The sequence below is a fragment of the Oncorhynchus keta genome, unplaced genomic scaffold, assembly GCF_023373465.1.
Source record: "Oncorhynchus keta strain PuntledgeMale-10-30-2019 unplaced genomic scaffold, Oket_V2 Un_scaffold_6615_pilon_pilon, whole genome shotgun sequence".
In the NCBI taxonomy this organism is placed as follows: Eukaryota; Metazoa; Chordata; class Actinopteri; order Salmoniformes; family Salmonidae; genus Oncorhynchus; species Oncorhynchus keta.
The window spans coordinates 29,679-173,050 of NW_026290988.1; the positions used below are offsets into that span (position 1 = coordinate 29,679).

The 143,372-nt window shown below is 45.7% G+C and overlaps 3 protein-coding genes and 8 long non-coding RNA genes across 64 annotated transcripts; 4 read left to right on the forward strand and 7 right to left on the reverse strand.

Moving 5' to 3' along the window:
- Window positions 1-34,180: 34,180 nt before the first annotated feature.
- On the forward strand, window positions 34,181-38,034 carry LOC127929338 (uncharacterized). Of its 2 annotated transcripts, XR_008134517.1 has the most exons (4): window positions 34,181-34,880; window positions 34,925-35,464; window positions 35,537-36,690; window positions 36,887-38,034. It is a non-coding gene; the product is annotated as an uncharacterized LOC127929338 (long non-coding RNA). The 2 variants fall into 2 exon arrangements; XR_008134516.1 differs by having other exon boundaries at window positions 34,181-35,464.
- A 17-nt stretch (window positions 38,035-38,051) lies between these two features.
- LOC127929335 (histone-lysine N-methyltransferase KMT5B-like) lies at window positions 38,052-82,719 on the reverse strand. The gene is made up of 12 exons (XM_052517311.1): window positions 82,409-82,719; window positions 66,154-66,410; window positions 63,717-63,864; window positions 61,301-61,466; window positions 55,109-55,218; window positions 54,472-54,638; window positions 54,012-54,031; window positions 43,639-43,775; window positions 43,181-43,386; window positions 42,035-42,930; window positions 40,738-41,808; window positions 38,052-40,678 (listed from the first exon to the last, which is right to left on the reverse strand). The coding sequence occupies exons 2-11, from the start codon at window positions 66,326-66,328 to the stop codon at window positions 40,948-40,950; spliced, it is 2,886 nt and encodes a 961-aa protein (XP_052373271.1). The 5' UTR covers window positions 66,329-66,410; window positions 82,409-82,719; the 3' UTR covers window positions 38,052-40,678; window positions 40,738-40,947.
- On the reverse strand, window positions 43,971-46,171 carry LOC127929336 (uncharacterized). 2 transcript variants are annotated; one of them, XR_008134513.1, is made up of 5 exons: window positions 45,854-46,171; window positions 45,428-45,777; window positions 44,604-44,653; window positions 44,056-44,155; window positions 43,971-44,005 (listed from the first exon to the last, which is right to left on the reverse strand). It is a non-coding gene; the product is annotated as an uncharacterized LOC127929336 (long non-coding RNA). The 2 variants fall into 2 exon arrangements; XR_008134512.1 differs by having other exon boundaries at window positions 43,981-44,005; window positions 44,056-44,105; window positions 44,554-44,653.
- On the reverse strand, window positions 47,579-49,447 carry LOC127929337 (uncharacterized). Of its 2 annotated transcripts, XR_008134514.1 has the most exons (6): window positions 49,041-49,447; window positions 48,825-48,932; window positions 48,675-48,724; window positions 48,381-48,588; window positions 47,731-48,288; window positions 47,579-47,679 (listed from the first exon to the last, which is right to left on the reverse strand). It is a non-coding gene; the product is annotated as an uncharacterized LOC127929337 (long non-coding RNA). The 2 variants fall into 2 exon arrangements; XR_008134515.1 differs by lacking the exons at window positions 48,675-48,724; window positions 48,825-48,932 and having other exon boundaries at window positions 48,381-48,484.
- Window positions 50,457-51,658, forward strand: LOC127929341 (uncharacterized). Its single transcript, XR_008134522.1, has 3 exons — window positions 50,457-50,646; window positions 51,273-51,347; window positions 51,586-51,658. It is a non-coding gene; the product is annotated as an uncharacterized LOC127929341 (long non-coding RNA).
- On the reverse strand, window positions 59,262-60,579 carry LOC127929340 (uncharacterized). Of its 2 annotated transcripts, none has more exons than XR_008134520.1 (3): window positions 60,372-60,579; window positions 59,930-60,041; window positions 59,262-59,559 (listed from the first exon to the last, which is right to left on the reverse strand). It is a non-coding gene; the product is annotated as an uncharacterized LOC127929340 (long non-coding RNA). The 2 variants fall into 2 exon arrangements; XR_008134521.1 differs by having other exon boundaries at window positions 59,930-60,153.
- On the forward strand, window positions 62,308-63,155 carry LOC127929339 (uncharacterized). Of its 2 annotated transcripts, none has more exons than XR_008134519.1 (3): window positions 62,308-62,357; window positions 62,540-62,721; window positions 62,892-63,155. It is a non-coding gene; the product is annotated as an uncharacterized LOC127929339 (long non-coding RNA). The 2 variants fall into 2 exon arrangements; XR_008134518.1 differs by lacking the exon at window positions 62,308-62,357 and adding an exon at window positions 62,378-62,445 and having other exon boundaries at window positions 62,634-62,809.
- Window positions 82,720-83,856: 1,137 nt separating the features above from the next.
- On the reverse strand, window positions 83,857-88,763 carry LOC118380129 (heat shock factor-binding protein 1-like). The gene is made up of 4 exons (XM_052517310.1): window positions 88,593-88,763; window positions 88,008-88,074; window positions 87,432-87,556; window positions 83,857-84,259 (listed from the first exon to the last, which is right to left on the reverse strand). The coding sequence occupies exons 1-3, from the start codon at window positions 88,638-88,640 to the stop codon at window positions 87,435-87,437; spliced, it is 237 nt and encodes a 78-aa protein (XP_052373270.1). The 5' UTR covers window positions 88,641-88,763; the 3' UTR covers window positions 83,857-84,259; window positions 87,432-87,434.
- Window positions 88,764-90,919: 2,156 nt separating this feature from the next.
- Window positions 90,920-95,368, reverse strand: LOC127929328 (uncharacterized). Of its 49 annotated transcripts, XR_008134481.1 has the most exons (5): window positions 94,601-95,368; window positions 94,188-94,539; window positions 93,993-94,152; window positions 93,929-93,960; window positions 90,920-93,864 (listed from the first exon to the last, which is right to left on the reverse strand). It is a non-coding gene; the product is annotated as an uncharacterized LOC127929328 (long non-coding RNA). The 49 variants fall into 49 exon arrangements; XR_008134465.1 differs by having other exon boundaries at window positions 90,920-94,152; window positions 94,601-94,856; window positions 94,889-95,368; XR_008134478.1 differs by having other exon boundaries at window positions 90,920-94,152; window positions 94,601-94,728; window positions 94,857-95,368.
- A 7,468-nt stretch (window positions 95,369-102,836) lies between these two features.
- Window positions 102,837-106,677, reverse strand: LOC127929330 (uncharacterized). The gene is made up of 5 exons (XR_008134488.1): window positions 106,292-106,677; window positions 105,905-106,124; window positions 105,440-105,491; window positions 103,175-103,252; window positions 102,837-102,880 (listed from the first exon to the last, which is right to left on the reverse strand). It is a non-coding gene; the product is annotated as an uncharacterized LOC127929330 (long non-coding RNA).
- Window positions 106,678-129,489: 22,812 nt separating this feature from the next.
- On the forward strand, window positions 129,490-140,065 carry LOC118381155 (potassium voltage-gated channel subfamily G member 4-like). Its single transcript, XM_052517297.1, has 7 exons — window positions 129,490-130,069; window positions 132,918-133,167; window positions 135,631-135,963; window positions 136,367-136,476; window positions 136,911-137,049; window positions 137,827-138,046; window positions 138,665-140,065. Exons 2-7 carry the CDS (start codon window positions 132,979-132,981, stop codon window positions 139,324-139,326), a joined length of 1,653 nt encoding a protein of 550 aa, XP_052373257.1. The 5' UTR covers window positions 129,490-130,069; window positions 132,918-132,978; the 3' UTR covers window positions 139,327-140,065.
- Window positions 140,066-143,372: the final 3,307 nt, after the last annotated feature.

Consider the following 143,372-nt stretch of genomic DNA (forward strand, 5'->3'; position numbering starts at 1 on the left):
CCTATCCTCCCTGTCCCCCTCTATCCTCCCTGTCCCCCCGTACTCTTTATCCTCCCTGTACCCTCTATTCCCCGGTACCCTCTATCCTCCCTATACCCTCTTTCCTCTTTATCCTCCCTGTCCCCCCCGTACTCTCTTTCCTCCCTCCCCCCGTACCCTCTTGTTCCTCCCCCCCCCGTACCCTTCCTCCCTCCCTCTTTCCTCCCTCTTTCCTCCCTGTCCCCCGCACCTTTCTCCCTGTCCCCCGTATCCTCCCTGTCCCCCCCTGTCCCCCTACTCCCTTTATCCTCCCTGTCCCCCCCCTCTCTTTTCCTCCCTCTATCCTCCCTGTCCCCCCCCCGTACCCTCTTTCCTCCCTGTCTATCCTCCCTGTCCTCCCGTCCCCCCGCCCTCTATCCTCCCTGTCCCCCCTGTCCCTGTCCCTATTCTCCCTGTGCCCTCTTCCTCCTCCCTGTCCCCCGTACTCTTTCCTCCCTGTACCCTCTTTCCTCCCTGTCCCCCATGTCTATCCCCCTCTTTCCTCCCTGTCCTCCCATACTCTTTATCCTCCTCCCTGTCCCCCTGTCTCCCTGTCCCCCCGTACCCTCTATCCTCCCTGTACTCTTTATCCTCCCTGTCCCCTGTACCCCTATTCTCCCTGTCCCCCCGTACCCTCTATCCTCCCTGATCCTCCCTGCAACCCCTCGTACCCTCTATCCTCCCCCCCCCGCATTCTCTCTCTTTCCTCCCTGTCCCCCTCTTTCCTCCCTGTCCCCCGTACCCTCTTTCCTCCCTGTGCCCTCTTTCCTCCCTGTCCCCCTGTCCCCTCTTTCCTCCCTCCCCCCGTACCCTCTTTCCTCCCCTGTCCCCCCCTCTTTATCCTCCTGTCCCCTCCGTACCCTCTATTCTCCCATACCCTCTTCCTCCCCCTGTACCCTCTTTCCCCCGTACCTCTCCTTTCCTCCCTGTCCCCCCGTACCCTCTTTCCTCCCTGTCCCCCCGTACCCTCTTTCCTCCCTGTCCCCCCCCGTACCCTCTACGTACCCTCCATCCTCCCTGATCCCCCCTCCCGTCCACCACCCTCTTTCCTCCCATGACCCATTCCTTGTACACCTGACCCACTTGTACCCTCTGACCCCCCTTTGCTGTAGTAACTACTAACACTGGGGTCTTTAGTGAAAGGATTGATCCATCAGGGAAATGGCTGTTAGTCCGTGGATCATTAACACCTAAAGAGGATCCATGTGGACTCTCAGAATGGGACAATATATTGACCAAATGACTGAGGGAGTCCCATATGGAGCCCTATTCCCTATATGTAGTAGTAGTGCACTACTTTTGACCAGGGCCTAATAGGACTCAGGTCAGAAGTAGTGCACTATATAGGGGATAGGGGCCCAATTGGGACGTACGATGTACACACTCTAAACAGACTGCCATTAGTTGGTTCAGCAGCGTGACATATAGCCACTACCACCCAGCCATACTGTATGGAGAATAGAAGGCTGTCATAGCTTGTATCCCAAATAGCACCATATCTATCACCTATAAAGCTAAACTGCCATTATCCAATGCAGTGCACTATAAAGAGAAACGGGTGCTATTTGGAACACAACCACTGGTTTAGTACACAAGCCTCTGGTTTAGTACACAAGCCTCTGGTTTAGTACACAAGCCACTGGTTTAGTACACAAGCCTCTGGTTTAGTACACAAGCCTCTGGTTTAGTACACAAGCCTCTGGTTTAGTACACAAGCCACTGGTTTAGTACACAAGCCTCACTGGTTTAGTACACAAGCCACTGGTTTAGTACACAAGCCACTGGTTTAGAACACAAGCCACTGGTTTAGTACACAAGCAAATTAATAATGCCTATCTAAACGCATGTTAGAGTGTTCGGGAGGCCAACGCACCTTGGCCTCCTGAGTGGCGCAGCGGGCTAAGGCACTGCATCTCAGTGCAAGAGGCGTCACTACAGTCCCTGGTTCGAATCCAGGCTGTATCACATCTGGCCACGATTGGGAGTCCCATAAGGCGGCGCACAATTGGCCCAGTGTCATCCGGGTTATGGTTTGGTCGGTGTAGGCCGTCATTGTAAATAAGAATTTGTTTACTTTGTTGCCTAGTTCAATAAAGGTTTGAATAAATTTAAAAATATTGAGAAAGTCCTAATTATTATCGTTGAACCACAATGTATTTCAATCTATCTAAAGCTAGAATCAGAATGACAATTATAGACATGTAGTCCACACACATTGTGCCTGGGTGTGTGTGTGTGTGTGTGTGTGTGTGTGTGTGTGTGTGTGTGTGTGTGTGTGTGTGTGTGTGTGTGTCTGTCTCTACCTGGGATGTGAATTGGGCTCAGAGGGAAGGTAAATGCATGTTGGTTGGAGATTAATCACATTGATGCTTCTGTTAATGTTCTTCCCCTTGTTTAGAATCATCACCATCAAACACTACATGAACAAAAGTCCAAGGTGTTCCATGGGGTTGAGGTCAGGGCTTTGTGTAGGCCAGTCAAGTTCTTCCACAACGATCTCGACAAATCATTTCCGTATGGACCTCGCTTTGTGCACGGGGGAGGGCATTGTCATGCTGAAACAGGAAAGGGCCTTCCCAAACTGTTGCCACAAAGTTGGAAGCACAGAATCGTCTAGAATATCATTGTATGCTGTAGCGTTAAGATTTCCCTTCACTGGAACTAAGGGGCCCGAACCATGAAAAACAGCCCCAGACCATTATTCCTCCTCCACCAAACTTTACAGTTGGCACTATGCATTCGGGCAGGTAGCGTTCCGACAGACAAATCCAGATTTGTCCATCGGACTGCCAGATGAGTCATCACTTCAGAGAACGTGTTTCCACTGCTCCAGGGTCCAATGGCGGCGAACTTTACACCACTCCGGCCGACACTTGGCATTGTGCATGGTGATCTTAGGCTTGTGTGCTGCTGCTCGGCCACGGAAACCCATTTTACGACGCTCCCGACAAACAGTTCTTGTGCTCACGTTGCTTCCAGAGGCAGTTTGGTACCCGGTAATGAGTATTGCGACTGAGAGCAGACCATTTTTACTCGCTACGCGGTTCAGCACTTGTCAGCCCCGTTCTGTGAGCGTATGTGGCCTACCACTAAACGGTTGAGCCGTTGTTGCTCCTAGATGTTTCCACTTCACAATAACAGCACCTACAGTTGACTGGGGGCAGCTCCAACAGGGCAGATATTTGATGAACTGACTTGTTGGAAAGGTGGCATCCTATGACGGTGCCACGTAAAAAGGTCACCGAGCTCTTCAGTAAGGCCCATTCTACTGCCAATGTTTGTCTGTGGAGATTGCATGGCTGTGTGCTCGATGTTATACACCCGTCAGCAAAACGGGTGTGACTGAAATAGTCGAATCCACTAATTTGAAGGGGTGTCCACATACTTTTGTATATATAGTCTATGTAAAACCTGTTGAGCTATATTGCCTGTCTTTGTCATGTGTTTATTTTTGTTTCTGCTCATTAGCATATTTAGTTAGCAGCCTCCATTGAAATGCTATATTACTTATGCTAATGTTGTTAGCATTCTGCTAATAGACGCCCAATTGTCGTTGTGTTTTTATTTTCGGGTATGAGAGCAGGAACATCTGGATACCACCCACACACCCACACCTGATAATAAACACTAGCTGCAGGTAGGGAGGTTGGAAGGCAGAGGGGAAGGGGAGAAGTAGGAGAGGGAGAAGGGAAGGAGGGCAGAGGGAGGGGAGGGGAAGGAGGGGTAGGGGAGGGAAGGAGGGTAGGGAGGGGAGGGAGGCAGAAAGGGAGGGGTAGGAGGCAGAAAGGGAGGAGGAGGGAGGCAAGGAGGGGGTAGGAGGCAGGAGGGAGGCAGAAAGGAGGGGAGGGGGGAGGGGGGGTGGAGGAAGAGGAGGGAAAGGGAGAGGTACTGAAGAGGCATGCAGGTGAATCTCCTCTTGAAACAGAGTGAAATCTGGGACCATAAACGTATGACTGACTGAAGAGGCATCTTTCTGGCTGAAGTGAACGTGTCATTGTAGCAGACGCCTTTATCCATTTAGTCCACGTGACCCCAGACGGAATCAAACCCACGACCCTGACCTGGCTAACGCCTCACGCTTACCAACAAAGCTACACAGGAGCACTACTGAATCCAGGGATTGACTACAGTGAGTGTGATAGAAGAGTTGCCACACAGTTCCACACTTCGGCCTAATGGGTTTGGCATATGAATATTTGGTCCATTAATAGGGTCCATTAACAATGCATTTTCACTGTGAATTTATTTTTTAACAAAACTAATGCATTTTCACTCTGAATGTCTTGCTTAGAAAGTCTCCTGCCCCTCAACCTAACTTAAATCAATCGGTTTTTAGATGGAGAGGCTAGCCAGGGCTCCAGATATACCACCTTGTATCACATCTCAGCATGTCATTTTTCATCTCAGTAGGTCTCCTGTATGCTGCATGACGATGTCGCCAGTCCTATTTGCCATATAGCTTCTTCAAAGTGTGTGCCCTCAGGCCTGGAGGAAGCTAAACTTATTCCCCTACCTAAGAATAGTAAAGTCCTTTACTGGCTCAAATAGCCAACAAATCAGCCAGTTACCAACCCGTAGTAAACATTAGGGAAAAAAACATGGTGCTTGACCAGATACAATGCTATTTTACTGTAAACAAATTGACCACAGACTTTCAGCTTAAAGGGAAGGACATTCAACAAGCACAGCACTTACACAAATCACTGATTGGCTGAGAGAAATTGATGATAAGAAGATTGTGGGGCTGTCTTGTTAGACATTTTAGTGTGGCTTATGGCATTATCGATCATAGTCTTCTGATGGAAAAACGTAAGTGTCACGGCTTTACACCCCGGCTATATTGTGGATAAAGAGTTACCGGTCTAACAGAACACAGAGGGTGTTCGTTAATGGAAGCCTATCCAATATAATCCAGTTAGAATCAGGAATTCCCCAGGGCAGCTGTCTAGGCCCCTTAGTTTTTAAAATCTTTACTAATGACATTCCGCTGGCCTTAGGTAAAGCCAGTGTGTCTATGCATGCGAATTGGTGGCAAGGAATAAGTTAGTCCTAAATATTTCAAAAGCTAAAAGCATTGTATTTGGGACAAATATTTCACTAAACCCTAAACCTCAACTAACTCTTGTAATAAATCATGTGGAAATTGAGCAAGTTGGGGTGACTATAAACTGCTTGGAGTAACCCTGGATTGTAAACAGTCTTGGTCAAAACATACTGACACAACAGTAACTAAAATGGGGTGAAGTCTGTCCATAATAAAGCGCTGCTCTGCCTTTTTAAACAACACTATCAACAAGGCAGGTCCTACAGGCCCTAGTTTCTACCTTCTTAAAAACACTATCAACAAGGCAGGTCTACAGGCCCTAGTTTCTACCTTCTTAAAAACACTATCAACAAGGCAGGTCCTACAGGCTCTAGTTTCTACCTTCTTAACAACACTATCAACAAGGCAGGTCCTACAGGCCCTAGTTTCTACCTTCTTAGTTTCTACCTTCTTAAAACAGTTTCTACCTTCTTAAAACACTATCAACAAGGCAGGTCCTCAACAAGGCCCTAGTTTCTACCTTCTTAAAAACACTATCAACAAAGGCAGGTCTATCAACAACAGGCCCTAGTTTCTACCTTCTTAAAAACACTATCAACAAGGCAGGTCCTACAGGCTCTAGTTTCTACCTTCTTAACACTACTATCAACAAGGCAGGTCCTACAGGCCCTAGTTTCTACCTTCTTAACAACACTATCAACAAGGCAGGTCCTACAGGCCCTAGTTTCTACCTTCTTAAAAACACTATCAACAAGGCAGGTCCTACAGGCTCTAGTTTCTACCTTCTTAACAACAGTAGTCCAAGGCAGGTCCTACAGGCTCTAGTTTCTACCTTCTTAACACTACTATCAACAAGGCAGGTCCTACAGGCTCTAGTTTCTACCTTCTTAACAACACTATCAACAAGGCAGGTCCTACAGGCTCTAGTTTCTACCTTCTTAACAACACTATCAACAAGGCAGGTCCTACAGGCTCTAGTTTCTACCTTCTTAACAACACTATCAACAAGGCAGGTCCTACAGGCTCTAGTTTCTACCTTCTTAACAACACTATCAACAAGGCAGGTCCTACAGGCCCTAGTTTCTACCTTCTTAACAACACTATCAACAAGACAGGTCCTACAGGCCCTAGTTTCTACCTTCTTAACAACACTATCAACAAGGCAGGTCCTACAGGCTCTAGTTTTGTCACACCTGGACTACTGTTCAGTCAGCTGCTACAAAGAGGGACCTCGGAAAATTACAATTGGCACAGTACTACATAGCCATGACTACATGTGGTCCTGTAGCTCAGTTGGTAGAGCATGGCGCTTGTAACGCCAGGGTAGTGGGTTCGATCCCCGGGACCACCCATACGTAGAATGTATGCACACATGACTGACTGTAAGTCGCTTTGGATAAAAGCATCTGCTAAATGGCATATATTATTATATATTATTATATTATTATAATTATTATTATTATATTACTACATGGAACCTTATTCCACATCAGGTAACTGATGCAAGAAGTAGAATCATTTGACCAATCGGTCCGTCCGTTCTGCTGGCCAATCGGTCAGTCCGCTCTGCTGGCCAATCGGTCAGTCCGCTCTGCTGGGCATTCAGTTACCTATTCTCTGTCTCACACCAGTGGACAGGGTTAATCCACACACAGTATCAGCACATTTTCTTTCTCACTAACACCGTCACACTTCACTCTCCTCAGAGAGCCTTCAAAACCGGTCAGAATAACAGGTCTGCCAAGCACCACTATCCTGGCAGACACCTTGTGATTCACCTGACAACATTACCAACACCTCAGAGAAATAGAGACAGAGAAAGGGAGAAGGAGACAGAGACAGAGAGAGGGAGACAGAGAGAGGGAGAGGGAGAAGGAGACAGAGACAGAGAGAAGGAGACAGGAGAGGGAGAGGGAGACAGAAACAGAGACAGAGAGAGAGGGAGAAGGAGACAGAAACAGAGACAGAGAGAGGGAGAAGGAGACAGAGACAGAGAGAGGGAGAGGGAGGAGACAGAAACAGAGACAGAGAGAGGGAGAGGGAGACAGAAACAGAGACAGAGAGAGGGAGAAGGAGACAGAGAGAGGGAGACAGAAACAGAGACAGAGACAGAGAGAGGGAGAGGGAGAAGGAGACAGAAACAGAGACAGAGAGAGGGAGAGGGAGACAGAGACAGAGAGAGAGGGAGACAGAAACAGAGAGAAGGAGACAGACAGAGACAGAGAGAGGGAGACAGAGGGTGTCAAAGAGAAGCAGAGAGAGGGAGAAGGAGACAGAAACAGAGAGAAGGAGACAGAAACAGAGACAGAGAGAGAGAGAGGGTGTCAAAGAGAGACTTTACCAGAGAGAGAGAGATAAGAAGAGAGACATGAAAAAAGAGAAATAAAGAGAGCGAGAGAGAGAACAAGATCAAGAGAGAGAGAGAGAGACAGAAAGTGAAAGAGAGAGCAACGGAGAGAGGTGCCACAGCACTACACAGTCACTAAATTACTCTCAATAGGGTTGTCAAGTGGCAGAACTAGCAGCACTTGATAAGTCCTACTGTCTGTGAATGATAAAGACCTTTGTAAAGGGCAGTGACGACACAACGACTAGCCTAAGCAGAGATCAGAAGTATTTTAGTTGGTTCCAATTCTAACCGACATTCATACTGATAGGTCGGTAGTAATGTACACAGAGTGGACAAAATATTAGGAACACCTGCTCTTTCCATGACATAGACTGACCAGGCTATGATCCCTTATTGATGTCTCTTGTTAAATCCACTTCAAATCAGTGTAGATGAAGGGGAGGAGACGGGTTAAAGAAGGATTTGTAAGTCTTTTATTTCACCTTTATTTAACCAGGTAGGCTAGTTGAGAACAAGTTCTCATTTACAACTGCGACCTGGCCAACATCGGTGTACGGTAGTAGGTGCCAGGTACACTGGTTTGTGTCAAGAACTGCAACGCTGCTGGGTTTTTCACGCTCAACCGTTTCCTGTGTGTATTAAGAATGGTCCACCACCCAAAGGACATCCAGACAACCTGACACAACTGTGGGAAGCATTGGAGTCAACATGGGCCAGAGTCCCTGTGGAACGCTTGACACTTTGTAGAGTCCCTACCCCGACAAAGTGAGGCTGTTCTGAGGGCAAAAGGGAGGAAGGTGTTCCTAATGTTTTGTACGCTCAGTGTTGATGTCGTGAATTGTAAAAATGATGAAAATGCCCTTTTAGTTTAATTGCTGTTTGAGTCTGGGATGGAGTTCTGGTTGGCCCGGTCACATCCTCTTTAACCATGATGAGACAATGCTGTTTGAGTTCTGGTCAGCCCGGTCACATCCTCTTTAACCATGATGAGACAATGCTGTTTGAGTTCTGGTCGGCCCGGTCACATCCTCTTTAACCATGATGAGACCATGCTGTTTGAGTTCTGGTCAACCCGGTCACATCCTCTTTAACCATGATGAAACCATGCTGTTTGAGTTCTGGTCAACCCGGTGACATCCTCTTTAACCATGATGAGACCATGCTGTTTGAGTTCTGGTCAACCCGGTCACATCCTCTTTAACCATGATGAGACCATGCTGTTTGAGTTCTGGTCAGCCCAGTCACGTCCTCTTTAACCATGATGAGACCAGGCTGTTTGAGTTCTGGTCAACCCGGTCACATCCTCTTTAACCATGATGAGACCATGCTGTTTGAGTTCTGGTCAACCCGGTCACATCCTCTTTAACCATGATGAGACCAGGCTGTTTGAGTTCTGGTCAACCCGGTCACATCCTCTTTAACCATGATGAGACCAGGCTGTTTGAGTTCTGGTCAGCCCGGTCACATCCTCTTTAACCATGATGAGACCAGGCTGTTTGAGTTCTGGTCGGCCCGGTCACATCCTCTTTAACCATGATGAGACCAGGCTGTTTGAGTTCTGGTCGGGCCGGTCACATCCTCTTTAACCATGATGAGACCATGCTGTTTGAGTTCTGGTCAGCAGGTCACATCCTCTTTAACCATGATGAGACCATGCTGTTTGAGTTCTGGTCGGCCCGGTCACATCCTCTTTAACCATGATGAGACCAGGCTGTTTGAGTTCTGGTCAGCCCGGTCACATCCTCTTTAACCATGATGAGACCATGCTGTTTGAGTTCTGGTCAACCCGGTCACATCCTCTTTAACCATGATGAGACCATGCTGTTTGAGTTCTGGTCAGCCCGGTCACATCCTCTTTAACCATGATGAGACCAGGCTGTTTGAGTTCTGGTCAGCCCGGTCACATCCTCTTTAACCATGATGAGACCAGGCTGTTTGAGTTCTGGTCAACCCGGTCACATCCTCTTTAACCATGATGAGACCATGCTGTTTGAGTTCTGGTCAGCCCGGTCACATCCTCTTTAACCATGATGAGACCATGCTGTTTGAGTTCTGGTCAGCCCGGTCACATCCTCTTTAACCATGATGAGACCATGCTATTTGAGTTCTGGTCAACCCATGCTGTTTGAGTTCTGGTGGGGTCACATCCTCTTTAACCATGATGAGACCATGCTGTTTGAGTTCTGGTCAGCCCGGTTACATCCTCTTTAACCATGATGAGACCAGGCTGTTTGAGTTCTGGTCAGCCCGGTCACATCCTCTTTAACCATGATGAGACCATGCTGTTTGAGTTCTGGTCGGCCAGGTCACATCCTCTTTAACCATGATGAGACCATGCTGTTTGAGTTCTGGTCGGCCCGGTCACATCCTCTTTAACCATGATGAGACCATGCTGTTTGAGTTCTGGTCGGCCCGGTCACATCCTCTTTAACCATGATGAGACCATGCTGTTTGAGTTCTGGTCGGCCCGGTCACATCCTCTTTAACCATGATGAGACCAGGCTGTTTGAGTTCTGGTCAGCCCGGTCACATCCTCTTTAACCATGATGAGACCATGCTGTTTGAGTTCTGGTCAGCCCGGTCACATCCTCTTTAACCATGATGAGACCAGGCTGTTTGAGTTCTGGTCGGCCCGGTCACATCCTCTTTAACCATGATGAGACCAGGCTGTTTGAGTTCTGGTCAGCCAGGTTACATCCTCTTTAACCATGATGAGACCATGCTGTTTGAGTTCTGGTCAGCCCGGTCACATCCTCTTTAACCATGATGAGACCATGCTGTTTGAGTTCTGGTCAGCCCGGTCACATCCTCTTTAACCATGATGAGACCAGGCTGTTTGAGTTCTGGTCAGCCCGGTCACATCCTCTTTAACCATGATGAGACCATGCTGTTTGAGTTCTGGTCAGCCCGGTCACATCCTCTTTAACCATGATGAGACCATGCTGTTTGAGTTCTGGTCAGCCCGGTCACATCCTCTTTAACCATGATGAGACCATGCTGTTTGAGTTCTGGTCAGCCCGGTCACATCCTCTTTAACCATGATGAGACCAGGCTGTTTGAGTTCTGGTCAGCCCGGTCACATCCTCTTTAACCATGATGAGACCATGCTGTTTGAGTTCTGGTCAGCCCGGTCACATCCTCTTTAACCATGATGAGACCAGGCTGTTTGAGTTCTGGTCAACCCGGTCACATCCTCTTTAACCATGATGAGACCAGGCTGTTTGAGTTCTGGTCGAGCCCGGTCACATCCTCTTTAACCATGATGAGACCATGCTGTTTGAGTTCTGGTCAGCCCGGTTACATCCTCTTTAACCATGATGAGACCATGCTGTTTGAGTTCTGGTCAGCCCGGTTACATCCTCTTTAACCATGATGAGACCATGCTGTTTGAGTTCTGGTCGGCCCGGTTACATCCTCTTTAACCATGATGAGACCATGCTGTTTGAGTTCTGGTCTTTAACCATGAGCCCGGTCACATCCTCTTTAACCATGATGAGACCATGCTGTTTGAGTTCTGGAGCCCGGTTACATCCTCTTTAACCATGATGAGACCATGCTGTTTGAGTTCTGGTCAGCCCGGTTACATCCTCTTTAACCATGATGAGACCAGGCTGTTTGAGTTCTGGTCAGCCCGGTCACATCCTCTTTAACCATGATGAGACCAGGCTGTTTGAGTTCTGGTCAGCCCGGTCACATCCTCTTTAACCATGATGAGACCATGCTGTTTGAGTTCTGGTCAACCCGGTCACATCCTCTTTAACCATGATGAGACCAGGCTGTTTGAGTTCTGGTCAGCCCGGTCACATCCTCTTTAACCATGATGAGACCATGCTGTTTGAGTTCTGGTCAGCCCGGTGACATCCTCTTTAACCATGATGAGACCATGCTGTTTGAGTTCTGGTCGCCCGGTCACATCCTCTTTAACCATGATGAGACCATGCTGTTTGAGTTCTGGTCAGCCCGGTCACATCCTCTTTAACCATGATGAGACCATGCTGTTTGAGTTCTGGTCAGCCCGGTCACATCCTCTTTAACCATGATGAGACCATGCTGTTTGAGTTCTGGTCGGCCCGGTCACATCCTCTTTAACCATGATGAGACCATGCTGTTTGAGTTCTGGTCAGCCCGGTCACATCCTCTTTAACCATGATGAGACCATGCTGTTTGAGTTCTGGTCAGCCCGGTCACATCCTCTTTAACCATGATGAGACCATGCTGATGGAGTTCTGGTCGAGCCCGGTCACATCCTCTTTAACCATGATGAGACCAGGCTGTTTGAGTTCTGGTCAGCCCGGTCACATCCTCTTTAACCATGATGAGACCATGCTGTTTGAGTTCTGGTCAGCCCGGTCACATCCTCTTTAACCATGATGAGACCATGCTGTTTGAGTTCTGGTCAGCCCGGTCACATCCTCTTTAACCATGATGAGACCAGGCTGTTGCTGCTTCTTGTTCTCCACTCCTTCAATACTGTAATATTTCAGTTCTAGAAGCTGCAGAGGGAGTCGGTTATGGACCAGGGATACTACAGTTCAACTGACAAGGACAGACAGACAGTCAGAGAAAGAGAGACGAGACAGACAGACAGACAGACAGAGGGAGACAGAGAGAGAGAAAGAGAGACAGAGAGAAGAGGGAGACAGAGACGAGACAGAGAGACAGAGAGAAGAGGGAGACGAGACAGAGAGAGAGAGAGAGAGAGACAGAGAGACGAGGGAGACAGACGAGGAAGAGAGAGAGAGACAGACGAGGAAGACAGAGAGACAGAGAGAGAGAGACGAGACAGAGAGAGAGGGAGACAGAGAGCTAGGCTTTGTTTCCTGATCAAAGCTAATCAACAACAGAAGGTTATATATGTCCTGCCAGTTTTAACGTATTTACTTCCTGGTCTTTGATGTTTTGACGGTGTTACTGTAGTTCACACATTAATCTATTCAAGCTTCCACGACATGGTTCCTCAGAGAGAAGCACTCAGGACGAGATGAGTAGGCAGACAGGACGTGTGAATCAATCAGAGAGAAGCTCTCTCCTCTCTCCCTTTCCTTCTCCCTCGTCTCCTGTCTCTCTGTCCTTCTACCTTCCTCCCTCTGTCTTTCTCCTCTCCCCCCATCCCACATCTCTCTCTCTCTCTCTCTCTCTCTCAATTCAATTCAAGGGGTTTTATTCACATGGGAAACATATGTTAACATTGCCAAAGCAAGTGAGGAAGATAATATACAAAAGTGAAATAAACAATAAAAATTAACAGTACATTTACATTTAAGTCATTTAGCAGACGCTCTTATCCAGAGCGACTTACAAATTGGTGCATTCACCTTATGACATCCAGTGGAACAGCCACTTTACAATAGTGCATCTAAATACATACAGAAGTGAAATAAACAATAAAAATTAACAGTAAACATTACACATACAGAAGTGAAATAAACAATAAAAATTAACAGTAAACATTACACATACAGAAGTGAAATAAACAATAAAAATTAACAGTAAACATTACACATACAGAAGTGAAATAAACAATAAAGACATGACAGACGTCATATTCCGTGTATATACGGTGTTGTCTGTCTCTCCCTTTCTCCCTGTCCTGAATGAGGTGGCAACTTCAGCCCGCCAGACACGTGGCTAGTTGGCTCTGTCAGACACATAATGAGTGGCATTGTGAGAAGCACAAAGCCAAACACATTACTAGCTGTGTCAGAACCAGATGAATAGAACTGTGGCTCAGTTATCACCAGAATACTGCTGCTATTGAGATGAAATACAACCCAAGTCTGAGTCAGGATCATTTTTTAAAAAACGTTTAAATTAATGTCTAGCCTAATAGATTCTTCAAGAATATGACTACCAAATTCTTCACGAGCAAAAAGTGTATTTCACCACCAGAACCCATTATAATCTTAGTTCAACTGTATTTCACTACCAGAACCCATTATAATCTTAGTTTACTAAACAAACACTGTATAGCCTCCTAACATGGTGAACCGTATAATCTTGATACCATGGCTGGTCAGTCCATCCATAGTTCTGTCCTTACCTTTCTCCAGGACCATCCCCTCAGCTGTTTACCAAAACAGAGGGTTCCGGGTCGCAACTTTACTGTTGCTTGAATCCGTGATGGGCCCCTTTCAAGCCCGGTGCCGCTCGCTAGCGTAATTAGGGCCTTTTCTTAGGCCCTTTGGCAGCCATGAAAAAGCACTTTGTCTGTGAGAGGTGGAGAGATCAGCAGAGCAGAGGTCTGCATGGAAAATGGCACCCTATTCCCTATATAGTGGTACTACTATAGACCAGAGTCATATTCCCTATATAGTGGAACTACTATAGACCAGAGCCCTATTCCCTATATAGTGGTACTACTATAGACCAGAGCCCTATTCCCTATATAGTGGTACTACTATAGACCAGAGCCCTATTCCCTATATAGTGGTACTACTATAGACCAGAGCCCTATTCCCTATATAGTGGAACTACTATAGACCAGAGCCCTATTCCCTATATAGTGGTACTACTATAGACCAGAGCCCTATATAGTGGTACTACTATAGACCAGAGCCCTATTCCCTATATAGTGGTACTACTATAGACCAGAGCCCTATTCCCTATATAGTGGTACTACTATAGACCAGAGCCCTATTCCCTATATAGTGGTACTACTATAGACCAGAGCCCTATTCCCTATATAGTGGTACTACTATAGACCAGAGACCAGTACTACTATAGCCCTATTCCCTATATAGTGGTACTACTATAGACCAGAGCCCTATTCCCTATATAGTGGAACTACTATAGACCAGAGCCCTATTCCCTATATAGTGGTACTACTATAGACCAGAGCCCTATTCCCTATATAGTGGTACTACTATAGACCAGAGTCCTATTCCCTATATAGTGGTACTACTATAGACCAGAACACTGAACAGAGAGGGTGAACAACAGAGAGAGAGAGCAATAAAGCCCTGAACAGAGAGAGAGAGCTATAAAGCCCTGAACAGAGAGAGAGAGCTATAAAGCCCTGAACAGAGAGAGAGAGCTATAAAGCCCTGAACAGAGAGAGAGAGAGCTATAAAGCCCTGAACAGAGAGAGCTATAAACTGAACAGAGAGAACAACAGAGAGAGCTATAAAGCCCTGAACAGAGAGAGAGAGCTATAAAGCCCTGAACAGAGAGAGAGAGCTATAAAGCCCTGAACAGAGAGAGAGAGCTATAAAGCCCTGAACAGAGAGAGAGAGCTATAAAGCCCTGAACAGAGAGGGTGTACAACAGAGAGAGAGAGAGATAAAAGCCCTGAACAGAGAGGGTGTACAACAGAGAGAGAGAGAGAGATAAAAGCCCTGAACAGAGAGGGTGTACAACAGAGAGAGAGAGAGAGAGAGAGAGAAAAGCCCTGAACAGAGAGGGTGAACAGAGAAAGAGAGAGAGAGATAAAGCCCTGAACAGAGAGGGTGTACAACAGAGAGAGAGAGAGAGAGAGAGAGAGAGAGAGAGAGATAAAAGCCCTGAACAGAGAGGGTGAACAACAGAGAGAGAGAGATAAAGCCCTGAACAGAGAGGGTGAACAACAGAGAGAGAGAGAGAGATAAAAGCCCTGAACAGAGAGGGTGAACAACAGAGAGAAAGAGATAAAGCCCTGAACAGAGGGGGGATAGTGTAGTATGACTTCACTCCCAGTCACAGTCAGTCTCACAAAGGAAAATTGATTTGAGATGTAACCAATGAAAGGACTCAGCTCAGCATGGTCCAACAGTAGCCTACACTGTGACAATCTCAAATCAAATCAAAATCAAATTTTATTTGTCACATACACATGGTTAGGAGATGTTAATGCGAGTGTAGCGAAATGCTTGTGCTTCTAGTTCCGACAATGCAGTGATAACCAACAAGTAATCTAACTAACAATTCCAAAACTACTGTCTTATACACAGTGTAAGGGGATAAAGAATATGTACATAAGGATATATGAATGAGTGATGGTACAGGGCAGCATACAGTAGATGGTATCGAGTACAGTATATACATATGAGATGAGTATGTAGACAAAGTAAACAAAGTGGCATAGTTAAAGTGGCTAGTGATACATGTATTACATAAGGATGCAGTCGATGATATAGAGTACAGTATATACGTATGCATATGAGATGAATAATGTAGGGTAAGTAACATTATATAAGGTAGCATTGTTTAAAGTGGCTAGTGATATATTTACATCATTTCCCATCAATTCCCATTATTAAAGTGGCTGGAGTTGGGTCAGTGTCAATGACAGTGTGTTGGCAGCAGCCACTCAATGTTAGTGGTGGCTGTTTAACAGTCTGATGGCCTTGAGATAGAAGCTGTTTTTCAGTCTCTCGGTCCCAGCTTTGATGCACCTGTACTGACCTCGCCTTCTGGATGATAGCGGGGTGAACAGGCAGTGGCTCGGGTGGTTGATGTCCTTGATGATCTTTATGGCCTTCCTGTAACATCGGGTGGTGTAGGTGTCCTGGAGGGCAGGTAGTTTGCCCCGGTGATGCGTTGTGCAGACCTCACTACCCTCTGGAGAGCCTTACGGTTGAGGGCGGAGCAGTTGCCGTACCAGGCGGTGATACAGCCCGCCAGGATGCTCTCGATTGTGCATCTGTAGAAGTTGAGTGCTTTTGGTGACAAGCCAAATTTCTTCAGCCTCCTGAGGTTGAAGAGGCGCTGCTGCGCCTTCTTCACGACGCTGTCAGTGTGAGTGGACCAATTCAGTTTGTCTGTGATGTGTATGCCGAGGAACTTAAAACTTGCTACCCTCTCCACTACTGTTCCATCGATGTGGATAGGGGGGTGTTCACTCTGCTGTTTCCTGAAGTCCACAATCATCTCCTTAGTTTTGTTGACGTTGAGTGTGAGGTTATTTTCCTGACACCACACTCCGAGGGCCCTCACCTCCTCTCTGTAGGCCGTCTCGTCGTTGTTGGTAATCAAGCCTACCACTGTTGTGTCGTCCGCAAACTTGATGATTGAGTTGGAGGCGTGCGTGGCCACGCAGTCGTGGGTGAACAGGGAGTACAGGAGAGGGCTCAGAACGCACCCTTGTGGGGCCCCGTGTTGAGGATCAGCGGGGAGGAGATGTTGTTGCCTACCCTCACCACCTGGGGGCGGCCCGTCAGGAAGTCCAGTACCCAGTTGCACAGGGCGGGGTCGAGACCCAGGGTCTCGAGCTTGATGACGAGCTTGGAGGGTACTATGGTGTTGAATGCCGAGCTGTAGTCGATGAACAGCATTCTCACATAGGTATTCCTCTTGTCCAGGTGGGTTAGGGCAGTGTGCAGTGTGGTTGAGATTGCGTCGTCTGTGGACCTATTTGGGCGGTAAGCAAATTGGAGTGGGTCTAGGGTGTCAGGTAGGGTGGTAGGGTGGTAGGGTGCACCTTCTGAGACTCAGAAGGTGCAACTGTTTGCATGTGTCCCAAATGGAACAGTATTCCCTATATAGTGGTACTACTATAGACCAGAGCCCTATTCCCTATATAGTGGTACTACTATAGACCAGAGCCCTATTCCCTATATAGTGGTACTACTATAGACCAGAGCCCTATTTCCTATATAGTGGTACTACTATAGGCCAGAGCCTAAAAGGAGAGGTAAAACTCACTTCACTAGCTGACTAAAAGGAGGTAAAACTCACTTCACTACCTGACTAAAAGGAGAGGTAAAACTCCCCACCTGACTTCCCCACCTGACTAAAAGGAGAGGTAAAACTCACTTCACTACCTGACTAAAAGGAGAGGTAAAACTCCCCACCTGACTAAAAGGAGAGGTAAAACTCCCCACCTGACTAAAAGGAGAGGTAAAACTCCCTACTTGACTAAAAGGAGAGGTAAAACTCCCTACTTGACTAAAAGGAGAGGTAAAACTCCCTACTTGACTAAAAGGAGAGGTAAAACTCCCTACCTGACTAAAAGGAGAGGTAAAACTCCCTACCTGACTAAAACGAATCCACGGATTACGGTACATACTTTTGTGCGTGAAATCCTCTTGTCATACCTGAACAGCAGACATTTTGAACATTACAAGCAATGGTTCATTGGATCAGTCTAAAACGTTGCACATACACTGCCGCCATCTAGTGGCCAAAGTCTAAATTGCGCCTGGGCTGGAATAATACATTATGGCCTTTCTCTTGCATTTCAAAGATGATGGTACAAAACAAATGTCTTTGGCCAATTTCTTTGTATTTTCTGTTACCAGATCTATTATGTTATATTCTACTAAATTAATTTAACATTTCCACAAACTTCAAAGTGTTTCCTTTCAAATGGTATCAATAATATGCATATTCTTGCTTCAGGTCCTGAGCTACAGTCAGTTAGATTTGGGTGTGTCATCTCAGGCGAAAATTAAAAAAGGGCGGATGCTTGGTTAATGTACATGACATTATGTGATGACTGTATAGTGTTAATGTATAGGCAGCTGTCCAACATCATTGGATGTGGATGAGAGGAGGACGAGAAGGGGGAAGGGGATGAGAGGAGGACGAGAAGGGGGAAGGGGATGACAAGGAAGACATACCACATTATTAACCCGGAGATATCCGCCTCCTGGCTGTTGTAAAACACGTGGGAATGAGAACAATTCAGGCTGCGTAGTCTGGTGTGGTAAAGAGTGGACGCTTCTCCATAGTAAGAATGAGCCATACAACTACAAGACAACAGCAAACAAGTGTACTGTATCCTACATACACGCGGGACAACAGTCAAATGCGGAGGAAAAGCTACATAACATGTTGAAATCCATCAAAACCTATCAACAAAGATGTTTTCTCTGTAATATTTAGGAGGATTTGATATATATTTACGAGTTGTTCAATGCGTAAATGCAATCATTTAGCCCATGTCGCCCAGTCTGTATGAAAGTTAAGTCATGTGTGTAAAAACACAACATTGTTTACATAAATCGTCAGTTCACTGCACTTCGTGTCAATAAATTAAACCTTGTAACGTTTCATAAAATAACATACCCACAATAACACCACGAACACCTATTCTATTTTTTTTTTTTAAGTAGTAGTTTTTCGAGCGCCTTACCTTGTAGACAAGGAACTTTCCTTCCAATAGTTTACAGATCCAAGGCAGTATGTCTCTCGCAGAACGCCACGCTGACTACAGTCCAAACAGAACACAACACATTTACCGTAAAGGTGTGACAACCGGATTGCGCGGCGCAAAGGTATGTACCGTAATCCGTGGACTACACAACGCCTTCGAATAATTATTGATTGACAGGTTGAATTAATGCCATATTTCATGAATCCATGTCGTCCATTTTAGTTTTTAATCTGAATATATACCGTTATAATACAGAAGTAATAGTGCAGGTATATGCAATGTATAGAGTTTACTTTACACAAAAATATATTGACAACCTTGCTATGATTAACATATCCAGTATTATAGCTCGTTTTTTCAGTTTGCTGCAGCTAGCGACAGGAAAGAGCTGCAACAAACAGTCAAACTGGACAGTTTTATCTCAATCTCTTCATTCAAAGACTCGGACATGGACACTTACTGACAGTTGTGGCTGCTTTGTGTGATGTAAGTCGCTTTGGATAAAAGCGTCTGCTAAATGGCATATATTATTATTATTATTATTATGTATTGTTGTCTCTACTTTTGTGCTGTGGTCTGTGCCCAATAATGTCTGTACCATGTTGTTGTGTTGTCATGTTGTGATGCTACCATGTTGTTGTCATGTTGTGTTGCTACCATGTTGTTGTCATGTTGTGTTGCTACCATTGTGTTGCTACCATGTTGTTGTGTTGCTACCATGTTGTTGTGTGTTTTGTTATGATATACCATGTTGTTGTCATGTTGTGTTGCTACCATGTTTTTTTTTCCCATGTTGTTGTGAAACCATGTTGTTGTCATGTTGTGTTGCTACCATGTTGTTGTTGCTACCATGTTTTGTCATGTTGGGCTGCTACCATGTTGTTGTGATGCTACCATGTTGTTGTCATGTTGCCTATTTAAATAAAGATGAAATAAATCAATATAGCTTGTAGGTCAAATATACAATATAGATAATATATACAGATACAATATATATAATAGATACCACAGATACAATATAGATATAGACAATAGGTCAAATATACAATATAGATAATATATATAATAGATACAATATAGACAATAGAGATAGACGATATAGATATAGACAATATAAACAATAGATATAGACAATAGAGATAGATGATATAGACAATATAAACAATAGATATTGACAATAGATATATAGATATAATATATGATATACACTACCAGTCAAATGTTTTAGAACACCGACTCATGGGCATTTCTTTATTATCTACATTGCAGGATAATAGTGAAGACATCAAAACTATGAAATAACACATATGGAATCATGTAGTAACCAAAAAAAATGTTAAACAAATATATATATTTTATATTTGAGATTCTTCAAAGTAGCCACCCTTTGCCTTGATGACAACTTTGCACATTCTCAGCATTCTCTCAACCAGCTTCACCTGGAATGCTTTTCCAACAGTCTGGAAGGAGTTTCCACAGATGCTGAGAACTTGTTGGCTGCTTTTCCAACTCATCCCAAACCATCTCAATTGGGTTGAGATCGGGGATTGTGGAGGCCAGATCATCTGATGCAGCACTCCATCACTCTCCTTCTTGGTCAAATAGCCCTTACACAGCCTGGAGGTGTGTCGGGCAAATAGTCCCACTAAAACAAATAATAGTCCCACTAAAACAAATAAAATGATAGTCCCACTAAAACAAATGATAGTCCCACTAAAACAAAAATAGTCCCACTAAAACAAATAATAGTCCACTAAAACAAATAATAGTGCTAAAACAAATGATAGTCCCACTAAAACAAATGATGGAGTTAAAACAAATAATAGTCCCACTAAAACAAATGATAGTCCCACTAAAACAAATGATAGTCCCACTAAAACAAATGATAGTCCCACTAAAAACAAAATAGTCCCACTAAAACAAATGATAGTCCCACTAAGCCCAAACCAGATGGGACGGCGTATCGCCGCAGAATGCTCTGGTAGCCATGCCGGTTAAGTGTGCCTTGAATTCTGTAGACTGTCTCATCGTCGCTGGTGATTAGGCCTACCACCGTCGTATCGTCAGCAAACTTGATGATGTTGTTGGAGGTGATTACACAGGGAGTACAGGAGGGGACTAAGCACATACCCCTGTCAGCGTTGATATACCCTCCCCACCCGGGGCCAGCCTAGCAGGAAGTCTAGCATCCAGTTGCAGAGGGAGGTGTCCAGCCCCAGGGTCTCAAGCTTGGTGATGAGCTTGGAGGGGACTATGGTGTTGAACGCTCTGTAGTTAATGAACAGCATTCTCACGTAGGTATTTTCCTCTCATCTAGGTGGGTGAGGGCAGTGTGGAGTTGCAACTGAGATTGCGTAGTCAATGGATCTGATGGGAAGGTATGCAAATCGGAGAGTGGGTCTGGGATGATGGAGTTGATGTGTGCCATAGCCAGCCTTCCAAAGCACTTCCTGATTACAGATTGTGAGTGCTACAGGGCTGTAGTCGTTGTGGCAGGAAGACCTTAAAGAGCTCTTGGGAACAGGAACGAGGGTGGTCAACTTGAGGACGTGGGGATTAACAGACTGGGACAAGGACAGGTTGAAAAAAAATGACCATGAATATGCCTGCCAGCCGTTTTCTTCGCGTGCTCTGAAAACGCGCCATGGGATACCGTCCGTCCCCGCGGCCTTGTGAGTGTTGACCTGATTAAAGCCTTACGACCCAGCGGCCTTGTGAGTGTTGACCTGATTAAAGCCGTCCGTCCCCGCGGCCTTGTGAGTGTTGACCTGATTAAAGCCTTACGACCCCGCGGCCTTGTGAGTGTTGACCTGATTAAAGCCTTACGGCCCCGCGGCCTTGTGAGTGTTGACCTGATTAAAGCCTTACGACCCCGCGGCCTTGTGAGTGTTGACCTGATTAAAGCCTTACGACCCCGCGGCCTTGTGAGTGTTGACCTGATTAAAGCCTTACGGCCCCGCGGCCTTGTGAGTGTTGACCTGATTAAAGCCTTACGACCCCGCGGCCTTGTGAGTGTTGACCTGATTAAAGCCTTACGACCCCGCGGCCTTGTGAGTGTTGACCTGATTAAAGCCTTACGACCCCGCGGCCTTGTGAGTGTTGACCTGATTAAAGCCTTACGACCCAGCGGCCTTGTGAGTGTTGACCTGATTAAAGCCTTACGGCCCCGCGGCCTTGTGAGTGTTGACCTGATTAAAGCCTTCCGTCCCCGCGGCCTTGTGAGTGTTGACCTCATTAAAGCCTTACGACACGTCGGCCTCTGAGAGTGAGATCACCCAGTCCCCTGGCTCGGGCCGGGGGGGGGGACCCTCATGCACAGTTCTGTGTTTTTTGTCAAAGTGTGCATAAAATGAGTCTGGTAGAGAGGCCTATTGGTAGATGACGGCTGGGTCTTCCTTTGAATTCCGTAATGGACTCTAGCCCCTGCCACATGTTCGTATCTTCAGCCGTAGCCTCTGGGTTGGCTGCGATAGCCCTGTGTGCAGTAGCAGTCCTGTAGCGTAGCCTCTGGGTTGGCTGCGATAGCCCTGTGTGCAGTAGCAGTCCTGCCTTGGGCGTAGCCTCTGGGTTGAGTCTGGTATAGCCCTATGTGCAGTAGCAGTCCTGTGGGTCTAGCCTCTGGGTTAGCTAATGGATAGCCCTGCCACATGTAGCAGTCCTTCAGCCGTAGCCTCTGGGTTGGCTGCGATAGCCCTGTGTGCAGTAGCAGTCCTGTAGCGTAGCCTCTGGGTTAGCTGCGATAGCCCTGTGTGCAGTAGCAGTCCTGTAGCGTAGCCTCTGGGTTGGCTGCGATAGCCCTGTGTGCAGTAGCAGTCCTGTAGCGTAGCCTCTGGGTTAGCTGCGATAGCCCTGTGTGCAGTAGCAGTCCTGTAGCGTAGCCTCTGGGTTAGCTGCGATAGCCCTGTGTGCAGTAGCAGTCCTGTAGCGTAGCCTCTGGGTTAGCTGCGATAGCCCTGTGTGCAGTAGCAGTCCTGTAGCGTAGCCTCTGGGTTAGCTGCGATAGCACTGTGTGCAGTAGCAGTCCAGTAGCGTAGCCTCTGGGTTGGCTGCGATAGCCCTGTGTGCAGTAGCAGTCCTGTAGCCTCTGGGTTAGCTGCGATAGCCCTGTGTGCAGTAGCAGTCCTGTAGCGTAGCCTCTGGGTTAGCTGCGATAGCCCTGTGTGCAGTAGCAGTCCTGTAGCGTAGCCTCTGGGTTAGCTGCGATAGCCCTGTGTGCAGTAGCAGTCCTGTAGCGTAGCCTCTGGGTTAGCTGCGATAGCCCTGTGTGCAGTAGCAGTCCTGTAGCGTAGCCTCTGGGTTAGCTGCGATAGCCCTGTGTGCAGTAGCAGTCCTAGCGTAGCCTCTGGGTTAGCTGCGATAGCCCTGTGTGCAGTAGCAGTCCTAGCGTAGCCTCTGGGTTAGCTGCGATAGCCCTGTGTGCAGTAGCAGTCCTGTAGCGTAGCCTCTGGGTTAGCTGCGATAGCCCTGTGTGCAGTAGCAGTCCTGTAGCGTAGCCTCTGGGTTAGCTGCGATAGCCCTGTGTGCAGTAGCAGTCCTGTAGCGTAGCCTCTGGGTTAGCTGCGATAGCCCTGTGTGCAGTAGCAGTCCTGTAGCGTAGCCTCTGGGTTAGCTGCGATAGCCCTGTGTGCAGTAGCAGTCCTGTAGCGTAGCCTCTGGGTTAGCTGCGATAGCCCTGTGTGCAGTAGCAGTCCTGTAGCGTAGCCTCTGGGTTAGCTGCGATAGCCCTGTGTGCAGTAGCAGTCCTGTAGCGTAGCCTCTGGGTTAGCTGCGATAGCCCTGTGTGCAGTAGCAGTCCTGTAGCGTAGCCTCCGATTCAGAGGACCATTTCTCTACGGAACATGTCACGGGTACTTCATGTTTGAGCTTCTGCTTGTAGACAGGAAGCAGGAGACATGGTCATGATCTAATATGCCCAATGGGAGACGAGGGAGGGCCTAACAGGACTTTATTGTCCCTAGAGGAGGGAGGGAGGGACAGACAGACCCTCTCCAGACAGACAGACAGGGGTTATTTAACAGACAGTCCCAGGGTCCTTAGAGGGAGGTGTTCGGTCCCATGGTCCTTAGAAGGAAGTGTTCGGTCCCGAACAGAATACGATGTATTTGAGAAGAACAGAATGCGATGTATTTGAGAAGAACAGAATACGATGTATTTGAGAAGAACAGAATACGATGTATTTGAGAAGAACAGAATACGATGTATTTGAGAAGAACAGAATGCGATGTATTTGAGAAGAACAGAATGCGATGTATTTGAGAAGAACAGAATACGATGTATTTGAGAAGAACAGAATACGATGTATTTGAGAAGAACAGAATACGATGTATTTGAGAAGAACAGAATACGATGTATTTGAGAAGAACAGAATACGATGTATTTGAGAAGAACAGAATACGATGTATTTGAGAAGAACAGAATACGATGTATTTGAGAAGAACAGAATACGATGTATTTGAGAAGAACAGAATACGATGTATTTGAGAAGAACAGAATACGATGTATTTGAGAAGAACAGAATACGATGTATTTGAGAAGAACAGAATACGATGTATTTGAGAAGAACAGAATACGATGTATTTGAGAAGAACAGAATACGATGTAGTTGAGAAGAACAGAATACGATGTATTTTGTATTTGAGAAGAACAGAATACGATGTATTTGAGAAGAACAGAATACATGTATTTGACTAGGTCTCTGACCAGGGAGAAGGTCTCTGACCAGGGAGTGGGTCTCTGACCTAGGTCTCTGACCAGGGAGTAGGTCTCTGACCAGGGAGTAGGTCTCTGACCAGGGAGTAGGTCTCTGACCAGGGAGTAGGTCTCTGACCAGGGAGTAGGTCTCTGACCAGGGAGTAGGTCTCTGACCAGGGAGTTGGTCTCTGACCAGGGAGTAGGTCTCTGACCAGGGAGTAGGTCTCTGACCAGGGAGTATTTCTCTGTGTAGTTGAGCGTCAGAAGATGGGATGACCAGGGAGTAGGTCTCTGACCAGGGAGTAGCTCTCTGACCAGGGAGTAGGTCTCTGACCAGGGAGTAGGTCTCTGACCAGGGAGTAGGTCTCTGACCAGGGAGTAGCTCTCTGACCAGGGAGTAGGTCTCTGACCAGGGAGTAGGTCTCTGACCAGGGAGTAGGTCTCTGACCAGGGAGTATTTCTCAGAGTAAATCCTTGTCTGAATGGATGGTTCTCATACCCTGGTCTGATATCCTGGTCTGGATGGTTCTGATATCCTGGTCTGGATGGATGGTTCTGATATCCTGGTCTGATATCCTGGTCTGGATGGTTCTGATATCCCGGTCTGGATGGTTCTGATATCCTGGTCTGGATGGATGGTTCTGATATCCTGGTCTGGATGGATGGTTCTGATATCCTGGTCTGGACAGATGGTTCTGATATCCTGGTCTGGACAGATGGTTCTGATATCCTGGTCTGGATGGATGGTTCTGATATCCTGGTCTGGATGGATGGTTCTGATATCCTGGTTCTGATATCCTGGTCTGGATGGATGGTTCTGATATCCTGGTCTGGATGGATGGTTCTGATATCCTGGTCTGGACAGATGGTTCTGATATCCTGGTCTGGACGGATGGTTCTGATATCCTGGTCTGGATGGATGGTTCTGATATCCTGGTCTGGATGGATGGTTCTGATATCCTGGTCTGGATGGATGGTTCTGATATCCTGGTCTGGACAGATGGTTCTGATATCCTGGTCTGGACAGATGGTTCTGATATCCTGGTCTGGATGGTTCTGATATCCTGGTCTGGATGGTTCTGATATCCTGGTCTGGATGGTTCTGATATCCTGGTCTGGATGGATGGTTCTGATATCCTGGTCTGGACGGATGGTTCTGATATCCTGGTCTGGACAGATGGTTCTGATATCCTGGTCTGGATGGATGGTTCTGATATCCTGGTCTGGATGGATGGTTCTGATATCCTGGTCTGGATGGATGGTTCTGATATCCTGGTCTGGATGGATGGTTCTGATATCCTGGTTCTGATATCCTGGTCTGGACAGATGGTTCTGATATCCTGGTCTGGACAGATGGTTCTGATATCCTGGTCTGGATGGATGGTTCTGATATCCTGGTCTGGACAGATGGTTCTGATATCCTGGTCTGGACAGATGGTTCTGATATCCTGGTTCTGATATCCTGGTTCTGATATCCTGGTTCTGATATCCTGGTTCTGATATCCTGGTCTGGACATATGGTTCTGATATCCTGGTCTGGATGGATGGTTCTGATATCCTGGTCTGGATGGATGGTTCTGATATCCTGGTCTGGACGGATGGTTCTGATATCCTGGTCTGGATGGATGGTTCTGATATCCTGGTCTGGATGGATGGTTCTGATATCCTGGTCTGGATGGATGGTTCTGATATCCTGGTCTGGACAGATGGTTCTGATATCCTGGTCTGGACAGATGGTTCTGATATCCTGGTCTGGATGGTTCTGATATCCTGGTCTGGATGGATGGTTCTGATATCCTGGTCTGGACGGATGGTTCTGATATCCTGGTCTGGACAGATGGTTCTGATATCCTGGTCTGGACGGATGGTTCTGATATCCTGGTCTGGATGGATGGTTCTGATATCCTGGTCTGGATGGATGGTTCTGATATCCTGGTCTGGATGGATGGTTCTGATATCCTGGTCTGGACAGATGGTTCTGATATCCTGGTCTGGATGGATGGTTCTGATATCCTGGTCTGGATGGATGGTTCTGATATCCTGGTCTGGATGGATGGTTCTGATATCCTGGTCTGGATGGATGGTTCTGATATCCTGGTCTGGACGGATGGTTCTGATATCCTGGTCTGGACAGATGGTTCTGATATCCTGGTCTGGACGGATGGTTCTGATATCCTGGTCTGGATGGATGGTTCTGATATCCTGGTCTGGACAGATGGTTCTGATATCCTGGTCTGGATGGATGGTTCTGATATCCTGGTCTGGACGGATGGTTCTGATATCCTGGTCTGGACGGATGGTTCTGATATCCTGGTCTGGATGGATGGTTCTGATATCCTGGTCTGGATGGATGGTTCTGATATCCTGGTCTGGATGGATGGTTCTGATATCCTGGTCTGGACAGATGGTTCTGATATCCTGGTCTGGACAGATGGTTCTGATATCCTGGTCTGGATGGATGGTTCTGATATCCTGGTCTGGATGGATGGTTCTGATATCCTGGTCTGGATGGTTCTGATATCCTGGTCTGGATGGATGGTTCTGATATCCTGGTCTGGATGGATGGTTCTGATATCCTGGTCTGGATGGATGGTTCTGATATCCTGGTCTGGACAGATGGTTCTGATATCCTGGTCTGGATGGATGGTTCTGATATCCTGGTCTGGACGGATGGTTCTGATATCCTGGTCTGGACAGATGGTTCTGATATCCTGGTCTGGACGGATGGTTCTGATATCCTGGTCTGGATGGATGGTTCTGATATCCTGGTTCTGATATCCTGGTCTGGATGGATGGTTCTGATATCCTGGTCTGGATGGATGGTTCTGATATCCTGGTCTGGATGGATGGTTCTGATATCCTGGTCTGGACAGATGGTTCTGATATCCTGGTCTGGATGGATGGTTCTGATATCCTGGTCTGGACAGATGGTTCTGATATCCTGGTCTGGATGGATGGTTCTGATATCCTGGTCTGGATGGATGGTTCTGATATCCTGGTTCTGATATCCTGGTCTGGATGGATGGTTCTGATATCCTGGTCTGGATGGATGGTTCTGATATCCTGGTCTGGATGGATGGTTCTGATATCCTGGTCTGGATGGATGGTTCTGATATCCTGGTCTGGACGGATGGTTCTGATATCCTGGTCTGGATGGATGGTTCTGATATCCTGGTCTGGATGGATGGTTCTGATATCCTGGTCTGGATGGATGGTTCTGATATCCTGGTCTGGACAGATGGTTCTGATATCCTGGTCTGGACAGATGGTTCTGATATCCTGGTCTGATATCCTGGTCTGGACGGATGGTTCTGATATCCTGGTCTGGACAGATGGTTCTGATATCCTGGTCTGGATGGATGGTTCTGATATCCTGGTCTGGATGGATGGTTCTGATATCCTGGTCTGGATGGATGGTTCTGATATCCTGGTCTGGATGGATGGTTCTGATATCCTGGTCTGGACAGATGGTTCTGATATCCTGGTCTGGATGGTTCTGATATCCTGGTCTGGATGGATGGTTCTGATATCCTGGTCTGGATGGATGGTTCTGATATCCTGGTCTGGATGGATGGTTCTGATATCCTGGTCTGGATGGATGGTTCTGATATCCTGGTCTGGATGGATGGTTCTGATATCCTGGTCTGGACAGATGGTTCTGATATCCTGGTCTGGATGGATGGTTCTGATATCCTGGTCTGGATGGATGGTTCTGATATCCTGGTCTCTGGATGGTTCTGATATCCTGGTCTGGATGGATGGTTCTGATATCCTGGTCTGGACGGATGGTTCTGATATCCTGGTCTGGACGGATGGTTCTGATATCCTGGTCTGGATGGATGGTTCTGATATCCTGGTCTGGATGGATGGTTCTGATATCCTGGTCTGGATGGATGGTTCTGATATCCTGGTCTGGATGGATGGTTCTGATATCCTGGTCTGGACAGATGGTTCTGATATCCTGGTCTGGATGGATGGTTCTGATATCCTGGTCTGGATGGATGGTTCTGATATCCTGGTCTGGATGGTTCTGATATCCTGGTCTGGATGGATGGTTCTGATATCCTGGTCTGGATGGATGGTTCTGATATCCTGGTCTGGATGGATGGTTCTGATATCCTGGTCTGGATGGATGGTTCTGATATCCTGGTCTGGATGGATGGTTCTGATATCCTGGTCTGGATGGATGGTTCTGATATCCTGGTCTGGATGGATGGTTCTGATATCCTGGTCTGGATGGATGGTTCTGATATCCTGGTCTGGATGGATGGTTCTGATATCCTGGTCTGGATGGATGGTTCTGATATCCTGGTCTGGACAGATGGTTCTGATATCCTGGTCTGGATGGATGGTTCTGATATCCTGGTCTGGACGGATGGTTCTGATATCCTGGTCTGGATGGTTCTGATATCCTGGTCTGGACGGATGGTTCTGATATCCTGGTCTGGATGGATGGTTCTGATATCCTGGTCTGGATGGTTCTGATATCCTGGTCTGGATGGATGGTTCTGATATCCTGGTCTGGATGGATGGTTCTGATATCCTGGTCTGGATGGATGGTTCTGATATCCTGGTCTGGATGGATGGTTCTGATATCCTGGTCTGGATGGATGGTTCTGATATCCTGGTCTGGATGGATGGTTCTGATATCCTGGTCTGGACAGATGGTTCTGATATCCTGGTCTGGATGGTTCTGATATCCTGGTCTGGATGGATGGTTCTGATATCCTGGTCTGGATGGATGGTTCTGATATCCTGGTCTGGATGGATGGTTCTGATATCCTGGTCTGGATGGATGGTTCTGATATCCTGGTCTGGATGGATGGTTCTGATATCCTGGTCTGGATGGATGGTTCTGATATCCTGGTCTGGATGGATGGTTCTGATATCCTGGTCTGGATGGATGGTTCTGATATCCTGGTCTGGATGGATGGTTCTGATATCCTGGTCTGGATGGATGGTTCTGATATCCTGGTCTGGACAGATGGTTCTGATATCCTGGTCTGGATGGATGGTTCTGATATCCTGGTCTGGATGGATGGTTCTGATATCCTGGTCTGGATGGATGGTTCTGATATCCTGGTCTGGATGGATGGTTCTGATATCCTGGTCTGGATGGATGGTTCTGATATCCTGGTCTGGATGGATGGTTCTGATATCCTGGTCTGGATGGATGGTTCTGATATCCTGGTCTCTGGATGGTTCTGATATCCTGGTCTGGATGGATGGTTCTGATATCCTGGTCTGGACGGATGGTTCTGATATCCTGGTCTGGACGGATGGTTCTGATATCCTGGTCTGGATGGATGGTTCTGATATCCTGGTCTGGACGGATGGTTCTGATATCCTGGTTCTGATATCCTGGTCTGGATGGATGGTTCTGATATCCTGGTCTGGATGGATGGTTCTGATATCCTGGTCTGGATGGATGGTTCTGATATCCTGGTCTGGATGGATGGTTCTGATATCCTGGTCTGGATGGATGGTTCTGATATCCTGGTCTGGATGGATGGTTCTGATATCCTGGTCTGGATGGATGGTTCTGATATCCTGGTCTGGATGGATGGTTCTGATATCCTGGTCTGGATGGATGGTTCTGATATCCTGGTCTGGACAGATGGTTCTGATATCCTGGTCTGGACAGATGGTTCTGATATCCTGGTCTGGACAGATGGTTCTGATATCCTGGTCTGGACGGATGGTTCTGATATCCTGGTCTGGACAGATGGTTCTGATATCCTGGTCTGGACAGATGGTTCTGATATCCTGGTCTGGACAGATGGTTCTGATATCCTGGTCTGGACAGATGGTTCTGATATCCTGGTCTGGATGGATGGTTCTGATATCCTGGTCTGGATGGATGGTTCTGATATCCTGGTCTGGATGGATGGTTCTGATATCCTGGTCTGGACAGATGGTTCTGATATCCTGGTCTGGATGGATGGTTCTGATATCCTGGTCTGATATCCTGGTCTGGATGGATGGTTCTGATATCCTGGTCTGGATGGATGGTTCTGATATCCTGGTTCTGATATCCTGGTCTGGATGGATGGTTCTGATATCCTGGTCTGGATGGTTCTGATATCCTGGTCTGGATGGTTCTGATATCCTGGTCTGGATGGATGGTTCTGATATCCTGGTCTGGATGGATGGTTCTGATATCCTGGTCTGGATGGATGGTTCTGATATCCTGGTCTGGATGGATGGTTCTGATATCCTGGTCTGGATGGTTCTGATATCCTGGTCTGGATGGTTCTGATATCCTGGTCTGGATGGATGGTTCTGATATCCTGGTCTGGATGGATGGTTCTGGATGGATGGTTGATATCCTGGTCTGGATGGATGGTTCTGATATCCTGGTCTGGACGGATGGTTCTGATATCCTGGTCTGGACGGATGGTTCTGATATCCTGGTCTGGACAGATGGTTCTAATATCCTGGTTCTGATATCCTGGTCTGGATGGATGGTTCTGATATCCTGGTCTGGACGGATGGTTCTGATATCCTGGTCTGGACAGATGGTTCTAATATCCTGGTTCTGATATCCTGGTCTGGATGGATGGTTCTGATATCCTGGTCTGGATGGATGGTTCTGATATCCTGGTCTGGATGGATGGTTCTGATATCCTGGTCTGGATGGATGGTTCTGATATCCTGGTCTGGATGGATGGTTCTGATATCCTGGTCTGGACGGATGGTTCTGATATCCTGGTCTGGATGGATGGTTCTGATATCCTGGTCTGGATGGATGGTTCTGATATCCTGGTCTGGATGGATGGTTCTGATATCCTGGTCTGGACGGATGGTTCTGATATCCTGGTCTGATATCCTGGTCTGGATGGTTCTGATATCCCGGTCTGGATGGATGGTTCTGATATCCTGGTCTGGATGGATGGTTCTGATATCCTGGTCTGATATCCTGGTCTGGATGGTTCTGATATCCCGGTCTGGATGGTTCTGATATCCTGGTCTGGATGGATGGTTCTGATATCCTGGTCTGGATGGATGGTTCTGATATCCTGGTCTGGATGGATGGTTCTGATATCCTGGTCTGGATGGATGGGTTCTGGATGGATGGTTCTGATATCCTGGTCTGGATGGATGGTTCTGATATCCTGGTCTGGATGGATGGTTCTGATATCCTGGTCTGGATGGTTCTGATATCCTGGTCTGGATGGATGGTTCTGATATCCTGGTCTGGATGGATGGTTCTGATATCCTGGTCTGGATGGATGGTTCTGATATCCTGGTCTAGACGGATGGTTCTGATATCCTGGTCTGGATGGATGGTTCTGATATCCTGGTCTGGATGGATGGTTCTGATGGATGGATGGTTCTGATATCCTGGTCTGGGATGGTTCTGATATCCTGGTCTGGATGGATGGTTCTGATATCCTGGTCTGGGATGGTTCTGATATCCTGGTCTGGATGGATGGTTCTGATATCCTGGTCTGGATGGATGGTTCTGATATCCTGGTCTGGATGGATGGTTCTGATATCCTGGTCTGGATGGATGGTTCTGATATCCTGGTTCTGATATCCTGGGATATCCTGGTTCTGGATGGTTCTGATATCCTGGTCTGGATGGATGGTTCTGATATCCTGATATCCTGGTCTGGATGGTTCTGATATCCTGGTCTGGATGGTTCTGATATCCTGGTCTGGATGGTTCTGATATCCTGGTCTGGATGGTTCTGATATCCTGGTCTGGATGGATGGTTCTGATATCCTGGTCTGGATGGTTCTGATCTGAACAGCCAGTAGAATGCTGAGCTTTATGACCAAAGCCATTCTACTCAGAGATGTCTGGCTGACGGTAACACACCTCTCTCTCTCTCTGCTTCTGTTTAAGATATAACACATACAAGCCAGTGGATCTTATATGAATGCTTCCTGTGACCTTTACACTTTGAAAATGCAGTTTACTTTTCATCCGTTTTCCTGTGAGATGGCGACAAATAGATGCTTTTTAAAAAAAAACTTTGCGGTCTGATGATTCTGTATCTACTGCTGGGCAAAGGTCATTTATTTGATTCAGTGTTAATCTGTGTTAATCTGTTTTAAGAGATGGAGGGAGGGTTAAGAGATGGAGGGAGGGTTAAGAGATGGAGGGAGGGTTAAGAGATGGAAGGAGGGTTAAGAGATGGAAGGAGGGTTAAGAGATGGAGGGAGGGTTAAGAGATGGAGGGAGGGTTAAGAGATGGAGGGAGGGTTAAGAGATGGAGGGAGGGTTAAGAGATGGAGGGAGGGTTAAGAGATGGAGGGAGGGAGGGAGGGTTAAGAGATGGAGGGAGGGTTAAGAGATGGAGGGAGGGTTAAGAGATGGAGGGAGGGTTAAGAGATGGAGGGAGGGTTAAGAGATGGAGGGAGGGTTAAGAGATGGAGGGAGGGTTAAGAGATGGAGGGAGGGTTAAGAGATGGAGGGAGGGTTAAGAGATGGAGGGAGGGTTAAGAGATGGAGGGAGGGTTAAGAGATGGAGGGAGGGTTGAGAGATGGAGGGAGGGTTAAGAGATGGAGGGAGGGTTAAGAGATGGAGGGAGGGTTAAGAGATGGAGGGAGGGTTAAGAGATGGAGGGAGGGTTAAGAGATGGAGGGAGGGTTAAGAGATGGAGGGAGGGTTAAGAGATGGAGGGAGGGTTAAGAGATGGAGGGAGGGTTAAGAGATGGAGGGAGGGTTAAGAGATGGAGGGAGGGTTAAGAGATGGAGGGAGGGTTAAGAGATGGAGGGAGGGTTAAGAGATGGAGGGAGGGTTAAGAGATGGAGGGAGGGTTAAGAGATGGAGGGAGGGTTAAGAGATGGAGGGAGGGTTAAGAGATGGAGGGAGGGTTAAGAGATGGAGGGAGGGTTAAGAGATGGAGGGAGGGTTAAGAGATGGAGGGAGGGTTAAGAGATGGAGGGAGGGTTAAGAGATGGAGGGAGGGTTAAGAGATGGAGGGAGGGTTAAGAGATGGAAGGAGGGTTAAGAGATGGAGGGAGGGTTAAGAGATGGAGGGAGGGTTAAGAGATGGAGGGAGGGTTAAGAGATGGAGGGAGGGTTTTTACACCTGCATTGTGTGCTGTTTGGGGTTTTAGGCTGGGTTTCTGTACAGCACTTTGAGATATCAGCTGATGTACGAAGGGCTATATAAATAAATTTGATTTGATTTGATTTGAGGGTTAAGAGATGGAGGGAGGGTTAAGAGATGGAGGGAGGGTTAAGAGACCGGGAGGGAGGGTTGAGAGACTGGGAGGGAGGGCTGAGAGACAGGGAGGGAGGGTTAAGAGACAGGGAGGGAGGGTTGAGAGACAGGGAGGGAGGGTTAAGAGACAGGGAGGGAGGGTTGAGAGACAGAGAGAGGGCTGAGAGACAGGGAGGGAGGTTTGAGAGACAGGGAGGGAGGGTTGAGAGACAGGGAGGGAGGGTTGAGAGACAGGGAGGGAGGGTTGAGAGACAGAGAGGGAGGGTTGAGAGACAGAGAGGGAGGGTTGAGAGACAGAGAGGGAGGGTTGAGAGACTGGGAGGGAGGGTTGAGAGACTGGGAGGGAGGGCTGAGAGACTGGGAGGGAGGGTTGAGAGACAGGGAGGGAGGGTTGAGAGACAGGGAGGGAGGGTTGAGAGACAGGGAGGGAGGGTTGAGAGACAGGGAGGGAGGGTTGAGAGACAGGGAGGGAGGGTTGAGAGACAGAGAGAGAGGGTTGAGAGACAGAGGGTTGAGAGACAGGGAGGGAGGGTTGAGAGACAGGGAGGGAGGGTTGAGAGACAGGGAGGGAGGGTTGAGAGACAGGGAGGGAGGGTTGAGAGACAGGGAGGGAGGGCTGAGAGACTGGGAGGGAGGGCTGAGAGACTGGGAGGGAGGGCTGAGAGACTGGGAGGGAGGGCTGAGAGACTGGGAGGGAGGGTTGAGAGACAGGGAGGGAGGGTTGAGAGACAGGGAGGGAGGGTTGAGAGACAGAGAGAGAGGGTTGAGAGACAGGGAGGGAGGGCTGAGAGACTGGGAGGGAGGGCTGAGAGACTGGGAGGGAGGGCTGAGAGACTGGGAGGGAGGGCTGAGAGACTGGGAGGGAGGGCTGAGAGACTGGGAGGGAGGGTTGAGAGACAGGGAGGGAGGGTTGAGAGACAGGGAGGGAGGGTTGAGAGACAGGGAGGGAGGGTTGAGAGACAGGGAGGGAGGGTTGAGAGGGCTAAGTACATGTGTCTGTCTGTCTCTAGGAGAGAGGGCTAAGTACATGTCTCTATGAGAGAGGGCTAATTGCCTTTCAAAGGCCTTGTAACTGTAGTTTGACTCTAAACCATGTTAAAAAAATACCAATAATTACTTTTTTCCTTGGAAAAATCCCCCATTTTGGAATGTCCCATGTCATTTTCCTGACCTCTAGGAAGATTTTAACCCAGTTAACCCCAAACTTCCCCAACTTTCCACCATCATCTCCATCTCCCGTGCAGCCCGAACAGAGGGTCTAGAGGCCTAACAGAGGGTCTAGAGGCCTAACAGTGATCCCCAAATTTATAAAGAGGGTGTGAACTGCCAGGAGATGCTCCAGTCTGAGGAGGGTGGGTAACAATGTTCACACAATTAAGAACAGCAGATCTCAATGGTCACGACACACACAAACAATCAATTAAGGACAATCAGTAGGTCAACTAAGGTCAATCAGTAGGTCAACTAAGGTCAATCAGTAGGTCAACTAAGGTCAATCAGTAGGTCAATTAAGGACAATCAGTAGGTCAACTAAGGTCAATCAGTAGGTCAACTAAGGTCAATCAGTAGGTCAACTAAGGTCAATCAGTAGGTCAACTAAGGTCAATCAGTAGGTCAACTAAGGTCAATCCGTAGCTCAACTAAGGACAATCAGTAGGTCAACTAAGGTCAACTAAGTTCCATCATAAGTGAAAACATGCATCAGATTTATTGAAAAGTCTTGAAGCTGAAATCCCCCCTTCTGTTACACAGGTTCATTATAGGAGGATGCAACCTGTGTGGTAAAGACAGAGACTGCTCCCTCTGCTGGGTAGGGTTGTCCTGTCCTCCTGAATCCTCACCATTCTGGAATTAAACCTCCCTCTTTCTTTGGACTGACAGGTCCAGTTGTATTTCAGCTGTCTGTCACAGCCTGGTCATTATGAATACAGGATCAACATGGCAGACTGATTGACAGGTCCAGTTGTATTTCAGCTGTCTGTCACAGCCTGGTCATTATGAATACAGGATCAACATGGCAGACTGATTGACAGGTCCAGTTGTATTTCAGCTGTCTGTCACAGCCTGGTCATTATGAATACAGGATCAACATGGCAGACTGATTGACAGGTCCAGTTGTATTTCAGCTGTCTGTCACAGCCTGGTCATTATGAATACAGGATCAACATGGCAGACTGACAGGTCCAGTTGTATTTCAGCTGTCTGTCACAGCCTGGTCATTATGAATACAGGATCAACATGGCAGACTGATTGACAGGTCCAGTTGTATTTCAGCTGTCTGTCACAGCCTGGTCATTATGAATACAGGATCAACATGGCAGACTGATTGACAGGTCCAGTTGTATTTCAGCTGTCTGTCACAGCCTGGTCATTATGAATACAGGATCAACATGGCAGACTGATTGACAGGTCCAGTTGTTTGGCAGTTTCAGATTAAGATGTTCTCTGTTCCAGGAACATTTTAGTCATTTAGTATAATGTTCTTATCCAGAGTGACTCACAGTCAGTGTATTAAACTAAGCTAGGCTAGGCTACCACAGTCAGTGTATTGAACTAAACTAGGCTACCACAGTCAGTGTATTAAACTAAGCTAGGCTACCACAGTCAGTGTATTAAACTAAGCTAGGCTACCACATATCACAGTCAGTGTATTAAACTAAGCTAGGCTACCACATATCACAGTCATTGTATTAAACTAAGCTAGGCTACCACAGTCAGTGTATTAAACTAAGCTAAGCTACCACAGTCAGTGTATTGAACTAAGCTAGGCTACCACATATCACAGTCAGTGTATTGAACTAAGCTAAGCTAGGCTACCACAGTCAGTGTATTAAACTAAGCTAGGCTACCACATACCATAGTCAGTGTATTAAACTAAGCTAGGCTAGTCTTCCACATATCACAGTCATTGTATTAAACTAAGCTAGGCTACCACATATCACAGTCAGTGTATTAAACTAAGCTAGGCTACCACATATCAGTCAGTGTATTAAACTAAGCTAGTCTACCACATATCACAGTCAGTGTATTGAACTAAGCTAGGCTACCACAGTCATTGTATTAAACTAAGCTAGGCTACCACATATCAGTCAGTGTATTGAACTAAACTAGGCTATCATAGTCAGTGTATTAAACTAAGCTAGGCTAGTCTACCACATATCACAGTCATTGTAATTAAACTAAGCTAGGCTACCACAGTCAGTGTATTGAACTAAGCTAGGCTATCACAGTCAGTGTATTAAACTAAGCTAGGCTACCACATATCACAGTCATTGTATTAAACTAAGCTAGGCTACCACATATCACAGTCATTGTATTAAACTAAGCTAGGCTAGGTTACCATAGTCAGTGTATTAAACTAAGCTAGGCTAGTCTTCCACATATCACAGTCATTGTATTAAACTAAGCTAGGCTACCACATATCACAGTCAGTGTATTAAACTAAGCTAGGCTACCACATATCAGTCAGTGTATTAAACTAAGCTAGTCTACCACATATCACAGTCAGTGTATTGAACTAAGCTAGGCTAGGCTACCACAGTCATTGTATTAAACTAAGCTAGGCTATCACAGTCAGTGTATTAAACTAAGCTAGGCTACCACATATCACAGTCATTGTATTAAACTAAGCTAGGCTAGGCTACCACAGTCATTGTATTAAACTAAGCTAGGCTACCACAGTCATTGTATTAAACTAAGCTAGGCTACCACAGTCATTGTAAACTAAGCTAAGCTAGGCTACCACAGTCATTGTATTAAACTAAGCTAGGCTACCACAGTCATTGTAAACTAAACTAGGCTACCACAGTCATTGTAAACTAAGCTAAGCTACCACAGTCATTGTATTAAACTAAGCTAGGCTACCACAGTCATTGTATTAAACTAAGCTAGGCTACCACAGTCATTGTATTAAACTAAGCTAGGCTACCACAGTCAGTGTATTAAACTAAGCTAGGCTACCACAGTCATTGTCTTAAACTAAGCTAGTCTACCACAGTCAGTGTATTGAACTAAGCTAAGCTACCACAGTCATTGTAAACTAAGCTAAGCTAGGCTACCACAGTCATTGTAAACTAAGCTAGGCTGAGTTGCAGCTAAGACATGGTCAGTTCCAGGAGGTGGTGCTCGGCCTGTTTTTAGTTGATACATTAGTCATGTAAAACCTGCCAAGGGCTGTGAAATGGGCTGTTGTTATGATATAGGTCAAACCAGACAAACATCCCCAACTCACTACATAGAAAACAACTTCCTGCTTAACCGCTGTATCCAGGCAACAGAGCCTAGTGAAAAATACATTAGTCCCAAGACTTAAAAAAGAAAAAAAAGAAAAGCCCTTTCAAAAAGCCCTCTATCATGAATGCCAGGGGTACTCCGTACAACTTAAACGGTCCACTTCTCCAGTCCTACTTAGTGTTCATTCTCCCTGGTACTTTGATCATATATATTGATTGGCTGGGAAGTGCATTCACTTGGGGTAGTATTCATTAGTGTACACCATAGGGAAAAACAGTTCTTATTGGACAAATTTTGGTAGATCCCTGCCGTTTGGTTCCTAGTGAATACGAGACCCAGGCTCCACGCTCAGTAGGCTTAAAAGTATTGGAAACATTTCAGATAAAAATTTAAAAAAAAAAAACATTTAAAAAATAAGTGTAATAATTCCTTATTCTAACATGTTTAGAAGCAAGACATTAACCACAGAAAAATAGTTTATTCTCACAAAAGAAGCTTTATGTTTTCAAGTATTCCAAAACGGTTAAATAAGTACAGGGTGTGTTCACGTGATTTCTGTTTTTACATACTGGACATAAAAGCACTGCTCCGGTTTAAAGGTCTGTTTTTAAGTGTGTTTTCCCCCACTAACTCCAACGCAACACTAAAAATGTCTGCAAACGATTCACATTTCTTTCATTTGTTTGTTTGTTATTGAATTTCATCCAATCAGAAATGTCGACAGCTGGCTATTGAACATAAGATCACACAGTAACACCTGGAGAACAGTACAGAATGGAGAGTGACTGACGCTCATACAGGGGGAGGTACACGTATAGCCAGGGTTGTGTTCATTAGGGCACACAACAGAAAATGTTTTGCAACAGAAAAAAAGAAAAAAAAAAAAAAGTGACAATTTCTTATTGGACAAGTCAAGGAAGCCCCCTCCCATTTCAGTGAAGCCCCCCCCCCCCCCCTCCTCTTTTTGTGCCTTCATGAACACAACCCCTCGTTTATCACTGTGATTCGCTGCTTGCTGGTGATATGAACAGTACAGGACAACAGAAAGTGGAGTTAACATTCATCTCAGTTGATCCCTTGATTACATTTGGCAGTTCAGTACTTCCACACTCAAAAGACGGGTTTCCCAGACAAGGATTAAAGACTTTAAAAACAAAACACGGTCGATGGAGAATAGCTTGGTAGTTCGAGGCTAGTCTGAATATGTCTGGGAAACCAGCCCTAAAATAACTCAAATAGAAAGACTATACAGAAAGACTGGGGGGAGAAAGTGTTCCCATAGTTAGTTACCGAGGGACGACCTACAGTTCTTCACCTTCTGATAATCATTTTTTCTAAAAAACTAGGCCTTCGACAGATACCCCAAGAGTTGTTTGTAAGGCACCTAATACTGTTTGTGAAAATGACTAATTTCGTTGGGGATAATATTCTATGAAGTTGTCATGTGTTCATTATGTCTGATTTGGGAAAAACAACAACTAAATACTCTAGTGAGTTTGAACTCGTTTTCCAGACCATGATTCAGTCTTTCTGTAACCTGCCTTCTGGTCTTCTTCGTGTTACTTCCTGATGACGTGTTTAAAACCAGCACACAGCGTACACGCCGTGTATTCATTTAACTGATTAGTGTTTCAAACGTTAAACCACCCCTCTTGTGGCTAGACGGTATACAGCGTGTGTTCTACGGAGGGCGAAAAAGTGTATTGCAGGTTTTCGCTCCTCCACTTGTACTCGATTGATGAATCAAGGTCACCTAATTAGTAAGGAACTCCCTTCACCTGGTTGTCGAGGTCTTATAGGAACAACCAACAAAAACAGCAGACACTTTGGCCCTCCATGGAATGAGTTTGACACCCCTCGTATACAGCAAAAATATTAAACGTTGCACGTTGGAGTCGGGTAGAATATTAGCATTTCAGCTAACTCCAACCCGTTTCCTAACCTTTAACCTAATTCTCCTAACCTGCTAGGAAGTTAATTATGTCCGTAGCTGTATACGATCTAGTCAAAACCAAATCAGAGGCTCCAGAAATCAGAAATGAAGCTTAAAAATTACCAAAACATTGGTCCATTTGTTGGCTTGTCAATGACCCATTTTACCCATCATGCTGTAAACAGTACTGTGTGAGCTTTAAAACACATTGGGATATTGCAGCCAGGGTCAACGTTCTCTTAGAGAATAACAAAAAAAACACAGCCAGGAGGACAGGAGGAGCAGGGTTGGACTCAATTCCATTTCAATTCAGACAAGGAAGCAAACTGAGATTCCAATTCCAATTCGGAATTCCTGTTTGTTTCCGGAATTGGAATGGAGCTCAACCCCGATGAGCAGCTGATAGAACCCACTATGATTCCAGTGTGTTGGTGGGACTGAGTTCATTCATGAGTTGAACGGTTATAGAAACCTGTCATTATTACTACAACTGAACGGATTGATCCGGATCAGAACGTTACTGGACCCATATCCCCATATAATATGGGTTTTTTACAAAAACTAAATTAAAAATAAAATAAAACAAAAAGTCTGGTTTGCCAACAGAGTTTAGAATTGCGTACTGTGAGACAAAATCTAAAATAAAAAGTTCAATAAAGTCTGTCTGTGGGACAGAGGATAGTCACCATAATATCTGTACACCTTCTACAATATTCAAGTTCATTATGAATATTAATCATGACAGAAGTGCATTCACTTTTCATTTATACAAACATCTTCCTTCTGATTCGCTTTAGTTTTTTTTGTGCAACTTTTTAAGTTTTTATTTTTAATTTTTAAATGACTGTACTTCTTTAAACATCAACACAACAGTTGATTAGTGAGTCAAGTGTTTTCTGTACATGTAAAGGTGGAGTGATGGACTGCGTCCCAAAACGGCACCCTATTCCCTACCTAGTGTCCTGCTATTTACCACATACAAAGTAGTGCACTGCACAGGGAACAGTTTGACATTTGGGACGCAGTTATGAACTCCATTCAGAGAGCTTTATCAGGCGTTTAGCCTCAGAGACTGGACCTCTCTCCTCCGGGATGAGATATCAGATATGAACTCCATTCAGAGAGCTTTATCAGGCGTTTAGCCTCAGAGACTGGACCTCTCTCCTCCGGGATGAGATTTAGCCATTCAGAGACTGTTTAGCCTCAGAGACTGGACCTCTCTCCTCCGGGATGAGATATCAGATATGAACTCCATTCAGAGAGCTTTATCAGGCGTTTAGCCTCAGAGACTGGACCTCTCTCCTCCGGGATGAGATATCAGATATGAACTCCATTCAGAGAGCTTTATCAGGCGTTTAGCCTCAGAGACTGGTCCTCTCTCCTCCGGGATGAGATATCAGATATGAACTCCATTCAGAGAGCTTTATCAGGCGTTTAGCCTCAGAGACTGGTCCTCTCTCCTCCGGGATGAGATATCGATGTCTATTGAGTCTTTCCCCACGATGAGACGCAACCGCTTCGCCGGTGGGAGTGGAATGAAATCGTCCTCAAACTCATCGTCAAAGTAGTCATCCTCGTCATCCTCCTCCTCCTCATCATCAGACGAAGACTCATCTACCACAATGTTTTCTATCCTGTGCCCTCCGTGGTTCCCACCATTCCTGGCTTCCAGGCCGAAGGCCCCGCCACCCAGACCGCAGCCCTCCTTGTCCCCCCTGTTGTCAGTGTGAGTCTGGGCCCGTCCGTCGTCCTCCCTCTTCAGCTGGATCTTCAGCTTGGTGGAGCTGCTGGTGCTGTGGAGCCCGGGAGGCCCAAACCCGTTCAGCTTGGACACGTGGTAGGAGCTGCAGGAACTGCCCTTCTCCCTGTCCTGAGACGGGTCCTTCCTGAACATAATGCTGATCTTGGACGTTGATGAGGAGGAGGATGACGAAGATGAGTTGACCGGGGGTTGGGCGGTAGGCTGCGGCGTCGTGGTGGTGCTGCTAGCCTGCTGCTGCGTGCTGATTGGCTCGCTGGGCTCGTTGGTCTTGCTGCTGCTGCTGTCTCTGCGCCGGCGGAGCGTCAGTTTGGGGATCCCTCCGCTGTTCTCCAGGATCAGCTGGGCGTCGTAGCGCGTGATCCTCTGTTTCTTCTTCCCTTTGCTCTGCGCTCTGTCCCCCCTGTGGCTCCGGTAACCTCCCTTCCCTTTATGCCGACGCCCTTTCTCCCTCCCCTTGTTCCTGTTCCTGTCCTCCCCCCGCTCCCTCCGGAGGGCCTCGCTCCCCCTGTCCTCCCTCCGGAGGGCCTCCCTCCCCTTGTCCCTGTCTCTGTCCCCCCCGCTCTCTCCCCCTGTCCTCCCCCCGGAGGGCCTCGCTCCCCCTGTCCTCCCCCCGGAGGGGCTCCCTCCCCTTGTCCCTGTCCCTGTCCTCCCCCCGGAGGGGCTCCCTCCCCTTGTCCCTGTCCCTGTCCCCCCCTCGCTCCCTCCGGAGGGCCTCGCTCCCCCTGTCCTCCCCTCGCTCCCTCCGGAGGGCTTCGCTCCCCTTGTAGTCCCAGTGGTGCTCTGGGACAGAGAGGCCCAGCAGCATCTTGTCGCAGTCTGCCGTGTCGGCAGTACTGTGGTGGTGACGGGGTTGTTGAGAGGACGCCACCGGGGCCACCCCTACCGGCGGGAACAGCTCGCCGTACGACGAGTCCTCGCGCTTTATCGTCCGTTCGGGCCGGAGCTGGGTGAGCTGGCTGCGTCTGGTACAGACCCCTCTGCTCGTGTAGCCAGCACCCAGACCTCCGCCCAGCTCCGAGCCCAACCCGTGGCCCAGGTACTGCTCCAGGTCAGCAGGCTCCGTTTTAATCTCCACCCCTCCAGGGACGGTGCCGTGGCCCTCCAGGCCCCCAGGCTCCAGTTTAACCCCAGCTGGCCCGGCTACAGCGTCCTGGACCTTTACCAGGGTCCTGGTGGACCTGCGAGTCCTGGAAGTGTAAGGTTGGCTCTGGCTGCCCTCGCAGACTGCCGGGGTGTTGTTCTCCTTGGCCGCATGGCGGGTCAGACACCCCCGCTGGCCCAGTGCTGTCTGGACTGGTCCCTGTGCATCCTTCTCCTTCTTCACCGACACGCCCGCCTTACACAGCGACGACGTCCTCGGCTCCCGGAGACCCAGGCGACCAGGCCCGGTGGTACCCAGCACCTCCCCTCGGGCCGCCGCCGCCGCTTTGGGCTCCGAACCTCTGCCCCTGCTGCATCTACTGCGCAACCGGACCTTGGAGAGCGAAGGCGTGGCGGGTTTGGATCGGAGTCTCTTTGGTATCCTGCCAGTGTTTCTGTGACTTTGTTTAGAAGGTGAGGTAGAGGTTAGTGCTCTGGAAAGAGACGATCTGCTTTGAGTTCTGGTTCTGCTGAACTTCATATTGGAGGAAGTCCTTTTCCTTCCAGCTGAGGGGGGGGGAGAAGAGTGGGAAACTAAACATCAGATCATTTAGAAATTCAATTTAAACGTCATTCTTGAAGTAACTGTTCAAATTGTGGTTCGTTTTACACATTTAAAATAAAATAAAAAAATCCCCAAATTCAGCATAGAGAATTCTAACAATACAAGCAGGGGAGGGGATCCACCTAAAACCCCAAACTGAATGAACCCCAAACCTCAGCCCTAATTTCAACCCTGGTTTCAACCTGTTCTTACATGTGTGTGTGTTTGGTATGTCCTGAGAGTCTATGTCGGTGTGGGAGCCCACAGAGTGGCTGTCGGAGTTCCTGCTGCCCTCTCCTGCCTCCATCTTCTTCAGCCGGTTCAGACGCTTGTCCGTCTCCCGTAACCCGTACGTGCTGTTGATCACCGGAGCCTCCGCCGGCAGCCCGGCCTTGGATTTGAACGCGCCAGTGAGACGTCTGTAAAAGGACAAACAAACAAAGGACCAGTAAAGGTCACAACATGTGCCTTGGGTAACGCCTTGTTATTCCTCCAGACAAATTAATAAACACTGCTTATTAAAAAAAAAAAAGTGTTTTAATGTGTTTTTTTTTTGTTGTATTTAATTGTGCCATTACGTCACATGACCTCAAACGATGTACAAAAACAAAAAGGAGATTTGTGTTGTTATTCAGATCAATAGAAAATGGACGTCCAAGACCATTACATACCGTTCACACGTGTAGCATTCACAATATTCGTTGTTCTCCCCGAAGAATCCGTCGCCGTAGTAACAGGAGATCTCCTCTCCCGGTTCGATGTCCCTTAGCACCTTGACACAGGCCGTGTCACGACCCGTCGACACAAACTGGAACACACCAAGACACTCATTTAACACCTTCAGCCATCTGGACACACAACTAAAACACCAAGACACTCATTTAACACCTTCAGCCATCTAGACACACAACTAAAACACCAAGACACTCATTTAACACCTTCAGCCATCTAGACACACAACTAAAACACCAAGACACTCATTTAACACCTTCAGCCATCTAGACACACAACTAAAACACCAAGACACTCATTTAACACCTTCAGCCATCCAGACACACAACTAAAACACCAAGACACTCATTTAACACCTTCAGCCATCTGGACACACAACTAAAACACCAAGACACTCATTTAACACCTTCAGCCATCTAGACACACAACTAAAACACCAAGACACTCATTTAACACCTTCAGCCATCTAGACACACAACTAAAACACCAAGACACTCATTTAACACCTTCAGCCATCTAGACACACAACTAAAACACCAAGACACTCATTTAACACCTTCAGCCATCTAGACACAACTAAAACACCAAGACACTCATTTAACACCTTCAGCCATCTAGACACACAACTAAAACACCAAGACACTCATTTAACACCTTCAGCCATCTAGACACACAACTAAAACACCAAGACACTCATTTAACACCTTCAGCCATCTAGACACACAACTAAAACACCAAGACACTCATTTAACACCTTCAGCCATCTAGACACACAACTAAAACACCAAGACACTCATTTAACACCTTCAGCCATCTAGACACACAACTAAAACACCAAGACACTCATTTAACACCTTCAGCCATCTGGACACACAACTAAAACACCAAGACACTCATTTAACACCTTCAGCCATCTGGACACACAACTAAAACACCAAGACACTCATTTAACACCTTCAGCCATCTAGACACACAACTAAAACACCAAGACACTCATTTAACACCTTCAGCCATCTAGACACACAACTAAAACACCAAGACACTCATTTAACACCTTCAGCCATCTGACACACAACTAAAACACCAAGACACTCATTTAACACCTTCAGCCATCTAGGACACACAACTAAAACACCAAGACACTCATTTAACACCTTCAGCCATCTAGACACACAACTAAAACACCAAGACACTCATTTAACACCTTCAGCCATCTAGACACACAACTAAAACACCAAGACACTCATTTAACACCTTCAGCCATCTAGACACACAACTAAAACACCAAGACACTCATTTAACACCTTCAGCCATCTAGACAACTAAAACACCAAGACACTCATTTAACACCACACAACTAAAACACCAAGACACTCATTTAACACCTTCAGCCAACACAACTAAAACACCAAGACACTCATTTAACACCTTCAGCCATCTAGACACACAACTAAAACACCAAGACACTCATTTAACACCTTCAGCCATCTAGACACACAACTAAAACACCAAGACACTCATTTAACACCTTCAGCCATCTAGACACACAACTAAAACACCAAGACACTCATTTAACACCTTCAGCCATCTAGACACACAACTAAAACACCAAGACACTCATTTAACACCTTCAGCCATCTAGACACACAACTAAAACACCAAGACACTCATTTAACACCTTCAGCCATCTAGACACACAACTAAAACACCAAGACACTCATTTAACACCTTCAGCCATCTAGACACACAACTAAAACACCAAGACACTCATTTAACACCTTCAGCCATCTGGACACACAACTAAAACACCAAGACACTCATTTAACACCTTCAGCCATCTAGATACACAACTAAAACACCAAGACACTCATTTAACACCTTCAGCCATCTGGACACACAACTAAAACACCAAGACACTCATTTAACACCTTCAGCCATCTGGACACACAACTAAAACACCAAGACACTCATTTAACACCTTCAGCCATCTGGACACACAACTAAAACACCAAGACACTCATTTAACACCTTCAGCCATCTGGACACACAACTAAAACACCAAGACACTCATTTAACACCTTCAGCCATCTAGACACATTAAAACACCAAGACACTCATTTAACACCTTCAGCCCTAAAACACCAAGACAGCCACCTTCAGCCATCTAGACACACAACTAAAACACCAAGACACTCATTTAACACCTTCAGCCATCTAGATACACAACTAAAACACCAAGACACTCATTTAACACCTTCAGCCATCTAGACACACAACTAAAACACCAAGACACTCATTTAACACCTTCAGCCATCTGGACACACAACTAAAACACCAAGACACTCATTTAACACCTTCAGCCATCTGGACACACAACTAAAACACCAAGACACTCATTTAACACCTTCAGCCATCTAGACACACAACTAAAACACCAAGACACTCATTTAACACCTTCAGCCATCTAGACACACAACTAAAACACCAAGACACTCATTTAACACCTTCAGCCATCTAGACACACAACTAAAACACCAAGACACTCATTTAACACCTTCAGCCATCTAGACACACAACTAAAACACCAAGACACTCATTTAACACCTTCAGCCATCTAGACACACAACTAAAACACCAAGACACTCACACCTCAGCCAACACAACTAAAACACAAGACACTCATTTAACACCTTCAGCCATCTAGACACACAACTAAAACACCAAGACACTCATTTAACACCTTCAGCCATCTAGACACACAACTAAAACACCAAGACACTCATTTAACACCTTCAGCCATCTAGACACACACAACTAAAACACCAAGACACTCATTTAACACCTTCAGCCATCTAGACACACAACTAAAACACCAAGACACTCATTTAACACCTTCAGCCATCTAGACACACAACTAAAACACCAAGACACTCATTTAACACCTTCAGCCATCTAGACACACAACTAAAACACCAAGACACTCATTTAACACCTTCAGCCATCTAGACACACAACTAAAACACCAAGACACTCATTTAACACCTTCAGCCATCTAGACACACAACTAAAACACCAAGACACTCATTTAACACCTTCAGCCATCTAGACACACAACTAAAACACCAAGACACTCATTTACACAGCCTTAAAACACCAAGACACTCATTTAACACCTTCAGCCATCTAGACACACAACTAAAACACCAAGACATACACAACTAAAACACCAAGACACTCATTTAACACCTTCAGCCATCTAGACACACAACTAAAACACCAAGACACTCATTTAACACCTTCAGCCATCTAGACACACAACTAAAACACCAAGACACTCATTTAACACCTTCAGCCATCTAGACACACAACTAAAACACCAAGACACTCATTTAACACCTTCAGCCATCTAGACACTCAACTAAAACACCGAGACACTAATTAACACCTTCAGCCATCTAGACACACAACTAAAACACCAATACACTCATTTAACACCTTCAGCCATCTAGACACACAACTAAAACACCAAGACACTCATTTAACACCTTCAGCCATCTAGACACACAACTAAAACACCAAGACACTCATTTAACACCTTCAGCCATCTAGACACACAACTAAAACAGTTAGATTCATTAAACACCTTTATATAGTCACTTTACCCCTACCTACTCAACTGTTACTGTTTATGATCTATATATAGTCACTTTACCCCTACCTACACTACTACTGTTACTGTCTGTATAGTCACTTTACCCCTACCTATACTACTGTTACTGTCTGTTTATTATCTTTACCCTACCTATAGTCACTTTACCCCTACCTACCTATACTACTGTTACTGTCTGTTTATTATCTATATAAGTCACTTTACCCCTACCTACACTACTGTTACTGTTTATTATCTATATATAGTCACTTTACCCCTACCTACACTACTGTTACTGTTTATTATCTATATATAGTCACTTTACCCCTACCTACACTACTGTTACTGTCTGTTTATTATTATATATAGTCTTTACCCCTACCTACACTACTGTTACTGTTTATTATCTATATATAGTCACTTTACCCCTACCTACACTACTGTTACTGTTTATTATCTATATATAGTCACTTTACCCCTACCTACACTACTGTTACTGTTTATTATCTATATATAGTCACTTTACCCCTACCTACACTACTGTTACTGTTTATTATCTATATATAGTCACTTTACCCCTACCTACACTACTGTTACTGTCTGTTTATTATCTATATATAGTCACTTTACCCCTACCTACACTACTGTTACTGTTTATTATCTATATATAGTCACTTTACCCCTACCTACACTACTGTTACTGTTTATTATCTATATATAGTCACTTTACCCCTACCTACACTACTGTTACTGTCTGTTTATTATCTATATATAGTCACTTTACCCCTACCTACACTACTGTTACTGTTTATTATCTATATATAGTCACTTTACCCCTACCTACACTACTGTTACTGTTTATTATCTATATATAGTCACTTTACCCCTACCTACACTACTGTTACTGTTTATTATCTATATATAGTCACTTTACCCCTACCTACACTACTGTTACTGTTTATTATCTATATACTTTACCCCTACCTACACTACTGTTACTGTTTATTATCTATTTAGTCACTTTACCCCTACCTACACTACTGTTACTGTCTGTTTATTATCTATATATAGTCACTTTACCCCTACCTACACTACTGTTACTGTTTATTATCTATATATAGTCACTTTACCCCTACCTACACTACTGTTACTGTTTATTATCTATATATAGACACTTTACCCCTACCTACACTACTGTTACTGTCTGTTTATTATCTATATATAGTCACTTTACCCCTACCTACACTACTGTTACTGTCTGTTTATTATCTATATATAGTCACTTTTATTATCTGTTTATTATCTATATAGTCACTTTACCCCTACCTACACTACTGTTACTGTTTATTATCTATATATAGTCACTTTACCCCTACCTACACTACTGTTACTGTTTATTATCTATATATAGTCACTTTACCCCTATCTACACTACTGTTACTGTTTATTATCTATATATAGACACTTTACCCCTACCTACACTACTGTTACTGTCTGTTTATTATCTATATATAGTCACTTTACCCCTACCTACACTACTGTTACTGTCTGTTTATTATCTATATATAGTCACTTTACCCCTACCTACACTACTGTTACTGTCTGTTTATTATCTATATATAGACACTTTACCCCTACCTACACTACTGTTACTGTCTGTTTATTATCTATATATAGACACTTTACCCCTACCTACACTACTGTTACTGTTTATTATCTATATATAGTCACTTTACCCCTACCTACACTACTGTTACTGTTTATTATCTATATATAGACACTTTACCCCTACCTACACTACTGTTACTGTCTGTTTATTATCTATATATAGACACTTTACCCCTACCTACACTACTGTTACTGTTTATTATCTATATATAGACACTTTACCCCTACCTACACTACTGTTACTGTCTGTTTATTATCTATATATAGACACTTTACCCCTACCTACACTACTGTTACTGTTTATTATCTATATATAGACACTTTACCCCTACCTACACTACTGTTACTGTCTGTTTATTATCTATATATAGACACTTTACCCCTACCTACATGTACAAAGTACCTTGACTAGCCTGTACCCTCCGCACACTGAATTGGTACCCATGTATATTACCTTGTTATTGTTATTTTCTCTTTAGTTTATTTTGTTAAAACTGCATCGTTGGTTCAGGGCTTATAATTAAGCATTTAATGGTAAGATAGGTGCTGGGTACCGGTGCATTTAACGGTGCTGGGTACCGGTGCATTTAACGTTGCTGGGTAACGGTGCATTTAACGGTGCTGGGTACCGGTGCATTTAACGGTGCTGGGTACCGGTGCATTTAACGGTGCTGGATAAAGGTGCTGGGTACCGGTGCATTTAACGGTGCTGGGTACCGGGGCATTTAACGGTGCTGGGTACCGGGGCATTTAAAGGTGCTGGGTACCGGGGCATTTAACGGTGCTGGGTACCGGGGCATTTAAAGGTGCTGGGTACCGGGGCATTTAACGGTGCTGGGTAACGGTGCATTTAACGGTGCATTTAACGGTGCTGGGTACCGGTGCATTTAACGGTGCATTTAACGGTGCTGGGTAACGGGGCATTTAACGGTGCTGGGTAACGGGGCATTTAAAGGTGCTGGGTAACGGTGCATTTAAAGGTGCTGGGTAACGGGGCATTTAACGGTGCATTTAACGGTGCATTTAACGGTGCTGGGTAGGGGCATTTAACGGTGCATTTAACGGTGCTGGGTAACGGTGCATTTAACGGTGCATTTAACGGTGCTGGGTAACGGGGCATTTAACGGTGCTGGGTAACGGGGCATTTAAAGGTGCTGGGTAACGGTGCATTTAACGGTGCTGGGTAACGGTGCATTTAACGGTGCATTTAACGGTGCATTTAACGGTGCTGGGTAACGGGCATTTAAAGGTGCTTAACGGGCATTTAAAGGTGCTGGGTAACGGTGCATTTAACGGTGCATTTAACGGTGCTGGGTAACGGTGCATTTAACGGTGCTGGGTAACGGTGCATTTAACGGTGCTGGGTAACGGTGCATTTAACGGTGCTGGGTAACGGGCATTTAACGGTGCTGGGTAACGGGGCATTTAAAGGTGCTGGGTAACGGTGCATTTAACGGTGCATTTAACGGTGCATTTAACGGTGCTGGGTAACGGGGCATTTAAAGGTGCTGGGTAACGGTGCATTTAACGGTGCTGGGTAACGGTGCATTTAACGGTGCTGGGTAACGGTGCATTTAACGGTGCTGGGTAACGGGGCATTTAACGGTGCTGGGTAACGGGGCATTTAAAGGTGCTGGGTAACGGTGCATTTAACGGTGCTGGGTAACGGTGCATTTAACGGTGCTGGGTGCATTTAACGGTGCTGGGTAACGGTGCATTTAACGGTGCTGGGTAACGGGCATTTAACGGTGCTGGGTAACGGTGCATTTAACGGTGCTGGGTAACGGTGCATTTAACGGTGCATTTAACGGTGCTGGGTAACGGGGCATTTAACGGTGCTGGGTAACGGGGCATTTAACGGTGCTGGGTAACGGTGCATTTAACGGTGCTGGGTAACGGTGCATTTAACGGTGCTGGGTAATGGTGCATTTAACGGTGCTGGGTAACGGGGCATTTAAAGGTGCTGGGTAACGGGGCATTTAAAGGTGCTGGATTTGGGTGCATTTAACGGTGCATTTAACGGTGCATTTAACGGTGCTGGGTAACGGGCATTTAAAGGTGCTGGGTAACGGTGCATTTAACGGTGCTGGGTAACGGTGCATGCATTTAACGGTGCTGGGGCATTTAACGGTGCTGGGTAACTATATAGGGCATTTAACGGTGCTGGGTAACGGGCATTTAACGGTGCATTTAACGGTGCATTTAACGGTGCTGGGTAACGGGCATTTAAAGGTGCTGGGTAACGGGCATTTAAAGGTGCTGGGTAACGGTGCATTTAACGGTGCTGGGTAACGGTGCATTTAACGGTGCTGGGTAACGGTGCATTTAACGGTGCTGGGTAACGGGGCATTTAACGGTGCTGGGTAACGGGGCATTTAAAGGTGCTGGGTAACGGTGCATTTAACGGTTTAACGGTGCATTTAACGGTGCTGGGTAACGGTGCATTTAACTGTGCTGGGTAACGGTGCATTTAATGCTTAACGGTGCATTTAACGGTGCTGGGTAACGGTGCATTTAACGGTGCTGGGTAACGGGGCATTTAACGGTGCTGGGTAACGGGCATTTAAAGGTGCTGGGTAACGGTGCATTTAACGGTGCTGGGTAACGGTGCATTTAACGGTGCTGGGTAACGGGGCATTTAACGGGGCATTTAACGGTGCTGGGTAACGGGCATTTAACAGTGCTGGGTAACGGGCATTTAACGGTGCTGGGTACGGGCATTTAACGGTGCATTTAACGGTTTAACGGGCATTTAACGGTGCTGGGTAACGGGCATTTAACGGTGCTGGGTAACGGTGCATTTAACGGTGCTGGGTGGGCATTTAACTGTGCTGGGTAACGGTGCATTTAACGGTGCTGGGTAACGGTGCATTTAACGGTGCTGGGTAACGGGCATTTAACGGTGCTGGGTAACGGGCATTTAAAGGTGCTGGGCAACGGTGCATTTAACGGTGCTGGGTAACGGGCATTTAACGGTGCTGGGTAACGGGGCATTTAACAGTGCTGGGTAACGGGCATTTAACGGTGCTGGGTAACGGTGCTGGGTAACGGGCATTTAACGGTGCTGGGTAACGGGCATAACGGTGCATTTTTAACGGGCATTTAACGGTGCTGGGTAACGGGCATTTAACGGTGCTGGGTAACGGGGCATTTAACGGTGCTGGGTAACGGGCATTTAACGGTGCTGGGTAACGGGGCATTTAACGGTGCTGGGTAACGGGCATTTAACGGTGCTGGGTAACGGGCATTTAACGGTGCTGGGTAACGGTGCATTTAACGGTGCATTTAACGGTGCTGGGTAACGGGGCATTTAACGTGCTGGGTAACGGGGCATTTAACGGTGCTGGGTAACGGGGCATTTAACGGTGCTGGGTAACGGGGCATTTAACGGTGCTGGGTAACGGGGCATTTAACGGTGCTGGGTACCGGTTGCATTCGGCGCATATGACAAAATACAATTTGATGAATACGATCATATGGAGGGGAAGGACACGATCCTAAAATCATCACTTTATAAATATGGACCCTGAGGTCACCTTTAATCACAGGTGGGAAGCAGATTCCAAACACTGAAGGGAACCATTCAAAGCAAAGGAAAATTATTAAAAACTTTTAATGAAATAAACATTTCCAGTCACAACTTTAAGGTGTGATTTACCAATCTTTTGTTGTCACCAAGAAAGAAAAAATTACAAATTACAAATAATAATATATTTTATTGTCTGTGTGTGAACCACCCTCTTTCTGCCATCTTAATCAATACACCAAGTATATTGTGTTAACCTCATTCCACACCAAGGGTAGCAGCCTATTGTATTGAGCCCTGGGCTTCGTCGCTCTCACCAAGGGTAGCAGCCTATTGTATTGAGCCCTGGGCTTCGTCACTCTCACCAAGGGTAGCAGCCTATTGTATTGAGCCCTGGGCTTCGTCACACTCACCAAGGGTAGCAGCCTATTGTATTGAGCCCTGGGGGCTTCATCACCTCACCAAGGGTAGCAGCCTATAGTATTGAGCACTGGGCTTCGTCACACTCACCAAGGGTAGCAGCCTATTGTATTGAGCCCCTTTGTCACTCTCACCAAGGGTAGCAGCCTATTGTATTGATCACTCACCAAGGGTAGCAGCCTATTGTATTGAGGTCACACTCACCAAGGGTAGCAGCCTAGCACTTGTATTCACCAAGGAGCCTATTATATTGAGCCCTGGGCTTTGTCACTCTCACCAAGGGTAGCAGCCTATTGTATTGAGCCCTGGGCTTCGTCACTCTCACCAAGGGTAGCAGCCTATTGTATTGAGCCCTGGGGGCTTCACTCTCACCAAGGGTAGCAGCCTATTGTATTGAGCCCTGGGCTTCGTCACTCTCACCAAGGGTAGCAGCCTATTGTATTGAGCCCTGGGCTTAGTCACTCTCACCAAGGGTAGCAGCCTATTGTATTGAGCCCTGGGCTTCGTCACTCTCACCAAGGGTAGCAGCCTATTGTATTGAGCCCTGGGCTTCGTCACTCTCACCAAGGGTAGCAGCCTATTGTATTGAGCCCTGGGCTTCGTCACACTCACCAAGGGTAGCAGCCTATTGTATTGAGCCCTGGGCTTCATCACTCTCACCAAGGGTAGCAGCCTATTGTATTGAGCCCTGGGCTTCGTCACTCTCACCAAGGGTAGCAGCCTATTGTATTGAGCCCTGGGGGCTTCGTCACTCTCACCAAGGGTAGCAGCCTATTGTATTGAGCCCTGGGCTTCGTCACTCTCACCAAGGGTAGCAGCCTATTGTATTGAGCCCTGGGCTTCGTCACTCTCACCAAGGGTAGCAGCCTATTGTATTGAGCCCTGGGGGCTTCATCACTCTCACCAAGGGTAGCAGCCTATTGTATTGAGCCCTGGGCTTTGTCACTCTCACCAAGGGTAGCAGCCTATTGTATTGAGCCCTGGGCTTCATCACCTCTCACCAAGGGTAGCAGCCTATTGTATTGAGCCCTGGGCTTCGTCACACTCACCTTGCAATTTGGCCGGCAATCTGAAAAAACAAAGCAACACAGAAGATTAGGATCCTAGTTTCCTCACAGAGAGAGACTGCAGCATAACTTCAATTGTTCTTCTGGAACACTTGACAAAGGGTCACGCCCCAAACGGCACCCTAGTACTTATTTAGTGCACTACTTTAGACCAGGGTCTGATATTAAACACCTATTATCTGTTTCCGTGTTGGAGACGGACCCAAACATCCATTGTAACTGTCCAGAATAAATATGTCCATTGTAACTACCCAGAATACATCTATGGGTAAACTCTATTTGGGAGTGCTGGCTGTATTTTTTTTCATGTAAGTCTGTTTTACTTGTTATATTTTGATTCATTTAAAATGTGGTGTAGTAATTTATACAGGTAAGTGAATGAAGATCCCGTTGATATTTCCAATGACAACCTGTACTGTGTTGGCAGTGGAGACTGACGTACCGTGGTTGATGAAGGCTGCAGGCCCCAGCCACAGCTGAGCACAGTTCTTGCGTGTCGAGTACATGACACTGAAGTCATTCTCCCCGTGACGCAGCAGCATGTTCTCCTCGCTCTCCGACAGCTCGGCGATGCAGCCCACCAAGTACTCAATCTTATCGTTCCTTTTCCTGAAGTACAAGAGAAAGAAAGAGAGAAATAAAGGAAGAGAACGAGAGAGAGAAATAAAGAGAGAGAAATAAAGAGAGAAATAAAGAAATAAAGAAAGAGAGAAAGAGAAATAAAGAAAGAAAGAAATAAAGGAAGAGAAATAAAGAGAGAAATAAAGAGAGAAATAAAGAAAGAAAGAGAGAGAGAAATAAAGAAAGAGAGAGAGAAATAAAGAAAGAGAAAGAATGAAAGGTCCATTTCAATGACGATGATGATGTCAGAACAACAGGAAGTGTGACGGTCGGTCCATTACAATGACGACGATGATGTCAGAACAACAGGAAGTGTGACGGTCGGTCCATTACAATGACGACGATGATGTCAGAACAACAGGAAGTGTGACGGTCGGTCCATTTCAATGACGACGATGATGTCAGAACAACAGGAAGTGTGAAGAAGAAGAAGAAGAAGAAAACCCAGCGTTCCTCACCATTCCTTTGTGGCCACGATCTTGGCTCCGTTCTGCTCAGAGGAGTAGCGGTTACACGGCAGAATCTCAAACCCACTGTCAGCCGCAAACATCCGCAGATACACAAACACCTGGAACAAAATGGAAAACAAACAAACAAACAAACAAAGTTACAAGGAAAAGAAGGGACTGGATCTTGTGGAAAACCAACCTAATAAAAGATCTGTTGTTGGATCAGTTGATTGGTGCAGAGAAACTCGACTTCATTTAGTATTATTCATTGAACCTTGGTTTAACTGGTCAAGTCAGTTAAGAACAAATTCCTATATTACAATGACTGCCTACGCCCGGGTCAAGACCTAACCTGAACCGACATGAGGCCCTTGGTCCCCAGTCCACTGGCCATAACTGCTCCAGAACGGCCCCAGGGCTCCTTGCTGTCCCCAAACCCTAACCTGAACGACGCCGGGCCAAACCCTAACCTGAACGACGCCCGGGCCAAACCCTAACCTGAACGACGCTAGGTTTTGGCCCAAACCCTAACCTGATTGTTTGCTGTTTGGGGTTTTAGGCTGGGCCCACTTTGAGCCAAACCCTAACCTGACTGGTCCCAGTTAAGAACAAATTCCTATATTACAATGAACGCCCGGGTCAAGACGCCCGGGTCAAACCCTAACCTGAACGACGCCCGGGTCAAACCCTAACCTGAACGACGCCCGGGTCAAACCCTAACCTGAACGACGCCCGGGCCAAACCCTAACCTGAACGACGCCCGGGCCAAACCCTAACCTAACGCCCGGGCCAAACCCTAACCTGAACGACGCCCGGGCCAAACCCTAACCTGAACGACGCCCGGGCCAAACCCTAACCTGAACGACGCCCGGGCCAAACCCTAACCTGAACGACGCCCGGGCCAAACCCTAACCTGAACGACGCCCGGGCCAAACCCTAACCTAACCTGAACGACGCCCGGGCCAAACCCTAACCTGAACGACGCCCGGGACGCCCGGGCCAAACCCTAACCTGAACGACGCCCGGGCCAAACCCTAACCTGAACGACGCCCGGGCCAAACCCTAACGACGCCCGGGCCAAACCCTAACCTGAACGACGCCCGGGCCAAACCCTAACCTGAACGACGCCCGGGCCAAACCCTAACCTGAACGACGCCCGGGCCAAACCCTAACCTGAACGACGCCCGGGCCAAACCCTAACCTGAACGACGCCCGGGCCAAACCCTAACCTGAACGACGCCCGGGCCAAACCCTAACCTGAACGACGCCCGGGCCAAACCCTAACCTGAACGACGCCCGGGCCAAACCCTAACCTGAACGACGCCCGGGCCAAACCCTAACCTGAACGACGCCCGGGCCAAACCCTAACCTGAACGACGCCCGGGCCAAACCCCAACCTGAACGACGCCCGGGCCAAACCCTAACCTGAACGACGCCGGGCCAAACCCTAACCTGAACGACGCCCGGGCCAAACCCTAACCTGAACGACGCCGGGCCAAAGCCCAACCTGAACGACGCCCGGGCCAAACCCTAACCTGAACGACGCCCGGGCCAAACCCTAACCTGAACGACGCCCGGGCCAAACCCTAACCTGAACGACGCCCGGGCCAAACCCTAACCTGAACGACGCCCGGGCCAAACCCTAACCTGAACGACGCCCGGGCCAAACCCTAACCTGAACGACGCCCGGGCCAAACCCTAACCTGAACGACGCCCGGGCCAAACCCTAACCTGAACGACGCCCGGGCCAAACCCTAACCTGAACGACGCCCGGGCCAAACCCTAACCTGAACGACGCCGGGCCAAACCCTAACCTGAACGACGCCCGGGCCAAACCCTAACCTGAACGACGCCCGGGCCAAACCCTAACCTGAACGACACCCGGGCCAAACCCTAACCTGAACGACGCCCGGGCCAAACCCTAACCTGAACGACGCCCGGGCCAAACCCTAACCTGAACGACGCCCGGGCCAAACCCTAACCTGAACGACGCCGGGGCCAAACCCTAACCTGAACGACGCCCGGGCCAAACCCTAACCTGAACGACGCCGAGCCAAACCCTAACCGGGCCAAACCCTAACCTGAACGACGCCCGGGCCAAACCCTAACCTGAACGACGCCAAACCCCGGGCCAAACCCGGGGCCAAACCTGAACGACGCCCGGGCCAAACCCTAACCTGAACGACGCCCGGGCCAAACCCAACCTGAACGACGCCCGGGCCAAACCCTAACCTGAACGACGCCCGGGCCAAACCCTAACCTGAACGACGCCCGGGCCAAACCCTAACCTGAACGACGCCCGGGCCAAACCCTAACCTGAACGACCCGGGCCAAACCCTAACCAAACCCTAACCTGAACGACGCCCGGGCCAAAACCTAACCTGAACGACGCCCGGGCCAACCCTAACCTGAACGACTGGCCAAACCTAACCTGAACACGCCCGGGCCAAACCCTAACCTGAACGACGCCCGGGCCAAACCTTAACCTGAACGACGCCCGGGCCAAACCCTAACCTGAACGACGCCCGGGCCAAACACTAACCTGAACGACGCCCGGGCCAAACCCTAACCTGAACGACGCCCGGGCCAAACCCTAACCTGAACGACGCCCGGGCCAAAGCCCAGCACCTCATCAAACCCTAACCTGAACGACGCCGGGCCAAACCCCAACCTGAACGACGCCGGGCCAAACCCTAACCTGAACGACGCCGGGCCAAACCCTAACCTGAACGACGCCCGGGCCAAACCCTAACCTGAACGACGCCCGGGCCTGAACGATAAAACCCTAACCTGAACGACGCCCCCAAACCCTAACCTGAACGACGCCCGGGCCAAACCCTAACCTGAGACGCCCGGGCCAAACCCTAACCTGAACGACGCCCGGGCCAAACCCTAACCTGCCAAACCCTAACCTGAACGACGCCCGGGCCAAACCCTAACCTGAACGACGCCCGGGCCAAACCCTAACCTGAACGACGCCCGGGCCAAAACCTACCTGAACGACGCCCGGGCCAAACCCTAACCTGAACGACGCCCGAGCCAAACCCTAACCTGAACGACCTCAAATTAACCTGAAGAGCCAAACCTTAACCTGAACGACGCCCGGGCCAAACCTTAACCTGAATGACGCCCGGGCCAAACCCTAACCTGAACGACGCCCGGGCCAAACACTAACCTGAACGACGCCCGGGCCAAACACAACCTGAACGACGCCCGGGCCAAACCCCAACCTGAATGATGCCGAGCCAAACCCTAACCTGCCCGGGCCAAACCCTAACCTAATGCCAAACCCTATCCTAATGCCGGGCCAAAGCCCACCTGAACACCGGGCCAAAGCCCAACCTGAACGACACCCGGGCCAAAGCCCAACCTGAACGACACCCGGGCCAAACCCTAACCTGAACGACGCCCGGGCCAAACCCTAACCTGAACGAGCCCCAAACCCTAACCTGAACGACGCCGGGGCCAAACCCCAACCTGAACGACGCCCGGACCAAACCCTAACCTGAAATGCCAAACCCTAACCTGAACGACGCCGGGGCCAAACCCTAACCTGAACGACGCCCGGGCCAAACCCCAACCTGAACGACGCCGGGGCCAAACCCCAACCTGAATGACGCCGGGGCCAAACCCTAACCTGAACGACGCCGGGGCCAAACACCAACCTGAACGACGCCGAGCCAAACCCTAACCTGAACGACGCCGGGCCAAACCCTAACCTGAACGACGCCGGGCCAAAGCCCAACCTGAACGACGCCCGGGCCAAACCCTATCCTGAACGACGCCGGGCCAAAACCCTTACCTGAACGACGCCGGGGCCAAACCCTAACCTGAACGACGCCGGGGCCAAACCCCAACCTGAACGACGCCGGGGCCAAACCCCAACCTGAATGACGCCGGGGCCAAACCCTAACCTGAATGACGCCGGGGCCAAACCCTAACCTGAACGACGCCCGGGCCAAACACTAACCTGAACGACGCCGGGGCCAAACCCCAACCTGAACGACGCCCGGGCCAAACCCCAACCTGAACGGCACCGGGCCAAACCCTAACCTGAACGGCACCGGGCCAAACCCTAACCTGAACGGCACCGGGCCAAACCCTAACCTGAACAACACCGGGCCAAACCCTAACCTGAAAGGCACCGGGCCAAACCCCAACCTGAACGGCGCCGGGCCAATTGTGAGCCGCCCCATTCGGACTCCCAATCACGGCTGTGTTGCAGCCTGGAATCGAACCAGGGTCTGTAGCACCCGGGAGCCTTACATAATGACTGTTCATCAGCCCAGTACCCCATCAATAAGAGATATGTGTTGCCTTACATAATGACTATTAATCAGCCCAGCACCTCATCAATAAGAGATATGTGTTGCCTTACATAATGACTATTAATCAGCCCAGCACCTCATCAATAAGAGATATGTGTTGCCTTACATAATGACTATTAATCAGCCCAGCACCTCATCAATAAGAGATATGTGTTGCCTTATATAATGACTATTAATCAGCCCAGCACCTCATCAATAAGATGTGTTGTCTTACATAATGACTATTCATCAGCCCAGCACCTCATCAATAAGAGGTATGTGTTGCCTTACATAATGACTATTAATCAGCCCAGCACCTCATCAATAAGAGATATGTGTTGCCTTACATAATGACTATTAATCAGCCCAGCACCCATCAATAAGAGATATGTGTTGCCTTACATAATGACTATTAATCAGCCCAGCACCTCATCAATAAAGATACATAATGACTATTCATCAGCCCAGCACCTCATCAATAAGATGTGTTGCCTTACATAATGACTATTAATCAGCCCAGCACCTCATCAATAAGAGATATGTGTTGCCTTACATAATGACTATTAATCAGCCCAGCACCTCATCAATAAGAGATATGTGTTGCCTTACATAATGACTATTAATCAGCCCAGCACCTCATCAATAAGAGATATGTGTTGCCTTACATAATGACTATTCATCAGCCCAGCACCTCATCAATAAGAGATATGTGTTGCCTTACATAATGACTATTAATCAGCCCAGCACCTCATCAATAAGATGTGTTGCCTTACATAATGACTATTAATCAGCCCAGCACCTCATCAATAAGAGATATGTGTTGTCTTACATAATGACTATTAATCAGCCCAGCACCTCATCAATAAGAGATATGTGTTGCCTTACATAATGACTATTAATCAGCCCAGCACCTCATCAATAAGAGATGTGTTGCCTTACATAATGACTATTCATCAGCCCAGCACCTCATCAATAAGAGATATGTGTTGCCTTACATAATGACTATTAATCAGCCCAGCACCTCATCAATAAGAGATATGTGTTGCCTTACATAATGACTATTAATCAGCCCAGCACCTCATCAATAAGAGATATGTGTTGCCTTACATAATGACTATTCATCAGCCCAGCACCTCATCAATAAGAGATATGTGTTGTCTTACATAATGACTATTAATCAGCCCAGCACCCCATCAATAAGAGATATGTGTTGCCTTACATAATGACTATTAATCAGCCCAGCATCTCATCAATAAGAGATATGTGTTGCCTTACATAATGACTATTAATCAGCCCAGCACCTCATCAATAAGAGATATGTGTTGCCTTACATAATGACTATTAATCAGCCCAGCACCTCATCAATAAGAGATATGTGTTGCCTTACATAATGACTATTAATCAGCCCAGCACCTCATCAATAAGAGATATGTGTTGCCTTACATAATGACTATTAATCAGCCCAGCACCTCATCAATAAGAGATATGTGTTGCCTTACATAATGACTATTAATCAGCCCAGCACCTCATCAATAAGAGATATGTGTTGCCTTACATAATGACTATTAATCAGCCCAGCACCTCATCAATAAGATGTGTTGCCTTACATAATGACTATTAATCAGCCCAGCACCTCATCAATAAGAGATATGTGTTGTCTTACATAATGACTATTCATCAGCCCAGCACCTCATCAATAAGAGATATGTGTTGTCTTACATAATGACTATTAATCAGCCCAGTACCTCATCAATAAGAGAGATGTGTTTCACTATCAACCCTGCTACTTGTGGGACGTGCATCCCAAATGATACAGTGCACTACTTTTCACCAGAGTCCTGTATGTGACCTGGCATCGGGTGTCATGTGTGACTCTGTGGTGTTGTAATCTCACGTGCTGTTTGAAGAGCTTCTCCTGGGCTTTAGACTTGTGTAGGAAGTGGTGTCTGGACCAGTCTCCAGAGGTGAGTGCTCTGAAAGCCTTCTCCAGGTTGTCGTGCTTCTTGAACCGCTCGATTATCTCCTTCAGCTCTTCCTGTCTTCCCTTGATTGGTCGAAACCTGTCACGACATCACAGGTGTCGTCGATAACAACAAAACATTCCAGTTTCCAAATACCATTCATATTATCTAGCAAAACGTTCTAGAAGGAAGACTATAAAGTGAATAAGAGACAACATTTCACATACAAAAACATTTCCTGATCATTCTATAGTGCTCATTGTGAGTAACTGCAATTGATTCGATTTCTATACTGCTTTTCCAGACAGTAGCACTCTGACAGAGATGAGGTCTAGACCTGGCTCAGTGATGAGAGAGGAGGAAAGAGGAGGTCTAGGCCTGGGTCCATATTCGCAGTGTCCCCGAGTGCTGATCTGGGATCAGTTTGGCCTTTTAAATCCTATTGAATAAGAGGGGGAACCTGATCCTAGACCAGCACTCCTACTTTGAGATGCTTTGTAAATACAGTTTGGGATATAGACAGGTTGCCTGGAAACACCACACAAATGATGCAGAGATATTCTGGGTACTTTTTAAAACACACATTCTACTTAAAAAACAAATGAAAAATGTAATGATGTCGACACCATCTGGAATCTGTGATACGCCCCACCGCGCTGACGAGGCCCACCGCGCTGCGGGGAGATGAGGCAGGACCCATGGCTAACTAGTGTTAGCACAATGACTAGAACTCCATAGACATCAAGTCATTGAGCAAACGCTAGCTAGCAACCTTCAAACTGCACACAGACATAAAAATGATATCCATGAGTTTAATTGCCAAAATCTCACACTCTTTAAAATCAGTCTAGAGTTTAGCAAGGGAAGCCCAGGTATTGGATGAGGATGAGGGTCAGGGTCAGGTTTAAGGTTAGGGTTAAGGCCCCAGACTGACCTGGTGTTCATCTTGTGTGTCTGGAAGCCCAGATAAGGGTCGAGGATGAGGGTCAGGTTTAAGGTTAGGGTTAAGGCCCCAGACTGACCTGGTGTTCATCTTGTGTGTCTGGAAGCCCAGATAAGGGTCGAGGATGAGGGTCAGGTTTAAGGTTAGGGTTAAGGCCCCAGACTGACCTGGTGTTCATCTTGTGTGTCTGGAAGCCCAGATAAGGGTCGAGGATGAGGGTCAGGGTCAGGTTTAAGGTTAGGGTTAAGGCCCCAGACTGACCTGGTGTTCATCTTGTGTGTCTGGAAGCCCAGATAAGGGTCGAGGATGAGGGTCAGGGTCAGGTTTAAGGTTAGGGTTAAGGCCCCAGACTGACCTGGTGTTCATCTTGTGTGTCTGGAAGCCCAGATAAGGGTCGAGGATGAGGGTCAGGTTTAAGGTTAGGGTTAAGGCCCCAGACTGACCTGGTGTTCATCTTGTGTGTCTGGAAGCCCAGATAAGGGTCGAGGATGAGGGTCAGGTTTAAGGTTAGGGTTAAGGCCCCAGACTGACCTGGTGTTCATCTTGTGTGTCTGGAAGCCCAGATAAGGGTCGAGGATGAGGGTCAGGTTTAAGGTTAGGGTTAAGGCCCCAGACTGACCTGGTGTTCATCTTGTGTGTCTGGAAGCCCAGATAAGGGTTGAGGATGAGGGTCAGGTTTAAGGTTAGGGTTAAGGCCCCAGACTGACCTGGTGTTCATCTTGTGTGTCTGGAAGCCCAGATAAGGGTCGAGGATGAGGGTCAGGTTTAAGGTTAGGGTTAAGGCCCCAGACTGACCTGGTGTTCATCTTGTGTGTCTGGAAGCCCAGATAAGGGTCGAGGATGAGGGTCAGGTTTAAGGTTAGGGTTAAGGCCCCAGACTGACCTGGTGTTCATCTTGTGTGTCTGGAAGCCCAGATAGGGTCAGGTTTAAGGGGTAAGGCCCCAGACTGACCTGGTGAGGATGAGGCTGGTGGTGAGGTCAGTGGTCAGCTTTAAGGTTCCCAGAGGACGGGTTAAGGCCCCAGACTGACCTGGTGTTCATCTTGAACCCTGGGAAAACCAGATGAAGGGTTGAGGATGACCTTTCCATCCGGGGAACACACAAATCAGGTTTAAGGTTAGGGTTAAGGCCCCAGACTGACCTGGTGTTCATCTTGTGTGTCTTATTAAGCCCAGATAAGGGTGAGGATGAGGGTCAGGTTTAAGGTTAGGGTTAAGGCCCCAGACTGACCTGGTGTTCATCTTGTGTGTCTGGAAGCCCAGATAAGGGTCGAAATGAGGGTCAGGTTTAAGGTTAGGGTTAAGGTCCCAGACTGACCTGGTGTTCATCTTGTGTGTCTGGAAGCCCAGATAAGGGTTGAGGATGAGGGTCAGGTTTAAGGTTAGGGTTAAGGCCCCAGACTGACCTGGTGTTCATCTTGTGTGTCTGGAAGCCCAGATAAGGGTCGAGGATGAGGCTGGTGGTGAGGTCATCGTGCTCACACAGCTCCTTGGCGGTCATCCCAGAGGACGGGATACAGCGTCGCTCCGCCTCCAGGCTGGCCGCACTGAACCCTGGGAAAAACATGAGAGTAAATGAGTACGGTGAAGTTATCCCTAAGACCAGCGGTTCCCAACCTTTTCCATTCCGGGGGAACACACAAATCAATATTTAAAAGCTTGAGGACACCATACTCGGAACCATTTTAACATGTCTTGGCGGTCATATTATTATTAACTATTTGCATTGTGAAGAGTAATGTAATATTGATTAACAATACGATTAATACTCCCAACTGTAATTCATTTAAAAAAGAACAAGAAAAAAACATTTTGTAAAAATAAATAATTTAAATTGTGGACCAACGTGGACGTTCGTCAAATTATTATTATGATTTATAAATGTTTTCTTCCACAAAATGAATAACAATTGGGAGTATAAAATCATAAGCAATGTTACATTCAAAATTAATATAAATAATAAATAATAATAATATGCCTTTAATTTGTTATATTCACTGCAAAGATTGACAACATTTGACCGCCGATTTATTTAGTTAACTTCTTATGGGCAGGTGAGACAGTAGCGTCCCACCTGGCCAACATCCGGTGAAATGGCAGGTGAGACAGTAGCGTCCCACCTGGCCAACATCCGGTGAAATGGCAGGTGAGACAGTAGCGTCCCACCTGGCCAACATCCGGTGAAATGGCAGGTGAGACCGTAGCGTCCCACCTGGCCAACATCCGGTGAAATGGCAGGTGAGACCGTAGCGTCCCACCTGGCCAACATCCGGTGAAATGGCAGGTGAGACAGTAGCGTCCCACCTGGCCAACATCCGGTGAAATGGCAGGTGAGACGTAGCGTCCCACCTGGCCAACATCCGGTGAAATGGCAGGTGAGACAGTAGCGTCCCACCTGGCCAACATCCGGTGAAATGGCAGGTGAGACAGTAGCGTCCCACCTGGCCAACATCCGGTGAAATGGCAGGTGAGACAGTAGCGTCCCACCTGGCCAACATCCGGTGAAATGGCAGGTGAGACAGTAGCGTCCCACCTGGCCAACATCCGGTGAAATTGCAGAAATTCAAAACTACAGAATTATAAATATTTAACGTTCATAAAATCACAAGTGTAATACATAAAAATAAAGTGTAACTTCTTGTTAATCCAGATTTCAAAAAGGCTTTACACCATGTGATTATCTGAGGACAGCGCCCCGCATACAAAAGCATGAAAAACATATTTCAATCAGGCAGGTGCGCCACCAAAGTAAGAAATAGCGATATAATAAATGCCTTACCTTTGAAGATCTTCTTCTGTTGGCACTCCAAAAGGTCCCAGATACATCACAAATGGTCCTTTTGTTCGATAAATGTCCTTCTTTATATGCATAAAAACTCAGTTTAGCTGGCGCGCTTCAGTCAATAATCCACCCAGTTTCCCTCCATCAAAATGCATACAAAATTAATCCCAAACGTTACCAATAAACTTTTCCAAACAAGTCAAACAACGTTTATAAATCAAACCTTAGATACGTCAATAAACAATACAAAATTAAGACGGAGAAACGTTATTGTCTTTCCCAGAGAAAAATACCAAAGAACGCGCTCTCTTCCACACGCTTGGAAACACTACAGCCAAAATGGGAGCCACCTAGAAAAACTACAATTTCTGGCTCATTTTTCCAAAAACCAGCAGTTCCTAGGGCTTCCACTAGATGTCAACAATCTGCGAGGATGTCGCCTTATAATAAAAGTGACACCCATTGAAAACAGTGGACAACTTGTTTCAGTGTTTTCTATCAAATCTACCAATTATATACATATCCTAGCCTCTGGGCCTGAGTAACAGGCAGTTTACTTTGGGCACGCTTTTCATGCGGACGTGAAAATACTGCCCCTTACCCAAGAGAGGTTAAAATGGTTCCGTGAATGGTGGAGCTTTTGACAGTGATTTGGTGTTCCCCGGGAACGGAAAAAGGTTGGGAACTGCTCCCAAGACGCTAATCTTGTTGCATTTCCCCCACTATTGGTTAAGGTTAGGATAAGTGGGTCATTCCATAGCGAAACATTTTGCAACAGAAAGCTAAAAACCTGTGCTGTTATTGGACAGTATCAAGTACACAGTAGGCCTACGGCTCCGTTTCAAAATGTTGTGTCCTAACTGAACTAGGCCCAGGGTCATTCACGAGGAAACAAACTGAAGCCAACGGACTGAAAATGGGACAGGATTACCTGAACGTGTCCAATAAGAAACTCTGTTTTTTGCTGCAAATGTTTTCCCATTGTAAAATGTTTTGATATGGTGTACACTTATGAATATGACCCACATATGATAGAATATATTCCCAGTCCAAGTACTCACGGCGGCTACATCTCCTGCTGCCAGTTCCTGGTCGGAGAGAGCTCCTCTGTGGGTGTAGCTGCTGCTGGGAGCGGGTCTGGCTCTGGCTCTGGCTCACGGGCTGCTGCTCACTGGTGGAGTACCTGCTGCCATTCAACACCATGCTCTTGGATTGGCCCAGCCACTTCATACCCATAAGCCCCCTGGTCCAGTTGCATTGAGTCTCTGAGTTGAGGGAGCACTCAGAGTGGGGAAGACTGGAAGCTAGGGGCTGTCACCTGGGGTGGGAAGAGGAATGGATGAAGACCCAGTTAGAGACCACACACCATCTCATTACATCATCCAGTCATACTGAAGACATGGTCTCCACCCTGAACAGATGGGTGTGGGCCCGATCAAAGTGCCTGCGTACCCATATTTTAAGTCCGAGCCAGCCCTAGCATTTTGGGGCCCCTATGAGAAATTGTTGCCCCCCACCTTGCGAGCAAATCACTTTAGCCACCCCCCCACACCGGACAGCAGAGAAGAAAATGTTTTATAATTAATTTCCTGCCATTCTACACATTTTGCCATGGGGCGAAGAGAAGATTTAGCAATTTAATAACTTCATGCAATTATACTGATTTTGCCAATAGGGCAGAAACAAAACCATGCAGTTTCAGAGCTCATTTCCTGCAAATCTACACATTTTCCCATATGGTGGAGAGAAATGTTTGCAGTTTTTAATATGATATTTGAGTGAGAGAGAGAAACTAAAAATCAAAAGTGGTCGGTAATTCACCCATGACTACGACAAGTTTAGATAGCTAGCCGCTAGTCTAACTTACAAATATATATATTTTTGCTGACAAGGGCTAATTGAGTGACTGTCAGTGAATGATGAGAGAAACTGCTGATGCACAACCAGATTTATAAATTGCAACTTGTGTATTTGTTGAGGTGACGCTGCAACATGTCCCCCTGTGCAACTAGAGGCGACTTGATCTCCTTCACTCCACACAGAAACACATACAAAGCTCTCCCTCACCCACCATTTGGCCAAATATGACCATAACGATATCCTTCTGATTCCTGCTTACAAGGAAAAATTCTAAACAGGAAGTACCAGTGACGGAAGTGGTCAGATGAAGCGGTTGCTAAGCTACAGGACAATTCAAAACGGGAAGTACCAGTGACGGAAGTGGTCCGATGAAGCGGTTGCTAAGCTACAGGACAATTCAAAACGGGAAGTACCGGTGACGGAAGTGGTCCGATGAAGCGGTTGCTAAGCTACAGGACAATTCAAAACAGGAAGTACCAGTGACGGAAGTGGTCCGATGAAGCGGTTGCTAAGCTACAGGACAATTCAAAACGGGAAGTACCGGTGACGGAAGTGGTCCGATGAAGCGGTTGCTAAGCTACAGGACAATTCAAAACGGGAAGTACCGGTGACGGAAGTGGTCCGATGAAGCGGTTGCTAAGCTACAGGACAATTCAAAACGGGAAGTACCGGTGACGGAAGTGGTCCGATGAAGCGGTTGCTAAGCTACAGGACAATTCAAAGCGGGAAGTACCGGTGACGGAAGTGGTCCGATGAAGCGGTTGCTAAGCTACAGGACAATTCAAAACGGGAAGTACCGGTGACGGAAGTGGTCCGATGAAGCGGTTGCTAAGCTACAGGACAATTCAAACTGGAATATGTTCGAAGATTCCGATAACATTGAAGAGTTTACAGGACATCAATCACATTAACTCTTGTGTGGTGACGGTCTGTGGACCAATTTTCAACCTTTACTAAAAGAAAAATTATACTATGATTTATTTTTTCAACCTGAGAATTGGCCTTGCCTCATTTTCATTGAGCTCACACTGTGCACCCTCCTAGTAAATTTATATTACATAAGCAAAATTACATAGTCAGCTGGAGTAGGCTAATTAAAAGTGTGGAAAAGTGTGAATCATTCATAAAAACAATGAAAAATTAAACAAAAAAGGGTTTGCTGTGGGCCTTCCTCGGTCTATTTTCCTCCCTGGGCCTGCTGTTTACACACAGCACCAAGAACCTGTCTTTCTCCCAATCTTTGAGTTTGACAGTGTGTGAAACTAGAAATGTCTTGTGGGAACCTGCACAATGTTATTACAGTACATTAATTCATGCATTTCCCTAGTTTACCCCAGCCAGCAATTTGGGAAGGACACAAGAAAATAAATAGCTTTGCATGTGTGACTCTTACCACAATCAATCAGATGGGAAAAATAGGCCTGCTCAAGCCTTAGAAACAACTTCCATATACCATTGAAACCAGTAGACATTGTTTTATGACATCTATCATTGCAGTAAACATTTTGTTTTATAACATCTACCAGAAACCAGTAGTCTATTGTTTTATAAGGACTTCCTGTTACCATTGACCAGTAGTCTATTGTTTTAGGCACATCTACCATTGAAACCAGTAGTCATTGTTTTATAGACATTCCATTGAAACCAGTAGTCGGTTTTATAAGGACTTCCATATACCATTGAAACCAGTGGTCTATGACAATAGACAGTGTTTTATAAGGACTTCCATATACCATTGAAACCAGTAGTCTATTGTTTTAAGACATCTAGCCATGGTGAAACAGTAACTATTGTTTTATAGACATCTACATTGAAAGCAGTAGTCAGGTTGAGACATCTCTGTGAAAGCAGTAATCTATTGTTTTCCATAGACATCAACACGGTCATTAAGAAAGCAGTAGTCTCTTGTTTTATAGACATCTGCAAAAAGATGTAGTCTATTGTTTTATAGACATCTACCAGTTCTAAGCAGTACCACTGTTTTATCTTGACATCTGCATTCAAAGCCAGTAGTCTATTGTTTTATAGACATCTACCATTGAAACCAGTAGACTCTTTCGCTCAGGGGCTGGTTTCAACATTCTCTCATTGTCTGGTAGCCAGATGCCCATTCACCACACCTTACTGCACTAATAATGTTAACAAATAATAGTTGATCAACATTTGAAGCTAAAGGTTCTGATCATTTTAATTTTATGTAGGTCCTACTGGTTGTATGAATTTGTGATCCATCAAGGCGCCAGAGTCTGGTTGGGCCATTTGTTTCTGGTGCTGACCAATACAAGAGCAACGCTACAAGGGGGTAGTGGGTAGCTTGGCCCAGTCATTCAAACACAAGGCCTAAGTAAATTGAATTAAATTGCCAAAATTACATCCATTAGCCTACTCCTGGCTGTACAGAACTAAATCGAATCATTCATATAAGCTACTAAAGCATGATTTGGCCACAGAGGGTCATTAGCTTCCCTAGCCGTAATTCATATATTTTAAATCACATTGACTACAGTTGGAAGGAAAGGCAGCCCGCTTGGTAAATACCCTAATAGATGATTGAGTTGTGACAGTCAGTGTAAAGTAGAAGACGGCCCAGAAGGCATATCGCAATATTTATCAATTCAGTGTCGGGAAAACCTAGTTTGGAAAGCAAAATGGCTAAAATTATCAATGGCTACTGTTTTAAAAGAGAAGAAAATGAAAAGACAAACCATGTCTTAGTTCTACACTTAATAGATGGGAACAACAGTAGGCCTACAGCCCATCTCCATAGCAGCAGCGGAGATGCACAATGTCCCCGGAGAGTCATTTCTGCACAATATGCAGTAAACATTTTGGGATTACATAATGAAAAGTTGGACAGCAGAAGATCACAGCATTGACGCGTGGGAATCCCCTCCTGTACTTCCTGTTCACCCAGGACTGCTGCCAGGCACGACTCCAAAACACCATCATCAAGTTCTCTGAAAACACGCGGTGTTCGGCCTGACCACCAAATATTTAATAAGACCGCCTGTGAGGAAAGTTTGGTCCAGTGACCTAGCAGTGTGTTGCCAGGACAAAACCAGTTCCTTCAACGTGTCAGCAAGACAAAAAGGAGCCGATGGTGGACTACAGGAAACGGAACAGCAACGCCCCCAATCTACATCGACGGGGCTGTAGTGGAGCAGGTTGAAAGCTTCTCTGTGTCCACGTCACTAATCAATTATCACGGTCCATACACACCAACACGGCGTTAAGAAGGCACAGGACAATAGGACGCCTCTTCCCTCTCAGGAGGCTGCAAAAAGATGTTAGTCATGGGTCCTCAGATCCTCGAAAGTTCTACAGCTACACCACTGAGAGCATCTTGACTGAATGCTTCACCGCCTGATATGGCAACTGCAGAGGAATTACATCCGACCAAAAGGCGCTACAGGGGGTAGTATAAGGCCCAGTACATCCATGGAAAGAACAAGGCGCTACAGAGGGTAGTGGGTAACTAACTACATCCATGGTGCTGGATGCACAAGGCGCCATCAGGGGGTAGTTCTTACATCCATGGTGTCGACGTCCACCAAGGAATCACCACAGGGGGAGTGGGACGGCCCATACATCCATGGTGTCGACAACAAGGCGCTACAGAAGGGTAGTGGGTGGCCCAGTACATCCATGGTGTCGTCTACCACAAGGCGCTACAGGGGGTAGTGGGTGCGGCCCAGTACATCCATGGTTACCACAAGGCGCTACAGAGGGTAGTGGGTACCACAAGGAAAGCGGCTACGTTCATTTCTCTGCCACCAGAGCAATGGGTCCTCCACTCCTTCCATGGCTGGTTATGCAGGTGGCCCAGTTTCATCCATGGTGGACCACAAGGCGCTACAGTAGGGAGCCCTTCTTCCCAGTACATCCATAGACTGCCCAACCCACAAGGCGCTACAGAGGGTAGTGGTCGGCCCAGTACATCCATGGTGTCGACCACAATGCTACAGGGGGTAGTGGGTCAGGCCCAGTACATCCATGGTGTCGACCACAAGGCGCTACAGAGGGGTGAGTACATTTTTTGTTTCCTCCATCCATGGCCTGTCAGACATCCATGGTGTCGACCACAGGTGCTCCATCTTTGTCCACTAAGATTTCTTCCTTTAACAGTGGGTGAGTATTGGGATGGAATGAGGAGATCCAGGACCTCTATGTCAGTTGGTGTCAGAAGGCCCTAAAAATTATCAGACTCCTGCCACCCAAGTCATAGACTGTCTTTCTCTCTGCTACCGCACGGCAAGCGGTACCGATGCACCAAACCTGGAATAGGGCGGTATCCATGTCTTCAAGGTTTTGAACACACCGTTGCTGGTATTTTGGCCCATTCCTCCATGCAGATCTCCTATAGAGCAGTGATGTTTTACAATAGGGCGGTATCCATTTCTCCCCAGTGATACCTTCATACCATCCTTGGGTTTACGCTATTACCAAATGTTTATATAAACAAGAAGATCACCCAGGGTGGGAATCAAGGCTTTAACTCTGCATGCTGGCAAACGAACAAACAGCATTACGTTTCTTCAAATAGAAAACACGCAAATTCCGTTGCAAATAGATAGTAAATATTTAATAAGGAAAACAACGCCTGAGAGAAAGTTTAGGCCTCCTGAATGGAAATGACTAGCAGTGCTGCTTCAAAAACAGGACAAAACAGTGAAGCCTACCCAGTGAATCACAAGATACAAAATATAACAAAACTATTAAATAAGAAATAACACAAAGAACTACAATCAGACTTTTGTTCAGCAGCAGGAATATCGCACCTATTGAGCAACAAAAATATGTAAATAAAACGTAGGCCTTCGAAATGACCAGCAGCTTAGATGCCAGGTACAATAGGACAGTCAAAATAGGACAGTCAAAATAGCTAATTGTTAGCATGTTCTGACCGGTCTTAAAAACAAATAATGTCCAAATAGTAGTAAAAATGTGACATCAGTTCAGCACAATTTACAAAAATCACCACATGCTTGTAATAAAAGCAAAACTATAATAACCCAACTCTTATATAAGGCTATCATTTTTAAATTGATTTTGCACAAGTAGACTAACTACAAATGGTAATATACTGTTTTGCTGGATGTGCTGAGAAAACATCTTAGTTCTTTGCCAGGCAGACCAGCAAACGTCCACCTTTCTGGAATCATTCTAAGAGTTTGTTCCCTGTAAAATAATCGCTCTGAAGCTGAACGTGTGGCACATCTTCCAGCTCAGTTTGTGGGCAGCCTTTTTGCAGCTAAAATGTTTACAGTATTCATTTCTCTGCCACCAGAGTTTCTCTTCAAAAGTGCCTCTACCTCCAGCTCAATGGGTCCTCCTCTCCTTCCATGGCTGGTTCATGCAGGTAAGCTTTCAGTTTCATCAATGGCGGGAGGCAGCTAGTGCAACAGCTGAGGTGTTCTTCCCAAAGAAACCCCTTCCGGGCATTTGACAGGCAGTTTCCGAGGATCTTCAGTCATGGTGAACTTTTTGTTAAGAGTCTGTCCAGTGTGCTATCATGGTAACACTGGACAAAAATGTCTGTGGTCGAGGAAAAGGGATGTTTTCCGCACCCGACACTAAAACCAAGCCTGTCATCGGACTCAGTAAAGTGCCTCCATCTTTGTTCAATATTTTCTTCCTTTAACTGGGGGTCTAATGGGATGGAATCATGATGGTGACATATTGCTTTGTCCACCAGGTGGAACCAAACCATTTATTCTTGTATGATGGAAACAGCATCCGTGACTTTGTCCACCAGGTGGTGGCTTTTTGTATTTAACGCTGAACAAAAATATATTTTTTAAACGCAACAAGTTGTTGGTTCCATGTTTTATGAGCTGAAATAAAAGATCACAGAAATGTTCCAGTATTTCGCTCAAATTTTGTACACTAATTAGTTTACCTGTTAAGTGAGCATTTCTTCTTCGCCAAGATAATCCCTTCACACCTGATGTGCCATATCATGAAGATTAAATAGTTAATCGAACTCCGACCTGGACTTTCTGCATTGACCACACCCCTTTGCTCTACCTTATTTGACTCATCACATGCTGTTATTGTTTATTATTCATCCTGTTGCCTAGTTACTTTACCCCTACCTACAGTGCACCCGGAAAATATTCAGACCCCTTCACTTAAAAAAAAAAAAATTAAATACATTTTACCCAGTGAATTGCCTCCGATGCACCGATATGACATTTTACACTGCTCTAGTATTCTTTATAATGTTCTGTTTTGACCACAAACAAGTCACTGTCCTGTGTGGATAAACATGTGACATCACATTAGAACAATTTTATAAAATTAAACAGCTTGTAACAATAGCGTAGCAAAACTGTAATAACCCAACTCTTTTTCGCATTTTTTAAAGGAATTGTAATATACTGTTTTGCAATGTAGCAACTGTAATAACAGAGTTGAAATGTTTGTTGGCTACACATTACAAATGGTAATGTATGTAAACATTACTGTACAAACAACCAAAACCTCTTCTTTACTCATCAGCTACAGAGTTTGTTTTAAAAGGATTCGATTTGCCAAAACAATTCAAACATTTCAGCTCAGTTCTCTGATTGCAGCTGTAATGTTTACAGTATTGTTTGCTGTTATTGTACAGTTTCTCTTCAAAACTAACATCGAATTTTAGTGCCTCACCGGAGTGATGTCAGCTAGGATGACTGTGTGGTGTTCTTGAAAAAACCATTACTTCGGGCATTTAGAATGAAGTTTCCTGTTTCAGTGAGGTGAACTGTTAAGTGAAATGTAGCTTGTCCAGTTAACACTGGACAAAAATGTCTGTGGTCGAGGAAAATGATCCGCACCCGACACTAAAACCTGACATTGTCAACTTGTTGAGAGCACCAGCTGTTTTTGAATAACTGCTCTCAGTGTACTGGGGGGTGGTGATGAACTTTAAACATGACACCAGGTGAACCAAACCATTTATTACCAGGTATATTCCGTGTCCAAGGTGAACCAAACCATTTATTGTTGTTCAGGTGGTGGTTTTTGACGCTGAACAAAAATATATATTTTTAAACGCAACAAGTTGTTGGTTCCATGTTTTATGAGCTGAAATAAAAGATCACAGAAATGTTCCAGTATTTCGCTCAAATTTTGCATACAGGTAATTAGTTTACCTGTTAACGTGAGCATTTCTGAGGCAAGATAATCCCTTCACACCTGATGTGCCATATCATGAAGATTAAATAGTTAACGAACTAGCTCTTATCCTGGACTTTCTGCATTGACCACACCCCTTGCTCTACAGTGGAACATTTGACTCATCACATCTGTTATTGTTTATTATTCATCCTGTTGCCTAGTTACTTACCCCTACCTACAGTGCATTCGGAAAATATTGAAGAGTTAAAAAAAATTAAATACATTTTACAGGGAGGATGCACTGTTTTGTCATTTTACAAGGAAGCGAGCACCGCTATGACATTTTACAGGGAGCGATGCACCAATATGACTTTTCTCATAGTAAATATTTTTACTAAAAAAACAACTGTCAGGAATTTGAAAACAGACTAAAAGGTTTGCGTGTTTTGGCTAAAAGGTGATGTAAACATCCAGCTGTACATTCGTTTGCCAGAAGACATGGATTACATCCAGCCAACATTCCACACTCCAGCTAAAAGCTGCCGCATCCATGGTCTTAACCCGGAAGTTTATAAGAAATCCTGCTATCCCCTCTGATGAACCATCAAACAGGAAAAGGTCAATACAGGACTAAGATCGACCCTATCGTACAACACACGGCTCTGATGCTCGATCTGGATGAGGCAGGGCTTGCAAAATACAGACTACAGGGAAGCACATCCGAAGCTGCCCAGTGAAAAGAGCTTACCAGACGGGAGTTAAACTACTTCTATTGCTCGCTTCAAAGCAAATAACATTGAAACATTCATGAGAGCACCAATCCGGAAGATGCTTGCAGTCGATGTGAGTAAGAACTTTAAACAGGTTCCACGCAAGGCCAAATAAATTACCATACGTACGGCGAACTCATGACAATGTGAGTGTTTCAGGATTTTTCCCTTCCGAGTCTGTCATACCAACATGTACCTATGATGAAAATTACGTCCCTCTCCCAGAACACTCAAGTAACCTGATAAATGCACATCTGTAGCCATTGTGGCACTGACCTTTGACTGAAAGGCTTTTTTGCCCCACCATTATTTACATTTACATTTAAGTCATTTAGCAGACGCTGCCTTATCCAGAGCGACTTACAAATTGGTGCATACACCTTATGACCACCAGTGGAAACAGCCACTTGCATCTAAATCTTGTTGGGGGATGTGAGAAGGATTACAGACCCTTACTTACCCTATCCTAGGTATTCCTTGAAGAGGTGGGGTTTCAGGTGTCTCCGGAAGGTGGTGATTGACTCCGCTGTCCTGGCGTCTGAGGGAGTTTGTTCCACCATTGGGGGCCAGGTCAGAGAACAGTTTTGACTGGGCTGAGCGGGAACTGTACTTCCTCAGTGGTAGGGAGGCGAGCAGGCCACCGGTGGATGAACGCAGTGCCCTTGTTTGGGTGTAGGGCCTGATCAGAGGATCTGAGGTGGTTCTCACAGCTCCGAAGGCGAGCACCATCAGTCTTGTAGCGGATGAGCAGAACTGGAAGCCAGTGGAGAGAGCGGAGGAGCGGGGTGACGAGAGAACTTGGGAAGGTTGAACACCAGTTCTGATGAGTTGTAGTTTAATGGCACAGGCAGGGAGCCCAGCCAACAGCGAGTTGCTAATCAAGACTGGAGATGACAAGTGCCTGGATTAGGACCTAGCGCCGCTTCCTGTGTGAGGCAGGGTCACTCTGGATGTTTAGAGCATGAACCTACAGGAACGGGACACCGCCTTGATGTTAGTTGAGAACGAGGGTGTTGTCCAGGATCACGCAGAAGGTTCTTAGCGCTCTGGGAGGAGGACACAATGGAGTTGTCAACCGTGATGGCGAGATCATGGAACGGGCAGTCCTTCCCCGGGAGGAAGAGGAGCTCCGTCTTGCTGAGGTTCAGGTTGAGGTGGTGATCCGTCATCCACACTGAAGACTGCCAGACATGCAGAGATTCGCCACCTGGTCATCAGAAGGAGGAAAGGAGAAGATTAATTGTGTGTCGTCATAGCAATGATAGGAGAGACCATGTGAGGTTATGACAGAGCCAAGTGACTTGGTGTATAGCGAGAATAAGAGAGGGCCTAGAACAGAGCCCTGGGGACACCAGTGGTGAGAGCGCGTGCAGAGAGACAGATTCTCGCCACGCCACCTGGTAGGAGCGACCTGTCAGGTAGGACGCAATCCAAGGTGGTCCGCGCCAGGATTAGAGGCAGACTCGGAGAGGGTGGAGAGGAGGATCTGATGGTTCACAGTATCGAAGGCAGCCGATAGGTCTAGAAGGATGAGCAGAGGAGGGAGTGAAAGCTTTAGCCAGAGCTCTCCGTGATACAGAGAAGAAGTCTCTCAGTTGAATGACTAGTCTTGAAACCTGACTGATTTGAGCCCTGTCATTCTGAGAGAGATGGTAGAGCTGGCCAAGGACGGACGCTCAAGAGTTTTGGAGAGAAAAGAGAGAAGGGATACTGGTCTGTAGTTGTTGACATCGGAGGGATCGAGTGTAGGTTTTTTCAGAAGGATGCGCTCTCTTGAAGACGGGAGGGACGAGCCAGCGGTCAGGGGATGAATTGATGAGCGAGGTGAGGTAAGGGAGAAGGTCTTGAAAGTCTGAGAGAAGAGAGAAGAGGGGATAGGGTCAAGAGAGGCAGGTTGTTGCCGGCCCACAAGGCGAGATTTCATCTGGAGAGAGAGGGGCAGTGGGTCAAGCATAGGGTAGGGAGTGTGAGCAGAACCAGGCGGTGTCTCTTGACTTAGCAATACGAGGATAGGATGTCAGACCTTCTTTTCAAAATGGTTGACGAAGTCTATCTGCAGAAGGGAGGAGGGAGGGGGGAGGATTCAGGAGGGGAGAAGGTGGCAAAGAGCTTCCTGTTAGAGGCAGGGGAATTTAGAATGGTAGAAAGTGGCTTTAGCAGCAGAGACAGAGGAGGAAAATGTAGAGAGGATGTGAAAGGATGCCAGGCAGGGAGGAATGATTTCCTCAAAGGTAGACCGGAGCCCTGTTCTGTGAGCTCGCCCAGAGCCACGGAGCGGGAGGGGAGGACCGAGCCGGCCTGGAGGATTTGACTTATCAAAGGATGCAGTAATTGATGAAGGGTTGAGGAGGCAGAATCAGGAGATAGGTTGGAGAAAGTTTGAGCAGAGGGAAGAAGATGATGGAAAGGAGAAGCGGGGGAGAGAGAGCGAAGGCTGACGGCGCGATATCCGAGTGACAGTGTGGGAAGTGTTGGATGAAAGAGGGAAAAGGATACAAGGTAGTGGTCGGAGACTTGGAGGGGAGTTGCAAAGGTTAGTGGAAAACAGCATCTAGTAAAGATGAGGTCAAGCGTATTGCCTGCCTTGTGAGTCTGGGGGGAAGGTGAGAGGGTGAGGTCAAAAGAGGAGAGGAGTGGAAAGAAGGAGGCAGAGAGGAATGAGTCAAAGGTAGACGTGGGGAGGTTAAAGTCGCCCAGAACTGTGAGAGGTGAGCCGTCCTCAGGAAAGGAGCTTATCAAGGCATCAAGCTCATTGATGAACTCTCCGAGGGAACCTGGAGGGCGATAAATGATAAGGATGTTAAGCTTGAAAGGGCTGGTAACTGTGACAGCATGGAATTCAAAGGAGGCAATAGACAGATGGGTAAGGGGAGAAATGGGACCACCAGAGATGAGGTGGTGCCACCACCCGCTGACCAGAAGCTCTCGGGGTGTGCGCAGAACACGTGGGCGGAAGGAGAGAGCAGTAGGAGTAGCAGTGTTATTGGTGATCCATGTTTCCAGAAAAGTGCCAAGAAGTCAAGGGACTGGAGGGAGGCATAGGCTGAGATGAACTCTGCCTTGTTGGCCGCAGATTGGCAGTTCCAGAGGCTACCAGAGACCTGGAACCCACGCAAGACGCGCTGGGACCAAAGGATAGGGTTCGCGGCCAAAGTTGGAACGTTTGTATGGTCTAAAGAGAGAACAGGGCTAGACAGACACATAGTTGACAGGCTACAGAAAAGGCTACGCTAATGCAAGGAAATTGAATGACAAGCGGACTACACGTCTGAATGTTCAGAAATCACTCTCTACTATTATTCTGACATTTCACATTCTTAAATGATTAAAAGATACAGTGAAGACCTAAGACAGGTTATTTTTACTACACTAATTAAATCTGATTGTAATAATTCTACAGTGCTGAATTCGGGGTAGCTGGCTAAAGCAGTGTTGATACGCTGAGTTAAAAGAACCAAACAACCTAGGAAATCGGTCAAGACTACACAATTATCTTTGAAACAAAGACAGCTATGTAGCTAGCTACGATCAAACAAATCAAACCGTTGTACTGTAATGAAATGAAAATGTGATACTCCCTGACCGGTGATTGAATTCAAACAAAATGTGATACACCTAAGATGAATGTACAACACGGGTTCTGATGCTAGCTGTTAGCTGTGGCAGGGCTTGCAAGTCCATTACAGACTACAAAGGGAAGCACATGGAGCTGCCCAGTGAAAAGATAATCACCAGGACACAGCTAAACTACACAATTATCTTGAAACAAAGACAGCTATCAAAGCAAATAACATTGAAAACATTCATGAGAGCACCAGTGATGCTTCTGGAAGACTGTGAGCATGCTAGCTCCGCAGTCGAATGTGAGTAAGAACTTTAAACAGGTCAAAATTCGCAAGGCCAGACTAATTACCATTATCGTGTACGGCGAACATGTGCTAGCTAACCAACTGGCTAAGATTATGTCTTCACTGACCTTTTCAACCTCTCCCTGTCCGAGCCTGTAATACCAACATGTTTTAAGCAGACCACCATAGTCCCTGTGCCCAAGAACACTCAAGTAACCTGCCTAAATGACTACCTACGTCTGTAGCCATGAAGTGCTTTGAAAGGTCACATCAAGACCATTATCACAGAAACCCTAGACCCACTCCAATTTGCATACAGCCCTAACACATCCACAGATGATGTAATCTCTATTGCGCTCCACACTGCCCTTTCCCACCTGGACAAAAGGAACACCTGTATGAGAATGCTATTCATTGACTACAGCTCAGTGTTCAACACTATAGTGCCCTCAATGCTCATCAATAAGCTAAGGACCCTGGGACTAAACACCTCCCTCTGCAACTGGATCCTGGACTTCCTGATGGACCGCCCCCAGGTGGTAAGGGTAGGTAACAACACATCCGCCACGCTGATCCTCAACACGGGGACCCTCAGGGGTGCATGCTCAGGCCCCCCATGTACTTCTTGTTCAGTCATGATTGCACGGCCAGGCACGACTCCAACAACATCATCAAGTTTGCCGATGACACAACAGTGGTAGGCCTGATCACCAACAACGACGAGACAGCCTATAGGGAGGAGGTCAGAGACCTGACCGCGTGGTCAGTGGAGCAGGTTGAGAGCTTCAAGTTCCTTGGTGTCCACATCAACAAGCCAAGTAGGCGAATGCATGATCTCTGCATGTGTGGTTCCCACTGTGAAGCATGGAGGTGGTGGTGTGATGGTATGGGGGTGCTTTGCTGTGACACTATTGGTGATTTATTTAGAATTCAAGGTACACTTCACCAGCATGGCTACTACCGCATTCTGAAGAAACATGCCATCCCATCTGGTTTGCGCTTAGTGGGACTTTCATTTGTTTTTCAACAGGAAAATGACCCAACACACCTCCAGGCTGTGCAAGGGCTATATTACCAAGAAGGAGAGTGATGGTGTACTGCACCAGATGACCTGGCCTCCACAATCATCCGACCTCAACCGAATTGAGATGGTTTGGGATGAGATGGACCACAGAGTGAAGGAGTGCTCAGTATATGTGGGAACTCCTTCAAGACCGTTGGAAAAGCATTCCAGGTTAAGCTGGTTGGCACAAGAACGTGCAAAGTTTTCATCAAGGCAAAGGGTGGCTACTTTGAAGAATCAAAAATATATTTTGATTTGTTCAACACTTTTTTGGTAACTACATTATTCCATTTGTTATTTCATTGTTGATGTCTTCACTATTATTCTACAATGTAGAAAATAGTTTAAAAAACAAATAAAAACCCTTGAATGAGTAGGTGTCCAAACTTTTGACTGGTACTGTATATCTTATTGTCCCAGGGAAGACAGGATGGCCTCAATTTCAAGCCCTGGAGGGTATTATTTTAGAAAAAGACCAAAAGCATTTAGGTGTAATTGTAACGTTGCAATATTTCACAGGCTACCGAGGGTGGTGCACCAACCTCCAGGCAAGCCTTAAAGGGGCCGTGTTGTATTTTGAGACAGGCCTACATTGTCTGATGCTCTATGGGAAGAAAGATAGTAATGCATTTGATTTGTGTTAGACCTTTTTTACATGTGTGTGTGTGTGTGTGGGGAGGGGGGAGTTTTCAGACAAGAAAAAAGAAAATGTCATATTTCCTACCTGCTAAAAACGTTAAACCCTGATATCTTTCTATAATTATTATATATTTCTCTCTGCATTGTTGGGAAGTAAGCATTTCACTGTTAGTCTACACCTGTTGTATTTACAAAGCATGTGACAAATAAAAAAGTGATTTATAGTTTAACTCTCAACAGTAAATTGAGACCCAGACTGAGTTCAACCCCCAAAAATCTATATAATAATCTAAAATATAAATGGTGTAGAATCTTCAGATTCTGATTCAGATTATATCTGCAGCGCCACTTAGTGGTCGAATGAGGGAAGCCGCGTTGGCCGACTCAAATTTGGTACGTTTGAGACGTGCGTGATGATGTCTTATTTGGCAGCCAGACACACACATAACAATAAAATATTGATCGGAAGTTAAGCTAAAGGGCAATAGAAGCCATGCATTTATTTTATGGAACAATGGATTTGGTAACACTTCTTTAGCTAGCTACACCCTTGAACACTTGGCAACTGAAATACGCCCCGGCGTAACGTCAGTACAAGCTAACAACAACACAAGAGGTTGTACTGACAGGGCCTCGTCAAAAACCAGCGGGCAAATTAGTGCAACACCTCATTCTGAGGGGTATATCAATGTCAGAAACGTTACCACATCATGTGCGAGTTTACGTTCGCTTAGTTAGTTGACTGTTTTGAGAAAAGTGTTCAACGAGGAACCCGGAAGGACACCACTGATACATGTTTGTCAACTTTCCATTTCAAACAGAGGCCTGATGATAGCCAACTCGCCGTTAATGTAGTCTATTTGCATGTCAGAGGGTGGACATTACACAATATTTAGCGATGTTACATAGCTATGTAGGTTGGCCCGGCATTAGCTTAACAAATGGCTTGAAAACTTGAAAGCGACTAACTATTTACAGAAAGTTGACATACGTCTCACTCACCGGCACTGCTAATATTCCTTTCAATGCCTTGGTGTTAACAGGGTTTAGTAATGTTAGTTAGCTAACATTGATCAATAACAGTAGAGTAAAACACCCGTGTTAACTTGCTAAAGCAAATCATCTGTATAGCTAGCTAATGATCTACCAGTTAGATAGGTACCGAAACAATCTAGCTAGTGATTTTCAACACAAAAGTCGAGCCTAAATACACCTCTAATATACAAACAATGTACGATGAACACGTAGCTAAACGTTAACTATCTGTTTTTGAAAAGCAAAATAGACAAAACCCTCGCTCAGGCCCAATAACCGAGGTTAGCTAGCAGGCTAGCATCGCTAACGCTAGTTCAGGAAAACTGACTAGCTTGTCCATATCTCGTTTGTTTTCTTTATTACTAGGTAACTTACTATCATGGCTGAGTTTTGGATGTTTAACAGCACTCTAGTTATCTACACGATCTGACAAATGTTACAGTAACTAGCTGACTACAAAACGGCACAGTTGTTAGCGAGGTAACTTACGTTCTGAAAACATTTTTTCCACCCATAGAAAAGTGTCAGGGACGTCTAGCAACGACCATTCACCGATTGAACAAATAACGTTAAAAAAAAAATACTCACTAAATATTTATTCCAAGATGAGCAGGAACATTAGATAATCCTTCAACAACAACAAAAAAAAATAATAATCCAGAATTGGTACGAAACTGTAATCGGGGAAAAAAATATCGTCGGAAACAAAAACATTTCAGAAATTAAGATTAAAATTCAAGATGGCGGCTATAGCACAGGGAGCGAGGAGAAAGGCGAAGCACTGCCATCCAGAAGAAATAGACCCGAGGAATACTCCAGCCATTCGGCATCAATCATGTCCAATAGTTTAAGATTAAACATATATTAAAGCCGTTTTGACAATTCAATTAAGTTAACTGATGATTTCGAGAAATAAAACACTATTAATTCCTGATTTTGTAAAAAAAAAATATATATATATATATCGGATGTACACAAAAGTAGTGCTGCATAAACAAACCTCTAAAGCGCTTCCTAAGAATCCAACGACAGCTGATAGGATCTACGCTCTTCTGTAGTCACACTCCGATAGAAAGCAAGTGAAGAGCAGCAAATATCGTGCAATAAATCTATCTGCATAAAGATGGCATGTGAGCACAAAGGACTATTCTATACGGCAATACTACATTGACTCTCACCACTACTCTTTTTTTTTCTTCCAAGTACAATTTAACCAGTTGTTCAGAAACCGGTTTCCCGGTCGACCTATCTGTGGCACAAGTTGATGTGCGGTAGCTATGGTTCTAAGGTACTTGTAGTTAAATCCATACACGCCAGCAAACGATACATCTATACATCTGGGCACAGAGGGGCAATACAGAAATCTGCAATTTTAAACGAAATTATTTGTCTAATCTCAGCTGTAAAGACACCTCTGCTGATGTCATGTTCAAAGCATAATATTCTTAATCATACAAAACATGAAGAAGCTAACGCTGCCAGCTGCAAGACTTTCTCTCACACACACAGCTGGGCCGATTTGGCTACAATGGTTGAATTGCCCTGTCCTGATGGACTTGCAAGACATTCTGCACCACATTTTCAAACGAAGCAAGATATTTCAGGGTTGTTGTCGTCCTTTCTTATTTGACAGTGTAGATCAGTGCCCAAACCTATGTAATTCCATGGTATTCGGAGTAATGACACATTTGTAACATGTAACAGTTTGCAATGTGTCATACATTGACTTTCCAATTGAAAATATTAGAATAAATTGCAGTAGCATACAAGTTGTGCATTTCCATTTCACGCTTCCCTCTGTTGCATTTTAAAACCCAACTCCTTGAGTATGGTGGATGTGGGCATTCACTGCTTTTTTAACTGGGCATTATATCCTTCCCTCTGTTACATTTTAAAACCCAACTCCTTGAGTATGGTGGATGTGGGTGTTATATCCTTCCCTCTGTTGCATTTTAAAACCCAACTCCTTGAGTATGGTGGATGTGGGCATTATATCCTTCCCTCTGTTGCATTTTAAAACCCAACTCCTTGAGTATGGTGGATGTGGGCGTTCACTGCTTTTTAAACTGGGCATTATATCCTTCCCTCTGTTGCATTTTTAAAACCCAACTCCTTGAGTATGGTGGATGTGGGCGTTCACTGCTTTTTAAACTGGGCATTATATCCTTCCCTCTGTTGCATTTTAAAACCCAACTCCTTGAGTATGGTGGATGTGGGTGTTCACTGCTTTTTAAACTGGGCATTATATCCTTCCCTCTGTTGCATTTTTAAAACCCAACTCCTTGAGTATGGTGGATGTGGGTGTTCACTGCTTTTTAAACTGGGCATTATATCCTTCCCAAGGGGGCATTTATTCAGAGATATTGACAGCTTCTTTGAAGCATTTTGTGCTCATGTCCTCGAGGCACTGCCCTTTCCAACCTGTATGAGAGAAGAGGAACAAAAGTGTGTATGCAAGCCCTGGTTTATTGTGAAAAAGACTGAAAGTAAATACATCTTAACGCACAACATGTTTTTAGAACATTTGAATAGCAGTAAAATGTTTTGTGTTGAAATATTGTTAAAAATGTTCAATTGGCTAGTTGACATAATCAGTTACTGGCCCAGCGAGTCACCTGAGTGAGCCTGAGTGAGCCATTATTCAGGATAGTGTCTCAAGTTAAGTTAAATATCAATTAAAAAAAAAAAAAAAAAGTCAACAGTGAACATTATTACAAGAGTTAATATAAAACATGTTACATACACAGTAAATTAAAATAATAATAATTAAAACAAAAAAACTTAAATATACAATACTCCTGAAAAATGGTCTGTTTCCCATTTAGTCTCCACCATCCTGTTACTTGGAAACCTGAGGGTGGAAAGAGAAGAGGACATGTTAAATAAACCAAAGATCTTTCAAATCACAAAAAAAAGTAGTTACTGGAGCCTGACCGATACAGTGCCATCAGAAAATGTTCAACATTTGGTTGTGTTACAGCCTGAATTCAAAATGGATTACATTACCCCTCCCCCTCTCCTAATCGACACACAATACCCCATGGTGAAAACACGTTTAGAAGTTTTTGCTCATTTATTTAACATGAAATACAGAAATCTAATTTACATACATATTAACAGCTGAGTCAATACTTTGTGGAAGCACGTTTGGAGGCAAAGACAGCCTTGAGTCGTGTCGGGTGTGTCTGTATCAGCTTAGAGTCGTGTCGGGTGTGTCTGTATCAGCTTAGAGTAGTGTCGGGTGTGTCTGTATCAGCTTAGAGTCGTGTCGGGTGTGTCTGTATCAGCTTAGAGTCGTGTCGGGTGTGTCTGTATCAGCTTAGAGTCGTGTCGGGTGTGTCTGTATCAGCTTAGAGTCGTGTCGGGTGTGTGTCGGGTATGTCTGTATCAGCTTAGAGTAGTGTCTGGGCTTAGATGTCTGTATCAGCTTAGAGTCGTGTCGGGTGTGTCTGTATCAGCTTAGAGTCGTGTCGGGTGTGTCTGTATCAGCTTAGAGTAGTGTCGGGTGTGTCTGTATCAGCTTAGAGTAGTGTCGGGTGTGTCTGTATCAGCTTAGAGTCGTGTCGGGTGTGTCTGTATCAGCTTAGAGTCGTGTCGGGTGTGTCTGTATCAGCTTAGAGTCGTGTCGGGTGTGTCTGTATCAGCTTAGAGTCGTGTCGGGTGTGTCTGTATCAGCTTAGAGTCGTGTCGGGTGTGTCTGTATCAGCTTAGAGTCGTGTCGGGTGTGTCTGTATCAGCTTAGAGTCGTGTCGGGTGTGTCTGTATCAGCTTAGAGTCGTGTCGGGTGTGTCTGTATCAGCTTAGAGTCGTGTCGGGTGTGTCTGTATCAGCTTAGAGTCGTGTCGGGTGTGTCTGTATCAGCTTAGAGTCGTGTCGGGTGTGTCTGTATCAGCTTAGAGTCGTGTCGGGTGTGTCTGTATCAGCAGCTGTTAGTCGTGTCGGGTGTGTCTGTATCAGCTTAGAGTCGTGTCGGGTGTGTCTGTATCAGCTTAGAGTCGTGTCGGGTGTGTCTGTATCAGCTTAGAGTCGTGTCGGGTGTGTCTGTATCAGAGTTTGTATCACAGTCGGGTGTGTCTGTATCAGCTTAGAGTCGTTCGGGTGTGTCTGTATCAGCTTTTTCTTAGAGTCGGTCGGGTGTGTCATCAGCTTAGAGTCGTGTCGGGTGTGTCTGTATCAGCTTAAGTCGTGCGGGTGTGTCTGTATCTGTCTGTATCAGCTTAGAGTCGTGTCGGGTGTGTCTGTATCAGCTTAGAGTCGTGTGTGTGTCTGTATCAGCAGTGTTGGTGTGTCTGTATCAGCTTAGAGTCGTTTTGTGTCTGTATTTTAAATTTTGGGACTCAAGTCTAGGCCTGTTATCAGCTTAGAGTGGGGACGGATTCAGCTTAGAGTCGTGTCGGGTTTTTCACAGATTTTAAATGGGTCTCAAGTCTAGGTTGACTTTGGCTCTTGCTTTGGGGTCCTTGTCCTGTTGAAACGTAACTCTTTGCTCCCAGTCTAAGGTTGTTTGCGCTCTGAAGCAGGTTCTTATCACAGATTTTCTTGCATTTGTCTCCATTCATTGTTCCCTCTATTCTTATCAGTCACTGCTGCTGAAAAGCATCCCCATAGCATGACACTGCCACCACCAGGCTTCACAGTAGGGAATGTGTTAAGACAGGTGATGAGCTGTGCCTGTTTTATTCCAGACACTGATCTACATTCACGCCAAAGAGTTAGATATATTTTGTCTCGTCAGACCACAGGATATTTTGCCTCATGCTCTCAAGTCTTTTACATGCCTTTTTGCAAACACCAGGTCGTGTACCTTTTCCTCAGGAGTGGCTTCCATCTGACCACTCTCCCATAAAGCCCAGATTGGTGAAATGCTGTAGAGACTGTTGTCCTTCTGACAGGTTCTCCCATCTCAGCCAAGAAACTCTGTAGATCTGTTAAGAGTGGTCATCGGGTTCTTGCCCGATTGCTCAGTTAGGTCAGACAGCCAGCTCTAAGCAGTCTGGGTAGTTCCATATTTTTTTTTAAATTTCCTATGATGGAGACCACTGGGCTCATGGAAACTTCTTCAACACTCTAAACATGTTTTATACCCTTCCCCCCAGATAGAATTGTGATTAATTAAGCATACAGTATATCTCAGAGCACTACGGACAGTTCCTTTGGACTTCATGCTATAGTTTCTGCTCTGTTCAACAGTGGGACTTTATGTACACACACAGCTGTGTTTCTTTCTCAATCATGTCCACATGTAGACTTCAAATCAAGTTGTAGTGACAAACCCCAAGGATGATCAAAGGACATTGAATGCAATTTGTAGAGTCACAGCAAAGAGGTGTGAATACTTATGTAAATGAGATATTTCTGTATTTCATTTTTCAATATATTTTCAACATAAAAAAATAATTAAAAAAACACATGTTTTCACTTTGTTATTATAGGGTATTGTGTGGAGATAAATGGATTAGAAAAAATACATTAAATACATTTTAAATTCAGGCTGGAAACGCAAAATGTGTAATTAAGTCAAGGGGTACCAGTACCTTCACCGATATTGTCCTTTTTAACCGCTAAATCGGTACGGGCGGATATTCACCGATAACCGATATTGAATAAATAGAATGAAACGAGGGAATCTCATGCTGATCTGAACACCTGCAGCCATTTTTTTTGCATGGCATTATTATCGTCACAAAGTATGAAATCAACATTTGAAGCATAGTTATTGGACAATTGCTCTTTTGGATCGAAATGTCTGAGAATTCAGAGTAGAAAGATGACACGTTTTCATTTCCCTCTAAAAAAAAACAATATATCGGCATCGGGAATTTGACACCCCAAAAAAAACATATGGATCTGGTTCAAGTAGTTACAATCTGAAAACATACAGTGTTCTTGACAAATATTGGACAGTTTAATTGGAAAAACCATTCGAACACACACACACACACACACACACACACAGAGAGAGAGAGATCTATAGGAGATGACAAAAACAAGCAAGAACGCTCAGTGGACTCCATGTTGATTACCTTTTAAGCAGAGCCCTGTTCCTCCTTGACCTTGTTCTCCGCCTCCATCTCCTCCACGCCAGCCTGGGTCATCAGGTCACCAATGTTCTTCTCCAGGTCATCGATGCGGCCACTCATCTCATCGAGTACTCTTGTCAAGGAAGTGGGAACAACATTCAGGTACCATGCCTACTACACAAAACATCCCAAACTCCTATCCATAGAACTATGTAGCACCAATCCCTTTGGCCCAATCTGGCTGCTTGTTACAGCGGTCCATCAGGAATACAACGCCGATATTAATGTTCTGTATTTGGAAATGTTAGCAAAAAGTTGAACATTTCACTGTTAGTCTACAACTGTTGTTTATTAAGAAGCATGTGACAAATACAAGTGATTGATTTACACAATTGCTTCCAACCCGGGCTGACAAAACTTCCAGGCTTGAGTGCATTACATGTATCTGAATGATCAAGTCATTGATACCATTAGACTACGCTATGAGCAATCCAATTCAATTGTGTCATTCTAAAAGTCTGTCTTTGAAAGCATCGAAATGGTGAAAAACAGCATTGAAATTGTAAAAAGGCAGGATATTTCTTCCAATGATCTGGTCTGACATGGTCTGGAATTTATCCTGCATCTGCTGCAGCAATGTCTGGACCTGTAAGAGAGGAGGACAGAACATGTAATCACTGTTTGTTGCAATGTGTGGGTGGACACAGTCTATATCCTGTAGCATAGCAGAATCGTATTGCATGCATGCATACTATTGAACTTTGTGGGCGTTGAAGCTGCCTCTGATGCCTACACCGCTGATACCATGGAAACCATGGGGATTTGCAGTTTTGTCGTAAAAAAAAATATTAAAAAAGTCAAGCTTTACAAACCGGGAACACAATTACATTTAGCCATCTAGCACCCATCTATCAGTTACATTTCAATAATAATAGCTGTAGCTAGCTAAACAGGACTAAAACAAAAGGTAATGTAGCTAAACAGAATTTGACTGCAACTATTTAATTGAGATTTTTTTTAAAGTTAATGTTCCTACAAAAACGATTGGGGGAGAAAACAGTAACTTTAGCCAGTTAGCCAGCCTGCTAGCTAAAGCTAGCTAGTTCTCAGGTTTTCAAATGGGACAGGATATGGCAAGGATTTGGGACTAATAATAAGACTCACCACCCCAGTCAGGTCCTGTACAGATTTCGGATCCTGGATCTCTGACATTGCACTAAATTCGTGGCGCTGCTGTACTTATAAACCACTGGTTCGTCCGAGACGCGTCTTCTTCTTCCTTTCTCTGCAGTCGAAGCGAAACAACCTTGAATGATTGAGGGAATTATTTTACACTGGCCTGGGTTGAACCGGGCAATGGCCGTTTTCCTCATCGGGCAAAAAACGGAGAGGGAGGAGCGCCCTTCTCAAATAGGACAGTAAAATCTGCACCGCTTGGTCATGTGGTCAACAAGGCAGCAATGGTGCATCGTCTAGAAACCAACAACATATATTTTCCAATAAAATACATTTTCTAATTAGTTTTAATTGGGATGGCAGATAAAGCGTTTTTCTTTAAATCAAAAGCAATCACATGGAAAAATACATACTCTTAACTAATTACTACACGTGCTTGATTACCAAACTTTTGTCTTGAGCCGATTTCGCAACCTGACGGTCGGATCATGGCACCTGACTCATGCACTTAAAGCAGCCCGGTTCCAAATGCATTCAACTTTGAGCCGGTGTAAAACACGCTAACACGGGCACCAGAACGAGATTAAACGAATCCCTCACTGACGAGCTACATTATTTACCTTCTCTCTCTGTCTGTCTGTCTCTCTCTCTGTCTGTCTGTCTGTCTCTCTCTCTGTCTGTATCTCTCTCTCTGTCTGTATCTCTCTCTCTGTCTGTATCCCTGTCTCTCTGTCTGTATCTCTCTCTGTCTGCATCTCTCTCTCTGTCTGTATCTCTCTCTGTCTGTATCTCTCTCTCTCTCTGTCTGTATCTCTCTCTGTCTGTATCTCTGTCTCTCTGTCTGTATCTCTCTCTGTCTGCATCTCTGTCTCTCTGTCTGTATCTCTTTCTCTCTGTCTGTATCTCTTTCTCTCTGTCTGTGTCTCTCTCTCTCTGTCTGTGTCTCTCTCTCTCTGTCTGTGTCTCTCTCTCTCTGTCTGTATCTCTGTCTCTCTGTCTGTATCTCTGTCTCTCTGTCTGTATCTCTGTCTCTCTGTCTGTATCTCTCTCTCTCTGTCTGTATCTCTCTCTCTCTGTCTGTATCTCTCTCTCTCTGTCTGTATCTCTGTCTCTCTGTCTGTATCTCTGTCTCTCTGTCTGTATCTCTGTCTCTCTGTCTGTCTCTCTGTCTGTGTCTGTCTGTATCTCTCTCTCTCTGTCTGTGTCTGTCTCTCTCTGTCTGTGTCTATGTCTCTCTCTCTGTCTGTGTCTCTGTCTCTCTCTCTCTGTCTGTATCGCTGTCTCTCTGTCTGTGTCTGTCTCTGTCTGTGTCTGTCTCTCTCTGTGTCTCTGTATCTCTCTCTCTGTCTGTATCTCTGTCTCTGTCTGTGTCTATGTCTCTCTCTGTGTCTGTATCCCTGTGTCTGTATCCCTGTGTCTGTATCTCTGTGTCTCTGTCTCTCTCTCTCTGTGTCTGTGTCTCGGTCTCTCTCTCTCTCTCTCTGTATCTCTGTGTCTGTGTCTCTGTCTGTCTGTGTCTCTGTCTGTCTGTGTTTCTTTGTGTCTCTGTCTCGCTCTCTCTCTCCATCCACCCCATCTCTCTCTCTATCAGATCTGGAACCCCGGTTCTTTTGGGCCAGGTTGGGCTGCCTCAGACACCAGTCAGCCTGGCCTACAGACCTTCTGGGTGTCATGTTGGGCTGACTCAGACACCAGTCAGCCTGGCCTAGGGCCAGGTTGGGCTGCCTCAGACACCAGTCAGCCTGGCCTACAGACCTTCTGGGTGTCATAGGGCCAAAGGGCCATGTTGGGCTGCCTCAGACACCAGTCAGCCTGGCCTACAGACCTTCTGGGTGTCATAGGGCTATAGGGCCAGGTTGGGCTGCCTCAGACACCAGTCAGCCTGGCCTACATACCTTCTGGGTGTCATAGGGCCAGGTTGGGCTGCCTTAGACACCAGTCAGCCTGGCCTACAGACCTTTTGGGTGTCATAGGGCCAAAGGGCCATGTTGGGCTGCCTCAGACACCAGTCAGCCTGGCCTACAGACCTTCTGGGTGTCATAGGGCTATAGGGCCAGGTTGGGCTGCCTCAGACACCAGTCAGCCTGGCCTACAGACCTTCTGGGTGTCATAGGGCCATGTTGGACTACCTCGGGCACCAGTCGGACCTATTTGATCAATAATGACGTCTTCAGTTCGGTGCTCAAACCGATCTAAAGACACACCTGGAGGCAAACAGGTGCAGCACCATGTTTCCTCTTCTCAGTGACTCTGTCATTCAAAGTGATGGTCAATGATCCTGTTTTCTTATTGACATGTTTTCTGTCTTCAGTGTGAACATGGTCCTACTGTGGATGGCCGGGGACAGCTTCAAGACGGCCTACTTTGCCCTGAAGGAGAGCCCCCTCCAGTTCCTGTTGTGTGGGCTGACTCAGGTACTGGTGGATCTGGCTATCCTCTATCAAGTGTGTCTCTACAGCCAAGACCCCTGGGACAAACTGGCTTAACTAACCCTAACCCTAGCTAACTCTAGTCCTAGCTATCTCTAACCCTAGCTATCACTAGCTAACTCTAGTCCTAGCTATCTCTAACCCTAGCTAACTCTAACCCTAGCTAACCCTAACCCTAGCTAACTCTAACCCTAGCTAACTCTAACCCTAGCTAACTCTAGTCCTAGCTAACCCTAACCCTAGCTAACCCTAACCCTAGCTAACTCTAACCCTAGCTATCTCTAACCCTAGCTAACTCTAACCCTAGCTAACTCTAACCCTAGCTAACTCTAACCCTAGCTATCTCTAACCCTAGCTAACTCTAGTCCTAGCTAACTCTAGTCCTAGCTAACTCTAACCCTAGCTAACTCTAACCCTAGCTAACTCTAACCCTAGCTAACTCTAACCCTAGCTAACTCTAGTCCTAGCTAACTCTAGTCCTAGCTAACTCTAACCCTAGCTATCTCTAACCCTAGCTAACTCTAACCCTAGCTAACTCTAACCCTAGCTAACTCTAACCCTAGCTATCTCTAACCCTAGCTAACTCTAGTCCTAGCTAACCCTAACCCTAGCTAACTCTAACCCTAGCTAACTCTAACCATAGCTATCTCTAACCCTAGCTATCGCTAGCTAACTCTAACCCAAGCTAACCCTAACCCTAGCTAACTCTAACCCTAGCTAACTCTAACCCTAGCTAACTCTAACCCTAGCTATCACTAGCTAACTCTAACCCAAGCTAACCCTAACCCTAGCTAACTCTAACCCTAGCTATCTCTAACCCTAGCTAACTCTAACCCTAGCTATCTCTAACCCTAGCTAACTCTAACCCTAGCTATCTCTAACCCTAGCTAACTCTAACCCTAGCTATCACTAGCTAACTCTAAACCTAGCTATCACTAGCTAACTCTAACCCTAGCTAACTCTAACCCTAGCTAACTCTAACACTAGCTATCACTAGCTAACTCTAACCCTAGCTATCACTAGCTAACTCTAACCCTAAGCTATCACTAGCTAACTCTAACCCTAGCTAACTCTAACCCTAGCTATCACTAGCTAACTCTAACCCTAGCTATCACTAGCTAACTCTAAACCTAGCTATCACTAGCTAACTCTAACCCTAGCTATCACTAGCTAACTCTAAACCTAGCTAACTCTAACCCTAGCTATCACTAGCTAACTCTAACCCTAGCTAACTCTAACCCTAGCTATCACTAGCTAACTCTAACCCCAGCTAACTCTAACCCCAGCTAACTCTACCCCCTAGCTAACTCTAACCCTAGCTAACTCTAACCCTAGCTAACTCTAAACTTAGCTAACTCTAACCCTAGCTATCACTAGCTAACTCTAACCCTAGCTAACTCTACCCCCAGCTAACTCTAACCCGAGCTATCACTAGCTAACTCTAACCCTAGCTAACTCTAACCCTAGCTAACTCTAACCATAGCTATCTCTAACCCTAGCTATCACTAGCTAACTCTAACCCAAGCTAACCCTAACCCTAGCTAACTCTAACATTAGCTAACACTAGCTAACCCTAACCCTAATCATAACCCTCTATCAAGTGTTTCTCCACAGCCAAGACCCCTGGGACAAACTGGCTTAACTAACCCTAGCTAACTCTAGCCCTAGCTAACTCTAGCCCTATCTAACTCTAGTCCTAATTAACCCTAACGAACTCTAACCCTAATGAACTCTAGCCCTAGCTAACTCTAGCCCTATCTAACTCTAGTCCTAATTAACCCTAACGAACTCTAACCCTAATGAACTCTAGCCCTAACTAACTCTAACCCTAATTAACCCTAGCTAACTCTAAACCTAGCTATCACTAGCTAACTCTACCCCCAGCTAACTCTAACCCTAGCTATCACTAGCTAACTCTAACCCTAACTAACCCTAATTAACCCTAATTAACTCTAACCCTAACTAACTCTAACCCTAACTAACCCTAATTAACCCTAACTAACTCTAACCCTAACTAACCCTAACTAACCCTAGCTTGGAGAGGAGTAGAAGGTGCTCAACTAAGGTGAGATGAGGTTCAACCTGGCCACATCTACATCATGTTTATCATGGTACACTGGAAACCAAAACAAACGGTTTCTGTCAGTTTGGTAGCGGTTTGTTGCATTTCCTGTCTACTGACAACAGCTACAGGGTCAACAACACATGTCAACACAGGAACAGCCACCCGTAGGAGTCAGACATAAGTCATATACTACAATACCAAGCACAGATATACTGAGTGGATTAAACATTAGGAACACCTGCTCTTTCCACGACATAGACTGACCAGGTGAATCCAGCTGAAAGCTATGATCCTGTGTCTCTTGTTAAATCCACTTCAATCAGTGTAGATGAAGGGGAGGAGTCAGGTTAAAGGTATTTTTAAGAGTTGAGACAATTGAGACATGGATTGTGTTTGTGTGCCATTCAGAGGGTGAATGGGCAAGACAAAATATTGAGGTGCCTTTGAACAGTGTAGTAGGTGCCAGGTACACTGGTTTGTGTCAAGAACTGCAACGATGCTGGAGTTTTCATGCTGAACAGTTTCCTGTGTGTATCAAGAACGGTCCACCACCCAAAGGACATCCAGCCAACTGGACACAACTGTGGGAAGTATTGTAGTCAACATGGGTCAGCATCCCTGTGGAACGCTTTCAACACCTTGTAGAGTCCCTGTGGAAGGCTTTCAACACCTTGTAGAGTCCCTGTGGAAGGCTTTCAACACCTTGTAGAGTCCCTGTGGAAGGCTTTCAACACCTTGTAGAGTCCCTGTGGAAGGCTTTCAACACCTTGTAGAGACCCTGTGGAAGGCTTTCAACACCTTGTAGAGACCCTGTGGAAGGCTTTCAACACCTTGTAGAGTCCCTGTGGAAGGCTTTCAACACCTTGTAGAGACCCTGTGGAAGGCTTTCAACACCTTGTAGAGACCCTGTGGAAGGCTTTCAACACCTTGTAGAGTCCCTGTGGAAGGCTTTCAACACCTTGTAGAGTCCCTGTGGAAGGCTTTCAACACCTTGTAGAGACCCTGTGGAAGGCTTTCAACACCTTGTAGAGACCCTGTGGAAGGCTTTCAACACCTTGTAGAGACCCTGTTCTGGAAGGCTTTCAACACCTTGTAGAGACCCTGTGGAAGGCTTTCAACACCTTGTAGAGACCCTGTGGAAGGCTTTCAACACCTTGTAGAGACCCTGTGGAAGGCTTTCAACACCTTGTAGAGACCCTGTGGAAGGCTTTCAACACCTTGTAGAGTCCCTGTGGAAGGCTTTCAACACCTTGTAGAGTCCCTGTGGAAGGCTTTCAACACCTTGTAGAGTCCCTGTGGAAGGCTTTCAACACCTTGTAGAGACCCTGTGGAAGGCTTTCAACACCTTGTAGAGACCCTGTGGAAGGCTTTCAACACCTTGTAGAGACCCTGTGGAAGGCTTTCAACACCTTGTAGAGTCCCTGTGGAAGGCTTTCAACACCTTGTAGAGTCCCTGTGGAAGGCTTTTCAACACCTTGTAGAGTTTGGAAGGCTTTCAACACCTTGTAGAGACCCTGTGGAAGGCTTTCAACACCTTGTAGAGTCCCTGTGGAAGGCTTTCAACACCTTGTAGAGACCCTGTGGAAGGCTTTCAACACCTTGTAGAGACCCTGTGGAAGGCTTTCAACACCTTGTAGAGACCCTGTGGAAGGCTTTCAACACCTTGTAGAGACCCTGTGGAAGGCTTTCAACACCTTGTAGAGACCCTGTGGAAGGCTTTCAACACCTTGTAGAGTCCCTGTGGAAGGCTTTCAACACCTTGTAGAGACCCTGTGGAAGGCTTTCAACACCTTGTAGAGTCCACGCTCTGACAAGTTGAGGATGTTCTGAGGGCTAAAGTGGAGGAGGGGTGTTCCTAATGTTTTGTACACTCACTGTAGTTCACAGGCGTGAACAACATTTCTTTTCAAGCAAATTTTTGATTGATCTTCATGAGAAGACCAGTATTTATGAAGTTGCCAGGTTTCTCATTTTAATGTATTCATGTATTTATTTGGGTCGTTTTTAGTTTTTCTATTCAAGTTATTTTGACTTGAGTTGTATGAGAAGTGTTCAGTATTTAGGAAGTTGTTCATTAATGTCCTATTATATTTATATTTTGTGAATCAGTTTTTTTATTTTTAATGTTGATACAGTTATTTATTGGTCGGCCAGTTCTCGCGTCATTCTTCTGAAACACTTAATGTCTTCACATTAATGCAGACTACCTGCTTCAAGTATACTTCCAGGATAAGAACACAAATTGTGTTTTTTAAAAGTGTTCATGAAAATAAACACTCTTGTTTCCTTATTATTGTCCATCATAATTTGAGAAGACCAGTATTTTGAAGTTGCCAGGTTTCTAATTTTAATGTATTCATGTATTTATTTGGGTCGTTTTTAGTTTTTCTGCCTCAGTGTCAGATATAAATATCGCGTTGTGATAGCGACACTGGGGGACATCTATCTAGATGTTGTATTGAATACACTGTTACCTATGGAGGTTCCTGTCAGGGGGACGTTGTTCCAATGTCCTCAATGTCCTGGCCTGCTGCTGGAGAATCTCACACACACACGGAGAGATTTACACACACACACAGAGAATCACACACACACACACACACACGGAGAGATTCACACACACACACAGAGATTCACACACACACACACACACACGGAGAGATTCTCACAAACACACACAGAGAGATTCACACACACACACACAGAGAATCACACACACACACACACACACACACACACACACACACACACGGAGAGATTCTCACACACACACACAGAGAGATTCTCACACACACGGAGAGATTCTCACACACACACACACAGATATTTACACACACACACACACACACGGAGAGATTCACACACACACGGAGAGATTCACACACACGGAGAGATTCACACACACACACACACGGAGAGATTCACACACGCAGCGTAGCCTAGTGGTTAGAGCGTTGGACTAGTAACCGGAAGGTTGCGAGTTCAAACCCCTGAGCTGACAAGGTACAAATCTGTCGTTCTGCCCCTGAACAGGCAGTTAACCCACTGTTCCCAGGCCGTCATTGAAAATAAGAATCTGTTCTTAACTGACTTGCCTGGTTAAATAAAGGTAAAATTTAAAAAAATTAAATTAAAAAACACACTGAGAGATTCTCACACACACACACGGAGAGATTCACACACACACGGAGAGATTTGTGAGGAAACCACGCCCCTAACATATAGTAATAGGCCGCCGCCCCGATTATTTAAATGATCACTATAAGAGGAAAGAACACCTTTGTGAACTGAAAAGAACCATCGAAGAGCTCAAATGGTTCTTTTAGTCATTATGGTTCCGCATAGAACCCTTGAGGAACCCTCTTTTCTTAGTGTGTGGTAGTTTAGCGGCTACAGACTAAACACAGCCGGTTGTGTAGTATTGTGTTTTTAACACGTCGCAGCTCTCATCACTTGTAACTAAGCCTGTAAACATGTACACAACAACATCCGTGTTCTCCAGGGTTACTGGGGATTAGAATCAGACAAGCAGAAGGGATCAGGGAGTTGTGTTTCATTCCCACAGGAGAAGAGGAGGGAGCTTGTGATGTAATGAAATTTCCATTCTGTCTCTCTTTCTCTGCCTTCGTCTCTCTCTGCCTTTCTCTCTCTCTCTTTGTCTCTCTCTGCCTTTCTCTCTCTCTCTTTGTCTCTCTCTGCCTTCGTCTCTCTCTGCCTTTCTCTCTCTCTGTCTCTCTCTCGCTCCTTCTCTATATATCTCTTTGGCTCTCTCTCTGACTCTCTCTCTCTGACTCTCTCTGAACCTCTCTGACTCTCTCTCTCTGGCTCTCTCTCTCTGACTCTCTCTCTCTGACTCTCTCTCTCTGACTCTCTCTCTGGCTCTCTGTCTGTCTGTCCGTCCGCCCACCCACCTGTCCGTCCATCTGTCTTCTTCTGCATTCTCTCCACTGTGTGTCTTCCTGTAGCTCCCTGATCAGTGTGTGGCACTCCTCTGTGTGTGTGGCAGGGCGTGCCTCTCTGTCTCTCTCTCTCTCTATACCGTGTGTTTGCGTGCTAAGGCAGAGAGAGGGGAGACGGACTGCCAGCTGATCCTGTCAGCAGAAAGACAGACCAGTGCAACAATGCAAGTCTGACAGCCACCATCTTCCCTCCTCTCTCCACCTCCTCCACTATGGCCCCTGGCCTCAGCTCGGATACAGAGACCAATCTGCATCCCAAATATCACCCTATTCTCTTTATAGTCCACTGCTTTTGACCAGGGCCCATAGAGAATAGGTTAAAAAGTAGTGCACTACATATGGAATAGGGTATTTGTATTGTATTGTGGATCTCTGTTAGCTGCTGCCAAGGCTGTCCTCTTGGGATGTATACCGTGTTGTTTTCTTTTGGTCAACAAATCATTGTACAGGAAGCAGGAACAAGGTGAATTGCTACAACACATGACCTCCTCACAGGACCTCCTCACATGACCTCCTCACAGGACCTCCTCACAGGACCTCCTCACAGGACCTCCTCACAGGACCTCCTCATATGACCTCCTCACAGGACCTCCTCACAGGACCACCTCACAGGACCTCCTCACAGGACCTCCTCACAGGACCTCCTCACAGGACCTCCTCACAGGACCTCCTCACATGACCTCCTCACAGGACCTCCTCACAGGACCTCCTCACAGGACCTCCTCACAGGACCTCCTCACAGGACCTCCTCATAGGACCTCCTCACAGGACCTCCTCACAGGACCTCCTCACAGGACCTCCTCACAGGACCTCATCACATGACCTCCTCACAGGACCCCCTCACAGGACCTCTTCACAGGACCTCATCATAGGACCCCCTCACAGGACCTCCTCACAGGACCTCCTCACATGACCTCCTCACAGGACCTCCTCACAGGACCTCCTCACAGGACCTCCTCATATGACCTCCTCACAGGACCAACTCACTGGACCAACTCACAGGACCTCCTCACAGGACCTCCTCACAGGACCTCCTCACAGGACCTCATCACAGGACCTCCTCACAGGACCAACTCACCCCATTGTGTTTCAGGAAGTCAGAAGGAAACATTGAGGGACATTGTGACAGGAATGGAAAATCATTATGTAGTTTGGTTCAACTTTGACCTGTCTTGTTGGGATCCCAGTGTTACAGGTTAGGTACTCCCTCATATGTGGACTGATTGAATAAACACTGAACAAAAATGTCCCAGTTCTTCCATTGCCTGCACACTCACCAGATATATCACCCATTGAGCATGTTTGGAATGCTCTGGATCGACGTGGACCAACAGCGTGTTCCGGTTCCCGCCAATATCCAGCAACTTCGCACAGCCATTGAAGAGGAGTGGGACAACATTTCACAGTCAACAGCCTGATAAACTCTATGTGAAGGAGATGTGTCGCACTGCATGAGGCAAATTGTGCTCACACCAGATACTGACTGGTTTTCTGATCACACCAGATACTGACTGGTTTTCTGATCACACCAGATACTGACTGGTTTTCTGATCCACACCAGATACTGACTGGTTTTTTGATCCACACCAGATACTGACTGGTTTTCTGATCCACACCAGATACTGACTGGTTTTCTGATCCACACCAGATACTGACTGGTTTTTTGATCCACACCAGATACTGACTGGTTTTTTGATCCACACCAGATACTGACTGGTTTTTTGATCCACACCAGATACTGACTGGTTTTCTGATCCACACCAGATACTGACTGGTTTTCTGATCACACCAGATACTGACTGGTTTTCTGATCACACCAGATACTGACTGGTTTTTTGATCCACACCAGATACTGACTGGTTTTCTGTATTCCCACACCAGATTTACAATTGACTGATTGCCTTTATGAACTATAATTAAACACAAGTTGTGTTTTTATGATCATTTGATCCTTCAGGCTGCCCCACCAGATACTGACTGGTTTTCTGATCCACATTCCATAGAGGTTACTGACTGGTTTTCTGATCTTAATAAACCAGATACATTCCATAGACTGGTTATCCTCTTAATCCACACCAGATACTGACTGGTTTTCTGATAAACCCAGGGTAACAGATTCCATAGGACTGGTTTTCTGATAAACCCAGATACTGACTGTTTTCTTAATCCACACCAGAGGCTTGTTAAGGTTATCCTCTTACTGACTGGTTTTCTGATCCTTAATAAACCCACCAGATACTTGTTAATGACTAAACCCAGGGTAACAACATTTTGTTAAGGTTATCACACCAGATACTGACTGGTTTTTGATCCACATTCCATAGGCTTGTTAAGGTTATCCTTTTAACAACATTCCATCTTGTTAAGGTTACTTAATAAACCAGTAACAACATTCCATAGGCTTGTTAATGTTTTTTAATAAATCCACATTCCATAGGCTTTTTTTTAAGGTTATCCTCTTAAACCCAGGGTAACAACATTCCATAGGCTTGCACATCTATCCTCTTAAACCCAGGGTACAACATTCCATAGGCTTGTTAAGGTTATCCTCTTAATAAACCCAGGGTAACAACATTCCATAGGCTTGTTAAGGTTATCCTCTTTAGGGTAACAACATTCCATAGGCTTGTTAATTTATCCTTTAATAAACCCAGGGTGACATTCCATAGGCCTTAATGTTAACTATAATTAACAACATTCCAACAGGGTAACAACATTCCATAGGCTTGTGTTTTTATGTTTGTTCAGTTACATTTGTAACAACATTCCATAGGAGAAGGTTATCCTCTTAATAAAGCCAGAGGTAACAACATCCATAGGCTTGTTAATGTTATCCTCTTAATAAACCCAGGGTAACAACATTCCATAGGCTTGTTAAGGTTATACTCTTAAACCCAGGGTAACAACATTCCATAGGCTTGTTAAGGTTATCCTCTTAATAAACCCAGGGTAACAACATTCCATAGGCTTGTTAAGGTTATCCTCTTAATAAACGCAGGGTAACAACATTCCATAGGCTTGTTAATTTTATCATGTTAATAAACCCAGGATCCAAATCAAACTGAGCAATGGTGACAAACCTGGGTCAGATATTTTAGACTCATGTGGGCTGTAGTTGAATTAGCAGGGAGCCAGTCAATGTACACACTGTCTGCATTACATAGGGAATAGACTGACGTATGGGACTGAGTTACATCTCAAATGTGAATAAAGAGTGACACTGTAGAGTATGCTTCCAAATCAACGGATCTCACGGTTATCCACTGGACACAGAGAGATTATTGTTTAGAAAGATTTGCATTTGAAAAAAAATAAACATGTATTTTTCAAAATGCCTTGCTACAGCAAAGGCACATAGTTAATGTGACAAACTCTCGCCAGGTGACGCCAACTGGCATGTTCATTATGGCTAACAATCGTCTAACAATAACCCATGAAATACAGTACAAGGCAAAAGTTTGGACACACCTACTCGTCCATATTATGGCAAGAACAGCTCAAATAAGCAAAGAGAAACGACAGTCCATCATTACTTTAAGACATGAAGGTCAGTCAATCCGGAACATTTCAAGAATTTTGAAAGTATCTTCAAATGCAGTCGCAAAAACCATCAAGCGCTATGATGAAACTGGCTCTCATGAGGACCGCCACAGGAAAGGAAGACACAGAGTTACCTCTGCTACAGAGGATAAGTTCATTAGAGTTAACTGGCTCTCATGAGGACCGCCACAGGAAAGGAAGACCCAGAGTTACCTCTTCTGCAGAGGATAAGTTCATTAGAGTTAACTGGCTCTCATGAGGACCGCCACAAGAAAGGAAGACCTAGAGTTACCTCTGCTGCAGAGGATCAGTTCATTTACCAGTTACCAGCCTCAGAAATTGCAGCCCAAATAAATGCTTCACAGAGTTCAAGTAAAAGACACATCTCAACATCAATTGTTCAGAGCAGACTGTGTGAATCAGACCTTCATGGTCGAATTGCTGCAAAGAAACCACTACTAAAGGACATCAATAAGAAGAAGAGACTTGCTTGGGCCACGAAACACGAGCAATGGACATTAGACCGGTGAAAATCTGTCCTTTGGTCTGAGGAGTCCAAATTTGAGATTTTTGGGTTCCAACCGCCTTGTCTTTGTGAAATGCAGAGTAGGTGAACGGATGATCTCCGCATGTGTGGTTCCCACCGTGAAGCATGGAGGAGGAGGTGTGATGGTGTTGGGGTGCTTTGCTGGTGACATTGTCGGTGGTCTATTTAGAATTCAAGGCACACTCAACCAGCATGGCTACCACAGCATTCTGCAGCGATACACCATCCCATCTGGTTTGCGCTTAGTGGGACTATCATTTATTTTTCAACAGGACAATGACCCAACATACCTCCAGGCTGTAAGGGCTATTTAACCAAGAAGGAGAGTGATGGTATTTTACCAAATAGGGCTATCTTCTGAATACCACTCCTACCTTGTCACAACACAACTGATTGGCTCAAATGCATTAAGAAGGAAAGAAATTCCACAAATTATTGGACACCTAAATGAAATGGTTCCCACCGTGAAGCATGGAGGAGGAGGAGGTTTGTTGATGTGGGGGTGCTTTGCTGGTGACACTGTCAGTGATTTATTTAGAATTCAAGTCACACTTAACCAGCATGGCTACCACAGCATTCTGCAGTGAGTCTCACATTCTCTGCTCTCTTTGCTGGATGTATGTATGTGTGTGTGTGTGTGTGTGTGTGTGTGTGTGTGTGTGTGTGTGTGTGTGTGTGTGTGTGTGTGTGTGTGTGTGTGTGTGTGTGTGTGTGTGTGTGTGTGTGTGTGTGTGTGTGTGTGAGTCAGATGTCCTCTCCTGTGGCTGGATTAACAGTAATCCTTGATATTCATCATCCAGGGATCACAGGCCAACTCATGAATAATCACTATCATCACAGTCCTCCCTCCCTCCCTCCCTCCCTGTCTGTCTGTCTGTCTGTCTGTCTGTCTGTCTGTCTGTCTGTCTGTCTGTCTGTCTGTCTGTCTGTCTGTCTGTTCTGATCTCTCTCTCTATGTGTGTCTGTGTGTGTGTGTATTTCTCTCTCTCTCTCTGTGTGTTCTCTTCTCTTGCCTACACACCACGATCACACTAATCTACTGTTTTTCACTAAGATCTCAAAGAACTTTGGTTTATATGTCAGTAACCTGGCTGATGAAACCATGTCAGTAACCTGGTTGATGAAACCATGTCAGTAACCTGGTTGATGAAACCATGTCAGTAACCTGGTTGATGAAACCATGTCAGTAACCTGGTTGATGAAACCATGTCAGTAACCTGGTTGATGAAACCATGTCAGTAACCTGGTTGATGAAACCATGTCAGTAACCTGGTTGATGAAACCATGTCAGTAACCTGGTTGATGGTCAGTAACCTGGTTGATGAAACCATGTCAGTAACCTGGTTGATGAAACCATAACCATGTCAGTAACCTGGCTGATGAAACCATGTCAGTAACCTGGTTGATGAAACCATGTCAGTAACCTGGTTGATGAAACCATGTCAGTAACCTGGTTGATGAAACCATGTCAGTAACCTGGTTGATGAAACCATGTCAGTAACCTGGTTGATGAAACCATGTCAGTAACCTGGTTGATGAAACCATGTCAGTAACCTGGTTGATGAAACCATGTCAGTAACCTGTTTGATGAAACCATGTCAGTAACCTGGTTGATGAAACCATGTCAGTAACCTGGTTGATGAAACCATGTCAGTAACCTGGTTGATGAAACCATGTCAGTAACCTGGTTGATGAAACCATGTCAGTAACCTGGTTGATGAAACCATGTCAGTAACCTGATGAAACCATGTCAGTAACCTGATGATGAAACCATGTCAGTAACCTGGTTGATGAAACCATGTCAGTAACCTGGTTGATGAAACCATGTCAGTAACCTGTAACCTGTGATGAAACCATGATGAAACCATGTCAGTAACCTGTCAGTAACCTGACTGATGAAACCATGTCAGTAACCTGGTTGATGAAACCATGTCAGTAACCTGGTTGATGAAACCATGTCAGTAACCTGGTTGATGAAACCATGTCAGTAACCTGGTTGATGAAACCATGTCAGTAACCATGTCAGTAACCTGACTGATGAAACCATGTCAGTAACCTGGTTGATGAAACCATGTCAGTAACCTGACTGATGAAACCATGTCAGTAACCTGGTTGATGAAACCATGTCAGTAACCTGGTTGATGAAACCATGTCAGTAACCTGGTTGATGAAACCATGTCAGTAACCTGGTTGATGAAACCATGTCAGTAACCTGTTGATGAAACCATGTCAGTAACCCTGATGAAACCATGTCAGTAACCTGGTTGATGAAACCATGTCAGTAACCTGGTTGATGAAACCATGTCAGTAACCTGGTTGATGAAACCATGTCAGTAACCTGGTTGATGAAACCATGTCAGTAACCTGGTTGATGAAACCATGTCAGTAACCTGGTTGATGAAACCATGTCAGTAACCTGGTTGATGAAACCATGTCAGTAACCTGGTTGATGAAACCATGTCAGTAACCATGTCAGTAACCTGGCTGATGAAACCATGTCAGTAACCTGGTTGATGAAACCATGTCAGTAACCTGGTTGATGAAACCATGTCAGTAACCTGGTTGATGAAACCATGTCAGTAACCTGGTTGATGAAACCATGTCAGTAACCTGGTTGATGAAACCATGTCAGTAACCTGATGAAACCATGTCAGTAACCTGGTTGATGAAACCATGTCAGTAACCATGTTGATGAAACCATGTCAGTAACCTGGTTGATGAAACCATGTCAGTAACCTGGTTGATGAAACCATGTCAGTAACCTGGTTGATGATGAGTAACCATGAAACCATGTCAGTAACCTGGTTGATGAAACCATGTCAGTAACCTGGTTGGTTGATGAAACCATGTGAAACCATGTCAGTAACCTGGTTGATGAAACCATGTCAGTAACCATGTCAGTAACCTGGTTGATGAAACCATGTCATGTCTGGTAACCATGTCAGTAACCTGGTTGATGAAACCATGTCAGTAACCTGGTTGATGAAACCATGTCAGTAACCTGGTTGATGAAACCATGTCAGTAACCTGGTTGATGAAACCATGTCAGTAACCTGGTTGATGAAACCATGTCAGTAACCTGGTTGATGAAACCATGTCAGTAACCTGGTGATGAAACCATGTAACCTGGTTGATGAAACCATGTCAGTAACCTGGTTGATGAAACCATGTAACCAGTAGTAACCATGTCAGTAACCATGGTTGATGAAACCATGTCAGTAACCTGGTTGATGAAACCATGTCAGTAACCTGGTTGATGAAACCATGTCAGTAACCTGTAACATGGTTGATGATGAAACCATGTCAGTAACCTGGTTGATGAAACCATGTCAGTAACCTGGTTGATGAAACCATGTCAGTAACCTGGTTGATGAAACCATGTCAGTAACCTGGTTGATGAAACCATGTCAGTAACCTGGTTGATGAAACCATGTCAGTAACCTGGTTGATGAAACCATGTCAGTAACCTGGTTGATGAAACCATGTCAGTAACCTGGTTGATGAAACCATCAGTCAGTAACCTGGTTGATGAAACCATGTCAGTAACCTGGTTGATGAAACCATGTCAGTAACCTGGTTGATGAAACCATGTCAGATGTGATGAAACCATGTCAGTAACCTGGTTGATGTCAAACCATGTCAGTAACCTGGTTGATGAAACCATGTCAGTAACCTGGTTGATGAAACCATGTCAGTAACCTGGTTGATGAAACCATGTCAGTAACCTGGTTGATGAAACCATGTCAGTAACCTCAGGTTGATGAAACCATGTCAGTAACCTGGTTGATGAAACCATGTCAGTAACCTGGTTGATGAAACCATGTCAGTAACCTGGTTGATGAAACCATGTCAGTAACCTGGTTGATGAAACCATGTCACCTGGTTGTGAAACCATGTCAGTTGATGAAACCATGTCAGTAACCTGGTGATGAAACCATGTCAGTAACCTTGATGAAACCATGTCAGTAACCTGGTTGATGAAACCATGTCAGTAACCATGGTTGATGAAACCATGTCAGTAACCTGGTTGATGAAACCATGTCAGTAACCTGGTTGATGAAACCATGTCAGTAACCTGGTTGATGAAACCATGTCAGTAACCTGGTTGATGAAACCATGTCAGTAACCTGGTTGATGAAACCATGTCAGTAACCATGTCAGTAACCTGGTTGATGAAACCATGTCAGTAACCTGGTTGATGAAACCATGTCAGTAACCTGGTTGATGAAACCATGTCAGTAACCTGGTTGATGAAACCATGTCAGTAACCTGGTTGATGAAACCATGTCAGTAACCTGGTTGATGAAACCATGTCAGTAACCTGACTGATGAAACCATGTCAGTAACCTGGTTGATGAAACCATGTCAGTAACCTGGTTGATGAAACCATGTCAGTAACCTGGTTGATGAAACCATGTCAGTAACCTGGTTGATGAAACCATGTCAGTAACCTGGTTGATGAAACCATGTCAGTAACCTGGTTGATGAAACCATGTCAGTAACCTGGTTGATGAAACCATGTCAGTAACCTGGTTGATGAAACCATGTCAGTAACCTGGTTGATGAAACCATGTCAGTAACCTGGTTGATGAAACCATGTCAGTAACCTGGTGGTTGATGAAACCATGTCAGTAACCTGGTTGATGAAACAGTGAAACCATGTCAGTAACCTGGTTGATGAAACCATGTCAGTAACCATGTCAGTAACCTGGTTGATGAAACCATGTCAGTAACCTGGTTGATGAAACCATGTCAGTAACCTGGTTGATGAAACCATGTCAGTAACCTGACTGATGAAACCATGTCAGTAACCTGGTTGATGAAACCATGTCAGTAACCATGTCAGTAACCTGGTTGATGAAACCATGTCAGTAACCTGGTTGATGAAACCATGTCAGTAACCTGGTTGATGAAACCATGTCAGTAACCTGGTTGATGAAACCATGTCAGTAACCTGACTGATGAAACCATGTCAGTAACCTGGTTGATGAAACCATGTCAGTAACCTGTTGATGAAACCATGTCAGTAACCTGGTTGATGAAACCATGTCAGTAACCTGGTTGATGAAACCATGTCAGTAACCATGTCAGTAACCTGGTTGATGAAACCATGTCAGTAACCTGGTTGATGAAACCATGTCAGTAACCTGGTTGATGAAACCATGTCAGTAACCTGGCTGATGAAACCATGTCAGTAACCTGGTTGATGAAACCATGTCAGTAACCTGGTTGATGAAACCATGTCAGTAACCTGGTTGATGAAACCATGTCAGTAACCTGGTTGATGAAACCATGTCAGTAACCTGGTTGATGAAACCATGTCAGTAACCATGTCAGTAACCTGGTTGATGAAACCATGTCAGTAACCTGGTTGATGAAACCATGTCAGTAACCTGGTTGATGAAACCATGTCAGTAACCATGTCAGTAACCTGGTTGATGAAACCATGTCAGTAACCTGGTTGATGAAACCATGTCAGTAACCTGGTTGATGAAACCATGTCAGTAACCATGTCAGTAACCTGGTTGATGAAACCATGTCAGTAACCTGGTTGATGAAACCATGATGAAACCATGTCAGTAACCTGTGATGAAACCATGTCAGTAACCTGGTTGATGAAACCATGTCAGTAACCTGGTTGATGAAACCATGTCAGTAACCTGGTTGATGAAACCTGTGATGAAACCATGTCAGTAACCTGGTTGATGAAACCATGTCAGTAACCTGGTTGATGAAACCATGTCAGTAACCTGGTTGATGAAACCATGTCAGTAACCTGGTTGATGAAACCATGTCAGTAACCTGGTTGATGAAACCATGTCAGTAACCTGGTTGATGAAACCATGTCACCTGGTTGTGAAACCATGTCAGTAACCTGGTTGATGAAACCATGTCAGTAACCTGGTTGATGAAACCATGTCAGTAACCTGGTTGATGAAACCATGTCAGTAACCTGGTTGATGAAACCATGTCAGTAACCTGGTTGATGAAACCATGTCAGTAACCTGGTTGATGAAACCATGTCAGTAACCTGTCAGTAACCTGATGAAACCATGTCAGTAACCTGGTTGATGAAACCATGTCATGTGAAACCATGGTAACCATGTAACCATGTCAGTAACCTGGTTGATGAAACCATGTCAGTAACCTGGTTGATGAAACCATGTCAGTAACCATGTCAGTAACCTGGTTGATGAAACCATGTCAGTAACCATGTCAGTAACCATGTCAGTAACCTGGTTGATGAAACCATGTCAGTAACCATGTCAGTAACCATGTCAGTAACCTGGTTGATGAAACCATGTCAGTAACCTGGTTGATGAAACCATGTCAGTAACCATGTCAGTAACCATGTCAGTAACCTGGTTGATGAAACCATGTCAGTAACCATGTCAGTAACCATGTCAGTAACCTGGTTGATGAAACCATGTCAGTAACCTGGTTGATGAAACCATGTCAGTAACCTGGTTGATGAAACCATGTCAGTAACCTGGTTGATGAAACCATGTCAGTAACCTGGTTGATGAAACCATGTCAGTAACCTGGTTGATGAAACCATGTCAGTAACCTGGTTGATGAAACCATGTCAGTAACCATGTCAGTAACCTGGTTGATGAAACCATGTCAGTAACCTGGTTGATGAAACCATGTCAGTAACCTGGTTGATGAAACCATGTCAGTAACCTGGTTGATGAAACCATGTCAGTAACACGGTAGGTGAAACCATGTCAGTAACCTGGTTGATGAAACCATGTCAGTAACCTGGTTGATGAAACCATGTCAGTAACCTGGTTGATGAAACCATGTCAGTAACCTGGTTGATGAAACCATGTCAGTAACCTGGTTGATGAAACCATGTCAGTAACCTGGTTGATGAAACCATGTCAGTAACCTGGTTGATGAAACCATGTCAGTAACCTGGTTGATGAAACCATGTCAGTAACCTGGTTGATGAAACCATGTCAGTAACCTGGTTGATGAAACCATGTCAGTAACCATGTCAGTAACCATGTCAGTAACCTGGTTGATGAAACCATGTCAGTAACCTGGTTGATGAAACCATGTCAGTAACCTGGTTGATGAAACCATGTCAGTAACCTGGTTGATGAAACCATGTCAGTAACCTGGTTGATGAAACCATGTCAGTAACCTGGTTGATGAAACCATGTCAGTAACCATGTCAGTAACCTGGTTGATGAAACCATGTCAGTAACCTGGTTGATGAAACCATGTCAGTAACCTGGTTGATGAAACCATGTCAGTAACCTGGTTGATGAAACCATGTCAGTAACCTGGTTGATGAAACCATGTCAGTAACCTGGTTGATGAAACCATGTCAGTAACCATGTCAGTAACCTGGTTGATGAAACCATGTCAGTAACCATGTCAGTAACCTGGTTGATGAAACCATGTCAGTAACCTGGTTGATGAAACCATGTCAGTAACCTGACTGATGAAACCATGTCAGTAACCTGGTTGATGAAACCATGTCAGTAACCTGGTTGATGAAACCATGTCAGTAACCTGGTTGATGAAACCATGTCAGTAACCTGGTTGATGAAACCATGTCAGTAACCTGGTTGATGAAACCATGTCAGTAACCTGGTTGATGAAACCATGTCAGTAACCTGGTTGATGAAACCATGTCAGTAACCTGGTTGATGAAACCATGTCAGTAACCATGTCAGTAACCTGGTTGATGAAACCATGTCAGTAACCTGGTTGATGAAACCATGTCAGTAACCTGGTTGATGAAACCATGTCAGTAACCTGGTTGATGAAACCATGTCAGTAACCTGGTTGATGAAACCATGTCAGTAACCTGGTTGATGAAACCATGTCAGTAACCTGGTTGATGAAACCATGTCAGTAACCTGGTTGATGAAACCATGTCAGTAACCTGGTTGATGAAACCATGTCAGTAACCTGGTTGATGAAACCATGTCAGTAACCATGTCAGTAACCTGTTTGATGAAACCATGTCAGTAACCATGTCAGTAACCTGTTTGATGAAACCATGTCAGTAACCTGGTTGATGAAACCATGTCAGTAACCTGGTTGATGAAACCATGTAGTTGTAGAATGCCAGAACATTGCCCTCACATCAGATAGCATCAGAGGTGAAACAAGATGTAATGTTTTACTGGTACGGGTCACCCAAGTGCGTGCACATATTTTTTTAAATGATACTACAACAATTTCAGGGTAGCCTACTCTGCTGACAAACAGATCAATAAACCCGACGTTGTCTGATCCATATCATCGTCCTACGAAAAGGAGAGCCTGAAATACAATATGACGTCCATCTAACCTGGAAAGGAAATGATTGTCCAGAAGCAAACGGAAGTGGCAGAGTGACCCGAATGATAAAGACAGTGAATATGACACTCAACTGGAGATATGGCCCATGTTCTCTGCCAACTCTCCGCTGGTGCCAATAAGATACACTCTAACAAATGAAGGGTTTTTAACAAGGGTTCTTTGAAAAGATCCTAAAAGTTATTTGAAGAACTTAGAGTTCTTGGCACTGAAAATGGCCCCCAAAAAGGTTCTTCCTAGAACCCCATAGGAGGTGGGGTTCATCGAGGAACCTCCTTAGTTGTTGGGGATTCATGCAGGAACCCCAACTGAAACATTTGTATTTGAATGTGAAAGGACAGGCACCCAACTGAAACATTTGAATTTGAATGTGAAAGGACAGGCACTCAACTGAAACATTTGTATTTGAATGTGAAAGGACAGGCACCCAACTGAAACATTTGTATTTGAATGTGAAAGGACAGGCACTCAACTGAAACATTTGTATTTGAATGTGAAAGGACAGGCACTCAACTGAAACATTTGTATTTGAATGTGAAAGGACAGGCACTCAACTGAAACATGTGTATTTGAATGTGAAAGGACAGGCACTCAACTGAAACATGTGTATTTGAATGTGAAAGGACAGGCACTCAACTGAAACATTTGAATTTGAATGTGAAAGGACAGGCACTCAACTGAAACATTTGTATTTGAATGTGAAAGGACAGGCACTCAACTGAAACATTTGTATTTGAATGTGAAAGGACAGGCACTCAACTGAAACATTTGTATTTGAATGTGAAAGGACAGGCACTCAACTGAAACATTTGTATTTGAATGTGAAAGGACAGGCACTCAACTGAAACATTTGTATTTGAATGTGAAAGGACAGGCACTCAACTGAAACATTTGAATTTGAATGTGAAAGGACAGGCACTCAACTGAAACATTTGTATTTGAATGTGAAAGGACAGGCACCCAACTGAAACATTTGAATGTGAAAGGACAGGCACTCAACTGAAACATTTGTATTTGAATGTGAAAGGACAGGCACCCAACTGAAACATTTGAATTTGAATGTGAAAGGACAGGCACTCAACTGAAACATTTGTATTTGAATGTGAAAGGACAGGCACCCAACTGAAACATTTGTATTTGAATGTGAAAGGACAGGCACCCAACTGAAACATTTGAATTTGAATGTGAAAGGACAGGCACTCAACTGAAACATTTGTATTTGAATGTGAAAGGACAGGCACTCAACTGAAACATTTGTATTTGAATGTGAAAGGACAGGCACTCAACTGAAACATTTGTATTTGAATGTGAAAGGACAGGCACTCAACTGAAACATTTGTATTTGAATGTGAAAGGACAGGCACTCAACTGAAACATTTGTATTTGAATGTGAAAGGACAGGCACTCAACTGAAACATTTGTATTTGAATGTGAAAGGACAGGCACTCAACTGAAACATTTGTATTTGAATGTGAAAGGACAGGCACTCAACTGAAACATTTGTATTTGAATGTGAAAGGACAGGCACTCAACTGAAACATTTGTATTTGAATGTGAAAGGACAGGCACTCAACTGAAACATTTGTATTTGAATGTGAAAGGACAGGCACTCAACTGAAACATTTGTATTTGAATGTGAAAGGACAGGCACCCAACTGAAACATTTGTATTTGAATGTGAAAGGACAGGCACCCAACTGAAACATTTGTATTTGAATGTGAAAGGACAGGCACTCAACTGAAACATTTGTATTTGAATGTGAAAGGACAGGCACTCAACTGAAACATTTGTATTTGAATGTGAAAGGACAGGCACTCAACTGAAACATTTGTATTTGAATGTGAAAGGACAGGCACTCAACTGAAACATTTGTATTTGAATGTGAAAGGACAGGCACTCAACTGAAACATTTGTATTTGAATGTGAAAGGACAGGCACTCAACTGAAACATTTGTATTTGAATGTGAAAGGACAGGCACCCAACTGAAACATTTGTATTTGAATGTGAAAGGACAGGCACCCAACTGAAACATTTGTATTTGAATGTGAAAGGACAGGCACTCAACTGAAACATTTGTATTTGAATGTGAAAGGACAGGCACCCAACTGAAACATTTGTATTTGAATGTGAAAGGACAGGCACTCAACTGAAACATTTGTATTTGAATGTGAAAGGACAGGCACCCAACTGAAACATTTGTATTTGAATGTGAAAGGACAGGCACTCAACTGAAACATTTGTATTTGAATGTGAAAGGACAGGCACTCAACTGAAACATTTGTATTTGAATGTGAAAGGACAGGCACTCAACTGAAACATTTGTATTTGAATGTGAAAGGACAGGCACTCAACTGAAACATTTGTATTTGAATGTGAAAGGACAGGCACCCAACTGAAACATTTGTATTTGAATGTGAAAGGACAGGCACTCAACTGAAACATTTGTATTTGAATGTGAAAGGACAGGCACTCAACTGAAACATTTGTATTTGAATGTGAAAGGACAGGCACCCAACTGAAACATTTGTATTTGAATGTGAAAGGACAGGCACTCAACTGAAACATTTGTATTTGAATGTGAAAGGACAGGCACCCAACTGAAACATTTGTATTTGAATGTGAAAGGACAGGCACTCAACTGAAACATTTGTATTTGAATGTGAAAGGACAGGCACTCAACTGAAACATTTGTATTTTAATGTGAAAGGACAGGCACTCAACTGAAACATTTGAATTTGAATGTGAAAGGACAGGCACTCAACTGAAACATTTGTATTTTAATGTGAAAGGACAGGCACCCAACTGAAACATTTGTATTTGAATGTGAAAGGACAGGCACTCAACTGAAACATTTGTATTTGAATGTGAAAGGACAGGCACTCAACTGAAACATTTGTATTTGAATGTGAAAGGACAGGCACCCAACTGAAACATTTGAATTTGAATGTGAAAGGACAGGCACCCAACTGAAACATTTGTATTTGAATGTGAAAGGACTGGCACTCAACTGAAACATTTGTATTTGAATGTGAAAGGACAGGCACTCAACTGAAACATTTGTATTTGAATGTGAAAGGACAGGCACCCAACTGAAACATTTGTATTTGAATGTGAAAGGACAGGCACTCAACTGAAACATTTGTATTTGAATGTGAAAGGACAGGCACTCAACTGAAACATTTGTATTTGAATGTGAAAGGACAGGCACTCAACTGAAACATTTGTATTTGAATGTGAAAGGACAGGCACTCAACTGAAACATTTGTATTTGAATGTGAAAGGACAGGCACTCAACTGAAACATTTGTATTTGAATGTGAAAGGACAGGCACTCAACTGAAACATTTGTATTTGAATGTGAAAGGACAGGCACTCAACTGAAACATTTGTATTTGAATGTGAAAGGACAGGCACTCAACTGAAACATTTGTATTTGAATGTGAAAGGACAGGCACTCAACTGAAACATTTGAATTTGAATGTGAAAGGACAGGCACTCAACTGAAACATTTGAATTTGAATGTGAAAGGACAGGCATCAACTGAAACATTTGTATTTGAATGTGAAAGGACAGGACACAACTGAAACATTTGAATTTGAATGTGAAAGGACAGGCACTCAACTGAAACATTTGTATTTGAATGTGAAAGGACAGGCACCCAACTGAAACATTTGTATTTGAATGTGAAAGGACAGGCACCCAACTGAAACATTTGTATTTGAATGTGAAAGGACAGGCACCCAACTGAAACATTTGTATTTGAATGTGAAAGGACAGGCACCCAACTGAAACATTTGTATTTGAATGTGAAAGGACAGGCACTCAACTGAAACATTTGTATTTGAATGTGAAAGGACAGGCACCCAATGTGAAAGGACAGGCACCCAACTGAAACATTTGTATTTGAATGTGAAAGGACAGGCACTCAACTGAAACATTTGTATTTGAATGTGAAAGTACAGGCACCCAACTGAAACATTTGTATTTGAATGTGAAAGGACAGGCACTCAACTGAAACATTTGTATTTGAATGTGAAAGGACAGGCACTCAACTGAAACATTTGTATTTGAATGTGAAAGGACAGGCACTCAACTGAAACATTTGTATTTGAATGTGAAAGGACAGGCACCCAACTGAAACATTTGAATTTGAATGTGAAAGGACAGGCACCCAACTGAAACATTTGTATTTGAATGTGAAAGGACAGGCACCCAACTGAAACATTTGTATTTGAATGTGAAAGGACAGGCACTCAACTGAAACATTTGTATTTGAATGTGAAAGGACAGGCACCCAACTGAAACATTTGTATTTGAATGTGAAAGGACAGGCACTCAACTGAAACATTTGTATTTGAATGTGAAAGGACAGGCACTCAACTGAAACGTTTGTATTTGAATGTGAAAGGACAGGCACCCAACTGAAACATTTGTATTTGAATGTGAAAGGACAGGCACCCAAGTGAAACATTTGTATTTGAATGTGAAAGGACAGGCACCCAACTGAAACATTTGTATTTGAATGTGAAAGGACAGGCACTCAACTGAAACATTTGTATTTGAATGTGAAAGGACAGGCACCCAACTGAAACATTTGTATTTGAATGTGAAAGGACAGGCACTCAACTGAAACATTTGTATTTGAATGTGAAAGGACAGGCACTCAACTGAAACATTTGTATTTGAATGTGAAAGGACAGGCACCCAACTGAAACATTTGTATTTGAATGTGAAAGGACAGGCACTCAACTGAAACATTTGTATTTGAATGTGAAAGGACAGGCACCCAACTGAAACATTTGAATTTGAATGTGAAAGGACAGGCACCCAACTGAAACATTTGTATTTGAATGTGAAAGGACAGGCACTCAACTGAAACATTTGTATTTGAATGAAAGGACAGGCACTCAACTGAAACATTTGTATTTGAATGTGAAAGGACAGGCACTCAACTGAAACATTTGTATTTGAATGTGAAAGGACAGGCACTCAACTGAAACATTTGTATTTGAATGTGAAAGGACAGGCACTCAACTGAAACATTTGTATTTGAATGTGAAAGGACAGGCACTCAACTGAAACATTTGTATTTGAATGTGAAAGGACAGGCACTCAACTGAAACATTTGTATTTGAATGTGAAAGGACAGGCACTCAACTGAAACATTTGTATTTGAATGTGAAAGGACAGGCACTCAACTGAAACATTTGTATTTGAATGTGAAAGGACAGGCACTCAACTGAAACATTTGAATTTGAATGTGAAAGGACAGGCACTCAACTGAAACATTTGAATTTGAATGTGAAAGGACAGGCACTCAACTGAAACATTTGAATTTGAATGTGAAAGGACAGGCACTCAACTGAAACATTTGTATTTGAATGTGAAAGGACAGGCACCCAACTGAAACATTTGAATGTGAAAGGACAGGCACTCAACTGAAACATTTGAATTTGAATGTGAAAGGACAGGCACTCAACTGAAACATTTGTATTTGAATGTGAAAGGACAGGCACCCAACTGAAACATTTGTATTTGAATGTGAAAGGACAGGCACCCAACTGAAACATTTGTATTTGAATGTGAAAGGACAGGCACCCAACTGAAACATTTGTATTTGAATGTGAAAGGACAGGCACCTCAACTGAAACATTTGTATTTGAATGTGAAAGGACAGGCACTCAACTGAAACATTTGTATTTGAATGTGAAAGGACAGGCACCCAACTGAAACATTTGTATTTGAATGTGAAAGGACAGGCACTCAACTGAAACATTTGTATTTTAATGTGAAAGGACAGGCACCCAACTTAAACATTTGTATTTGAATGTGAAAGGACAGGCACTCAACTGAAACATTTGTATTTGAATGTGAAAGGACAGGCACTCAACTGAAACATTTGTATTTGAATGTGAAAGGACAGGCACTCAACTGAAACATTTGTATTTGAATGTGAAAGGACAGGCACCCAACTGAAACATTTGTATTTGAATGTGAAAGGACAGGCACTCAACTGAAACATTTGTATTTGAATGTGAAAGGACAGGCACCCAACTGAAACATTTGTATTTGAATGTGAAAGGACAGGCACTCAACTGAAACATTTGTATTTGAATGTGAAAGGACAGGCACCCAACTGAAACATTTGTATTTGAATGTGAAAGGACAGGCACTCAACTGAAACATTTGTATTTGAATGTGAAAGGACAGGCACTCAACTGAAACATTTGTATTTGAATGTGAAAGGACAGGCACTCAACTGAAACATTTGTATTTGAATGTGAAAGGACAGGCACCCAACTGAAACATTTGTATTTGAATGTGAAAGGACAGGCACCCAACTGAAACATTTGTATTTGAATGTGAAAGGACAGGCACTCAACTGAAACATTTGTATTTGAATGTGAAAGGACAGGCACTCAACTGAAACATTTGTATTTGAATGTGAAAGGACAGGCACTCAACTGAAACATTTGTATTTGAATGTGAAAGGACAGGCACCCAACTGAAACATTTGTATTTGAATGTGAAAGGACAGGCACTCAACTGAAACATTTGTATTTGAATGTGAAAGGACAGGCACCCAACTGAAACATTTGTATTTGAATGTGAAAGGACAGGCACTCAACTGAAACATTTGTATTTGAATGTGAAAGGACAGGCACTCAACTGAAACATTTGTATTTGAATGTGAAAGGACAGGCACCCAACTGAAACATTTGTATTTGAATGTGAAAGGACAGGCACCCAACTGAAACATTTGTATTTGAATGTGAAAGGACAGGCACCCAACTGAAACATTTGTATTTGAATGTGAAAGGACAGGCACTCAACTGAAACATTTGTATTTGAATGTGAAAGGACAGGCACCCAACTGAAACATTTGTATTTGAATGTGAAAGGACAGGCACTCTGAAACATTTGTAACTGAAACATTTGTATTTGAATGTGAAAGGACAGGCACTCAACTGAAACATTTGTATTTGAATGTGAAAGGACAGGCACTCAACTGAAACATTTGTATTTGAATGTGAAAGGACAGGCACTCAACTGAAACATTTGTATTTGAATGTGAAAGGACAGGCACTCAACTGAAACATTTGTATTTGAATGTGAAAGGACAGGCACTCAACTGAAACATTTGTATTTGAATGTGAAAGGACAGGCACTCAACTGAAACATTTAAAGATCTCCTCAGTTTAAGGTTTGTCCCTTGTGTGATCTAAATTCATATTGTTTTATGATGATTCCATCACATCTTTTCATGTTTGTGCAAATCTTTCTAAAACAGAAAATGGACACAATTCAACGGATATTGATGGGGTCAAATTGGGGTCATGATAGGAGCATCACCAAATGTTTTATGTGTTATAATAATGGATTATTCTTATGTTGTATTAACAGAAGGGGAGGGGTTATAAGACACCTCCCCCATTACATTTATAGGGTGCTAGACTACAGATTAACAAAAACATATGCATTATAAGGCTTAATATTGTTCCACAGTACTTTTCTAGTCTCTGCTTCTTATTTTTTTAAACGGTCTGAGAAGATGTGTGAGTTCAAGGTGTCGGTGAGAAGAGCCTCAAAGATAAAAGAGATGCAGAGACACAGAACTCTGCAAGGAAGTGAAAGAGATAAGAGACGAGTCAGACATACCACTATAAATCAACTAGAGGACATTTACTGCTGAGCCTTTAGATAACACTGAATCTCTTGTTTGTATAGCTGTGTATGCATGGGCTTGGTCTCATGACTATAAGGTAATGACATAGGCAGTTACATCACAGGGGGTTGACTGCGGCATAAGAAAAGCAACTTGGACTTTTCCTATTTTGCATAAGTCAGGTGTGGTGACAGGTGTGCGCCATAACGAGTAGCCTGGTGACCTAGAGGCCCGGAGAGGGAGCACACATGACAATAAAGATGAGGAGACATACAAAAGTATGTCAGTAGGTATTGGTATGTTATGCAGATCACATTTACCATCCTCCCTTAGCCTTTACCATCCTCCCTTAGCCTTTACCATCCTCCCTTAGCCTTTACCATCCTCCCTTAGCCTTTACCATCCTCCCTTAGCCTTTACCATCCTCCCTTAGCCTTTACCATCCTCCCTTAGCCTTTATCATCCTCCCTTAGCCTTTACCATCCTCCCTTAGCCTTTACCATCCTCCCTTAGCCTTTACCATCCTCCCTTAGCCTTTACCATCCTCCCTTAGCCTTTACCATCCTCCCTTAGCCTTTACCATCCTCCCTTAGCCTTTATCATCCTCCCTTAGCCTTTACCATCCTCCCTTAGCCTTTACCATCCTCCCTTAGCCTTTACCATCCTTTAGCCTTTACCATCCTCCCTTTACCATCCTCCCTTAGCCTTTACCATCCTCCCTTAGCCTTTACCATCCTCCCTTAGCCTTTACCATACCATCCTCCCTTAGCCTTTACCATCCTCCCTTAGCCTTTACCATCCTCCCTTAGCCTTTACCATCCTCCCTTAGCCTTTACCATCCTCCCTTAGCCTTTACCATCCTCCCTTAGCCTTTACCATCCTCCCTTAGCCTTTACCATCCTCCCTTAGCCTTTATCATCCTCCCTAGTCTTTACCATCCTTTACCATCCTCCCTTAGCCTTTACCATCCTCCCTTAGCCTTTACCATCCTCCCTTAGCCTTTACCATCCTCCCTTTACCATCCTCCCTTAGCCTTTACCATCCTCCCTTTTTACCATCCTCCCTTAGCCTTTACCATCCTCCCTTAGCCTTTATCATCCTCCCTTAGCCTTTACCATCCTCCCTTAGCCTTTATCATCCTCCCTTAGCCTTTATCATCCTCCCTTAGCCTTTACCATCCTCCCTTAGCCTTTACCATCCTCCCTTAGCCTTTACCATCCTCCCTTAGCCTTTATCATCCTCCCTTAGCCTTTACCATCCTCCCTTAGTCTTTACCATCCTCCCTTAGCCTTTACCATCCTCCCTTAGCCTTTACCATCCTCCCTTTACCATCCTCCTTAGCCTTTACCATCCTCCCTTAGCCTTTACCATCCTCCCTTAGCCTTTACCATCCTCCCTTAGCCTTTACCATCCTCCCTTAGCCTTTACCATCCTCCCTTAGCCTTTACCATCCTCCCTTAGCCTTTACCATCCTCCCTTAGCCTTTACCATCCTCCCTTAGCCTTTACCATCCTCCCTTTACCATCCTCCCTTAGCCTTTACCATCCTCCCTTAGCCTTTACCATCCTCCCTTAGCCTTTATCATCCTCCCTTAGCCTTTACCATCCTCCCTTAGCCTTTATCATCCTCCCTTAGCCTTTACCATCCTCCCTTAGCCTTTATCATCCTCCCCCTTTACCATCCTCCCTTAGTCTTTACCATCCTCCCTTAGCCTTTATCATCCTCCCTTAGCCTTTACCATCCTCCCTTAGCCTTTACCATCCTCCCTTAGCCTTTACCATCCTCCCTTAGCCTTTACCATCCTCCCTTACCTCTACAATGAAAATCCCATAGACCTCTATATCATGGACAAGGTATGTGAATTAAAACCGTTTTTTCATTCACATTTACTACAAAAACCAAGGTATGAATATCGTCGTGTGCATGTTTTGCTCATCATCTGTATAATGAAAACATTTAGGGGATTTACAGACGTCACCCTCTCTACACCTCTGATGAATATAACAGGAAACCGGTTCGATCACCGTGCACTGAAATATCACTCTGTCGGATACAGAGAACATCAACACATTAACATCAACACTGACAGAGGATGAATCCATTGGACTGGAAGTCTGCTGGAAGTTCACCTCATATTTGGATTTCTGAATTCTGCTTTGCCACTAAAATCCTAATAAACACTGAGAACTGAAATAGTGTTGTTATTGTTGTTATTGTTATGCATATTATTATTTTTAACAATAGGGGGAGTAGTTAAAAAATGAACCCCAAAGGGTTCTTCAAAAAGGTTCTTAGAGGATCCATTAAAAGGGATTGTTTGAAGAACCCTTTTAAAGAAGAACCCTTATTGGGGTTCCCCCACACTTTCAATTTGTAGACATCCTAAAGGATGCTTCGGGAATCTCTTCTTTGTAAAGTGCACATTCGTTCACTCACAAAATCATTCATTTCAGCATCCGAACCCCAACAGTGCACTGTGGCGTCGCAATGTGATGAATGGTAAGAGACAGCTGTTCTACAACACCTAGGCACAGTGTAATAACTGGGTTTGTCATTAAACCTTCACTTGTAGCCTGAGTTCATACATCCACTGTTGTCCACGTGCGCCTCGGTCTCGGGCCACTCATCTCTGCCTTGACAAAAATGTGTTCTCCTCAAACCACAATGCAATTTTTGGAGCATTTTACCACCCGGTTTCCAGTCAATTCACACATGTTTCATCTGTCTGACTTGCAGTCATGTTAAATAGTTGTGTAGTAGCCTGTAGTTTATTGGACATGTTGTCTTCATTGTCTTACTCCCACTATTTATTTTACAAGGGATGATGTGCCGGACCATACCGTCTTGCTCTCACCCCTGGATAGCATAATGGAGAGCTGTTGACAGTGGAAGGAGTGATGGTGTGAAAATGGAGTCTTGGTGATAAGGTGGATGTGACACTACAAGAGGTGTGATGGTTTATGGTGGTGACAGACAGACGTGAAGCGTGAGGCTGGGAATTGAGCCAGAACAACTAGGATTACCAGCCAGCAGCTACTGAGGAGTGTCATCATGGTCCTGGCAGCTGAACAGAGAGTCAGGACCTCGGTTTAATGTCTATCTACCCTCTGTATTTCTATAGTCCCTGTCACTGTCCCCTGTCCTGGGGTGTTGAGTGTCACGGCCTGTCACTGTCCCATGTCCTGGGGTGTTGAGTATCTTGGCCTGTCACTGTCCCATGTCCTGGGGTGTTGAGTATCTTGGCCTGTCACTGTCCCATGTCCTGGGGTGTTGAGTATCTTGGCCTGTCACTGTCCCATGTCCTGGGGTGTTGAGTGTCTTGGCCTGTCACTGTCCCATGTCCTGGGGTGTTGAGTGTCTTGGCCTGTCACATGTCCTGGGGTGTTGAGTATCTTGGCCTGTCACTGTCCCCTGTCCTGGGGTGTTGAGTGTCTTGGCCTGTCACTGTCCCCTGTCCTGGGGTGTTGAGTGTCTTGGCCTATCACTGTCCCATGTCCTGGGGTGTTGAGTGTCTTGGCCTGTCACTGTCCCATGTCCTGGGGTGTTGAGTATCTTGGCCTGTCACTGTCCCCTGTCCTGGGGTGTTGAGTGTCTTGGCCTATCACTGTCCCATGTCCTGGGGTGTTGAGTGTCTTGGCCTGTCACTGTCCCATGTCCTGGGGTGTTGAGTGTCTTGGCCTGTTACTGTCCCATGTCCTGGGGTGTTGAGTGTCTTGGCCTGTTACTGTCCCATGTCCTGGGGTGTTGAGTGTCTTGGCCTGTCACTGTCCCCTGTCCTGGGGTGTTGAGTGTCTTGGCCTGTCACTGTCCCATGTCCTGGGGTGTTGAGTGTCTTGGCCTGTCACTGTCCCATGTCCTGGGGTGTTGAGTGTCTTGGCCTGTCACTGTCCCCTGTCCTGGGGTGTTGAGTGTCTTGGCCTGTCACTGTCCCATGTCCTGGGGTGTTGAGTGTCTTGGCCTGTCACTGTCCCCTGTCCTGGGGTGTTGAGTGTCTTGGCCTGTCACTGTCCCATGTCCTGGGGTGTTGAGTGTCTTGGCCTGTCACTGTCCCCTGTCCTGGGGTGTTGAGTGTCTTGGCCTGTCACTGTCCCATGTCCTGGGGTGTTGAGTGTCTTGGCCTGTCACTGTCCCCTGTCCTGGGGTGTTGAGTGTCTTGGCCTGTCACTGTCCCATGTCCTGGGGTGTTGAGTGTCTTGGCCTGTCACTGTCCCTTGTCCTGGGGTGTTGAGTGTCACGGCCTGTCACTGTCCCTTGTCCTGGGGTGTTGAGTGTCTTGGCCTGTCACTGTCCCCTGTCCTGGGGTGTTGAGTGTCTTGGCCTGTCACTGTCCCATGTCCTGGGGTGTTGAGTGTCTTGGCCTGTCACTGTCCCATTTCCTGGGGTGTTGAGTGTCACGGCCTGTCACTGTCCCCTGTCCTGGGGTGTTGAGTGTCTTGGCCTGTCACTGTCCCATGTCCTGGGGTGTTGAGTATCTTGGCCTGTCACTGTCCCATGTCCTGGGGTGTTGAGTATCTTGGCCTGTCACTGTCCCCTGTCCTGGGGTGTTGAGTGTCTTGGCCTATCACTGTCCCATGTCCTGGGGTGTTGAGTGTCTTGGCCTGTCACTGTCCCATGTCCTGGGGTGTTGAGTGTCTTGGCCTGTTACTGTCCCATGTCCTGGGGTGTTGAGTGTCTTGGCCTGTTACTGTCCCATGTCCTGGGGTGTTGAGTGTCTTGGCCTGTTACTGTCCCATGTCCTGGGGTGTTGAGTGTCTTGGCCTGTCACTGTCCCCTGTCCTGGGGTGTTGAGTATCTTGGCCTGTCACTGTCCCCTGTCCTGGGGTGTTGAGTGTCTTGGCCTATCACTGTCCCATGTCCTGGGGTGTTGAGTGTCTTGGCCTGTCACTGTCCCCTGTCCTGGGGTGTTGAGTGTCTTGGCCTATCACTGTCCCATGTCCTGGGGTGTTGAGTGTCTTGGCCTGTCACTGTCCCCTGTCCTGGGGTGTTGAGTGTCTTGGCCTGTCACTGTCCCATGTCCTGGGGTGTTGAGTGTCTTGGCCTGTCACTGTCCCCTGTCCTGGGGTGTTGAGTGTCTTGGCCTGTCACTGTCCCATGTCCTGGGGTGTTGAGTGTCTTGGCCTGTCACTGTCCCCTGTCCTGGGGTGTTGAGTGTCTTGGCCTGTCACTGTCCCCTGTCCTGGGGTGTTGAGTGTCTTGGCCTGTCACTGTCCCATGTCCTGGGGTGTTGAGTGTCTTGGCCTGTCACTGTCCCATGTCCTGGGGTGTTGAGTGTCACGGCCTGTCACTGTCCCCTGTCCTGGGGTGTTGAGTGTCTTGGCCTGTCACTGTCCCATGTCCTGGGGTGTTGAGTATCTTGGCCTGTCACTGTCCCATGTCCTGGGGTGTTGAGTATCTTGGCCTGTCACTGTCCCCTGTCCTGGGGTGTTGAGTGTCTTGGCCTATCACTGTCCCATGTCCTGGGGTGTTGAGTGTCTTGGCCTGTCACTGTCCCATGTCCTGGGGTGTTGAGTGTCTTGGCCTGTTACTGTCCCATGTCCTGGGGTGTTGAGTGTCTTGGCCTGTTACTGTCCCATGTCCTGGGGTGTTGAGTGTCTTGGCCTGTCACTGTCCCCTGTCCTGGGGTGTTGAGTATCTTGGCCTGTCACTGTCCCCTGTCCTGGGGTGTTGAGTGTCTTGGCCTATCACTGTCCCATGTCCTGGGGTGTTGAGTGTCTTGGCCTGTCACTGTCCCCTGTCCTGGGGTGTTGAGTGTCTTGGCCTATCACTGTCCCATGTCCTGGGGTGTTAGTGTCTTGGCCTGTCACTGTCCCCTGTCCTGGGGTGTTGAGTGTCTTGGCCTGTCACTGTCCCATGTCCTGGGGTGTTGAGTGTCTTGGCCTGTCACTGTCCCCTGTCCTGGGGTGTTGAGTGTCTTGGCCTGTCACTGTCCCATGTCCTGGGGTGTTGAGTGTCTTGGCCTGTCACTGTCCCCTGTCCTGGGGTGTTGAGTGTCTTGGCCTGTCACTGTCCCATGTCCTGGGGTGTTGAGTGTCTTGGCCTGTCACTGTCCCATGTCCTGGGGTGTTGAGTGTCACGGCCTGTCACTGTCCCTTGTCCTGGGGTGTTGAGTGTCTCGGCCTGTCACTGTCCCATGTCCTGGGGTGTTGAGTGTCTTGGCCTGTCACTGTCCCATGTCCTGGGGTGTTGAGTGTCTTGGCCTGTCACTGTCCCATTTCCTGGGGTGTTGAGTGTCACGGCCTGTCACTGTCCCCTGTCCTGGGGTGTTGAGTGTCTTGGCCTGTCACTGCCTTCCCATGTCCTGGGGTGTTGAGTGTCACGGCCTGTCACTGTCCCCTGTTCTGGGGTGTTGAGTGTCATGGCCTGTCACTGTCCCCTGTCCTGGGGTGTTGAGTGTCTTGGCCTGTCACTGTCCCATGTCCTGGGGTGTTGAGTGTAACGGCCTGTCACTGTCCCCTGTCCTGGGGTGTTGAGTGTCTTGGCCTGTCACTGTCCCTTGTCCTGGGGTGTTGAGTGTCACGGCCTGTCACTGTCCCTGTCCTGCAGTATTGAGTATCTTAGCTTGTCACTGTCCCATGTCCTGGGGTGTTGAGTGTCTTGGCCTGTCACTGTCCCCTGTCCTGGGGTGTTGAGTGTCACGGCCTGTCACTGTCCCTTGTCCTGGGGTGTTGAGTGTCACGGCCTGTCACTGTCCCTGTCCTGCAGTATTGAGTGTCTTGGCCTATCACTGTCCCATGTCCTGGGGTGTTGAGTGTCTTGGCCTGTCACTGTCCCCTGTCCTGGGGTGTTGAGTGTCTTGGCCTGTCACTGTCCCATGTCCTGGGGTGTTGAGTGTCTTGGCCTGTCACTGTCCCCTGTCCTGGGGTGTTGAGTGTCTTGGCCTAACACTGTCCCATGTCCTGGGGTGTTGAGTGTCTTGGCCTGTCACTGTCCCCTGTCCTGGGGTGTTGAGTGTCTTGGCCTGTCACTGTCCCATGTCCTGGGGTGTTGAGTGTCTTGGCCTGTCACTGTCCCTTGTCCTGGGGTGTTGAGTGTCACGGCCTGTCACTGTCCCATGTCCTGGGGTGTTGAGTGTCTTGGCCTGTCACTGTCCCCTGTCCTGGGGTGTTGAGTGTCTTGGCCTGTCACTGTCCCTTGTCCTGGGGTGTTGAGTGTCTTGGCCTGTCACTGTCCCTTGTCCTGGGGTGTTGAGTGTCTTGGCCTGTCACTGTCCCCTGTCCTGGGGTGTTGAGTGTCTTGGCCTGTCACTGTCCCCTGTCCTGGGGTGTTGAGTGTCTTGGCCTGTCACTGTCCCATGTCCTGGGGTGTTGAGTATCTTGGCCTGTCACTGTCCCATGTCCTGGGGTGTTGAGTATCTTGGCCTGTCACTGTCCCCTGTCCTGGGGTGTTGAGTGTCTTGGCCTATCACTGTCCCATGTCCTGGGGTGTTGAGTGTCTTGGCCTGTCACTGTCCCATGTCCTGGGGTGTTGAGTGTCTTGGCCTGTTACTGTCCCATGTCCTGGGGTGTTGAGTGTCTTGGCCTGTTACTGTCCCATGTCCTGGGGTGTTGAGTGTCTTGGCCTGTCACTGTCCCCTGTCCTGGGGTGTTGAGTATCTTGGCCTGTCACTGTCCCCTGTCCTGGGGTGTTGAGTGTCTTGGCCTATCACTGTCCCATGTCCTGGGGTGTTGAGTGTCTTGGCCTGTCACTGTCCCCTGTCCTGGGGTGTTGAGTGTCATGGCCTATCACTGTCCCATGTCCTGGGGTGTTGAGTATCTTGGCCTGTCACTGTCCCCTGTCCTGGGGTGTTGAGTGTCTTGGCCTATCACTGTCCCATGTCCTGGGGTGTTGAGTGTCTTGGCCTGTCACTGTCCCCTGTCCTGGGGTGTTGAGTGTCTTGGCCTATCACTGTCCCATGTCCTGGGGTGTTGAGTGTCTTGGCCTGTCACTGTCCCCTGTCCTGGGGTGTTGAGTGTCTTGGCCTGTCACTGTCCCATGTCCTGGGGTGTTGAGTGTCTTGGCCTGTCACTGTCCCCTGTCCTGGGGTGTTGAGTGTCTTGGCCTGTCACTGTCCCCTGTCCTGGGGTGTTGAGTGTCTTGGCCTGTCACTGTCCCCTGTCCTGGGGTGTTGAGTGTCTTGGCCTGTCACTGTCCCATGTCCTGGGGTGTTGAGTGTCTTGGCCTGTCACTGTCCCTTGTCCTGGGGTGTTGAGTGTCACGGCCTGTCACTGTCCCTTGTCCTGGGGTGTTGAGTGTCTTGGCCTGTCACTGTCCCCTGTCCTGGGGTGTTGAGTGTCTTGGCCTGTCACTGTCCCATGTCCTGGGGTGTTGAGTGTCTTGGCCTGTCACTGTCCCATGTCCTGGGGTGTTGAGTGTCACGGCCTGTCACTGTCCCCTGTCCTGGGGTGTTGAGTGTCTTGGCCTGTCACTGTCCCATGTCCTGGGGTGTTGAGTGTCACGGCCTGTCACTGTCCCCTGTCCTGGGGTGTTGAGTGTCTTGGCCTGTCACTGTCCCCTGTCCTGGGGTGTTGAGTGTCATGGCCTGTCACTGTCCGCTGTCCTGGGGTGTTGAGTGTCTTGGCCTGTCACTGTCCCCTGTCCTGGGGTGTTGAGTGTCTTGGCCTGTCACTGTCCCTTGTCCTGGGGTGTTGAGTGTCACGGCCTGTCACTGTCCCTGTCCTGCAGTATTGAGTATCTTAGCTTGTCACTGTCCCATGTCCTGGGGTGTTGAGTGTCTTGGCCTGTCACTGTCCCCTGTCCTGGGGTGTTGAGTGTCACGGCCTGTCACTGTCCCTTGTCCTGGGGTGTTGAGCATATTATTATTTTTAACAATAGGGGGAGTGTCACGGCCTGTCACTGTCCCTGTCCTGCAGTATTGAGTGTCTTGGCCTATCACTGTCCCATGTCCTGGGGTGTTGAGTGTCTTGGCCTGTCACTGTCCCCTGTCCTGGGGTGTTGAGTGTCTTGGCCTGTCACTGTCCCATGTCCTGGGGTGTTGAGTGTCTTGGCCTGTCACTGTCCCCTGTCCTGGGGTGTTGAGTGTCTTGGCCTGTCACTGTCCCATGTCCTGGGGTGTTGAGTGTCTTGGCCTGTCACTGTCCCCTGTCCTGGGGTGTTGAGTGTCTTGGCCTGTCACTGTCCCATGTCCTGGGGTGTTGAGTGTCTTGGCCTGTCACTGTCCCCTGTCCTGGGGTGTTGAGTGTCACGGCCTGTCACTGTCCCATGTCCTGGGGTGTTGAGTGTCTTGGCCTGTCACTGTCCCCTGTCCTGGGGTGTTGAGTGTCTTGGCCTGTCACTGTCCCATGTCCTGGGGTGTTGAGTGTCTTGGCCTGTCACTGTCCCATGTCCTGGGGTGTTGAGTGTCACGGCCTGTCACTGTCCCCTGTCCTGGGGTGTTGAGTGTCTTGGCCTGTCACTGTCCCATGTCCTGGGGTGTTGAGTGTCACGGCCTGTCACTGTCCCCTGTCCTGGGGTGTTGAGTGTCATGGCCTGTCACTGTCCCCTGTCCTGGGGTGTTGAGTGTCTTGGCCTGTCACTGTCCCCTGTCCTGGGGTGTTGAGTGTAACGGCCTGTCACTGTCCCCTGTCCTGGGGTGTTGAGTGTCTTGGCCTGTCACTGTCCCTTGTCCTGGGGTGTTGAGTGTCACGGCCTGTCACTGTCCCTGTCCTGCAGTATTGAGTATCTTAGCTTGTCACTGTCCCATGTCCTGGGGTGTTGAGTGTCTTGGCCTGTCACTGTCCCCTGTCCTGGGGTGTTGAGTGTCACGGCCTGTCACTGTCCCTTGTCCTGGGGTGTTGAGTGTCACGGCCTGTCACTGTCCCTGTCCTGCAGTATTGAGTGTCGCCTATCACTGTCCCATGTCCTGGGGTGTTGAGTGTCTTGGCCTGTCACTGTCCCCTGTCCTGGGGTGTTGAGTGTCTTGGCCTGTCACTGTCCCATGTCCTGGGGTGTTGAGTGTCTTGGCCTGTCACTGTCCCCTGTCCTGGGGTGTTGAGTGTCTTGGCCTAACACTGTCCCATGTCCTGGGGTGTTGAGTGTCTTGGCCTGTCACTGTCCCCTGTCCTGGGGTGTTGAGTGTCTTGGCCTGTCACTGTCCCATGTCCTGGGGTGTTGAGTGTCTTGGCCTGTCACTGTCCCCTGTCCTGGGGTGTTGAGTGTCACGGCCTGTCACTGTCCCTTGTCCTGGGGTGTTGAGTGTCTTGGCCTGTCACTGTCCCCTGTCCTGGGGTGTTGAGTGTCTTGGCCTGTCACTGTCCCATGTCCTGGGGTGTTGAGTGTCTTGGCCTGTCACTGTCCCTTGTCCTGGGGTGTTGAGTGTCACGGCCTGTCACTGTCCCTTGTCCTGGGGTGTTGAGTGTCTTGGCCTGTCACTGTCCCCTGTCCTGGGGTGTTGAGTGTCTTGGCCTGTCACTGTCCCATGTCCTGGGGTGTTGAGTATCTTGGCCTGTCACTGTCCCATGTCCTGGGGTGTTGAGTATCTTGGCCTGTCACTGTCCCCTGTCCTGGGGTGTTGAGTGTCTTGGCCTATCACTGTCCCATGTCCTGGGGTGTTGAGTGTCTTGGCCTGTCACTGTCCCATGTCCTGGGGTGTTGAGTGTCTTGGCCTGTTACTGTCCCATGTCCTGGGGTGTTGAGTGTCTTGGCCTGTTACTGTCCCATGTCCTGGGGTGTTGAGTGTCTTGGCCTGTCACTGTCCCCTGTCCTGGGGTGTTGAGTATCTTGGCCTGTCACTGTCCCCTGTCCTGGGGTGTTGAGTGTCTTGGCCTATCACTGTCCCATGTCCTGGGGTGTTGAGTGTCTTGGCCTGCCACTGTCCCCTGTCCTGGGGTGTTGAGTGTCTTGGCCTATCACTGTCCCATGTCCTGGGGTGTTGAGTGTCTTGGCCTGTCACTGTCCCATTTCCTGGGGTGTTGAGTGTCACGGCCTGTCACTGTCCCCTGTCCTGGGGTGTTGAGTGTCTTGGCCTGTCACTGTCCCATGTCCTGGGGTGTTGAGTGTCACGGCCTGTCACTGTCCCCTGTCCTGGGGTGTTGAGTGTCTTGGCCTGTCACTGTCCCCTGTCCTGGGGTGTTGAGTGTCTTGGCCTGTCACTGTCCCCTGTCCTGGGGTGTTGAGTGTCACGGCCTGTCACTGTCCCCTGTCCTGGGGTGTTGAGTGTCACGGCCTGTCACTGTCCCTTGTCCTGGGGTGTTGAGTGTCACGGCCTGTCACTGTCCCTGTCCTGCAGTATTGAGTATCTTAGCTTGTCACTGTCCCATGTCCTGGGGTGTTGAGTGTCTTGGCCTGTCACTGTCCCCTGTCCTGGGGTGTTGAGTGTCACGGCCTGTCACTGTCCCTTGTCCTGGGGTGTTGAGTGTCACGGCCTGTCACTGTCCCTGTCCTGCAGTATTGAGTGTCTTGGCCTGTCACTGTCCCCTGTTCTGTGGTGTTGAGTGTCTTGGCCTGTCACTGTCCCATGTCCTGGGGTGTTGAGTGTCTTGGCCTGTCACTGTCCCCTGTCCTGGGGTGTTGAGTGTCACGGCCTGTCACTGTCCCATGTCCTGGGGTGTTGAGTGTCACGGCCTGTCACTGTCCCTTGTCCTGGGGTGTTGAGTGTCACGGCCTGTCACTGTCCCTGTCCTGCAGTATTGAGTGTCTTGGCCTGTCTGGGATAGCAACAACAGAGAATTAGGATCTGCATTTAACATCTCATCAGATGGACGCCACTCTACCATCCCTCCGCCATTATCCACACTACCAACCTAGACTTAACCCACTGTTCCTAGGCCGCCATTGTAAATAAGAATGTGTTCTTAACTGACTTGCCAAGTTAACTAGGTTAAATTTGTATTTATTTATTTAAGTAAAATAGAGTGTTTGTCACAGAGTAGCTGTATTTGTCTGTGAGGTTGTCCACAATACTAGCCAACCGTCCTGCTACTTCAAAGCGTGTGCATAGCGGACCTTGACTTTCCTTATCTGTTGTGTTACTACAATGCAATGCCCATCTCCCATCTGCATCGCTGGCATACAGTGGCATTACGCAACAGGTGGGAGAGATAAGGTGTGTGTGTGTGTGTGTGTGTGTGTGTGTGTGTGTGTGTGTGTGTGTGTGTGTGTGTGTGTGTGTGTGTGTGTGTGTGTGTGTGTGTGTGAGAGAGAGATTGTGCGTGGCTGCCTGCATGTGTGTGAAGTTCATCTGTTCAAGGCAGAAGTCTGCTGACATAAATGAAATGGAGGCTGGGGACCTCATCGTTCTCTGTCCTGCACTAATCCTCTCTGTGTTTGGAATTCTAATTCTGCAGCCTATAAAAACGTTAGATAAAAGGCTTTACAGTATGTGTCCAATGGTAAACAAGCAGTCATGAAGTACACTGAAGGGGAAAAATAGTTCACACACACAGAGAGAGAGAGAGAGAGAGAGAGAGAGAGAGAGATTTTTTCGGAGGACAGAACCGTTAGATAATCGCTTTTATTCTCAAATCTGACAAAGCGCTTCCAGTTGCCGCCTGTCCCCAACCACCTGCTGGATCCAATGTAGACGATGTGGAATTAATACGGATAGGAGAAAAACACTCCAGATTAGTTCCCGAAAGTGAACGCGCTGTACCTACTCTGTAGGGACGGACCTGTGTTGCGGGGAGACGAGCAGTTCCCACTGGGCACAGACGTCAATTCAAAGTATAGTCCACGTGAAACAACGTCGATTCAACCAGTGTGTGCCCAGTGGGTTGTGTTTGGAACAACACAAGAGCTCTCGGGGTAGCCTAAACATGGACAGATATCACTACCATTTCGTTTCGTACTTTGTTTTCGCTCCCGGTCAGTTTTTGAATAGGCCTACCATAGTTCGTAAAGTTGTCTGCGTGCAGCGGAGCGCACATATGGCTGGTCAATTTGAAGGATGTTGACGCGAAATAATTCGCCTATGATGGAAGTCAATTCACCATAAAGTAAGAGAGGATAAAACGAGTTGTCAGCGACGGTAAGTAACGTTCTGGCTTTGTGAAGTAATTATTTTGCCACGCATACATTGCATTAAAAAAAAACAATTTGCAATGAGAGCCAAATTGAGGTTAAAAACATACAAAAACTAGTGTAATCATTTGTTTTCCCTATAAAGCTATTCACAAATTATTGTTATATATATATATAGCCCTATAAATATATCTCTAATGGATTTATTTCTACGTCATCATATATATCCATATTCATATTATATTTCAGCCCCATGTATTGATATTCATATTATATTTCAGCCTCAAATTTTATACACACGTTTGTCAAATGGCTTGCTGGCTCCCTCAAGATGACAGACATCTATCACATTTATCAAATTGTAGCTCTCAAATGTAATCAGGCTAAAGTAGGTAGGCAATGCGTCCCAAATGGCTACACAGTGCAACATATGGGGCTGAAGGTCCAAAGTAAATAGTACACTATGAAAGGTTCCATTCAGGGCAGGGACCATGGTGTAGTGCAGTAGTCACAATAGATTCATAATGATAGCTTTTCCAACTGGCAGGGATATTATTGGGCCAGGCAAATCCAATCAAATCAAATTGATTTATATAGCCCTTCGTACATCAGCTGATATCTCAAAGTGCTGTACAGAAACCCAGCCTAAAACCCCAAACAGCAAGCAATGCAGCTGTAGAAGCACGGTGGCTAGGAAAAACTCCCGAGAAAGGCCAAAACCTAGGAAGAAACCTGGAGAGGAACCAGGCTATGTGGGGTGGCCAGTCCTCTTCTGGCTGTGCCGGGTGGAGATTATAACTGAACATGGCCAAGATGTTCAAATGTTCATAAATTACCAGCATGGTCCAATAATAATAAGGCAGAACAGTTGAAACTGGAGCAGCAGCACAGCCAGGTGGACTGGGGACAGCAAGGAGTCATCATGTCAGGTAGTCCTGAGGCATGGTCCTATGGTTCAGGTCCTCTGAGAGAGAGAAAGAAAGAAAGAGAGAAAGAGAGAATTAGAGAGAGCACAGGCCTGTGCAATAACTGTGAAATTGGATGTCTGAAGACTAACATTTACCAGATAATTGTGAATAAATGTAGAGTCTATCATCGGTTGGGGACTAATGGATCGGCTACATGTAACTGTAATCAGTTACATTGCCAGCAAAAAATATTGTAATCAGATTAAAGATACTTTTGAAAAACTAGATTATTACTTCTTGGAATACTTTTAAATTCAGAAAGGATGTTAAAGCGAAATAAATTACATCATGACACCATTCTGTTTTCTCAATGACATTCAATTCAGCATTGAAAAAAGACGGACATTTAAGTTTGTTCTACCTGAGCGAGTCTGACCACAAGTCATAAACCACTATGATGACACACCAAATGATGACCACCAATCAGAGACCACTATGATGACACACCAAATGATGACCACCAATCAGAGACCACTATGATGACACACCAAATGATGACCACCAATCAGAGACCACTATGATGACATACCAAATGATCACCACCAATCAGAGACCACTATGATGACACACCAAATGATCACCACCAATCAGAGACCACTATGATGACACACCAAATGATCACCACCAATCAGAGACCACTATGATGACCACCAATCAGAGACCACTATGATGAAGTTTGTTCTACCTGAGCGAGTCTGACCACAAGTCATAAACCACTATGATGACACACCAAATGATGACCACCAATCAGAGACCACTATGATGACATACCAAATGATCACCACCAATCAGAGACCACTATGATGACACACCAAATGATCACCACCAAATCAGAGACCACTATGATGACACACCAAATGATCACCACCAATCAGAGACCACTATGATGACACACCAAATGATGACCACCAATCAGAGACCACTATGATGACCACCAATCAGAGACCACTATGATGACACACGATAATGACTGACCAGATGACCACCAATCAGAGACCACTATGATGAAAAAGAGACCACTCAGAGACCACTATGATGACACACCAAATGATCACCACCAATCAGAGACCACTATGATGACACACCAAATGATCACCACCAATCAGAGACCACTATGATGACACACCAAATGATGACCACCAATCAGAGACCACTATGATGACCACCAATCAGAGACCACTATGATGACACACGTAATGATGACCACCAATCAGAGACCACTATGATGACACACCAAATGATCACCACCAATCAGAGACCACTATGATGACACACCAAATGATGACCACCAATCAGAGACCACTATGATGACACACCAAATGATGACCACCAATCAGAGACCACTATGATGACACACCAAATGATCACCACCAATCAGAGACCACTATGATGACACACCAAATGATGACCACCAATCAGAGACCACTATGATGACACACCAAATGCGCTTGATGGATCATTTTTGTCTTCTTCTATCGACTCTTAAAGGGAACGTAATCCAAAACTAACTGAAAACAATCTAATTATGTTACTGAGTTTTGGGTAATCCAAAAATACATTACTGACTACAATTTTTGACAGATAGTAACTTTTACCAGATGACAGTAAAGTAACTTACCCAACCATGTCCTATATACACAATTTCAGGAAATTTAACCAATATTCCCAGGTTTTCCAGAAATCCTAGTTGGAGGATTCCAGATGTCCTGCTTATTCCCTCCTGATTCCGGGAGTCTTCCAAACAAGATTTATGGAAAAGTTGGGCTTTTTTTGTAAACGTTACCAGAATTTTGCAACATCTTAAAAGTGACAGGCTTTTTAGAGAGCTTGTACACGTCTTCAGGTGTCAAGTTATTCATCCAATAATCTTGGTTCCTGTCTTCCCAGGTCCGCGGACCTCTTCCTGACCACCTGACCATACACACATACACACCGTCCCAATGCCACCATGCCCATCATCAGCAACGCTAACCATGACTTCACCAACTACTCGGTCAGCAGTGACAACAGCAGTCTGGACCGCTTCTTCACAGAGTGCCCAGAGACAGAGACAGTCAAGGGAGTGTACTATCAGAGTGCCCAGCTGCTCCGCAACGACCCCAACGGGGCCTGGCCCTCTGTCGACCACACCCTGCAGGTTTGATACTCACTTTTGCTACTACTACTACTTCTATCGACTCTACTAAAGCTAACTAATACCAAAACTAACTGAAAACACTCCATTATGTTACTGAGTTTTGGGTAATCCAAAAAATTACATTACTGACTACACTTTTTGACAGATAGTAACTTTTACCAGATGACAGTAAAGTAACTTACTACTACCATGCTACTATACACTACAGGAAAGCTACTATTCCAGGTTTTACAGCTACTACAGCTACTACTAACTACTACTACTTGGACTACAGCAGATGTCCTACTTATTCCCTCCTGACAGCCACTACCGGAGTCTTCCAAACAAGATTTATGGAAACAGTTGGGCTTACTTTGTAAACGTACTACAGAATTTTGAATCTTAAAAGTGACAGGCTTTTTAGAGAGCTTGTACACGTCTTCAGGTGTCAACTACTTATTCATCCAATAATCTTGGTTCCTGTCTTCCCAGGTCTACGGACCTCTGCTACCTGACCACCTGACCATACACACATACACACCTACACTCCCAATGCCACCATGCCCATCATCAGCAACGCTACTACTACAGCTGACTTACTACACCAACTACTCTGTCAGCACTGACAACAGCAGTACTACTACCGCTGCTACTACTACTACTTCACTACAGTGCCCAGAGACAGAGACAGTCTACCACAGTACTATCACTACTGCCCACTGCCACTGCTACCAACGGGGCCTGGCCCTCTGTCGACCACACCCTGCAGCTACTACTACTACTACTACAGCTACTACTACTACTACTACTACTGCTACTACTACTACTACTACACTACTACTACTACTACTACTACTACTACTGCTACTACTACTACTACTACTACTACTACAGCTGCTACTACTACTACTACTACTGCTACTACTACTACTACTACTACAGCTACTACTACTACTACTACTACTACTACTACTACTACTGCTACTACTACTACTACTACTACACTACTACTACTGCTACTACAGCTACTACTACTGCTACTACTGCTACTACTACTACTACTACTACTACTACTACTACTACTACTACTACTACTACTACTACTACTACTACTACTACTACAGCTACTACTACTACTACTACACTACTACTACTACTACTACAGCTACTACTACTACTACTACTACTACTACTACTACTACTACTACAGCTACTACTACTGCTACTACTACTACTACTACTAAGCTACTACTACACTACTACTACTACTACTACTACTACTAATAATAATATAGTAATAATATAATAATAATACTATAATAATAACAATATAATCATATATTGCATTTAGAAGATGCCTTTATCCAAAGCAACTCACTACATACTACTACTGCTACTACTACTACTACTAATACTGCTACTAATACTACTAACTACTACTACTACTACTACTACAGCTACTAATACTACTACTACTGCTACTACTACTACTACTACTACTACTACTACAGCTAATACTACTGATGCTACTACTACTACTACTAATAATAACAATATAATAATATATTGCATTTAGAAGATGCCTTTATCCAAAGCAACTCACTCATACTACTACTGCTACTACTACTACTACTACTACTACTACTACTACTACTACTACTACTACTACTACTACTACTATTCCTACTACTACTATTCCTACTACTACTACTACCACTACTACTCCTACTACTACTGCTAATACTACAACTACTGCTACTACTACTACTACTACTATTCCAACTACTGCTACTACTACTACTACTACTATTCCAACTACTACTACTACTACTACTACTGCTACTACTACTACTGATACTACTACTACTACTACTACTATTCCTACTACTACTGCTACTACTACTACTACTGCTACTACTACTACTACTACTACTGCTACTACTACTACTACTACTACTACTTGCTACTACTACTGCTACTGCTACTACTGCTGCTACTACAGCTGCTACTACTACTACTAGTACTATTCCTACTACTACTACTACTACTACTACTACTACTACTACTACTACTACTACTAGTACTATTCCTACTACTACTACTACTACTACTATTCCTACTACTACTATTCCTACTTCTACTACTACCACTACTGTCACTGCTACTACTACTACTACTTATGCTTCTACTAATTCTACTACTAATACTACTACTATTACTGCTACAACTACTACTGCTAATACTACTGATGCTACTACTACTACTAATAATAATAATAATATAGTAATAATATAATAATAATACTATAATAATAACAATATAATAATATATTGCATTTAGAAGATGCCTTTATCCAAAGCAAATCAGTCATTTTGGACATATTGAAACAAGAATGTAATAACATGTATTCAATAGTTATGAAGCTCATATTGACTAACTTAATAAATAAAACTGGATATATTCTCTGTGTTTTCTGTTACCCAGGCCTTGATCAACGTAGGGGGTAACCGCTACACGTTCCCCTGGACCACCCTGGAGCAGTTCCCTCTCACTCGGCTTGGGCGGCTTCGTCTCTGCACCAGCCCCGAGGGCATCGGCAGGCTCTGTGACGACTACGACGAGACCCAGAGGGAGTACTTTTTCGACCGGAACCCCACAGCGTTCCGGGTCATCTTGAACTTCCTGGCGGCCGGGAAGCTCCGCCTCCTGCGGGAGCTGTGCGCGGTGTCATTGCACGATGAGCTGGACTACTGGGGGGTCGACCCCGCCCACATGGAACGCTGCTGCCGCCGGCGCATGTTGACACGTGTCGAGGAGGTACAGTGTTTCTGTCAAGTGGTTGTTTATCTATTTAACATTTATTTCACGTTTATCTGATCTTTCTTTCAAGGGGAACCTGGTCTAGAAGACGGCTCCATTTATTGGGACATTTATGTGATGTTGACTTTACAACTAAGGCTTGATTGTAATCTTGACTGTGATTTTGATTGTGATCTTGATTGGGATTTTGATTGTGATTTCAATTGTGATTTAGATTGTGATATTGACTGCGATTTCGATTGTGATCTTGACTGTGATCTTGATTGCAATTTCGATTGTGATCTTAACTGTGATCTTGATTGTGATTTTGAATGTGATCGTGGCTGCGATTTTGGCTGTGATCTTGATCGTGATCTTGACTGTGCTCTTGATTGTGATCTTGACTGTGATCTTGATTGAGGTGGCGGAGCGTGAGCGTAAGGAGGAGGAGTGGAGACAGAGGAGGATGAAGCTACAGAGGCTTCCCCTGTTGGCTGAGACGGAGACGGGTTACCGCAGGCTGATGAGCAGGTAGAAACAGTAGGGTTAAACATTGATCTTGGATCAGCTTCTCCTCCTCCAATCCTAACCTTAACCATTACTGGTGAAAATGCTAAACTGACCCAAGATCAGCATCTTCACCCAGCACCCAAGTACATGTATAACAGTGGTCACATGTTCAAAGACTGACCAGGGACACAGAGGGCTTTCTTTCTCTTGTTGTTTGTTGAGGAGACAAACTGAGAAGCCGTAACACAGTTACCTATCAGTCGATGCACTTAGCACTGATCTCGCGAGCATGATCCCAATAGCTGTGCCCTTCCTTCAGAGAACAGTAGTTATATTCATAACTTTACGTTATGTCCTTGTGAATTTGTAAGACAACAGGATCTGTAAACAAGATCTCCAACAAAAAAGGGTCAAAAAATAAATATATATATGATTTTTCTAACTCTCTTCCACAGGTTGAGAGAGGTGGTGGAGAACCCCCAGTCTGGCTTGGCAGGGAAGATGTTCGCCTGCTTCTCTGTGATCATGGTAGCTGTGACAGTCATCAGCCTCTGTATCAGCACCATGCCTGATCTACGCCAAGAGGAGAGCAAGGTGAGGGAAACAGAACCGCTGAGCTAAAAGCCTAGGGGTTAGCTTGGGGGAGCTAATTACAAGGCTTCGGGGAGCAAGGAACCTACTCAAATATGCAATGTCCTTCTTTCAACCTTTTAGATTGTAAAGAAACCAAGCGTTGTTGGGGGGAGGTGCATTGCTCCCCATCAATAGTTAAACCAAGCTTTGTTGGGGGGAAAGGTGCATTGCTCCCCATCAATAGTTAAACCAAGCTTTGTTGGGGGGGAAAAGGTGCATTGCTCCCCATCAATAGTTAAACCAAGCTTTGTTGGGTGGGGAAAAAGGTGCATTGCTCCACATCAATAGTTAAACCAAGCTTTGTTGGGGGGGGGAAAGGTAAATTTCTAGGCAACTGTAGTTTGTTTCAGTCTCCAGGTCTTTCCCCCATATCTAAATGCTATGACAACCACTCTCCCCATCTTCATCTAGATTATTTATTTATCTTTCTTCCCCCCCTCTCTCTCGCTCTCTCTCTCTCTCACTCTCTATATCTATCTATCTATCTATCTATCTATCTATCTATCTATCTATCTCTCTCTCTCTCTCTCTCTCTCTCTTGCTCTCTCTCCTCTCTCTCTCTCTCTCTCTCTCTCTCTCTCTCTCTCTCCTCTCTCTCTCTCTCTCTCTCTCTCTCTCTCTCTCTCTCTCCCTCTCTCTCTCTCTCTCTCTCTCTCTCTCTCTCTCTCTCTCTCTCTCTCCCCCCCCCTTCCCTCTCTGCCCTCCTCCCTCTCTGCCCTCACCCCTCTCCGTCTCCAGGGCGAGTGTTCCCAGAAGTGTCGTCACATGTTTGTTGTGGAGACGGTGTGCGTAGCCTGGTTCTCCTTGGAGTTCATGCTGCGGTTCCTCCATGCTCGATCCAAACTAGAATTTGCCCGCGGGCCCCTGAACATCATTGATGCTGTGGCCATCCTACCCTACTACATTTCTCTGGTGGTGGTGGAAAACAACACTCTGGAGGATGGCAGTGCAGGAGCAGGTGGAACAAACATAGTCATTATCATATGCTACACTAGCTAGCTAGGCTAGTAATATATAATAATAATAATATATGCCATTTGTAACACACAGTCAGTGTTATAATGGGGTTAAGCTAACACCCACTAACAAGCGCCATGCTCTACCAACTGAGCTACAGAAGGACCACAGTGTTATAATGGGGTTAGCTATAGCTAGCTAGGTTAGTGTAGCACAACAGTGTTATAATGGGGTTAGCTATAGCTAGCTAGGTTAGTGTAGCACAACAGTGTTATAATGGGGTTAGCTATAGCTAGCTAGGTTAGTGTAGCACAACAGTGTTATAATGGGGTTTGCTATAGCTAGCTAGGCTAGTGTAACACAACAGTGTTATAATGGGGTTAGCTATAGCTAGCTAGGTTAGTGTGGCACAGCAGTGTTATAATGGGGTTAGCTATAGCTAGCTAGGTTAGTGTAGCACAACAGTGTTATAATGGGGTTAGGTATAGCTAGCTAGGTTAGTGTGGCACAGCAGTGTTATAATGGGGTTAGCTATAGCTAGCTAGGTGTCAACCTGTTTCTGGATATTAACAACCTACCATATACAGCAACATTGTGTACCTTCACCTCTGTTCCCCAGGTAGGGTGTACCTGGACAAGCTGGGTCTGGTCCTGCGGCTGATGCGTGCGTTGCGTATCCTGTATGTGATGCGGCTGGCGCGCCACTCCCTGGGCCTCCAGACCCTGGGCCTGACCATGCAACGCAGCACCCAAGAGTTCAGCCTCCTGCTGCTCTTCATCACCGTCGGCATGGCCCTCTTCTCTCCCATGGTGCACCTGGCTGAGAGTGAGCTGGCGCCCAACGCCGCCACCGCGCCCCAGCACAGCTTCAGCAGCATCCCAGCTTCCTATTGGTGGGCCATCATCTCCATGACGACCGTGGGCTACGGAGACATGGTGCCGAGGAGCATCCCGGGTCAGGTGGTAGCGCTGAGCAGCATCCTGAGTGGAATTCTCATCATGGCGTTTCCTGCTACTTCCATCTTCCACATGTTCTCCAGGAGCTACCAGGAGCTGAAGCTGGAGCACGAGAGGCTGTGGAAGGAGGAGACGGGGGCCGCTCTGGCCGCTGACAACCTGGAGAACAGGAGGGAAAGGGAGGTGGAGAGGGAGGCGGAAGTAGAGATGAAGGCGGAAGCTGTCGCGGAAACGGACAGCCACTGGCCCAGACGCCTAGACTTTGTGGAGTCTCTGTGCCAGTCCCCAGGCTATGCTCCCGGCTTGGGGGGGAAAGAGGGATGATGGGAGGGATGACAGAGGGGCAGCAGGCTATACTCCCGGCTGGGGGAAACAGAGGGATGATGGGAGGGATGACAGAGGAACAGCAGGCTATACTCCCGGCTGCAGCATTCTGATCTGAAGAAGGATACCAGACCTGATGCTAAGTCCTACATTGTAAAAAGTGGGATGACACTGTTGTTCGTCTGAATTGCCTTTTCTGATTGGTATAATAGAAAATTAGGCTTTGGTTCGTTCAACTTGTTCTATGCTATTTTTCTGAAATCAAATAACACATTTGAGAGATCAGTTTTCTTCTTTTTTCGATCTTGTCTCATCGCTGCAACTCCCCAACGGGCTCGGGAGAGACGAAGGTGCTTCCTCTGAAACATGACCCGTCAAACTACGATTCTTAACACCCCCCCACTTAACCCAGAACTCAGCCGCACCAATGTGTCAGAGGAAACACCGTTCAACAGATGTCCAGGGTCAGCCTGCAGGCACCCGGCCCACCACAAGGAGTCGCTAGAGCACGATGAGCCAAGTAAAGCCCCGCCGGCCAAACCCTCCCCTAACCCGGACGACACTGGGCCAAACTCTCCCCTAACCCGGACGACGCTGGGCCAATTGTGCACTGTCCTATGGCCACGACCGGTTGCGACACAGCCCGGTCAGCCTCTAGCACTGCGATGCAGTGCCTAAGACCACTGCGCCACTTGACCCGTGATTTTTTTAATTGAATGAAATCGATATTCGCATTAAAAAAATGCAATGTGGGTGGCAGCCTATCAGAAGAGATCAGAATGTAGCCGTGGCCTAATGGGGGGCGTGGTTTTCAGTTTGTTAATTTTGGCCACCCGTGAGAGTGAATGTCATTCTAGGTAATGTGTTCTGTTTTAAAAAAAACGTTTATATGTTCACTGCCGTCACTGAAGCTGAAATGATATCTACATAAGTACTGTGATACTAAAGAGCCTGGAAAGGTTCCCGTTGACAAGATGGTCACCATTTGGTTACAATATTGTAACCAGTAAATGTGAAAGAACGTGTTTGGAGTCATTATTTCATGTTATGGAACCAACTTGTTGTTGTAAATGATGAAATGTTGTAAATTACGAGGGCTCAATATATTTTTTAAAGATCAGCCATTGAGGATTAGAATAAACACAGCTTCGCCCGTCATTCAGCCAAACACCCTCAAAATGTGTACCTCACATTTCCATATCATATACAGTTGTCAACGGTCATGATCACTATGTTAGATGCACAGTTACCAGATGACATGGCGTTATACCCTGGGTTGTCCTGAACAGAATGAGCCTGTTTGTTGTATAGTTGTATTGTATACACATCTGAATCCATTCTATGCCACCAAAATTACCATCTGCTTCTCTGAATAATATGTATTTTTTTTGTGAATTTTTACCCCTTTTTTCTCCCCAATTTCGTGGTATCCAATTGTTGTAGTAGCTACTATCTTGTCTCATCGCTACAACTCCCGTACGGGCTCGGGAGAGACGAAGGTTGAATGTCATGCGTCCTCCGATACACAACCCAACCAGCCGCGCTGCTTCTTAACACAGCGCGCATCCAACCCGGAAGACAGCCGCACCAATGTGTCGGAGGCTACACCGTGCACCTGGCAACCTTGCACTGCGCCCGGCCCGCCACAGGAGTCGCTGGTGCGCGATGAGACAAGGACATCCCTACCGACCAAGCCCTCCCTAACCCGGACGACGCTAGGCCAATTGTGCGTCGCCCCACAGACCTCCCGGTCGCGGCCGGTTCCTGGGCGCGAACCCAGGGACTCTGATGGCACAGCTGGCGCTGCAGTACAGCGCCCTTAACCACTGCGCCACCCGGGAGGCCTATGTCTTTTTATTGAACATTTATTTAACTAGGCAAAGTCAGTTAGGAACAAATTATTATTTTCAATGACGGCCTTGGAACAGGGGGATTACCTGCCTTGTTCAGAAACCTTTTGGTTACTGGCCCAACGCTCTAACCACTAGGCTACCTACCGCCCCACTGAAAGCCTAACACTGGAACATCGTATTTTATCATTTAGCTAGTCATGTTGGCAATAGACCAAGCTTTGAAATTATGCCCACCTGACCCAGATTCCAAATATAATGATCCGTTTTGTGATTGTGTAAACAACAACAGTAATTGCGTAAACAACAACAGTAATTGTGTAAACAACAACAGTAATTGTATAAACAACAATAGTAATTGCGTAAACAACAATAGTAATTGTGTAAACAACAACAGTAATTGTGTAAAAAACAATAGTAATTGTGTAAACAACAACAGTAATTGTGTAAACAACAACAGTAATTGTGTAAACAACAACAGTAATTGTGTAAACAACAATAGTAATTGCGTAAACAACAACAGTAATTGTGTAAACAACAACAGTAATTGTGTAAAAAACAATAGTAATTGCGTAAACAACAACAGTAATTGTGTAAACAACAGTAATTGTGTAAACAACAATAGTAATTGCGTAAACAACAACAGTAATTGTGTAAACAACAACAGTAATTGTGTAAACAACAACAGTAATTGTGTAAACAACAACAGTAATTGTGTAAAGGCAATGATGCCGGGCTGTGTTCCAAAGAAAACAACTACAAGTTCACCTGCTCTACTTCCTCAACGGCACAGCTAGCAGACCTCAAAAGCACTTTATAGATGACAACGCCTCTTTGACTCATAAACGTCCATTGAAATGACTTAGGAACTGTGTACACTTTGAAGAGGTGTGTGTCCACTTGGAGACACCAGTTAGACCTCTCACTCAAACCCTTGTCCACTTGGAGACACCAGTTAGACCTCTCACTCAAACCCTTGTCCACTTGGAGACACCAGTTAGACCTCTCACTCAAACCCTTGTCATTTATTGTCTTGTGTTGCACCAACCCCACATTTTTCCAAGAATATTCTTATCTTCATGTCACTGAATGTATCCAGAGTATTTTCAGATTTCGTTGTGGTGAAAAGTCCAGTCAATGTAAAAGGCACATTACATTTACATTTACATTTAAGTCATTTAGCAGACGCTCTTATCCAGAGCGACTTACATCAAATCAACAGTGTGATATTTGGATTCGGGTCTTGTGTCAGGTGAACTGTTGTGTCCCCACCTTTAGTCCAGTCATTTTCCCCATTAATCTCCACTGGTCCCTTTTCATTTCTACCGTGAGGTTCCCTATTTCTTCTGTGAGAACCATTTCAATTTAGCGCTATCCGTATAGGAAACTTCCCACGAGTGTAAAGGCTATCCGTATAGGAAACTTCCCACGAGTGTAAAGGCTATCCGTATAGGAAACTTCCCACGAGTGTAAAGGCTATCCGTATAGGAAACTTCCCACGAGTGTAAAGGCTATCCGTATAGGAAACTTCCCACGAGTGTAAAGGCTATCCGTATAGGAAACTTCCCACGAGTGTAAAGGCTATCCGTATAGGAAACTTCCCACGAGTGTAAAGGCTATCCGTATAGGAAACTTCCCACGAGTGTAAAGGCTAACCTAGGAAACTTCCGTATAGGAAACTTCCCACGAGTGTAAAGGCTATCCGTATAGGAAACTTCCCACGAGTGTAAAGGCTATCCGTATAGGAAACTTCCCACGAGTGTAAAGGCTATCCGTATAGGAAACTTCCCACGAGTGTAAAGGCTATCCGTATAGGAAACTTCCCACGAGTGTAAAGGCTATCCGTATAGGAAACTTCCCACGAGTGTAAAGGCTATCCGTATAGGAAACTTCCCACGAGTGTAAAGGCTATCCGTATAGGAAACTTCCCACGAGTGTAAAGGCTATCCGTATAGGAAACTTCCCACGAGTGTAAAGGCTATCCGTATAGGAAACTTCCCACGAGTGTAAAGGCTATCCGTATAGGAAAAAGAAAGAAATCTTGCACCATAATTTGCAAATAAATTCATTAAAAATCCTACAATGTGTAATTTTCTGGATTGTTTTCTGATTTTGTCTGTCATAGCTGAAGTGCACCTATGATGAAAATTACAGGCCTCTCTCATCTTTTTAAGTGGGAGAACTTGCACAATTGGT

Excerpts from the sequence above, each read along its gene's own strand:
- LOC127929335 (XM_052517311.1), bottom strand. The coding sequence starts at position 66,328 with ATGGGTATGAAGTGGCTGGGCCAATCCAAGAGCATGGTGTTGAATGGC. Across the intron at positions 43,387-43,638 it reads GAATGCTACACGTGTGAACG|ACGTCTCACTGGCGCGTTCA; the intron begins GTATGTAATGGT and ends GTCCTTTTACAG. Across the intron at positions 41,809-42,034 it reads GGGACTACAAGGGGAGCGAA|GCCCTCCGGAGGGAGGACAG; the intron begins GCCCTCCGGAGG and ends AAGGGGAGGGAG.
- LOC118380129 (XM_052517310.1), bottom strand. The coding sequence starts at position 88,640 with ATGTCAGAGATCCAGGATCCGAAATCTGTACAGGACCTGACTGGGGTG. Across the intron at positions 88,075-88,592 it reads TACAGGACCTGACTGGGGTG|GTCCAGACATTGCTGCAGCA; the intron begins GTGAGTCTTATT and ends CCTCTCTTACAG. Across the intron at positions 87,557-88,007 it reads AGACCAGATCATTGGAAGAA|TCGATGAGATGAGTGGCCGC; the intron begins ATATCCTGCCTT and ends TGACAAGAGTAC.
- LOC118381155 (XM_052517297.1), top strand. The coding sequence starts at position 132,979 with ATGCCCATCATCAGCAACGCTAACCATGACTTCACCAACTACTCGGTC. Across the intron at positions 137,050-137,826 it reads TACGCCAAGAGGAGAGCAAG|GGCGAGTGTTCCCAGAAGTG; the intron begins GTGAGGGAAACA and ends CTCCGTCTCCAG. Across the intron at positions 138,047-138,664 it reads GGATGGCAGTGCAGGAGCAG|GTAGGGTGTACCTGGACAAG; the intron begins GTGGAACAAACA and ends TCTGTTCCCCAG.